The sequence below is a fragment of the Marmota flaviventris genome, chromosome 6 (assembly GCF_047511675.1).
Source record: "Marmota flaviventris isolate mMarFla1 chromosome 6, mMarFla1.hap1, whole genome shotgun sequence".
In the NCBI taxonomy this organism is placed as follows: Eukaryota; Metazoa; Chordata; class Mammalia; order Rodentia; family Sciuridae; genus Marmota; species Marmota flaviventris.
In genome coordinates this window covers 103,361,093-103,505,271 of record NC_092503.1, presented here as the reverse complement: position 1 = coordinate 103,505,271, position 144,179 = coordinate 103,361,093, and the positions used below count along the sequence as shown (strand labels likewise).

Here is a 144,179-nt window from a genome sequence, read left to right as displayed (position 1 = left end):
AAAATATATAGATTTTGTATACTTAAGTGACTACAAGACTGTGTAGAAAAAGATTCCAAAATGTTAAGATTCAAGGAGCTGATCTCTAACAGGGGTGGCAAGACATTTATTCACATACACAGATATACACACATGCATACCCCCAAACAAGCACAGACACGAATGCATACATACACACATATGCATAAGAGCATACTGTATATTTTTAAAAGATGGCTTATGTAGTCACCACAATTGATTCCTTGTTGTGCCTGGACACATGCTTATATTCATCTCCCAGACTTTTTTCAGAAAAGAGTAGTCATATGTCTGAGTTCTGGCCCAGGCTGTGTAGATATAAATTATATATATATATCTTTCAGGCCTGATTCATGTAAAGATTAAAATTAATTATACTCTTTCTTCTTCTGTTTTCTATGACTAGTTGCAAAAGATCTAAATCTAAGACTTGAGAACTCTGCATGTGAAATTCCAAGCTTTTTTTTTTTTTATTTTTTAATGTGTGTGTGTTTGTTTCTGTGTATTGAATCCATGAACCCTGGGACATTCTGCCTCTGATATATATTCAAAATTCTTTTTATTTTATTTTGAGACAGTCTTACTAAGTTGCTGAGGCTGGCCTTGAACTTGTGATTCTCCTGCCATAGCCTCCTGAGTTGCTGGGAATACAGGCATGTGCTACTGCATGTAGGTGAAATTTTGCTTTCTACCAAACAAGTGAAAAAATTAAAAACAGACAGTAAAATTAATTTTAATAACATAATCTATTTAACCTAATATATAAAAACTGTTATTTCCACAAGTAATCAATTATGAAAATTATTTATTCACTGTAATGTTTTTTATCCTAAATCTTCAAAATTGCTATATAATTCACACTTATTACATTTAGAACTAGCTACATTTCAAGTCCCCATTTGTTTGCTGCAGGCTGGTGACTACCATGATGGACACCACAGCTCTAAGGGACTGTGAAGCCCATCATGAAAGGTGCCTGGCTCTCTGATCATTTTGTACAAGGCCATCCTTAAACACCTTTTTCAACTGTTATATGAGCAATCCATAGTCTTCTGCTTTGTAAATCTATTGAGATTTTAAAGTTGTTTATAACAACAGTAGACTTATCCAATCCAGCACATTCCTATCATGTAAATACTTACACATGACACTGTGTGATGCTTCTATCATCATCGAGTCAGTGGTGTTGATCCAGAACACATCAGGATATTTGAGAAGATAAGGTCTGGAGTAGCTCTAGGGCACTTCACAAGGCAAAACAACATTTGAAATAAGAAAAAAACAAAATAAAAAGGAACAAAGGAGACAGAAATAAGTAGAGGAAAAGGGAAGTCCATATGCATATATAGAATTTTAATGCACAACAAATTAATCTATAAAAGTTCACAAAGGAGAGGATTGGGGCTATAGCTCAGTGGAAGAGCGCTTGCCTCGCATGTGTGAGGAGGCACTAGGTTCGATCCTCAGCACCACATAAAAATAAATAAATAAATATATTGTGTCCATCTACAATTAAAAAAAAAATTTAAAAGTTCACAAAGGTGAATTAATGAGTTTATGTAAATTGAGATCATATTGAAGTCAACTTAATAACATATTGAGTGGATTTCAACTTTAATCTTTCTTTAATATATCTCATAGTATCACTTTGTTAGTGAGTTTTTTATCCTGTGCACAATAATAGTCCAGTGGAACTGTTCAAAATGAATTAAAGGTGAATGGACTTGATGTAGCAAAGTGAGGTTAAGGCAATAACATTAATTTTACTAAAAGAAAAAGAAATGAAATAAAAAATTTTAGGGCAAATAAAGGGGAAAGGAAGATAAGAGAGCATTTAGAGTGTACCTATTATTTACCAAGTCCATTCACATTTTATTCTCTTTAAAAATCATATGGGGTAATATGATGATTGTGGAGGGTACCAGAGATTGAAATCAGGGGCACTTGATCACCAAGCCACATCCTAGACCTATTTTGTATTTTTATTGGAGACGAGGTCTCACTGAATTGCTTAGCACCTCACTTTTGCTGAGGCTGGCTTTGAACTCGAGATCCTCCTGCTGGGATTACAGGCTTGCACCACCGTGCCTAGCTAATATGATCATTTTTTACTAAAGCAAATGTAGGCCTTAATGAAGTGAACTAACATACCCAGGCTACCACATATTATAGGGACTAGCCCTGAAATTTAGACTCAATATTTGATTACTATTTTAATTCTCAGACAGTGAGCCATTGTGAACAAATAAGTTGACATTATAGTGTGTCCAAGTTTGGTCTTAGAAGAAGAGTGAAATAAGAAGTGATGAGAGAGAGAGAGAGAGAGAGAGAGAGAGAGAGAGAGAGAGAAAAGAAAGCTTGAAGAAAGAAGGAATAGTCAGCAGTACAAAGAAAACAGGAGAGCAAAATGTTACTGGAACTGAAGGTACAATGAAAGTACAGAAACAGGATTTCAACTAGCGGGAACCAGGGGACCAAAGTGATTCTATCTGCATAGAGAGCACATATGTGCTTGTTATCATACCAAGGAAAATCAAGCAAGAGTCAGGACAGATGTTAGAGAGAGGAGGAAAAATCAAGCAAAACTTCTCATGTCTTGTTTAGTTTTTGTTGTTGTTGTTGTTGCTTTTTTTCTCCTATAAACAAACAAAAAACAAACCAAAAAAAAAAAAACTTCACCAGCATCTATTCTGAATATTTAATATTCTACTTCTCCATATTACAATGGAAAGAATAGACAGGGATATATTATAGTCATTATTTAATCCTGGAGCTACTGATAAATGGGTAAGTGAGTTGTCAAGTGTTCTAAGTGTATTTCCTCTCTAGGGATTATAAAAAATATGTCAGCTTTCCTTGGAAGCACAAGGTAGGATTTTACACACTGATACCTTTGAAGTCAGGCATAATCACATGACCATCTTTAGCCAAGAAATGTGTACAACAGACACTTGAGAAACCTAGACATCATTCACATTTCCTTCCCCTGCCACAGAACTTTGGTTCTTGAATGAGTTTTTTGAAAAGATACTCCTTATTCTCTACATGGAGTAAGGAGCAGGAGCAGCAAAATAAACTTCACTTTATGTTAAGCCACTGAGACCTGGATTTATTATTATAGGATGACCAATCTATCCTGATAGGCATAACAGGCAGTCTGTGCTCAGTTTATTTCATCCATAAAATAAGACGATTGGATAAGCTCAATCTCTCTTAACTTTTGAAAGTGAAGTGATTGTGAAAATGAAATATTACTCAATATTTATAATGTATAAAAGTAGAGGCACATTGGTTAAGGCTGCATCTCCAGGTGTCCAATAAGCAAAGTTTCAAAGCCACTTAAATAAATACCCTCTAAACTTCCTTCAAATTCAGGCAAGGTGATTTTCAATGAATAGCATTATGTTAGGCACTGTTAGAAATTCAAAGACATATAAGACACAATATCTACTGCCAAAAGCTTACAATCAAGTTGAAAAAACATAAAATAAGTTCACAAATATTTAGAAGTGCAAGGCAGAATAAGTTTCATTAAGCGGAATTTTTCCAAACATATTTTGACCATAAACAATTTTATAATTATATTGATTTCATAAGAGTACACACAAACTAATGCATACTTACATTTTAATGACAGCCAAAATGGTCTCATAGAGAGTTTTATTGCCAAAAGAGAAGATGACAATTTAATATTTTTATAGGTTTATACCACAATAAATAACATATTAGGGAAATTTTATGTTTTATTAATCATACTACGTAGATTAAAATTATCAAATAGACTAGAATTGTCAAAGAGACAACATGTATCAAAGCACTAGTTAAATGGAAGTTGTTGCCTGTGTGTGCCTGTGATTCATGGGCAGAATGTCTATAAATAATGACAAGTTTTCACATGTCAGGTAATCACTCTGGAAGCTTTCAGTAAGTACTGGGTGTGGTAGCAAAATTCTTAAGGGAATATTCCTTTATAATTTTTTAAAAGTATTTAATAAATGCACTCTTTGTTTTCCTGTACCTTTAAAATATATTTCTTAGTAGAAAATGAATATTTTCTAGCACTGATTTGTTCCTTGTGTTTGTGAAATACATAATACATCTGAGGTATGTGAGTGTCCAGATGAGGGAAAGGTAAGAGATAAAACAGGTGAGTCAAGTCTGATTGTTGCTTCATGATAAGGTGGCTTTTGAATGTGGAATTAAAGGATTATTAAATGACAAATGCTTCCAGAACAAAAAGAAAGCATTATCCAACATGCTTATACTGACATGGGTAATAATATTTGATCAGAGTTTAGAACACATGAAATGGAGTAATGAAATTTAAACATAGTAAAGATGCCTCTACTTGAGAGCATAGAAGTTTGTGAATGTCAAGCTAAAGACTTTGAACTCATTCTGTAAGCAGTAGAGAGACATTGATGATTGGTTTTGACCTGTCCACACTACTCAGACTTGGTCATCGAAATCTTCACAAGCTATTATTTCTTTGAATCCTTCCCAACCATAAAGCCAATCAGCAGCAGGCCAGACCCATCAGCAGTAAGGTTTGACTTTGATCTCTTCCTACCTTGAAAGTAGTACCTAGCTGTCTACCACAAATTTATGTTCCTGCTGCCAGATTCTGGAATTGTCACTGAGTGATTATTTTCAAGACAGACTCCACTTTCCAACCACTGTCATTTCAGAACAGGTCATAGGACAGATTTTCATCAATGGAAAGTTAGCAAAAGGAGTTGTGTCACTACACTGAAGTTGTTAAGAACAAGGGAAATCCCCTCCGACCTCCACCGGTGAAAAGCAAGGGGTGGTAGAATCTAAGGGAAAAGAAGAAAAAGAAAGAATAAGGATCCCTTGGGATCCCACAGAATCATTGGGAGGAACCCCGTTTCCACCACCATTCACAGGGAACACACACATTGTCCTGTTACATGAAAGAAGAATGCGGTTCTGTCAAACCACTGATATTTGAGAGGCTTATTTAACACAGAAATTAGTGTTTCCCTAATTAATATGGCAATTGGCCAAGGAAACAGAGAGCTATCATAGAAAAACATAAATATATTTTTATGGATTATCATCAGGGTGGTTATTGGCAAGAAGATTAACATCATATGCTCAATGAGGAAACCCATATTATAAGGTGGCGAAATATTTGGCAAATATCTCATTTGTGATAACATGGTAAGCAGATCAAGTCAGTATAAGAGTCAAAAGGAAAAATATTCCAGAAAGACATAAGTCAAAGTCTTTTATAGCCTTACTTAGAATCGTCAACTCATTGTTTTTGCTATACAGTTTTCCTTCATTGTCTACAGGGATAAGTGTCAAGATCTCCAGTGGATGCCTGAGACTGCAGTTAGCACCAAATCCTATATATACCATGATTTTTCCTGTACAAACATACCTATGATAAAGTTTCATTTATAAACAGGCACAGTATTGGATTCACAGCAGTAACTTCCCATAGATCTTAGTAGCTTCAGCATACAATTGTTTTTCTTTTACTATTGAGAACTTTTACCTTTTCACTTAACAGAAGCACTTTGAGGCTTTTCTTAGACGTATCCAGATAGCCAGTGTCATTACTTTTGCACATTGGAGTAACTATTAAGTAAATATGGATTCCTTGAATATAAGCACTGTTATATAACCAGAAATATTCATCTGAAAACCAAAAGGCCTTCTAAGCAACTTATATATTGGATAGTGTATACAGCATTGACATGCCAGGAAAGGGATGATTCACATCCCATGCAAGATGGAGCAAGATGATATGAAACTTCATTCTACCCAATTGAGACTTAATTGTGGCCCAACGTGGGCCACAATTTAAAAACATATGGATTTTTTCTTCTAGAAGTTTTCTCTTGCAATTTTCCAGCACTGGCTAATATCAGATAAGTAAAACAACAGAAGAAGAAATCACAGATAAGAGGAAACTCTCATATTCTAATCTTAAATCATTAGGTCCAGCACATATTCAAGGGGAGAGAATTACACAAGGATCTTTGGGAGCTGTGCTACCAGTTGCCTTAGCACAGATTAGAGAAATAATCTCAGCCTATAGAATGGGATAAAATCTTTGCTAGCTACTTTTCTGACCAAGGATTAATATCCAGACTATATAAACAACTCAAAAAACTTAACAGCATAAAACAAATAACCCCATCAATAAATGGAAATATTAACTAAAAATATACTTCTCAAAATAAGAAATGTAAAGACACCCCCCCCCCCTCAAAAAAAAAAACACATTAAAATACGTTCAACATCTTTAGCAATCAGGGAAATGCAAATCAAAACCACACTAAGATTTCATCACTACCCAGTTAGAATAGCAATCATCAATAATACAAATAATAATAAATGTGAAGAGGATGTCAACATCGTTGACAGGATTTTAAATTACTACAACCACGATGGAAATCAGTATAGTAGTTCATCTCAAGATTAGGCATGGAACCACCATATGACCTAGCTCTTCACTCCTCAGTATTTATCCAAAGGAATTAAAGTCAGAAAACTACAGTAATACATGCATATCCATGTCTATAGCAGCACAATTCACAGTAGCCAAGTAATGGAACCAGCCTAGGTATCTATCAACAGATGAATGGATAAAGAAGATATATACACCCACAATGGATTTTCAGTTATAAAGAAGACTGAAACTATATCATTTATAGGCAAATGGATGGAACTATAAAATATACTAAATGAAATAAGGCAGACTCAGAAAGACAAGGGTTGTATGTTTTCTCTTGTATATGGAAGCTACAGAGAGAAAAATAATGAAAGAAAATGGACCTTATGAAAATAAAATTGAGATCAGTAGAATATAGAGGATAGAGATCAGAGAGAGAGAGGAAGGGATGGGAAGAAAATGTACTAGGGAATGAAATAGACCAAATTATGCTATGTGTATATTCATTGGGTATAAATATATCACAATGAATCCCTGATTGTGTACAATGATTATAATGCACCAATAAAATTTTCTTAAAAAATTATGAGCTCAAGCTTGTGAAACTGCATAAGTGGAGAAAAATGAAGAGCAATCCAAACCTTGAGGACTTTTTGTCTTGAGAGATAAATCTAAGAATGGCTTTGAGAAATCAGAAGTTGATCTCCAACGTGTCAGCTTGCGAACCAAATTCCTCAACAAGATTCCTGAAGTGCAAGAAGTAAAATGAGGAATCAATAAATTGGAAGGTATCAAACTGAAAAGCTTCTTCACAACAAAAGAAACATTCAAGAATGTGTACACAGAGTTTCCAGGATTGGGAGAAAACCTTCTCCACCAGTACCTCATGATATACAAAGAACTCAAAAAACTTAACACCAGAAAAATATATAACCCAATCAATAAATGGGCAAAGAAATTGAATAAACACTTCACAGAAGAAGAAATATAAAATGGTCAAAAATATATGAAAAAATGTTCAACATCTATAGCAATTAGAGAAATGCAAATTAAAATTACACTGAGAATTCATCTTACTCCAGTCAGAATGGCAATTTTCAAGAACACAGACAACAATAAATGTTGGCGAGGATGTGGTAAGAAAGGTACTCTCATACATTGTTGGTGGGACTGCAAATTTGTGCAACCACTATGGAAAGCAGTATGGAGATTCCTCAGAAAACTTGGAATGGGACAGCCATTTGACCCAGTTATCCCTCCTTGGTCTATATCCAAAGGACTTAAAAACAGCATACTACAGTGATGCAGCCATATCCATGTTTATAGCAGCTCAACTTACAATAGCCAACCTATGGAGATAACCTAGGTGTCCTTCAATGGATGAATGGATAAAGAAAATGTGGTATATATACACAATGGAATAACACTCATCTATAAAGAATGAAATTATGGCATTTACTGGTAAATGGACAGAACTGGAGAATATCATGCTTAGTGAAATAAGCCAATTCCAAAAAACTAAAAGCCAAATGTTCTCTCTGATTTGTGAATGCTAACCTCAAACAAGGATGATTGGGGAGGGGAATAATAGAAATAGACTGGACTAGACAAAGGGTAACCAAGGGAAGGGAGATGGAGAGGAATGGGAAAGACAGTAGAATTAATTGATCATAACTTTCTTAGCCTTGTATTTGTATACATGATCAGCGTCACTTCACATCATGTGCAATAACAAGAATGGGAACCTAATAAAATAAGTTATACTTTATGTTTGTATGTTCTTTTTTCTTTTTAAAAAATATTTTTTGGTTGTCCATGGACCTTTATTTTATAATTTATTTATATGCAGTGCTGAGAATTGAACTCAGTACCTCACCTCACCTAGGCAAGCGCTCTGCCACTGAGCCACAGCCATGGATCACTGATGCTAAGTGTCTTCAATTATTTCCTTTTCCATGTAGGAATTTCTATCACAGGTTTCCCACCTTTGCTGCATCATTGCTTGCTTTGTAGTTCACGGGTCACTGTTTCACACACACCTGAACACTGCTAGCCTGAGGATTATACATCTTCTAGAGTTCCTGGAAGAGTGACTGTAAATGACACTAAATTTTCTCCCTTGGAGATGAAGGGGATCTATTATTATTCCATAGGTAGGAGACAGGATATGAATAGCAATATCTGGGGCATTCTCCATAATCATTCAAGAATTCAGCTGTGACAAGAACCTCTACTGAAAAATATAAGTTTTATTTAAACTATTTAGAAAATACTCTAGATTGGGGAAAAAAACAGAATGCCAATATATCAAGTTGCCATGTAAAATATAAAGACAAGCAAGCCCCATGCTCATGTTAGATGATCAGTTTGAAGGCTAAGCAAACAGTAAAAGTTTTGAAAAACTGAATTTAAAAGGTTGTGTGAAAGATCAAAGATATTTCACCAAAGTAGTATTATTTTAAAACCCATACTAAAAAGAGTATTTTCTTTAAGGAAAAAAAGCCTTAAAAGTCTTCTTAATGTTATTCAGTGCAATGTTGAACAGAAGAGATGAGAGGTGACATAAATGTATAGTTTCTGATCTTAAGAAAAACACTTTGTTTTTCACAATTAAGCATGAGGTTAGCTGTACAGTTTACACAGCTAACCTTATTAAATTGGGAATACCGTTCTCTATGCCTACTATACCAATAGTTTTAAGATGTTAGATTTTATTAAATATTATTTTATATCTATTATGATATAAATGAATTTTCTTTTTCTTGATTAATAAATCGCAGCACATTGATTGATTTTGTTTTGTGCCAACTTTGCATTACTGGGAGTGTACTCCCTTGCTTAAGACATATTATCTTTTTTTATGTATTGTTCATTTCAGTTTGCTAAATGTTTAGATTGTTTGCATCTAGCTCCGTGAAGAAAGTTAGTTTGTGTTCTGCTTTGCTTATAATGTCTTTGCCTAGTTTTGGTATCAGGGAAATCTGTATTCCATGGAATGAATTGGGATATGTGTTCTTTTCAATTTTTATACAAGAGTTTGTGTGTAATTGTTACTACATGTTGCTACTGTTTATTGTAAAGCAATTTTTTCTTTATGGGATGGTATAATGGTTAATTTGAATTGTCAACTTGATTGGGTTAAGAGATGACTATGATTAAGAGGCTTATGGGTGCATCAATAAGATTGTGTTTAGGAATGATGGGTATGTGGGATAGCCAACTGAAATGATAAACTTCCTTAATCATGGGCAGAACCATCCAATAGGATGATGGCTTGTATGCAATAAAAGAAGAACTAGGAAGCAGCAGCAGATGCAAGAGCAATTCTTCTTGAAAGGGTTCTTGATTGCTGCCCTGATTGTCTGAGGATATCATACTAGCTTCTTCACTCTTCCAAAACGGACTCTGACAGCCATTCTCCAGACGCCTTCTGTCTCAGACTAGGGTAGCACAGTTGAGCCCTCTAGTTCTGAGGTTTCAGCCTCTTGAACTGCACAGCTACTGGTTCTTCCGGCTCTCCAGCTTGTAGACGGCTATTGTGGACTATCCAGCTTCTGGTCATGTAAGCCAACCTAATAAATCTCTTTTTTATAATTATGCTTCTTGTTGATTCTCTTCCTCTATGGAACCCTGACTAATACAGATGGTTTTTAGCTGCAAAATTCTCCCTTTAGTAGGCATATACATAGAGAGATTTGTTTTTATCTATTTCTGCTTGAGCAAGCTTTGCTAGTGTGTGTATACCAAAGTATTGGTCTATTTCATTAAAATGTATTTTTCAGGGCTGGGGTTATGACTCAGTGGCAGAGTGCTTGCCTAGCATGTGTGAGGCACTGAGTTCAATTCTCAGCACCACATATAAATAGATAATAAAAAATAAAGGTCCATTAACAACTAAATTTTTTTAAAATGTAAATTTCATTAAATTTCCTTTATCTTCTTTGAATATCACTGTACAGCCTCAGTGATATTACTTTTTGGATTTCTAACATGGTTAACTTGTGTCTTTCTATTTTTTGCTGCTCAGTCTGACTAGGTTTTTTTTTCAATTTTATTTATTTCCCAAAAATAGCTCTTAATTTCAATATTGTCTCTATTGTGATTCTATATTGTGATTTCCTGAAATCTAATAAGATTTTCATACTGGACTTAATTTTTTTTCTTCATTCTTTGGATTTTAATTTACTCCATCTCTTTCTAGTTTCTTGAGGTAGAAGCTAAGATCATCAATGTAAGATATCTGTTATTGCCTCGGCTTGCATGATACCTTCTAGTAAGATCAGAAGAGCATTATCATAAAAGTTTCTTCCAAATTCCTGACAACTGTAGTGGAATTTTCCTTTAAGAAATGCTACATCACCAAAACTCTTGATAACACAAAAGGCAGAATTGTTTGAAAAAAGAAAGACACTTGGGGCTGGAGTTGTGGCTCAGCAGTAGAGTGCTTGCCTAGCACGTGTGAGGCACTGAGTTCCATCCACAGCACCACATGAAAATAAATAAAATAAAGTTATCACATCCAACTACAACTAAAAAAGATTTTTTTTTAAAAAAAATACAGACACTTAAAATTCTCCATTTAAAAATTATCAAAGACAGGCATGATGACACATGCCTGTAATCCCTGGGACTTGTGAGGCCGAGGCAGGAGGATCACAAGTTTGAGGCCAGGCTCAACAATTTGGGAGGCCCTAAGAAACTTAGACCCTATCTCAAAATAAAAATAAAAGGACTAAGGATGTATTTGGTGCTAAAGCACTTCTGAGTTCAATCCCCAGTACCATCCATCCATTAATAAATAAATAAATAAATAAATAAATAAATAAGATCCAGATGGATTTTGTTTAAAAAAAGAACATTAAGAATATATTGAGAGGGTTGTTGGAAGATGGCGGCGAGGGGAGTGCATTGCCCCCGTGTGCTGCTTCACTGTGTGGGAGTATGACAAGTCAGGACGGCTAAAGGCTATCTTGTTAGGAATTTCCAGCAATAGTGGGGTGCTCCGGAACCTGGAGGAAAGATTTCCATCGCACGAGGATCGGCTACGGGGACTCAAACACGAGAGGTTTGTCGCACGGAGGGTAACACTGCTTATTCAGCAAATCGCCCGGCGGCTAGAGTCTGCAGCGCGTGCTGGGAAACGAGGAGATAGCAACTCAGGGATACAGCGCTGCAGTTTCTGCCAGCAGTGCAAGCACCGTACTCAGGGCTGAATTCTGGGTTCGAGACGGGGGAAGGAAGCGGTCCATCTCGGTTCTCCACACCGGTCAGACCACAGAGGAGGCCAGCAGCCACCATGTTGGAAAGCTGACGTCACCATCCCTGTTTTCGACTGACCGCAGCTCATTCAGCCATAGAACAGGTAATTTCAGGCTGCCATTCGCCTGCGGCTTGCAGACAGATTGCTAGGGTTCAGTGCCTGGGTGCTTCTTAGAACCTGATCTTATCGGAGCGAACACCGAGCGCGGGGCGGCCGAGTTCCGGCTCCCGGAACCGCCCTGGCCCAGGGCTGCGGAGCCTGCGGAGGCTGCTTCTTGGACCCTGCTCCTATCAGAGCATACACCAAGCACTAAGCGGCCGAATTCCGGCTCCCGGAACTGAGCCCGCGGGGACTGCTTCTTGGAGCCTACTCTTATAGGAGCTTACACCGAGCACGGAGCGGCCGAGTTCCGGCTCCCGGAACTTCCCTGGCCCGGGGCTAGGAGCCCGCGGAAACTGCTTCTCGGTCCGGGTCCTGCTGAGGGCCGGTCAGGACTCACCCGTTGCTTTGGTTGCCCGTCAAGGGGAACGAAATGCTGCCATTCGCATAGGATACCAACATGGCAGAGATCTGATGTCATCAGAAAGCGGCGGAGGAGAGAACTTCATCAATACCAGCGGCGACATAAACAGTTGGTCTCCTGGTAGGGGGGGGTGAGGCACAGACACCCGAGTCTCCTCAATTTGTCGTCGAGCCAGAGGGGAGGAGCCGGGCCGCCGCCAGCGCCCGTAGCAGGCCCAGCGGCTCGCCAGCGTGGTGACCGTGTGACCCCAATTGGAGAGGGGGCGAAGCGGAGCCGCCACCCGCACCCGCAAGGTGGGCAGACCCACGACCCAGTGGTATATGGGCGTGGTAGGAGGGGCAGGGCAGAGCCGCCGTTCGCGCTTGCAAGGTAAACAGACCTGTGACAGCCTGGCGGGTCAGGCCCAGTGGCCTGCCAGTGAGGTACACACGTCACCCCAACTGGAGTAGGGGCAGAGCAGATCCTTCTCCCACGCTCGGATCAGGCCCTGCCGGTGTGGTGGCCACGTGACCCCAATTGGAGTGGGGGCGGAGCGGAACCGCCACCCGTGCCCGCAGGGTGAGCAGACCTGTGACCAACCTGCAGATCAGGCCCAGGGGTCCGCAGGCGTGGTAGGAGGGGCAGGGCAGATCCGCCGCCCGCGCCTCCAAGGTAGGCAGACCTGCGACAGACCGGCGGATCAGGCCCAGGAGCCTGCCGGCGTGGTACACACACCACCCTAATTGAAGTAGGGGCAGAGCAGAGTCGCCGCTCGTGCCAGGAACAGGCCCAGCGTCCTGCAGGCGGGGTAGTCACGACACCCCAATTGGAGTAGGGACAGACCAGAGCCTCCACCTGTGCCCAAAATGTGGGCAGATCTGCGACCGACCAGCGGGACAGGCCCAGTGGCCTGCCGGTACGACAGACACGTCACCCCATTTGGAGTAGGGGCAGAGTAGAGCCGCCGCCCGCGCCTGCAGGGTAGAGAGAAGGGAAATTGCATGGTAATGGAAGGAGACCCTCAGGGTTATACAGTGGAGGGGGTAGAGAGAGAGGAGGGGAGGGGAGGGGAGAGGGGGGGAGGGGGGAGGGTGGAGGATGGGAAAGGCAGCGGAGCACAACAGACACTAGTATGGCAATATGTAAATCAATGGATGTGTAACTGATGTGATTCTGCAATCTGTGTATGGGGTGAAGGTGGGAGTTCATAACCCACTTGAATCAAAGTGTGGAATATGATGTCAAGAAATTTGTAATGTTTTGAACAACCCACAATAAAAAATTAAAAAAAAAATATATTGAATATTTTATTTATTTGTTTTTATAATTTTCTTTATATGCACGCCCAACTATGTTCAATTATAAAATTTGTGCCTAACTAGATTTCAAAAACTGTTTGTAATACATATGAAATAAAAATTAAAATAATGAGAAAGCATTGTGTTTTCTTCCTTATAATAATTGCCATCACTTTTTTTTCCTCTGGTGATAACTGAAAGAATGGGAATCTTACTACCAGGCATGTTAAGGCTAAGTATGCAGTTCAAGCATACTCACTTGCCTAGAATTTATGGAGGCCTTGGGTTCCATCTCCATTTATATATATATATGATTCAACAAAATCTGGTTATGTAAATGTTTTTGTAAAATATTAGCAGAATCAGTGGTAACTGCAAACACTACAGCCCCTGAATACTTTGTGAAAGAGGAAATGTTTTATCATAATAAAGAATCAAGATGAGCATTGGATAATATGCAGGCAGCTATGAAGCATAGCAAGGGAAATGGCTTAAATAGGATCCCCAAACTTGGCCTCATTAAGATTAAGTTAATCTGTGATTTAAAAATAATTATTTCCCACATAAAAAGCTGCTCTATCAAATTTATTGTTTTTATTTGATTCTTTCCTGTTGACCTTTATAGCAGAGAGAAAACTGTAGACCAAGGTACTCAAATAATTGATAAATTGACTCCTTTGCCTTAACCAGCAAGTCTCTTAAGCATACCCACCCCACACAAAAAAAGAGAAGAAAAACAAACAAACCAAATAATAATAATAATAATAATAATAATAATAATAATAATAATAAGCAAAGGGGAAAACTCTAAATGCAATTCTCTGAGCAAAATACTTAATGTTGAGTGAGATTAAGATAGGTTTTTATCTTTTCTCATCAAAACAGTCATTTTTTCGTTACTTAATTATCTTCCCAATGATGTACCTCAATATCTCTTGAGACATCCACTCCAGCATTTGATCTAGAGGATATATTGAGAGTGAAAGAGATGTTCCTTAGCCCTGGGTACCAGAAATAAGAAATTAGGTCATCTAAAGAAAATCTTTAAAAAAATAATAAAACCATCTAAAACTCAGACTGCTCTTCTTTATCACCACATGCTAATGATTCTAAACAACATCTAATATAATACTCCTCCTACCATATGTATTATTTCTATACACCACTTTCCCTCAGTTCTCAACTGTATCATCAGATGTGAAAAAACAAGGGTAGTGTAAGAAAATATGTGATAATATAGATTGTTTAAAGGAAAAGCTTGTCAATTATTCTAAGAGCCCTGCATGGACATTGACTGATTCCCGGGACATAGAACTTAAATATTCACAGAGTGAAGGCTTCATAAGGAAGCTTTAACAGTTTCCCTATCTACACCCAAATAATAAGAAATTTGTAACATCAAGCATTTGTGTAATTAATGAATCAAATTAAAATTGGCAATAACACGCTTTCTTCTTGTTCTTTTCTGTCACAAACCACACCCCAAGGCAAAAGCAGATCTCACAGATTGGCTTCCTCTGCAGCCTAGAGAATTGCTTGACACCTGGATGATGAGGCACAAACAATAAATTCAAGATTTTGAAACTATACCAATTGAAGACAACAAAATCAATGGCAGAAAATTAGAAAAGGGGTCATTATACAATATTTATATTTTGATCTGTGTTCTTTTTGACATTGGATGCATGCATATAGTAGGAACCAATGTTGACAAATTCTATTTTATAGACTTTGTGGGCTAGTTGCATAGGGATATATGTGGGCTTTATTGTTTTTCAATATATTTTTTAATCCACCCCCGTGGAACCATGTGGGTAGACAGGTGTTAGGGTTAAAAATTCATATGGTAAGTGATAGGATTTTGGTGAGGAAATGGAGCAGAAGGGATGGACATTTTAACAGCTTGTGAGGTTTTAGAAGTGAAAAGGGAAGGGGGAGAAGTATTTTGCCTATTGAAAAAAACACACAGAAAATATACAATTGTGCATACCAAGGAATCAAAAAGTTATTGCTCTAAAGTTACAGAAGAATTAATAAGTCAAAATATTTTTTAGGACTAAGAGACTATGCAAAATTGGAATTATTTTCTAGAGAATTTTCTAATTAGTACAGGGACAGATTAATTCTGTTATTAATCAGTAAATCAATGTGGGACAAAGGAGAGAAAGAAGGAAGCAGGCTCCTGTTGTAATCCATTTTTAAGAGCCTCTCTTCATCTATTCATTTATTCAACAAACATTTATTGTGTTTGCGATATGTGAAAAAAAATCTTGCTGGCAACTATGGGAGGATATGATTTTTTTTAAAAAATCAGGTTTATCCTTATTTAGATTGTAAGTGAGAAACTGTGATAATTAAAATGGTTACATTTTTTCACAGTCACACCATACATGAAGCATTTAGATAGATGTTTCATAGAATTTATGTAATTTCACCAACAATGACATAGCAGGACAAATACACTTGATTCCCATTATATAGAAAATTGAGACTCAAGTACTTCAGAGTCTCAAGTACTTCAGAGCTGTTACCTAATGGAATTAAGATTTAAACACTATTTTTTTGCACTTTATTATATGAGTAACTGCAAAGGTACATGTGGTAAGCAACACATAATAAAAAATCATTAAAAGTGAAGTCCATTTTCTGCCCTCCTACTCTGTATTCTTTTATTATTGACACCAATTTTTAGTTGGCCACTTATTCAGCAATATAATAAATATTGAATACCTACTATACTGTCATATTTGTGTGAGCTTTTTGTTGCTTGACAAAATACCTGAGAAAAACAGCTTAAAGGAAGAAAGATTTATTTTTAGCTCACAGTTTCAGAGGTTTCCGTCTATGGCCAACTGGCTCCATTGTTTCTGGGTCTGTGGTGAGCCAGTATATCACGGCAGAAGAGTGTGACAGAGCAAAGCTGTTTACCTTATGGCAGTCAGGAAGCAGAGAAAGAGCCAGAGAGGAAGGAGTTAGGACAAGGTATAGTCAAGGGCAGGCCCCTATGACTCACTTCCTTCAACTAGGTCCCACCTCTTAAATTTACATCACTTCCCAATAATGCCATCAAATTATGAAGCCTCCAATAGATTAATCCATGGTGAGTTTAGGGCTCTCATGATCAAATCATTTCCTAAAAGCCCCAACCCAGAACATTGCTGCATCAGGGACCAAGTCTTCAACATATGAGACTTGGGGAAGCATTCCAAATCTAAACCACAAACTATCATAATATGATATACTACATACTTTATGCCTATTGTACTATACATAGAATATTATAAATGGTACTTGTTATTTATATTACCTATTATATACCAGCATGCCATTTACTGATGCTATATTAGGATTGAGAAGCAGTGATAAACAAAATCTCTACCCTCATGGACTTTATATTCTATATTGGGAGTCAAGCAATAAACAAAAAATATAATGTCAGGTAGTGAAATAAGGCATGATAAAAAAAAAGCAAAGTAAAGATTTAAAAAATCTGTGCTATTTTAGACCATTTAAAACAAAGATCCAAGGGTAGTTTCTCTAGGGACATGACATTGGAGGTGCTGTAGCACAAGAGGATGTGCAAATACTAGAATATGGACACTTTGAGCTAAGAGAAAACATTAGTTTGAAGGCTCTGAGGCCAAACATACTTGGCGAATTTAAGGAACAAGAGCCACTGTATGTGCAGGAGTGTTAAGTATGGCAACTATAGCAGAATGAGGGGTGGAAAGACTGGCAAAATATGAGGTCAGACATGGAGTCACTTATGGATTGAGTTGTGGAACTCTTTAATTTTATTGAGCATCATGGGAAGCTATTGGAGAGTTTCAAGCATGGAAATAGTATAACACAATGTATAATTTTTAAAAATCACCCTGGTTGCTGCATGAAGTCTCTAGAGGCAGCAAAGCTGGAGGCAAGGAGACCATTTAGGAGAGTTAATTCAGAGGAAAAAGGATGAGATTTTCAATACATAGCTTTGGGTCATGGGCATCAATATGAGATAAAAGGGAATCTTAACTCCTTAAATCTTAACACAAAATATATTTTGAGGGCTCATAAATCTAAATGTGAAAACTGAAAATATAAACTTCCAGGAGTAAAACTAAGGGAATATATTTATGTTTTTGAGACAGTCAAATATCTCTTTTAAAAAAAACTTGAAAGCACTAATCATAAAAAATGGATACGTTGGACTTCATTATAATAAAAAAATAGCTGTTTATCAAAAGAAAAAATTAACTGTAAAAAAGGAAAGCCCTGTACTGACAGAAGATATGAGACATAGATGGATAAACAGATGGACAGCTAGAGAGATTTAGTTAGTTATACAGCCCTTTATTAATTCCTGTGTTTGTTATTAAAAGTAATGCTACAATGAATGCCCCCAAACATAAATTATTTGTTCCCATTTTGTTTGCTTGTTTGTTTTGCCAGTGTATCTGTGGTTATATTTTTAGAAATAACCACTTCCTCACAGAGCCTGTCCATATGTAATTTTACATTCCTTCTAGTAATATATGGGAGGGCTATTTTCTCACATCCTTTCCATCAGAGTATGTTCTCAAACTTTAGGATATCCTATCTTATCGTAGTTTATATTTCCTTTATGAACAACATGAAGTGTCTTTTCATAAATTTTAGGGTCATTTACATTTTTTTCCTTGTTATATACTAGTCCTTTTTTTCTCTGTGTTGTTGGCCTTCTGAATTTTTATCAGCTCTTTTTATATCAGGATAATTGGTCTTTGTTTATGATATAAGATGCAAATATTCATACATTCTTTTCTCCAATTCACTTGATAAAGGAACTCAGTGAACTTTTCTCCCACACTTTGTATCATTTACCTTTTACCTTTACATTTATGATATATTGGGAATAAATCTGGGTTTTAGAGTATAAATAAGTGAATTGATTTTATTTTTTTCCATAAAGTTATCCAGCATGATTTCAGATGCCACAAATTGTCATTAACTTTCCATACTACCTATATCAATTATTTAATCCAGTTTCATTAGTTTTGTGGTTTGTTTTATTATTTTTTGTTTATTTTTTATTGGTTGTTCAAAACATTACAAAGCTCTTGACATATCATATTTCATACATTAGATTCAAGTGTGTTATGAACTCCCAATTTTACCCCAAATACAGATTGCAGAATCACATCAGTTACACATCCACATTTTTACATAATGCCATATTAGTAACTGTTGTATTGTGCTACCTTTCCTATCCTCTACTATCCCCCCTCACCTCCCCTCCCATCTTCTCTCTCTACCCCATCTACTGTAATTCATTTCTCTCCTTGTTTTTTTTTTCCCATTCCCCTCACAACCTCTTATATGTAATTTTGTATAACAATGAGGGTCTCCTTCCATTTCCATGCAATTTCCCTTTTCTCTCCCTTTCTCTCCCACCTTATGTCTCTGTTTAATGTTAATCTTTTCCTCCTGCTCTTCCTCCCTGCTCTGTTCTTAGTTGCTCTCATTATATCAAAGAAGACATTTGGCATTTGTTTTTTAGGGATTGGCTAACTTCACTTAGCATAATATGCTCTAATGCCATCCATTTCCCTGAAAATTCCATGATTTTGTCATTTTTAAGTGCAGAGTAATACTCCATTGGGTATAAATGCCACATTTTTTATCCATTCATCTATTGAAGGGCATCTAGGTTGGTTCCACAGTCTTGCTATTGTGAACTGTGCTGCTATGAACATCGAAGTAGCAGTGTCCCTGTAGCATGCTCTTTTTAGGTCTTTAGGGAATAGACCAAGAAGGGGAATAGCTGGGTCAAATGGTGGTTCCATTCCCAGCTTTCCCAGGAATCTCCATACTGCTTTCCAAATTGGCCGCACCAATTTGCAGTCCCACCAGCAATGTACAAGAGTACCCTTTTCCCCACATCCTCGCCAGCACTTGTTGTTGTTTGACTTCATAATGGCTGCCAATCTTACTGGAGTGAGATGGTATCTTAGGGTGGTTTTGATTTGCATTTCTCTGACTGCTAGAGATGGTGAGCATTTTTTCATGTACTTGTTGATTGATTGTATGTCCTCCTCTGAGAAGTGTCTGTTCAGGTCCTTGGCCCATTTGTTGATTGGGTTATTTGTTATCTTATTGTTTAATTTTTTGAGTTCTTTGTATACTCTGGATATTAGGGCTCTATCTGAAGTGTGAGGAGTAAAAATTTGTTCCCATGATGTAGGCTCCCTATTTACCTCTCTTATTGTTTCTCTTGCTGAGAAAAAACTTTTTAGTTTAAGTAAGTCACATTTGTTGATTCTTGTTATTAACTCTTGTGCGATGGGTGTCCTATTGAGGAATTTGGAGCCCGACCCCAGAATATGTAGATCGGAGCCAACTTTTTCTTCTATCAGATGTAGAGTCTCTGATTTGATATCAAGCTCCTTGATCCATTTTGAATTAACTTTTGTGCATGGCGAGAGGAGGGGATTCAGTTTCATTTTGTTGCATATGGATTTCCAGTTTTTCCAGCACCATTTGTTGAAGATGCTATCCTTCCTCCATTGCATGCTTTTAGCCCCTTTATCAAATATAAGATAGTTGTAACTTTGTGGATTAGTCTCTGTGTCCTCTATTCTGTACCATTGGTCCACCTGCCTGTTTTGGTACCAGTACTATGCTGTTTTTGTTACTATTGCTCTGTAGTATAATTTGAAATCTGGTATCACTATACCGCCTGATTCACACTTCCTGCTTAGAGTTGCTTTTGCTATTCTGGGTCTTTTATTTTTCCATATGAATTTCATGATTGCTTTATCTATTTCTACAAGAAATGCCATTGGGATTTTGATTGGCATTGCATTAAACCTATAGAGAACTTTGGGTAATATTACCATTTTGATGATGTTAGTTCTGCCTATCCATGAACAGGGTATATTTTTCCATCTTCTAAGGTCTTCTTCTATTTCTCTCTTTAGGGTTCTGTAGTTTTCATTGTATAAATCCAGTTTCATTAGCTTCATCAAGCACCAATATTGTGGGGTTTAATTACTTAGAATTTTTTTAAATGTCATTGTCTGGTAAGTTTCATATTCCTCCCCATATTGCCTTTTCTCTTTTGTGATTTTATGAGTTACTCTAGCTCATGTATTCTCCCAAATAAAGCTTATAATTGATTTGTGTACTAAAGTAAAAGAGCAACAATAAAACAGATGTCATTTGGGAAAAAAAAAAGAAACTTCATATTTATAAATTAAGGATAATAAGTGTCCTCAACACTTTAAGATGCTGAGTCTTCTTTCCAGGAAGGTGCTCACCACAACTTCAAGTCTATTTTTAGGTCTTTTAGGAGTATTTGATAGTTATCCATAATACTGTTTATCTATTTCCTGTTGAGTTTATGCATATATATTTTCTTTTTGCTATTAAAAATTGTACCTGTTTTCCCCATTATTCTTCCAACTGGCTATTGTTTGAATATCTGGAGGCTAAATAATGTTTTTAAACCCTATTTTATTAATTTTTCTTATTGTTTATAGTAGGGTTTCCATTTATTCTCTTTGCTCTTCCATAAATGATACTTATCTGCAAAAAACGCATTCATCTGCATCTTTACTTACTTTATAGAGATTTCTGTCTTGCAACTCATACTCATACATAGGAAATCTGAAATGTAAGAGGTATAAAGAATAAAAATACCATAATGTTACGTGGTGCTAGCTACTTTAATAAGTTGTCACAAAAAGGGAAACTCCTTAGACAGATCTCTCTCTTGAAAAGCAAGTATCTTCACTACAAAAGATTTTTTTTTTTTACTTAGAACATGAAATCCAGGACTGATAGGTCACATTTATCATGCATTTTTCAGAATGTGCATAAGCTACTAGGAAGTTTCAAGCCAAATAAAGCACAAACAAAGTTAGATGTGAGTGGGGAGAGTTTGGGGAACAATAAGTTGTAAAATAGGAAGAGCCAAAGAAATGGAGATACATGACCTGACAAGGGTCTTACAAACCTTCCTACAATGTGCTCCACCCTGACAAAATAATATCTATTTTATAAACACCATCCACTAAGAAGGAGCCTGGAGCAATAGCTACACTCCTGTTTTCTCCTGTGGTTCTAAGGAAAAGGCAAAGACTACAAAGCCTATGTGTAAAGTATTTGGAGGATGGGGAGAGTTCTGAAGCCAGTGGCTTAGGAAAAGAAACTGCAAAAGGAGGTAAGGGTTTGAAGGATTTGATGGTCATTGATATTCAAGGACCATGACTGGTAAGAGCACCTACAGGATGGATAGTTGATAGAGTACAAAATAAGTATAATTAGATGGCAGTTGAACTACTTATGAGTTCTGTATTGTCAAGAAAAAAAAAGGAAGGTCCAAGTCTGGCAAACAAAGACTGCTCATTTCCTAAGCCTAGGAAATGCATGGTGTACTTGTGGGGACCCTCAAAATAATAGGAGGCTAATGCAATGAAGCTTCTAGGAGAGAAATGCTCCCGATTTACTTCAGTTATGGTCATCAAAAACCATGAGCAAGGCAGAGCCTTCCATTGTGCTCACCAAGAAAACATCTCCCAGGCCAAAGCAGGAATTCTTTGTTCTTGGTGACCAAGAAAAGTTACAGACAGCTACATTTGTAATTTATCCATGCTCCAAATATGTAAAGCCATGTCTGGACCCAACCTCAAGGAAAACATAAGATCTGGAATTAGGGATAGATGCAGTGGCCAGGAAGTAATATATCTTTTTGCTGCAACTGTGATGGTTCTTAGAATCATCAATCTGAAGCCAGGCATGCATGGTAGTTCACATCAATAATTAACACTACTCTGGAAACTAAGGCAAGAGGATAGCAGGTTTGCAGCCAACATCTGGCAGCTTAGTGAGACTTTGTCTCAAAACAAAATTTTTAAAGGGCTGAGGGTATATACCTCAGTGGTAGAGCATTCATTTATGTAGCATGGGTTCAATCCCCAGTAGTGGGGGTGTGGAGAATCAATTAGAAAAAGAACAGATACGCACCTGTAGGTGTGTTCTCACATGAAAGTGTTTAGGAAACTAACATATCAATCATAATAGGCTGTTATTTATCTATGGAGCAGTTAGTACCTCCTGCAAAATTCCTCTTTTCTAGGGGAGAATCCATGATCTGTTGTTCAGATGAGTCTAAATTCACCTTTTCCCTAACTTTGGTTCTGGGTACTAGGAATACAATAATGAATAAAATGGACCAAAATCATTGGCCTTTTGGAGCTGTCTTTCTAGTCATTAGAAAAGGGATGTAAACATGAAAAGTAATATATATATATATATATAATATGAAATATTATTATATATTATATATATAATATGAAAAGTAATATATATAATATATATATAATATAAAAAGTAATATATATATATATATATATATATATAAAATATATATATATGGTCTGTAAATGATAATTGCTAATCAAAGAAAAGAAAAAAGTTCAAGGGAGATTGAAGTACAATGTTTCATGAGTGAATAAATGCTTTCAAAAGAGCAATTACTAAATTTTCAGGCACATTAGGTACAAATTTTTTGAAATTCAGAGAAACACAGAAAACTACAATCACCTCTGAGTAACTGTGGAAAATATATTTTCTTCCTCTTTATCAAAAAAGTTGTTAAATTTTTTACTACATCTAAACTCTATCTAGACAATACTGAAAATATTTTGAATCTGACTTTATATAAGTACGAAAATATGCTTTTTATTTCATTTCTGAAACATTGAAGAGATCTGAAAATATTCCAAAACCCACTTTTATTTGCATGAACCTGTCAAAACAGAGTCAGTGACTTTTAACTTCCTTAAATTCATCTCTGCAGACTGTTTCTATTTTTTCAGAAATATACCACTCATACGTAATCATTTGACTTTAAACCATGTGCACAGGAAACAATAGGAGGACAGTATTGCTATGTAATCATTTTTTTATATGTAATCATTTTTAAAGAAAATATTTTAAGCCATATTCACAGAAAATAGTGAAGCTTTAAGAAGAGAAAAAAAAAAAAAAAAGATTGTATGTCATCAGCTTAGCCCTACCAAATAAGAAAACTCATGCATTAAACATTGCCAAAAGAAGTAATACAGCTTTAGTTCAATCTGTAATTTGTGAGCTATCACAGAGATTCTGGCTTGGCACCACTCAGAAATGTTCACTGAATGTCATTGTAAAGGTTTGAGAGGACTCTCCAAGGACCAATTAAAGGAATGGAGAAGTAGGGAAGATTGTTCACCACTAAGAAAAAGAAAGAAGAATGGCACAAGATGGATGTGGTTTTCCAATTTTCTTGTTTTGTCTGTGAATAGCAAAGCATAAGCCAAAAATAAATAATAATATTAAACATTTCATCCAGTTATTTGTTTACAATCATTAAAAAGGGGTTTCGTGCATTCCATTCTGGCATTATCCTCTAAATCCCATAACCCTCCAGCCCCAAACATGAAACTAAGTCATCAACTATGTTGCCCCAGTATGTTCATATTCATGTTCATAAAAATATATAAACAATTTTTAGGAACTATTCATTAGCACCTTAAACTCATTACCGATTCATTTTCTTATTGTCTATAGTATATATTATGCATATAGTTTAGCTTCTAAAACAACTCAAGGCATATAATGGACACTTAGAGATTGACTCACTAATTAATTAATTAATTGGCTAATAGCCTTGTTAGACTATGTATTTTTAGTATGTCCTTTGGAATAAAAAATATTTTCCTCATTTCCATATGTGTTGGTATCTAAGCATAATTAATATTTGATATTTCAGACATTTAAGCTAAGGATTAGGATCATTACCCATAGTGCTTTTTTTCACTGAGTCAGTTCTGTAAATCTGAAATAGGAATGGAGGAGGAGACTTAAAAAAGCAATGTCAGAATGAGTGGGTGAGCAATTTCTCTTCCTTAGCCCATAGTTTTAATCTTTCATATATTCTACATACTGCTTCATAAAAGACAAATATTCACTAATTATTATCTTGTGTTTTAAAAAGGTAGGAATCTAGAGAAAGTTTAAATTCCCTATAGTGATTCTATTTTGACAACTTCCCTACACACACACATACATACTTTTTTTTTTAAGTGTTTTGTCTTTTTCTCTGTTCTGGGTTACTTTAGTTCTTTTCAGGTTTAATCTCTAAAATAAACCAGCAAGTTTTCTGTTCTCAAGCTAAGGCAGAATGGGTAATCTTGCAAATAGAAAAGTCCAGTGTCATTTCCAGCTAGAATAACAAGTAAGAATTACTCTAGAGCCTTGGGTTGAGTGAAGTCCTGGTCAGAGACAGTGGAGTGATCAAGAAGAGAGTCCTAGCTGCAGAGTAAGCAGGTATGACCTTCAAAGAATTTGCCCCCCTTCTCAGACCCAGTTTCTTCCATAGTAAAATTAAATGTTCAAACATTTAATTTTATTCAAATATTATTAAGATATGTGCTCCATTCCACCTATGATTTTCCACAATTCTAACACTTTACCTAAAGCAAATACTTCGCAATCATTTACAAATACTATAGAAACATTTCACACTGACATGCCAGATACCAAAGTGAACACACTATTCCCTGATGATCATGTTTTATTTATGTGTTGATCAATTGGTATGTAAGTCTGAATTTTATTTAATAAAAAATAAATCATAAACTTTTTACCACTATTACAGAAATTATCAATGTATAAGTCCTTGAAATTCAGTAGAGTATGAGTTTCTTAAGGTCAAGTACTGTGTCTTAGTCATTTTTATATCCACATAGTACATAGAATTTAGCATGAAAACATTAAGTAAGTTTACTAGTTTATCCAAGCTACAGAAAAACACAAGGAAGAAAAGCATGCAACTGGTCTCACTTCCAAAGCTTCACCATGAACTTTAAGTGGCCCACAAGGCTGTCTGGCAATCAAACTTGAGGACCAACCTATCACCTAATAACCAAACTTGTGTTTGTCTTCTGAACATCTCCACTCAGAAGTCTGTTAGGCTTGTCAAATTCAGTGCACCCCAAAATCAAAGTCACAATTTCTTCCTCAATCTGCTCTTCCAAGCTTCACTCTTATGAATGATTGTAATTCCTCAATTCCAGTTACTTAAGCTAAACCTTTGGAATAATTCTTGATCTGTCTTTCATCTCTTAATCTGTAATCAAATGCTATCAAATAAATCTTTAAAATATATGCAGATTCTAACCAATTTTTGCCTCTCACTCTCACTATTCTGGCCCCAAGTAACCATCATCTCTCACATAATTATCAACATAACCTCCTCACTTCTTTTTGTCCATGCTTGCCTCAAGAAAATTCTCAGCACAGCAGCCAGTATGATCTTATTATGTCAAATTGGGTCAAAATATTGCAAAGTTTTCCCACTTCATTCAAATAAAAAGCACATGCAAGAAGCTTCATCAACTTATCAGGCCTCTTATTACATCTCTGACCTACTACATTTCCCATATATATTTTCCTTCCAGCACAATGCCCCTGGTTGCTCCTTGAAGACACCTGGTACATTCTTGTTCAGACTTTGAACTGTTTTCTCTGTGTACATTTTCTCCCAGGTGGAATGCTCCCTTACTCCCTGTAGGTGTTTCCTCAAAGGTAAACTTAATGAGATCTTCCCTGTATTCCATATTAAAAATTTCAACCCCTCACCACTAATTTTCTACAGCCTCTAATAACTGTTCTGCTATGTTCTATAATACAGTAAGATTTTAATTAATATTTGTTTAATAAGTTATTTAAAAGTCAAAATAATAACACAAACTCTATAATAGGGATTTTTTTTAAAAACATCTTTAAAGATGTTTCCCAGGTTGGTTTTGGACTTCTGCACTTAAGAGATCCTTCTGCCTCAGTCTCCTAAGTGTTTTAGCTACAAGTGTGCACTACCAACATTTGACTTAGTGAAAATTTTTTAGAAATGAAATTTATTCTCAAATTTCCCAGGTAAATGAATCTAAGAGTGTTCTCCAGAGATTTTATTTAATTAATAGACAAGTTATTTGTAATTTCCTTATGATCCTTCTAGAAACAACAGGATGTTATGAGCACACTTAAAATAGTGTGGAAAAAAATTCTCCTTAATAATAAAAACTACAAACACAAAAAAATTCCACAAGATGAATGATTGTTTATTTTGATTATAAACTGAAACTAGAATTCATTCTTTTATCTAAGAATGCCTTAGATAAAATGCAGAAAGCAGTTTGAATTTAATTTCAGTTTCATCTTTGCCAACTAAAGAAAAGAAAATTGGATAATGCACTAAAACATGAGAGCCTACCTTCTACATGCACAGTAGGGTTTCAGTAACTGGAAATTCCCTTCTCTGGCTTACTTTTATTATCTTATTATTCTCCCTCTATCTGAACCCAGGGCCTCACACAGGCTAGACAAGCATTCCAACACTGAGTTACACCCCTGGCGCTTATTATTATTTTATAAAGGACTTTTCTGATTTACCATCTAAACTATATTTTTAGTTTCATTAAGTAAAATAAAACTTAAAACTTTAAGCCTCCTTATTTTTCCATTTCTTAGGAAAGAAGGTAGGCTACTTAGACATTGCCTGCATGCATTATCTTACATAATTACTAGTGCACATGTGTAGTATTTTAATATAAGAAATCTGAAAATTAAAGTCATGAACTAAATAATAGTTTAATTTTCAAACCACACCAGGATATTAAGGAGCAAGAAACATTAGTAACTTGGTTAGTGGATTCTTATCATATAATGTAAGTAAACATTAAATGAAAGGAAAATACGGGACTACAATCATTATTTTTTTGAGGGAAGAAGATGTTTGGCCACCTTCTGATGATTTCTTAGCCTGGAGGGAAGCTTCTGAATATAAGCTGCTGGAATGACAGTGGAGAACTGAAATTCAGCAAAGTCTGGAGAGATTTAGGAAAACAAAGAAAGAGGGTTTAAAAAAGAAGAAGAACAAGAAAAACTATGAAATTAGTTCCTAATCCAGAGGGCCAAACTCTCCTGGTTTCAAATGAGCTCTTGAACTCTAGTTAAGATGCTCAAAATGGGGGTTGCTGATTGAAATTTTTGGGAAGCAGAAAGTAACTTGCTGCGTCTGTTTCAGTGATTTCCCTTTCTCTGGACATTATATCACTTTCTTTCAAATATGCTGCTGAACTATTGTTTAGTAGACAGTTTTTCATTTACTCATCAAAGCATCCTACCTCCTTCTTTTCAGAGTATTATCCAGGGGTACCTACGGGTAGATAAAAAGAAGGATATAAGGTCGATGGTCACAGGCAGAAATTAGCTACCATAAGAAAACCACTGAGCAGTTATCCAATGGTTTTGACTTTCTACTCTTTGAAAGTCTCCCTGGAAAGGAAGGAAAGGGAGAAGCATGTCCCTCTAGTTCCTATAATTTTCCACATTAGTTCATCATAAACCTGAGTGACAGAGAAGCAATGATTCAAGGCCACTCTGGTCCCAGAAAAATAAATCAGTATGAGAATGCTTTCACATAACTCTGTACAAATACCATCAGTATAACCCTTATTCTCACCCAAAATCAATCCTCAAAGTGACAGCAATATTAAAGATCATGTTGAAAAATCCAATCTCTGCTATACTGCCCTTTTTTTTTTGGCCGGGGAGGGTCTATTCCTGTGCATTTGCATTGGTGGGTATGTTAAAGGCCTTGGACTAGTGCCCTAGCCTCTATCCCATTACAAACTGCCAGATAATGGCTGTCCCCTCACCTGTATTTTTATATAAGGCTGCAAGTCTTTCTTAAAAATATAAAATATTGAACTGGGCATGATAGTGAATGCCTTCAGTCCAGTTCTAGCACTTGAAAGGCTGAGGTTGGAGGATCACCTGAGCTCAGGAGTTTGAGACCGGACTGGGAAAAATAGCAAGACATTAAGTGAGGAAAAAAAAGGAAAGAACAGAAAAGTAAATGTGTGTGTGTGTTCATCCACATACATAATATTAAATGTAAAAGATGTATTTGACATTAAGAAGGATAAAAATTGATTTTTATTTTTTTCATAATAATGTGCTCTGTTTCTACTGGTTGAGAAAGAGGTGGAAAAAAAATCTATATACAGTGATGATATTATCACAACACTAGTCTTAAGCCTTGGGACCCCAAATTTCAAGCTTATAAAACTGTGGTCCAAGGGAATAAACATCTATAGTTGTGATCAAATTGAGAAGGAACATAGGCTCAGTATGTAACTGCATGTGTGCCTGTGGGTGCCGGTGCCCATGTTTGTGTATTTGCTAATTTCTAGTTTTAGACATTGGAAGGTCTATTTCTTCACAATGGGGATTACTTATGACATTCCCACTGAAGCATCAGGAAATTGGATAAATCATAATTAATTGATACTGTCCTGAACCAAATCCTCGTCCCAACCAATCTATGTGTTAGTTTTTACACTGCTTTCGATTGTATAAAACTGTTTTTGATTGGTCTAATTAAATGTTAATCCCACCTGATTCCTGTAACAAATTTATGTGTCTCTCTTGTTTATGTCATGGATAAAAAGTGATAGTCAAATAGAAAGACAACATATTCATTCACCACCACCACCAGCATCATCACCAAACATACCCCAGCAGGGGATATACTGACCATCTTCTTATTGCATAATATTGTCAGCAGTTGCTTCAAAATCAGCTATCATATAATACAGATGCACTCTCAATATTTGCATTGTCAAACAAGCAAAACCTTACTGCAATCTTGGCATCCTTATCAAAGAGACAACCTGTAAATATGAATCTCAGTATGCTTTCATAGGAAACATTTTAGGGAAAGCAAAGCATCACTAATGAAATGGTGACATAAGTGCAGCTATTTTAGAAGTTTAAGCTGTCCCTATGGAGAGTGCAGATCACTGAGGATAATAAGAGTCAAGGTCTATACATTCCAGATAATTCTAGAGATCTTCCAGATAGATTGTTTAAAATAAAAGTAAGAATAGATTTAACTCTGGTGTGAAGTAAGGAAAACTCCCTAAAGAGTTTGGAGGAAATTTGATGCATGATAATTAAAGTAAATAGAAAGTGAAAGAATCTAAGAAGAATGAATTTTGAGAAAGGATTAAGGTTTATAATTTATAAGAAATTCATGAATAAGGTCAAATATAATTTTTCTTCAAATCCTAAAATTTCACAACCAGGCCCTAAAACAGGAAACTTGAAAGATATTTTTAGAATGTAAACAAAAATCACCTTTGTGAGTAATAAATTTATGGTACAGATTATACCAAGAAATGATAAGTATAGACAAGAAATGAGAAGTATAGACAGATAGATTAAAAAGGAATCAAAGTAATTAGCCTATAACTAGATAATGGAAATTGATATATAAGCTTTTTTTAATGTACAGATAAATAAAGACAATGAGTTCTTTTTTTCAAAGTACTATGTACATTCTTGTCAGTCTTAGTATTATGCATGATGGATTATCTGTCTCACCCAGAGAGATGCTTCTTCATTCTCATTGTCAAGAGCACAGAATCTTTAGTCCACTTGCCTATGATTGAATCCTGGATCCATGATATACCAGCTAAGTAACTGGACAAATTACTTAGCCTTTGTAAATGTTGTTTCCTTAGCCTTGATGTTGATAACTTGGCCTACGTCTCAGGGTAATTATGGAGATTTAAATGACATACTCCTTAAGAACTGTAATGAAGAAGAAGAAGAAGAAGAAGAAGAAGAAGAAGAAGAAGAAGAAGGAGAAGGAGAAGGAGAAGGAGAAGGAGAAGGAGAAGGAGAAGGAGAAGGAGAAGGAGAAGGAGAAGGAGAAGGAGGAGAAGGAGAAGGAGGGGAAGGGGAAGGGGAAGGGGAAGGGGAAGGGGAAGGGGAAGAGGAAGAGGAAGAGGAAGAGGAAGAGGAAGAGGAAGAGGAAGAGGAAGAGGAAGAAGAAGAAGAAGAAGAAGAAGAAGAAGAAGAAGAAGAACCACCTTAGATTACGTAGAAGGAAGTGAAAGGAAGGGAAGTCAGGGAATGTGAGGATAAGAAAGATAGTAGAATGAAACAAACATTATTACTGTATGTATGTATGTGACTGTATGACCAATGTGATTCTACAATATGTATACTCAGAAAAATGGGAAATTATATCCCATCTATGTATGATACATCAAAGTATATAAGTGCATTCTACTGTCATGTATAACTAATTAAAACAAATTTTTAAAAATGATATACTCCATGAAAAGCGTTTAGCACAATGCAAAATATATAGTCGTTGCTCAATTGATTTTAAGAATCATCTAAAATAACATAAAGTAAGATATTTATATTCAAATTAAATAAAATTGTAGACCCAATATCTTCTTAATGATTCAACTAAGTCCTGGACATTCTTTTTTCCTTTCTCTTGATGGCTTTATCTATGCATATGGTCACTTATTCCCATAATAATGCTGCATATTTGTACATGCAAGTCACCAAGATTGTAAATATTACATCAGTAAACCACCAAGATTAGGAAATTCATAATCTTGGTGATTTACATCAACAGATAATTTGTTTTTCACTCTCACAGGAGTTGAGATTTTGCTGAACTCAGCCAGCTTCCACTGGGCATGCTCCAGGACAAAGATGGAGTTAGGCCTACCCACTGTGTCTCATCCTGAGGTTAGGCCAAAAGGAGAGCCACGAGGAACGTATTCTCAAGATGGTGGCAGAAATATAAGAGCAAATCAAAACCATAAAAGCTTATTTTAGGCCTTATAACATCCCATTGGCCAAAGCAAGTCACGTGGCCAGGAGCAACGTTAAGTGGGGGCACTTAAGTATGCTCCACCCTCAGTGCAGGAGGACAGAACTGAATATATGTTAATCTACAGTTCAACTCTCACACCAATGATACCAAAGGTAGGAGAAAGAGGTGTAGGAATGACTCCCATTGTAAAGAGAAAACCATACTCAAGATCCATTTTTCTCTTTAAAATGAATAGCGTCAAATTTGACAAATATGGAGGGAAAATACAATGACTACATCAGGGTATTATTGTCAAGCAAATCTAATAGACCCCAGAATTTAGCTCTTCTAAAAGATAATGGCATGATCACATAGTACACCATTCCACTGATAACACAAAAATAGCCACATTCTTACTCACATTTGACAGTGTGCTTATGTCCTTAAATGAATATTTATTAAGGCAATGGTCAATACTGTTCAAGTAAATGTAATAGAGTGTACAGAATGATGCCAGAACCTAATTTATATATGTAAAATATATACCCATTGCTCAATTGATTTTAAGAAGCATCTAAAATAATATAAAGTAAGATATTTACATTCAAATTAAAATATTATTCTTCTTAAAAAATATTCTCAAATATTGTTTTGAGACAGGAGATCACTAAGTTGCTGAGGCTATAAAATATTATTCTAGGGCTGGGGCTGTCACTTAGTGGCAGAGTATTTGCCTAGCATGCATGAGGCACTGGGTTCCATCCTCAGCACCACATAAAAATAAACAAATAAAATAAAGGCATTTGTCCATTTACAACTACAAGAAATTAAAATAAAATAAAAACCATTCTTGAGTTTGTGTATTAGCAACACCTCACAGCAACAATATATTCTCAGTCCCCACTCACTGTAAAAATATTGGAAAAAAAGCAAAATCCTGAAGGAGATTAAAAAATTACAGGGATCATATGTCCAGAAGCAAATGCATTGTGAGGGCTCTGGCCAATGACACCGATTACTTTGTAAATGAATTGGAAGTCCTAATGCTTTAGCTTAGAAATCTGATTATCCTACAGCTTGTAAGAAATCAGCTTTAATCCTCTTTTAAATGTCATTCAACAGGTTCTTTGCTGTACATGGGATGCAAATTAATTTTTCTTATCAAATCCTTTCTAATTCACTTTCCTTCCACAGGACAGTCTCAGAAATAATTTAAGACGGACTCTGAAAATTATTCCAATCTTGAATAACATATGTTTGAAGCATATTGTTCCTCCAACCAGAAAACCACTTCTAAATTGCTATTCAAAGGCAGAGATTCTTGTTACTCCACATAAAAATTAAGCATAAAAATTTTCTGACATCTCATGTCCACATCTAAGCTATTCTCTATATATTTTGATGTCAATTTATAAAAATTAAACACCATCTACCATACTTATATGATTTTCTTGTTGTGTAATCAAAGGTAAGTTTGCAAGGAGTTGAAAAATGTAATTCATTTCACCTTCAGATAGAGAAAAATAATATTAGTACTTGCTCCTCAAGCAGATCAAAAGGACATTATAAATATCAGTGTCCAAGGCCCAATTTAGTCCCAAATTTGTATGTTAAGGTGAGCAAAGCTCTATCTTCATAAATTATTCATAGTGGTAATACAAATGAAATTTTGCTTATATGTTGGTAACTAAGCCCTCTTAAGAGGCATAGCTATAAAACATGTCTTCAAAATAGTTTGAAATATATAAATAATGTGTGTATGTGTATATATATATATGTATATATATATATATATATATATATATGTATATGTATGTATATATATATATATATATATATATATATATATATATATATATATATGAAACTAGGAATTTAATCCAAGGACTCTTTACCACTGAGCTTCATCCCCAGACCACTTATTTATTTAGAAACAGGGGATCACTAAGTTGCTGAGGCTGGTCTTGAATGTGCAATCTTTCTGCATTAGCCACCCATGTGGTGGAAATTACAGGTGTGTGCCACTGTGCCCAGCATGTATGATAATCTGAAATTGAACACATTTTTTATTGAATCCATGATGTAGAGATTTAAAATGAAATTTAAAAGTGTTATAAACCCATGTATGATCCTTCTAAAAAAGTGTTGGAGTATGTGATTTCAATTTCTTTGTTGTGCATAGATTCTCATATAAATGTTAGATAATTTCATTTACCCTACACTAGCATTACCTTTTTGTTTTTTGAAGAATGTAACTTACCATGGATAGATCAATACTACATTTAGAGCTGGAAGAATATCAATCAGTAGCTGTCACTGACTTTTACCTAAGAACATTTTTTTAATCATTTGGACACCTTAAAATATAAATATCTAGGATATTGATGCAAAGTGGGTTACTCATTTAAGATTAATGTGAGACTCTCAGTATTTTAGTCCTACTCTTATATTTTAGGAACACCCTACTTCTTTGTAGCAAGAAGAACCTGTCTTCCTCTGTGACCCCCCCCCCCCCGAAAGTATAAATTAGATACTAGCAACTAGCTTTTTTTGGAGGGGCAGGGCTGGGGGGCTCCTTTAGAGCTTAGCACAGAGCATGAACTAGGCATGGAAAATCAGACATAACTGCCACAGGTTTGATTCTAGGCTTTGGTAGAACAAAAAGCAGGGATATTGGAGGGTGCATGGTAGAAGCAGCATCAGTTATTCAGGATAAAATCCAGTGAGCAATAAGCAAGGAGAGACTACTCATCAGGATGATAAGGCATGATTTTATATATAAGTCTCACATTTATTGGCCTTTTTAGCCTCCTTGTTCTCCAAAGCAATTTATCTAATCTTTTGGTAACTCAATAAACTATTCAAAATCATTTTAATAAACTTCCCTTTGTGTAGAATAAGATAAAATATCTGGTTTGCTTTTCATAAGAAATTCTAACTAAGTACATCGTTCTGTGGATGATGCAAACTTAGGACATTGCAGGAAAGATATTAAAGTATGAAATGTATTCACTGTGACATATGACAGTCTTTGAGGCAACCATGGCATACAATCTTCTAGTCAGAATTACTTTGGTAAATTAGTATTGATATTGGGTTTTAAGATAAAAAGAGAAAAATATTGAATCTTACGGGAAACATCGAGAAGCCACAGAGCTGCAGAAAACACAGTTGTAAATCTTGGCCCAAGCCCTTTTAAAAAGAGGGAAATACACAAGCACAGAGAAAACAAGCATGAAAGTGTGTAACTCCACCCTGGATCTACCTCCATTCTGGCCCCTGATACAGACCTTCTATAAATATTGAAGCCTAGCGCAAGTCAGGTTTTCTTACTAAAGAGATAGCCTGTATTCTCCCTTTAATATTTATCTACCTTCCTAAATAAACCTGTATCTAAGCCGTTGGCTCATGCTAAAATTCTTTTCTGTCCTATATGCCCAGAACTATTCTGGTCCTAAGATCCCCCTGTCTTCTGGGAACTCCTCAGACCCTTCTCTGGAAGCATCTCTTCTCCCGTGACAATAATATCTGGTCACCTTTAAATTAAATGCTTCCATATATTTTCTACCATGATTGACTTAACAACAGGCAACCTGGAGCCCACTACCTCTTCTATTCCAGAATAAGCATAGATTTTATATTCACAGATTTATATTTCTAAAATTTCATTTAGTCTACCCACACGTATGGTCTGTTTACCATTTTCACCTCCCAAGAAGATTGCAAACGTCTTATTAGAAACAAGATGTAAACTATAAACATCATCTAATTATTGTTATCAGCTTCCTTTGGAAAAATAAGTCATTTTCCACTGTCCTGTGCTCTTCTCTGCCCCAACAGGCTTACCTGCACTTTGCTTCATTTGGGTCCCAGGGCCAATTATTTCTCCATTTGGACTTAGCAATGTATGGCAATGATGTGGTGCATTGTCTTTGGCAGTAGTTGTATCTTGGTTTGACCACAGCTCTGGCTAAGTATGTGTAATTCCTGCAGCATATGAAAGAGCAACAAAATGGGAAGAACCTGAAGTGCTGAATGCTGTCTGGGTATTGTCTTCATCTGTATGATGGAGGCTTGGTGTTGACCACCATAGGAATGAAGAAAGAATTAATGTTAAAATTCCTTTCAAGGGAAGAGCATAAAATTTGCGTGTATCAATTCTGCTCATATTCAATTACAAAGAAAGTAATCATGAGGCTACACCCAGCTTTTGAAAAGGCTGGGGAATGAAGTCTCCAGCTGGACAGTCATGAAACATCAGGGTAACTATGGGGTAAGCAAGAATGCATATGAGGAACATCATGAAAGCTGTCCTGAGGATTTTTAAAAGAACAGAGTGTCTTGTTCCAAAACAGCACATAAATGTTGGTTTCCTGCCTTTATCTACCTGTGTAAATTTAGAGAAGAAACTTAGAAGATTACCTGATGTTGTCAGTTTTTCTCGGTGACCAAAACACCCATCAATAAAAACTTAGAGAAGCAAAAAATATATTTGGAGTTCACAGTTTCTGAGATCTCAGTTAATAAATGGCCAACTCCATCGCTCTGGGACCCAGGTGAGACAGCACATTGTGGGGAAAAGGCTCAGTGGAGGAAGCCCTGTCAGCTCATGACAGGGTTAGGAATCAGAGTGGGTGGGGGGAATATGGTAGCAGAGAATATTAGCACTTCTGGGGCATTCCCCCATTGACCCATCACCTCTAGCCATGCCCCATCTGGCAAGAGTTACCACTTAATCCATTCAAACTAGGATGAACTGATTAGGTTACAGCTCTCACAATCCAGTCATTTCTCTTCTGAACATTACTACATTAACACAGAAGCTTTTGAGGGATACTTTATAGCAAAGTATAACATCTGTCATTAAAAAAATGTATTACACATAGTTCTCTCTACCAGGCACAAAGCTCCTATTACTATTTCCTGATTAATGTGTGTCACTCAATCACTCCCTTTTACATTTGCCTACTGTCCATGTGTAAGGACCAAAAGAATATGGTTAGTTCATTTCTTATCTTCACTATGTTTATAGCTTATTTTTAGGAATTTAATAGAAAAATTGAAAGTGGAATGTGCACATTTAAAGTGAAAGACAAATTTTAATAATCTGGCCCTAACTTGAGATTTATAGTGAAAACAGACTTATAATATATTTACTCTTCTAGGCCAGTTTCAGGTCTATGAAAAATGTGGCCATAAAACTTAGAGTTGTTGTATACCCCTTCCCAGATATCCCACACCCAAGTCTTCCTATTGTTTACATTTTATAATAATCTGTTGCAGTTGTTGCAATTGGTGAGTCAATATCCGTATGTTATTATTAACTGAATTCTGTAATTTAGATTAGGGTTCACTCTTGGTGTTGGACAATTCCATGGGTTTTGACAAATGTGTAACATTAGGGATCCACCTTACAGTATCATAAAGAATAGTTTCACTGTCAAAAAAATGACTCATGATCCACTCATTCATCCTGCTTCCTTTTCTCTGAATCCTTAGAAACCACTATGTTTTTACATCCCTCAAAACTTGTCCTGACTACAACAAACCCATAAATCTCTATAGTTTTGGTTTTTTTCCCCAGAATGTTATGAAGTTTAAATCAGATCGTATATTGCCTTTAGTATTGGCTCCTTTCACTTACTGTAATGCATTATTAATATTTGAATCTATAATTGAGTTCATATGGTACTGTACCAGGCTCATTTCATTTAGCATAATGTTCTCCAAATTCATTTATGTTGTCACAAATGGTAGAATTAAAAACTAAATAGTATTTTGTTGTGTACATATCCCACACTTTCAGACACTTAGGTTGATCCTGTGTCTTAGCTATTTTAAGTGATACTGCAATGAACCTGGGATACATGTAGCTTTGTAACATACTCATTTCATTTCAATGTGTATGTACAGAATAGTGGGACCCTTGGATCATATGACAGTTATATTTTTTATTATTTTGAGGGAAATCCGTACTGCTTTTCACAATGACTATACTATATATTCATATCAGTAGTGTGCACGTCTCCTTTTCTCCACATCTTCACCAACAATTCATATATCGTTTGTTATTTTCATAATAGCTCTTCTAACAAGTGTAAAGTGATATCTTATTGTGTTTATGGATTGCATTATTTTGACAGTGAACATTTTTATTCATATGTTTCCTTTTGAAAAAAGTTATCCATATCCTTTGCCCACTTTTTAATTGAGTTATTTATTTTCTTGCTACTTAGTCCTGTGAATTTCTTACACATTTTGGTTAGTAACACTTTATCAGATGAGTGGAAGAACAAATTCCTGTTTGAGATCTATCACTGTGTTTCTCAAAGGGTGGTCCTGTGATGATTATAAGTGGTATGCAAACAGATAGTACAATGATTAAGATTTGATTCTGTAATTCAGGCAGGGCAGTCAAGGTTTGAATATTAATGACATTTCTTTAGTTTTTGAATCAGTTCTTGGACAAATCACTTAACCTCTCTAAAACTACTTACTCATTTTACTATATGAATTATTATATATTTATTAAAATGCATATTATAAAATATGACATAACTGGTTTTCAAAACCATGATTCACTACTCATGAAGGGGCTAACTTGAAAGAAATTTAAGGCAATTTTTAAAAATTCAATAAGTAAGATTAGAAAGATAGCATATAGATTTCAAAGTGTGAAATGTTAAAGGATCAATTTTAGTGTAAACCAAACTTAAAACTAGTAATCAATTACTTATTGTGATAATGTAAGTGAAAGAAACATAAACACTAGTTTGTTGCTAGTCTTTCTTCATGAAATAATACTTGGCAAAGACAAGATGGTTGTAGGCAGCATATACAGAAGGGATTATCTCACTGCCAAGGAGCCCCATATAGAAGAGGGAACTTGAATCCTTGACTGCAACCGCCCTCTTGCAGAAACTGTAATGCACTGGCCGTGCCTAAAATCTGGTGTGACAAGGGCAGCTTTTCCTCATAAGGTCTTCTTAACAAAGCCTCTGATAGGTTGTAAAAGATCACACACAGTAATATTGTCTGAAGGTGGACTTTTCAATGGGTATAGTAAGATTGGGCAAGGTGGTACTCTAAAAATTGAAATTTTGGAAAAACCTATATAACTATTATTGAATTATTTTGAATAGCAAGACTAATTCCTGAATCCTCTGTTTAAAGCCATTGAATGATGTCAGTGTCTACAACATTAACATTTAAGTTTATTTACTTGACATATTCTCAGTCTGGTTCCGAACTTTTTAGTCATGTAGTCATATTTACTTGTGCAAAACCACACTTCATGGTAGCCCAATTAAAATATTTGGTTTCACCAAAAGTTCTCTTCACTCAATCACTTCTGAAACTTCTCCCATGTGTTTCTTAACCTATAGTCTAGTTTATCTCTTTTCTAGTTCGTATGCTCCTTGCAATTCTTAAATATTTAATTCAAATATCATCACATCTGTGAAAGGTGTGCTGGAACACAAAGACCCATAGTCCCACACCTTCATTTCACCTTGACTAATAATGAAATAAAGACTTTCTGATATCTTGTGAAAAGCATCAAAGGAAAAACAGAGATGTAAAAATATAAAAATAGGAAGAAAAAGAAGAAATGGCCACTTGGAAAACTTCAAAACTGCCAGGAGAATATTATAAGACTCTAGTAATCACTTAATTTTTAAAGGTGGAGGTGTTTCCTCCACCTTTAAAAATTAAGGGATATTACAATTTATTAGGCTAGAAAACAGAAGCTGTAAAAGTGAGCATCCCTAACTCACAAGGTGAAAGTTTTCAAGATTTAGAAGTTATTCAGTACCATTTCCATTGCACTCTGTTTGTTAAAAAGAATCATTAAGGTCAGCCTAGATTCAAGGCTTGGAGCACACACACACACACACACACACACAAACACACACATACACTTCTTTTGTTTTTATTTTTTGTACTTGCAGATGAACAGAATGCCTTTCTTAAAAAAAGAATTATTTATTTTTACGTGGTGCTAAGGATCAAACCCAATGCCTCACACAAGTTAGGCAAGCGCTTTCCCACTGAGCTACAGTCTCAACCCACACATATACTCCTTGATGGAATAAGTGAAAAGATTTGCATACAATTTTTTTTTTTAAAAGAGAGAGAGAGAGAATTTTTAATATTTATTTTTTAGTTTTCGGAGGACACAACATCTTTGTTTGTATGTGGTGCTGAGGATTGAACCCGGGCCGCACGCATGCCAGGTGAGTGCGCTACCGCTTGAGCCACATCCCCAGTCCATTGCATACAAGTTTTTAAACCTTCACATGATGTGCCATTATATTTTTTTTACTAAGATCCCAACTTTGTTTGTATATAATGCGTGTTTCTACTATTGTCATGTATGTAAGAAATAAATTTTTTAAAAAAGACTCCAACTTTGTATATATGTATTATGAGTTGGATATTGAACGCCACATAATTTAAGATATAAGGTTACAACTCAAGTGTTATTTAAGCAAAGCTATTGCACAGCATGTAGCCTATATTTTTAAAATTACAATGGTATTCTTTATGTTCTTTTTCAAAAGTTTGAAAATATGTTTCAAACATAACAGACAGAATGTATCAGCAAAAAGTGTTTGTCATAGCACCGACTTGCTTGAAATAATTGTTAAAAATACAAATCAGATGTAAATGCTATGTATTTTTGTAGACAACAGATGATATTAAATTGTTTTGTAGATATGATTCCCCCAAACTCCCCTCCCTACAATTACCAGTGCTTTAGAAATGATTCACTTGTTAAAAAGCAGTATCCTTAGTGTAAGAGCTCATATAGTTGGTTTTATGGCTCACATATTTTAATTGTCATTATTTCAATTAGGAATCATTCATCCCACTTTATTCTTGATAAAGCTAATGTCTAAGTCTGCTACACTCTACTAGATTATTGCATTAAAAGAAATTCACTTTATTGTTCTCTGAGAAGAATATTATTCTTATTTAGAGAAGGCTTTAAATTGTAGAGCTGGCCTCAGCTACAAATAAAATCCACCAAACTTGACGGTAGCCTTATGCTTTTGGTTTGATATGCTATGACCCACACTTCTGCCCTAATGTAACTCTCTTATCCAGTTACCATCCAAGCAGTCCCATGGGAAGTTCAGGTTTATGCTTTGAATGTGAGTATCATTTTCTTCCTTCGCGCAAAGAAAACATGAGAAATTGCCAGGAAGAAATCTTTTTTATAGACAAATGTTAGTCATGTTCTAATATAAAAGTGGGGAAAATTTTTTCTATGAAAGTAGTTATACATTGAAAATGAGAATAAATTGCTATGATTCTGCAACTTTTATTTCTAAGGTCATATCTCATGCTTAGATTAGGACCATACTCTTCTAGGATGTCCCTCTCCACTATATCCCAGGAAATTCTAATTCACACCACTGTCTGTTCTACTCCTGACACCATATTTGCCACACATCTTGTCATTCATTATAATCTGCTTTACATTTTTTAACTTCTATCTTATATGTGAACATTATTCCCCCAACCACAGTGTAAATTCCCCCAATACTGAAAATAACATTTTATATGCCTTATAATACCTTCTAATATAGCATTGGATATAAATATAATAGATGCTTAATGATTACATGGTTGTTTTGATCTAATTTTAATTAAATTATTGAGAAGTAACCTATTATATCTAAAGAGTAAACAAACTAGCTGTTATTTTCTTTGCCCATTTATTAATTGGGTTTTTTAATGTGAAATTTTTTGAGTTCTTTTTATATCCTGGATATTAATGCTGTATCTGAGGAGCAGGTGGCAAAGATTATTTTCCCATTCTGTAGGCTCTCTCTTTATGCTTTTGACTGTTTCCTTTGCTGTGAAGGAAAATTTGATGCCATCTCATTTATTGAATTTTGATTTTACTTCTTGTACTTTAGGAGTCTTGTTAAAGAAGTCATTTCTTGAGCAGAAATGTTGGAGTGTTGTTGGGTCTAAACAGACATTTCTCAAAAGAATAAATACAAATGGTCAACAAATATATAAAAAATGTTCAATAACTCTAGAAATTAGATATGCAAATTTGCTGGGAGCCATTAGCCAAGTAGGTATGACAATTTCCTTGCCAGCATACCCCATGTTGCTTAGTGGAAGGACTCCTGGAAATAGGACATTTTGCAGTGACATTGCATGTAGGTGACCTTGCTCAAGGACCAAGGCGGATCCGAGTTTAGGGCGTTCCCGGTTTAAGACTATCCGGGTTTAGGGTGGTTCCAGGTTTAAGATTATTCCTGCTGGGAATAGGGCGTATCCTGCTGCCTGAGTTCCCCTTGAGTTCTCACGGGATTCAGACAGTATTTTTTGGGAGACAGAAGCCCAGTGGAGGTGGATTTGGGCAGAGAACGTGGATTTCCCCAGAACGTGATTGTAGATGGCTGGTGTGAGTTCGGGAATAAAGAGTTGCTGTTTGAATCTACAAGCTGTGTAGTGGCTCCTGATTTTGTGCCCAGCCAGACTGCGGCACAAATTAAATACACTGAGATTTTATCTAACTCCAGTAAGAATGGCAATTATCAAGAATACAAGTAATAATCACTGTTGTCAAGGGTACACTCATATAATGCTGGTGAGACTGCAAGTTTGTGCAACTGCTCTGGAAAGCAGTATGGAGATTTCTCAAAAACCTAGGAATGGAATGGAACCACCTTTTGACCCAGCTGTCCCACTCTTTGGTATATATCCAAAGGATTTTATATCAAAATACTACAGAGATGCAGCCACATCAATGTTTATAAAAACACAATTCATGATATCTAAGCTATGGAGACAAGCTAGGTGCCCCTCAATAGATGAATGGATAAAGAAAATTTATATATACACAATGGAGAATTACTCAGCCATAAAGAAGAATGATTTTATGGTATTTGTTGGTAAATGGATGGAAATGGAGACTATCATGCTAAGTGAAATAAACCAGGCCAAAAGGTCAAAGGTCAAATGTTTCCCTGGAAAACATTTAGTGGAATCTGATTCAAAATAATGTGGGGGTTTAATAAAAAGAATAGGGGAAAGATCAGTGGAGTAGATGGGGGGCAATGGGGGAAGGGAAGAGGGATGTTGGAATGAATCTGACCTAACATTCTTATGTGCATGTGTGAATATACCATAGTGAATCTCACCATCGTGTACATCTTCCACAAGACATTAATTTAAAAAAATATATGGGTAGGTGGTAGAGGGATCAGTGGCATGGAGGGGGTGAGTGGGGGTGGGGAAGTACTAGGGACTAAATTAGAACAAATAATGTCCCATGCTCTTATAATTATGTCAAAATGGATTCTATTATGTATTACTAAAATGAACCAATCAAGAAAGAAAAATTAGCTTTAGTACCAAATTTTTATAACTAATTTCTTCAATTTAAAATAATATTTTTAATGATAATAATCAACTTATAAGCTAAATGAATATTAAGAAAGTAATAAAAATAATTTCCACTTGGACAAATATTAATTATTGTACATCAAAACAAAATGAAAGATCTTGGGCAAGAGTAAAAATAACAGAAAATTTATAAATTATAAGAGAAAATAAATAAAAACTGAAGTAATTATGATTTCAGCTTTACTTATTGACTAGAATTTTCACATTACTTGTATCTGCATTGAAACAAATAAAAACAATAACTCAAAGGAGCTGGGGTTGTGGCTAAGCGGTAGAGCACTCCCCTGGCACGTGTGAGGCCCTGGATTTGATCCTCAGCACCACATATCAATAAATAAATAAAGGCATTGTGTCAACTACAACTAAAAATATTTAAAAAAAAACCACAACAACTCAAAGAAGAAAATTTCTGAGATAAAAATTCATGATAGGACACAGAATGAAAACTTTAAAGAGTTCAAATGTTCCATTAGAATCACAGAATGTCAGAGCATGAAGCAATGTAAAGATGCCTACCTAATGTAAGATATGAGGTATCTTAGATTAAGAGGATTTCTGAGATTTGCAATATGTGTGAAAATTAGTGACTAAATCAGGAATTGATAAAAATTGATAAAAATGTCTAACTCTCTTTCCATGCCCTTTTTATGTAATTGTGTGTGAGTGTGTGTGAAATCCATTCACCTCTCAAATAATAATAGGCATTGACTAGTTTTTCAATGATGTTACTGAATACTTAAAACCACTTTCTTTTCCAAGGAATGTTTCAAATTATCCATTTATTATATATTATCATTTTTTACCACTTACACCACATGTCAGTGAAGTATTGTTAATCTTTCTGATTGGTATAGGAGACCAAATAATACTTGTCATACTACATCTTATGGACCAAGAAATAATATCTTGATTGGCATGAACTCTTTACCAATTTAAGACTGGTTTTCAACAAAAAACAAAATTTTTAGCAATGAACTATTGATTTGATGATCAAATAGCTCTGTGTTTTCTTTAAAACTTATCTACTAAAATTAATACAAACTTTTATTTTTTAAGTGACTTTTTAATAAATATGTGGCTTGTACCCCATGGCCAAAGAAGGCAATAATTAGCAACAGCATATTTTATTGATTTAGTATGCATCCAAAATACATAATCAACAAATGATTTCAGAAAAAAAAATATACTATGAGAAAATTCAGCAGACTGCTTGCACAGCACAGGTAATCAATACACATATATTTAATGAATAAAACCATTTTTCTCAATAGTGTTGTGATTTCGATCTCTCTTTGCCTTGGGACTTACAACCAGGAAACTATGTAAAACATACACAAAAATAAGTAGGTGGACCAAAAATGTAAATGATCAGTACCAGATGCAGATGCATAATGGAGATAATATATGCTCCAGTGGTTCAGTGAAAGGAGAAATGCTTAAAGCCAGGGGTGGGGTTATATGGGATGTGGCTCATACTGACTAAATGCTTCTGCTACAAAGAAACTTCCTCAGAAGAAAATAAGAATGGTTCTGCAATTAAATCCTTTGAAGATTGTTTCACTGTTCCCATATAGACAGCTTTTGAATGCAATATGTAGGACAGTGTATTCAACTGAAGTGCAAAAATCTTTTCAAAAAAAAAAAGCAATTTCCTTATTACCTTAGGATCAAATAATAAATAATAATAATAGATGCAGCTTGTGGAGGAAAAAGACACACTCCCATTTATTCTCTTTTTGTGTTTCACCTTAAAAGAAGCTTTGATAGTTTTATACATCAGTCAGCATCCAGCTTATTTCCGTGCTGATGTGTTAACCTTCTCCCTCTGGACACTTGGGATATTAATATTATCCTCTGTAACAATCAGCAGACGAAATAAAGCATTTACGCAAATACTGCAAATTAGATTAAACTGCAGTTCTGATGTAACCCTGTGACATACAGTTTCTTGCGCATTAAGCCAAATGTACAAGCATTTAATGACTAATCCTTTTAGGTATTTTAATACCCACATGAAGATTTATTGAGGAGAAAGGGAAAGCATATGCGGTTTTCCGTTAGAGCCTGCCTGCGGGCGGAGGATTGAGCAGATTGGCTTTTTTTAATTAATATTTCAGTTCTTTGTGTTTTGGCGGGCAGATTGCACGTGGCCTGGTACTGAACGGACAGCTCCTTTCTCTTTAGGCTGTGCGCTGGGGGCTAGCAGTCTAGAGGGCAGTGGCAGACCCGGGAGAGAGGGAAGAAGAGAAGGAGGGGGCAGGAGAGTGAGATCAAGTGCTGAATCGTGCCCCCCCACCTTTTTTATACCCCACACAGCCATAGGCTTACCTCCTCCAGAAATTAACCTACTGATCTATATTGGTAGAATTAGTCATACTAGCAGCCTTCACAGTTCAGCCACAAAAGGGGAGGAGAAAGCTTGTCAGACCCTCCTCCATCCCCTGGGCTTACTACAAACAACTTTTCTGATGCTAGGAGGAGACCTTTGAAGATAAGAAAGGCAAGTTCGCCTGCGTTTTAGGAATCTTCCTGCAGATGGGAGGATTTTAACTAATGAAATCTCTGGGATCACATTTTGTTTTTAATGTTAGAAACCTTGTGGAATAAAGTGTATGTGTGTATGTGTGTGTGTGTGTGCACAGCCTGATCAACCAACTTAAAAATATCAATGATCCTTAAATGCTTTCTCTCTCTCTTTTTTGTTTCAGTGTTTAATCCAATTAACATGCTGTTTTCAAACAAAGTTTGAACTTTGTTTTAAAGTTCATATCAGTATGAGAAAAAGACTATGGACTTGTGAGTTACTGGTAACTATGCATTGCCACTGTGTAGCTAGAAACATTAAAAGGCTATCATAAAAATAGTAACTTGAAGATATAAGGATCTTTTTGACTATATGTTCAGCATCAGTGCTGATGTGCTCAAGGTTGAGGTCTACTAAACAAAATGCCTTATGCATCTGTCAAACATGTTCCACATTTGTATTAAAAAAGAGTCCCAAGCATGCATTTCTATCTTATGGTAGGTATTACTCTTGGTACTCATTTTCAGTTCTCTCCTGAGAGTAGGGGAAAATTACACTTTCCTGTTTCTCTATCATTAAGCAGAGCCACATGATTAGATCTGGCCACTGCATTCTGGAAATCCCTTGCCCGACCCCCAATACCATCACCACCTCAAGATGATGCAGAAATAAAATGCCACTTGATCACTGTGCTGCTAAGTGGAGGACAGCCTCTTGGTGAGGTCTAACTCCACATTGGCTTGCATATCACAGATAAACTTTTATTGTTAAGCCACACAGATTTACCCACAGTGGTGGGTGTGGTTTCTTCATATGACTAATGAACTCCTTTAAAAGAAAAAATGTAAATTTTGCATAGTCAGAATTATCAATGATTGGTTTGGGGGCGGGTATTATAAACCAATGCTGTTCAATAGAAATGAAATCCAAGCCACATACATAATTTAAAATTTTCTAGTAGCCACACTTTTAAAAGGGAAAAAATGAGAAAATTGACTTTTATAGTCAATTTTATTTATCAATATATGCAAAAGTTTATCAACAATCAATATAAAAATTATGAAATATTTTACATTCTCTTTTTCATACTAAGTATTTGAAAATCAAGTATGTATTTTACAATTAGAGTTCATATCAATTTGGATTAGCTTCCTTTCAAATTGCCAATGCCTTCTAACCCAAAACCATGAGGCCTACACCTATAACTAAGGAAACTGGGTTTGTAACTTGTTGCAGCAAGAAAGAAAACACATCATGAGAAACCTTGAAACCATCTCAGTAACAGAGTATGTAAAAGGACTTCCTTCTAGGATTTGGAGAACTTTCCAGGCATGGTGGCAACTCACAGTAACTGAAGCGAAGAAGACAGGAGTATTGAAAGTTCAAGGCCAGCCTGAGCAACTTAATGAAACCCTGTTTCTAAGTAAAATAAAAAGGACTGGGAGTTATCTCAGTAGTACAGCATTCCTAGGTTCAATCCCCAATACCAAAAAACAAACAAACAAAAGCAAGAGAACTGTATGATCAAATATCTCAATAAACTTTTTATACGGAGTAAAGATAAGAGTAAGTCTACAGCTGTAATTAGAAAAGAAGATGTAATTCACATTAGCCCAGAGGGGAATACAGTTGATATTTTGTGGCTTAGACAATATTAAAGATTTATCTGTATTCAAATGTAATTACAGTGGTCTTTTTTCATCTTGATTCTCATGGTCACAGAGTAATCATACCTGATGTTGATATTCTGCCAGATTTTTATATTCGGTAGGAGAGAAATGAGTGTTAGACCAATTTGTAGTAACACTGAGGCCTAGTTGATAGCATTTGGCAAACTTTGGGGTGTTAAGCGCTATTGCTGTTGTTTTTCTCAAAACACTAGCATTAGCCTGGTAGGGCTGCCATAACAAAATACCACAAACTAGGTAAGTTAATAGGCATTTGCTTCTCACACACAGTTGTGGAGGCTGGAAGTCCAAGATCAAGGTATCAGCATACTTGGTTTCTCCAGAGGCTTCTCTTCTCACTGTCTCCTCATATGAGCTCTCCTCTGCTGTATCCTCCTCTTTTCACAAGAATACCTGTCCTACTGAATTAGAATCCACCCTTTCTTATGACCTTAATGAAACTTAATTACCCCTTATCTCCAAATAGAGAGATTAGGAGATTAGGGTTTTAACAAATAGAGAGATTAGGAGATTAGGGTTTTGGGGGTATGGATATAATTCAGCCTATAATAGTGTTCAATAGTAACCTGTGGCCAGTCATTCTATATAAAACAGCACAGTTACAGATAATGTGATACTGATTCTATTCCCTAGAGACTTGTACTGGCAGGAGAAATTTCTCAATAGAATCAGGAAGATTTTAGAATTTTCACTTCTAATAAACAAGCTCTAAATTTTCTTTGGTCCCTATGTTATACTGACTCATAGAAATGAGTTGTGAAATTAGTGTTAAGTGTCCCTATATTGTATATTAGACTACTTAGGTAGATAAAACACCTTCCTATCTTTTAGCATTTCTTAATGTTCAATGTACCACTTCTTTATAATAAATTTATGATGTGTATAAGATACTTAATTCTGAGCCGGACATGGTGGCACATACCTATAATCCCAGTGACTCAAGAGGCAGAGGCAAGAGGATTGAAAATCCAAGGCCATCCTGGGAAACTTAGCAAGACCCTATCTCAAAATAAAACAAAAAAAGTTGAGGTGTAGCTCAGAGATGTAGTGCTTATGGGTTCAACATCCAGTACTGCAAAAGAAATTTTTAAAAATATACTTTATCATTCAAAATCACTCAAATCCATCATTATACAAAATACATGTATGAAGATGTGAATTTGGTGTCAACATACCTTATATGCAAACAGAGATATGATAAATTGTGGTATAAAGGTGTATTAAGAATTGTAATTCAAAAAAAAGAGAGAGCTCATGTATAATGGCATAATTTGGCATGAACATACTTCATATACAAAGTTATGAAAACTTGTGCTGTGAATGGATAATTATGAAGGTAACGCAATCCACTATTGTCATGTACGTAAAAAATAAATAAAAATAAATTCAAAAATCACTCAAATGGCATTCATGCCAAACCAGTAGAGTCAAAACACAGGCCCTGTCTCCATGTTAGGTATACCACAGTGTCAGAAAGAAGATGAACTTTCTATATCTATTTCCTATTATGCCAGTAGCTTTATTCAAAGGAAAGGATAGGTCATGAAAGAGAAGCAATACTATGAGTATTGCATGGAACTAGGAGTAGTTTCCATGTTGTCTGAAATTAAAAAACAAAACAAAAAAAATTCTTCAAAATAACCTTTGGTTTTCTGATTTTGAAAAGGAAAAAAAATTGTTAAAATTAGCTATTTGAAAACACTACTTTCCTTTAAAATTTGGGTGATTTGGCTACTATAATCTATATAAAGATGAAAACAAAGATATTGAAATTTATCTATATCTTGAAGATTTTGAATTTTGCTTCCAACACTATTTGAGTTGCACTTGACCTTGTCATTAAAAGCACATTAAAATGATGACTTTCTAACAGTCTATACTAACTCCCCTCCTTCATCATCAGAATCTATCTAAGTCATGGGAGACCTTCCTCCTCTAAATCATATTTGAGTATGTGAGGAAAGAACACCAACACACACTTAGTTTTGTCACCACATAAATCTTGGCATTAAGAATAGAACATATCCTAAAAGACTAATGCTGTTTCAATGTATTTAACTAGTGAAAGAAACCTGTTCTCTTTAACGGCTAGCATATAAATATATGAGAAGTAGTGTTCACTCATACAAAGAACCTTATGCTGTATTATTTATCAGAATGTCACCATTCATTACAGATATTTCTAATATATGGTACATATTTAATTCATCACAGTCTATGTGTTTCTAGTGTCTTATAATAGAGAGAAGTTCTAATGCTAGATTTAGTCTCTAATTTCTCAAGAAAGAAGGGCTCAGGAGGTAACATTTTTCACATCTGAAGAGAGGAATGAGCAAACCTGTACTGGCCACTTCACTGAATCTCTTAAAATGGACATTCCATGATAGGGTCCACTCTAAGCCAGATTGCCAGGATGCCCTTAATGGAGCACTACAGAGGCATGTCTTCTTTTTGGCAATGATTTCTTAAGTAAAGGCTCTATGTCTAAAGACAAAGGAAAATGGGTGAGTATTTAAGTGGGCAAAGTTGATCAAGAAAGAGCACATTACCAAAGGATAAGAGTGGCAGTAGGTTGTTTCTGGGGTTACAGTTTTCGCCAGTTGCAGAGAACATTGACAGTCAGGGAATTCAGAAGTCAGACTATTGGTTCCTTCAAGGCTTCCCATGATACCAGAATGTAGGGAAGTTCTAAGAAAAAAAGTTTCACCTTCTGAATCTGGAATTTGGAACACAGTCCTCCAACATGGCAATCAATAGAAATGTCTATGATAAAGACTATAATTGAATGTTGGAAAGGATAAGTCATGAAAGAGAAGCAATACTCTACACTATTAACATTGATATCAATCCAATAAGGAGACTTTACCCACTGTAAGGAAGAAGAGTTGAAGAAATAATTCATACCTTTTTTATTATTATTCTTTGGAATGTTGGAAATTGAACCCAGGGCCTCACACAGCTAGGCAAGTACTCTACCTTTGAACTGTAACTCCAGCCCCCAAATAATGTTAAAGCATAAATTATAAAGTCATTTCATACATATTGCCCCCATTTGATACAGTCTGGCTTTTAGAGTGGAACTATTAAGTGATATGTCTGAAGTTACAGATCTCATCAGTGGCAGAATCAGTGAATACCTTACCACCCTCCACTATGCTCACAGGGCGATAAAAAAAGATAAATTCATCTTAGCTGTATTTGGATGAATTACTATATGGTCTACAATCAGAACAGGCTTGGGAGAAAGGGACATTATCAGATAAAGGCCACAAAGTAGCAGAGCCATAGTAGGCAAATATTTTTAAAGAAATGTTCTATTGGACAAGAGGCATAATACAGCAGAAATGGTACAAAATTCTGTACATTATCCATGGACATTACAGGCAGCAAACAGATAGTAGGAAATAAAGGAATAAGGTAAATATGGATGGGCCAGGAGTTTCAAAACAAAACTATTCAAGGGTAAGTAAAAGACAAACGTGAGGTCTAAACAGCATGCACAGAGCGTGGAGATTCGGCAAGATTACATAATGAAGTCAAGAAAGTGTAACGAAAAACACTAGCGCAGCCAAGTTGAAGAATAAAAGGGCGATTGCACCAGAGATTAAGATAAATAAAATAATAAGGCATTGTTCCAGTACATACGGAAGAAAAGGTCAATGGAAAAATAAACGGGGCCTCTGAGAGGCTACTGAGGTAATTGACAGAAGAAGCAGACAAAGCTCCTTTAGAGAAAAAAATGTAACTGGAGGCCTTGGTTGCCTCAAAGCTCCCCAAGGCTAGTAGGAGGGAGAAGAGACTGGAGCTGGGGTCAGCAACTAGACAGATCCACAGGGGGTTGTCAGAAGGAGAAGAGAAGCTATGTATTAGGGTGACCATAATATGAAGGGCTGCAGATGGAGAAGCACCTCCACCCCTCACCTTACTGAAACCATGTCCAAGACATTGCAACAAAAGTGAAACAGAAACCTTTGGAGATATGGGAACATTAAGTCAAAGAAGAATCCCAGGAGAGCAGAAGGGTACCCTGGAATACATTAACAGAGGATGGGTGTGAAGGAGAAGCTAAGGGCAAGTGTGGGAGGGGAAAGGCAGGAGAGATTGATGGAGAGGGAGGGGGCAAGTATGGAGAAACAAAGGGAGGTCAGATAGAGACAGAGACAGAATAAATGAAACCTTAAAATCCAAAGTTCAAACTAGTGATTAAGCCAGGAGGAAATACTAATTAGTCAAAAAAAGAATAAGAATAGAGTGTGGGGGGAAATGAACTGTTCAAGTCTGTGGATCCCAAATGAGCTTCTTTGGACTAAATGGATGCAAGCATCTGAGTTCTAACTCCAGCTCTGGCCCTGTGCCTTGACTGACAGTGTGACTTCATACTTCAGTAAAGCTTAGGATCTGGTGGCCTTTAACATCTCCTCCAGTCAGATTTTCTTTGATGCCATTTGTCTAAGGTACTACAAAATGGACAGTGGGGAAGAAAAGGTCCTTATTAACAGAACATCTCTCTAGTAGCCTACCTAACAACCTCCCTTTTTGTAATAATAACAGCCAACATTTAAGTTCTTTCTACTGTCCACACCGACCTACAAGGGTATATAGCCACTACATAGATTTAACTGGTGCTAAGGATGGAACTCAGGGCCTTTAGCATGATAATCTCAGCTATAATATTCACTTAACTCTTGCAACAGCTGTTCAAGCTAAATGTCAGTATTTTTCCCATTTTACAGATGAGAAAATTAAGCAAAGTCTTCAGATAAAATCAGGATTGACAGCCAGGCCCTGTGGTTCCAGAGCCAAGGCTCCTGCGGTTGGGTTTCAATTGGCAACCTCAGTTGCTAGGAGGTCCCGGAGGCCAGCGCTGGATTCGCAAAGCCGAAGCTGCCCTGCGAATGGAAACCCGGTGCAAAAGGAGATTGGCAGGTATAGCTGGCCACCCCTGGGGCCGAAGATTCAGAAGGGGCCGACTGGAGCCTCCGGAAACAGAGGTAGAGGCGGACCAGCTTGGGAAGAGACCACCCTGGAAGCCGCGCGTCCTTCTCTGTGACTTTCTAAAACTAAAGGTAAGAGCCCGGAGGCTTAATTTACTGCGGAGATAGTCCAGACGACTTTGGCTGGAAGGTGTCAAAATGACACTGTAAAAGAAACTTGGACCAGGCCGTCATTGGGTGTTTTAAAGAGTTTAGAGAGCAATAGGGGAGTATAAAAGGAGGAAATTGAAAATTTTGGAAAAGTTTAGACACAGCAGCGAAAGTCAGAAGATGTAGGAAAAACTTTGGAATTGAAGCCAAAATCACTGAGTTCAAGGTCCCATGTAACGTTGGCGATCATTCACAGTTCTTTCAGCTTCACTTTCCGGGGCTTGCCTACCTGATCCCGTGGAGTAGAATAGGGCGATGGACGTCTGGGGTCTTAAGTAATCAACCGCCAGGTACTTCGGTTTCCTCGTCTTTGCGAAGAGAATATGTTTGCACTAATACCTACCTCATCCTATTGCTGTGAAAATAAAATAATATAAATGTTTTTAAACGGCTGGCAACAGGGCCTGGCTCCTATGATAAGTGCTCAATAAATATTTGCTGTTACTGTTGCTTTGTTGTTATTCTTTCCTCTACAAAAAGAGGATAATAATCATACATTTCCTTCCTACTTGAGTGGTGAAGAGGTGTGTTCTCAGGTTCAAATGAGTCAATACCAATAAAAAGCGCTTGGTAAAATGAGGCTCCCCGTACAATCCGAAGGCTGGCAAACGAACTTTCAAAACCTCCTAGAACGCTGGAGGACAGAGTGCATATATCTTTCGGAACTCAAGCATTTCTTAGTCCAAAGCGGCAAATTTCCCATGAAAGAGCTTTGAGACCTTATCGAGAGAAGAGTTGGTTTCCCGCTTAAATGATCGCGTCCAGCCAGGAGGCCTCCAGGGCATCTTGCCCTCGCGGGTCTCCCGCCTGCTGCCTGAGGGTGAAGGCCCCCTAACAGGGTAGGGCTGGTCAAGCAGGCTCTGCGCGCGCACGAGCTGCATGCACTGGGTTGGGCTAGTCCGCGATCTGCCAGTTTGGCGGCTGTTGAAGGGCTGGGAGCCTGCCCACTCAAATGAGGACCCTAGCCCTAAGTTTCACTGTCATCAAAGACTTCAGACAATAGAGTTCTCCCATTTAATTTTCTACTAATACGTTCGCAAGCCTTTTTAATTGCTTGCAAATGCATTTTCCCTGTACGGTTATGGAATCCGTATTGCCTATCGCTGCAAGGCTAAGGCGGAATAGAAATCTGTGGAAGGCTTTTGATAAACAGCTCAGAGGGCAGGGCAGGGTCGGAAAGGAGGAGGTAAAAAGGAAAAGAAAAGAAAAGAGAGAGAGAGAAGAGAGAAGTGGAAGGGAGAGAGAGAAGAGAGAAGGGGGAGGGAGAGAGAAAAAAGAAAGAAAGAAAAAGAAAGAGAGAAAGAAAGAGAAAGAGAAGGAAGAAAGAAAGAAGAGTTTAAAAAATCGATGACAATCCTTAAACTGAAATAACTGGAAAGTCTGTCAGAAATGTTAATTTCCCCTAAACATTCTAAAGCTTTTTTTTTTTTTTTTAAAAAAAGTCTGCCTTTTCTCATTTGCAATTAGGTAATGGATGCAGAGAGGTCCTTTTGTTGTCAAAGGTGGATTGGGGGTGGTATACCTAGAGGAAAGGGAAAGGGAGGGATATTCAGAGACTGAAAGGAAAGTAAGCACTACGTTGGGAAGAAGTGGAAGAAAGGAGAAGCCCTTGAGTGTGAGCACTCACATTGTAGTTCCCTGACCTCAGCGCAGCGCTTGAGTGTGAGAACTCACATTGTAGTGCCCTTTGGCCCCAGCTGCCCATGTAACTGGGTCAAGTTTAGATGGCTTGCTCTTGCCCAGTATTTCCTTGATTGTTTGGAACATTTTTCTGCCCCCACTTTGTTTGTTGGGGGGTTGGTGAAAACCCAACCAATTTTTTGTCTTTCTGTCACCTGAAGGATTAGGCCCACTCCTCTACCCACCTCAACTGTGACTGGGAGAGGTTAGGTTAGAAGACACACACCACTGTAAGTGGTGGATCACTTACAGTGAAGTTTTGAGTCTTTAAAATTCTGAATAATTGAAACTCAGGCTCCTTGGGGAGAGAACCCTGAGAAGTTACTCTGTGATTGGTTTTTGGAGATCCACAGCTGAGCACCTCTTGGAAGTCTATCCAGGAGAAGGTACTCAGAGGAGGGAATTCTCAAAGGGGTAGCTGAGTACCTGAGAGTGGTCAAAACAAGGACAGCCTTAGATAGGACACAGATGTCCTTTGGCTGCTCTTGATTCTTTAAAGACATCCTTTTTCATACAAGATATGGAGTGTAAAAGAGAGATGCTGAAAGCAGTAGGAGAAGTACACATATTCATATCTACACCTCTTGTTTTGCTTTGTGTAAAGAGCATCACCTACTACTTTGGATCCTCAGTGCACCACTGTTCTCCTAAACAAGTATTCTTTCAAAGCCAGAGGGTAGAAATAGGATCCCTATTGTGCAAACTCATGTCTCAGTTATGGAGCTGCATGCCCCACTGGAACAGAGCATACTAATTTCATTCTTAGAAAATGTTCACACATACTTGCTTAATGGTACAAATTTGATGAATTCAATCTCATATGTACTTCTCTCTAAAAGTGAAGGTAGGACAAAGGAAAGACATAAAAGAGGGAGAAAGGAAAGAAGGAAAAGGGAGGGTAGAATTGAGGAAGATATTCTGGTTGATTCATGTGTGTAAATATATTCAAGGAAATTCTTTTTTGGTAGAAAATGCCCAAATAATTGCAATTATAACTCTACTTTGCGTTAGTGTTACATGGGCAGTTTTGTGAGAAAATTTACTAAAGGAATGAGAACAAATTAAATCTAATTTGCAGGAGCAAAGGAAAAACAAGTAGCCAAAAAAGAAAACAAACCTGAAGGAATACATGTTTATTAAAGTTAGGGCTAGGCACAATATGGCTGGTCTTATTCACCAACCTCAAACAAGCCATGTGCAGCAGATCCTTTTAGTGATGATGTTTGAGATTAGGTCCAAACTTGCAGTACCAACCTAGAAGTTCAGAAAAGGGGCCTACAATTTTCAAAAATTGTCTTCCAGCCCTAGACCCTAATCTAAACAAAAATAATGCATATAAAGATTTCTTAGCAGATTCCTAAAGTAACTTCATAAGGGCAATCCCTCCTAGAGCATAAAACTAGAGCACAAAACTAGAGCACCAGGTGCTAAAGGGATACCCTTTTTGGCTTCTACCCTGCCAGGGTGGCAGGGCTTCTCCATGCTCTTGTGGGCTATTTTGAGTGGGCAAGTATTGGCCTGGCCTCTGGCTGAGGCTAGAATGCACACCACTAGTTCTCCCATGGAGGGGGCCCCAGGCACCGCCCTGTCTCCAATATGTTGTGGCTAGTTAATTCAATTACGCCACCCGCTGGAGAGTGTGTGGCCAATCATTCTCCAGGAAAGGGGCAAAACAGAGAAAGAGGAATTAACTTTGCTGAAAAGCCCAGACTTTGGGTCAAGCAAGATGGCACTTATTAATTGCTCAAGACTATTAATTGGATGGGAGGGGGAGAGGTGGGAGAGCTGTCTGACAAAAACAAATCCAGCGCATGCACATCACACACAAGGCACCAAACCACACACCTGCCTCAATGAATTTCTTTACAAAAGGGGCGAGCTGAGCAACCCCAGAGCAGATGGAAGGGAACACTGACCAGTGTGTGCATATGGCATGGATGATTTCCTCAATTTTTCTTTCAGGGAGAAACAGGTTTTTCTTTTTTTCTTTTCTTTTTTTTTAAGTTAAGATGATGTGGGAGGGAGCAGTTGGCCAAGTGAAGTTTCTTTAAGGTTTAGATGCTTGTATAGGGAGTCTAGGACATGGGAACAGGGAAACTATTTCCAAAGATGGAGGCCCTGATGAAGTAGATCCCCAAAGTAAAAGTGATACACATTTCCTTCCTGATTTATATACCTTAATTGCAAATAAAAGGATTGTTCTCATTCTCTGTGATCTTTAGTTTTCTCCAAATCCAGGGCACAATAAAAGAAACTCTGGATTCTCTTTGCCTGAGTACCTAAAAGCCACTCAGGAAATGAGCATAGGAATGAGAATGAGAATGCAATGGAATGAGAATAGGGGGAAGGAGTAGAGAGGTATAGTTGCCAGTAACTCAGCAATGTCCTGATGCATTCAGATGGGTGGGGGCAACTGGAGGTCACTTTGTGGTATATACTCTGCTCAGGCTAGAACTTATTACTGAGAGTATTATAAGGCCAAATCATCTGAGTGCAGGGGAGCATGTGGCTCTTCCCTGGGACAGGGAAAAAACACATGGATCAAATACACTGGGACAGCAGGCGGAACAGGCAGCCAGTTTGTCCTGAGCCTCCTGGCTGTTCCCAGGGGACAGTCTCTGCTGCTTGGACTGAAGCCTGAGAAGAAAGTCCCTTTGCCTTCAATAAAGTTATATCTGGCAGTTGAGGGGTGGGAGGGTGGGAAGGAGTATAGGCTGAGAAGGCGTCATCCTTTTCCATTAGAGCTTGGACTGACTGGGGAGTCAACATCATCCACTAAAGAAAGTGAATCTGACTATTCACAAGATAACTTGCATATTCTTCTGGGGGAAGGTTTGAACTTTATCAAGGGCAGAGATTTTTAGGGTAAAGTAATGGGGACAGGCCCCAGCTACTATGGATAAAGATTATTTATTTCCTCTCTGGGTAAACTATGAAGGGCTGACTTAGACCTGGGAAACAAAGACTCTGATGCAAGCATTTTGGGATTCAGCCCCTCAGTGTCAATAGCACCTATCTTATCCCTTCTACTTAAAGATCAAGTTGGACATTCTCCCTTATCATCGCACTGACCTCTCTGTCTCCTGACTTCATTAGACCAAAATATGGAATCCCAAGAAGGTGGGGGGAGGCTGATGTACATTGAAATAGGGAGCAAGTGTTGGCTGCTGACCCCTGTGCAGGACTGAAGCATCTCAGATCTCCATTTCAGACAATGCATTTCAATTCTTGTTGTGTGCCTTTGTCCATTTGTATAAAGCAAAGAGCTCTGAGTGACAGCCCCAGTTAGCCTGCATGAGCAGATCCTAATAAACCCTCCCAAACCCCGACCCAAAAAAAAAAAAAAAAAAAAAAGCCACATGCCTGTTTGCCTGCGGCTTATTATTAAGACACCTTCTCAGCTTAAACACTTAAAAGCTAACCAAATGAAATGACAATTAAGACTGAATTACCCCTCCTATCTCTGAGATGAGTCTATGGGGCCAGCCAATTCTCTCTTAAGAAATAGGGGTGGAGAACAGACCTTGCAAAGCCTCAGTCTTTCCAGTTTATAGCCACTGCCACCCCCTGCAGGCACTAGACAACCTAGTAGGGGAAGCTAAATTTTGAACAAACTAAAGCTCAAAACTGTTTGAAAGTCAAGAAATCCACCAAAGAAATGGAGTAAGGTGTGTGCACTGCCTCCTTCCTGTTCTCTCTTTGTAAAATATAACTACAAGCACTTAAGGGTTATTTTGGGGGTAATGGTGTTCAAATACCTGGTTCCACTGCTAAATGCCCCCCCCCCCTTCCAACCAATACTATTTACAAGGGAAGAAGGAAAACACAAAAGAAAAGGAAAACATGTTGGGTTTGGGAGTGAAAAACAATATTTACCTAAGTGTAGAATCTTGTCACCACGTCTTTATTCTCTTGCATTTTTCCTAAATTCATTGCCAGTTACACCACTTCTTTATGATGGAAACTTGGGACTGTCCCTCATGGTTATTTATTTTAAAAGCTGCTGAAAAGTGTAAGCCACCTCCTGGTGTTGCCTTTCAAAAGGGGGAAAGAACCCAAATTCGAAGTAAATGTGGAAAGAGCAGTATTGTTTCCACTTGGGCGAAAGCAGATACCCCAATCTAGGCAAAATTGATTCGGAAGCTTGTTGGAAAAAGCCAGTTCTCAGCATGCAGGAAGTGGAGCCAATAGGAATGAGCACTTACCCATGTAAAAGGAAGCTTTAATTAATATATATTTCTATCTCTAATATACACATATTGGGGCTAGATCTCTATCTTTACAATAAAATGTGTGCAAATGCTCTCCGCACAGATGAGTCCCCACCTCAGTCAGTATAGAAAAGCATGATAAAGGTTGGAAAAAATGGATAAAAATGTTGAAAGAACCTCCAGTTCCTTATTAGGCGAAGATACAATATTTATTCCTTGTCTCCTGGGATAAATCTCTTCTGCCTATTGTCCTCCCAGTTCTCAGTGCTGATGCTTAATTTTCAAAACTTCTATATTACCAAGGGACCTACGACATCAGCCAAAGAAATACTCAGCAAGTACAAAATCTGTTCCAGGGAGCTGCTTTTGTGCAGAGGGAAAATTTTGTTCCTACAGGTTTTTAAGTGGGTACGAGGCAAGGAGCTATCTGATCCGGGCAAAACCATTACAATTTAGATCTCTATCTATAGAACATTTTTTTTTCCTTAAAAAAAATTGGAAAATACAAGAAGTTTGGATTTTTTTCCCGATTCTTTTTTTGGAGGGGGAAATTGCATCGTAAGCTTTTGGAGAAACCCAACATGTCAACTACCTTTCCGGGACTAGTCCACGATGCTGAGGTATTATTACTTTTTTTTTTTTTTTTTTTTTGAGCGCGCGTGTGTGTGGCGGCGGCGGCGGTGGCGGCGGTGGCGGCAGCTTCCCCTGTCTCTAATCTATATTGGACCGTTACGTTTAATTATAATCTGGCTTTCAGGGGAAGTTAAGGAAGGGAAGGGGAGAAAGTTCGTTATGACATCTGTCGCCAGGAAGGGCAACTCTGTTAAGAAACATTTGCCATAATGAGGGAGAAAACATAATCCTAATAATAAGGGGAGGGTGCTGAGGAGAAAGAGATAGAGACAGAAAAAGGATTCTCAGAAAGGCAAAGAAAAGGGACTGATGGGGGGCGGTAGGTGGACATGGGGGTGGGGAACAACGCACCCCTTTTGGAACCGGTTTATTCAAGGAAAGGGAAGCAGAGAAGGTGGGTCGGATTCCCTCCCCCAAATGGTTGACTAAAGAAAGTGAGCAAGTTGAACGATTTGCAGAATGGATTTTTTTAAAAAAATATATGGACAATGATTTTGAGTAGCCCTGGCCAAACATCTTGTCATGGACAGGATCAGAATTTCGGTGTTGGGATCTGGTTGGAGTGGCGACGCGCGGGAATAGCACTTTCTGCGTATGGGCTCTCTCCTGCTCATGGTGTCCCCGGAGTCAGTTGCAAACCTGGTTCCCAACGCCCAGCTCCCTGCACAAGTCGAGCAGGGGCTGGGTGTGTGTTATGTGTGTGCGTGTGTGTGCGTGTGTGATGTCGCCCGCACCTATATAGGGTGGGGGATTTTTTTTTCCCGCTCTCTCCACTGTGAGGACGAGGCCGCCCACCCCCAGTTCGCCTGTTCGCCAGTTCGCCAAGGCTCTCTAGCAAAGGCGCTGAGCCCCGGCTGCCGCTCTGCCCGAGCCCTGCTTACTCGCTCTCCTAGGAAAGCTAAAGAGAGCTCCAGGCTCTGGGAGAGTGGCGCCTTGGTTGCAAAATGACAAACCTCAAGTTTTTCTGCTCTCCCCTTTCCCCCTCTTCCTTCCAGATACGTCACGACGGATCAAACAGCTACCGTTTGATGCAGCTTGGCTGTCTGGAGTCCGTAGCCAATTCCACTGTCGCCTATTCCTCCTCCTCTCCTCTAACTTACTCTACCACCGGCACCGAGTTTGCGTCCCCCTACTTCTCCACTAACCACCAGTACACCCCGCTCCACCACCAGTCTTTCCATTACGAGTTTCAGCACAGCCACCCGGCGGTCACCCCCGACGCCTACTCTCTGAACTCGCTCCACCACTCGCAACAGTACTACCAGCAGATCCACCACGGGGAGCCCACCGACTTTATTAACCTGCACAATGCGCGGGCGCTCAAGTCCTCCTGCCTGGACGAGCAGAGGCGGGAGCTGGGCTGCCTCGATGCCTACCGCCGCCACGACCTGTCCCTCATGAGCCATGGCTCTCAGTATGGAATGCACCCAGATCAAAGACTCCTGCCAGGGCCCAGCCTGGGGCTGGCCGCCGCGGGAGCAGACGACTTGCAGGTAAATAAGCATGCAGGGAATTTGTCTGCGCCCTCCCCTCTTCGCCCTCCCCCTCCCACTCCTTTAATACTCTGACAGTAAGTCGTCTCTCTCTCTCTCTCTCTCTCTCTCTCTCTCTCTCTCTCTCTCTCTCTCTCTCTCTCCACACACACACACACACACACACACACACACACGAAAAGTTATCAAAACAATTAGAGGAGGAGTGTGCCCATTCTGTCCCTCTTATTGGATCCAGGCTTTTCACCTAGAAGCGAATTAGTCCGGCTAGCTGCGGCCCCTACCTTTGGCCAGTACTCACAGAAGTCTTTTGTGAATCCACATTTCTGACCCTGAGCGGATGGGTGGGGGAGATCAGGGAGGCTGGGTTTGAGTGAACTCGACTCAAAATAAGACCCGATGAGTTGATGACCAATCGCACCCTCAGTTTACATACTTTGCAGGATCGGGTCTGCACTCCTGTTCCAGGAGCTCGTCTTCCACTGAGCCTGTGGTGATCTTGCTATGTAAGGGGGAAGGCAACTCGTTTGTTCTTGGGAAATTGTTGGAACACTGAGCTTGAGTAAAAGTTTCACCAGACACATGAGATTGCTATGTAAAGTAAGAAATCTGTAAATGAAAACTTCGAAAATCAACCCCAAAGAAAGAATCTGCACAACGCACTTTGTCAGAGTGTAGCATTGAGTCTAATTCTCTGCGCCTGGTGTTTACCCACATTCACAGCCCTGTTGGATGACTCACATCATTATTTTTTCCTTTTCATCTCATTATGTTTTCTTATCTTAAGATGAACTCCTTAAAAAGACACACGTGAGGAAATAGAGAAAGAGCCAAGGAAGCAAAAGAAAGAGAAAGGGAGGGAGAGAGGGAAGGAAAGGGAGATGGCAATTAGGAAGGCAGAGAGGAAAAAAGAAAATTGCTAAAACGAATTCAGACCCTGTGAAAACCTAACTCAATTAGATGATCTCTCTCCTATTTTCTTCCTTAAAACATTTTTTGTACATTCTTTGCCAACAATAGAATTTATAATTATGCAATCATATTATCTTAGGCACATTTAAAACAACTAAACCCACAATAAGAATCTGAGAAACCAAAATTTGTATCTTCTTTTAGTGGAAAGTGCAGTTCTATCTGTGAGTCCCCATTTTTCAGTTTGCCCAAAGCTGGCCAACTTCTCCCCACTCCGCAGGACGAGTGGGGAGATATTCCAGGAGCATACGTTGGAGACGTAAGAGATCCCTTGTTGCGCACAGAAAATCTCCCCCCCTTGTATACCTATGAGCAAGGGATTATTTTTAAATTAAAGTGAAAGCCCTTACAGTTCCAACAAAGGGTCATAGCTGCAAGATCTATATGGAAGAAAAAAGATCTGGCTCCGTAAATTTTGACTTTCTACACTTATATTCACAAAATAATTTTATACGCTCAGGGCATTTTTACATTTTACACAAGGATCCCCTTATGTCTCAAGAGGGAAAAAAATCTGCCATTCAATGCTTAGCTCAACTAAAACCTATTTACTTCTTTTAATAGCCACGTCTGCTGCTGATTTTTTTGTATCTGTACAAATTTTTTTTCTGTGCTAGGCACAAAGCAGGGCATTTTTCAAAAGAGGGGATTAGAACATTTGCAAGCACCAGACAAAGAGAGAATCCTGTGCAAAAGGACACCGTAGTTTATCCAATTTTCGACTTAGTGCCATTCAACTGGTCATTTATGCAATGTCATCCGACCAAACAACATGTTTTACTTATGAGGGGGAAAAGTTTGTTAAGTGAAGGGACCAAGATTCTTTTCTTCCAAGAAAATAAACATCTTAACAGAGTGGGAGGAGGGAAAGTGGTTCTTTCCCTTGGAGAACTTCAAGGCCCTTTACTTCTACATTTCAGATATTTTGAAACATTTTCTTCAGCCTCTTTTTAATATACTTATTCTCTCTTTTCTTTTTTATAACTCATTCTAAAGTGACATTGCACATACTAAGGAAGGAACGACTCCAGGGCAAAAGATGAAACAGGGTATAGTGTATGATAAAAAGTATATATATTTACATAGCTACATATATCTATAATACATGTCTGTGTGTATACACACACATGTATGTGAATTCTATGAAGGACATTTGTAAATCTGACAAGCTATTTTCTTCCACTCTTCCCAAACAAGTTGGCAGAATGAAAAAGAAAGAGTCATAACTACATTTAAAATGAGAAATGAGGAGGGAGTGTGTGGGAGAAGCCCGTCTCTCTCCTTTTATTTCTTCCTTTTTAGAACATTCATCAGCATATGCCTCATTTCAAATGCAACAAATGTAAATATACTTTTCCCTGCACAGAATTTTAAGTGAAAGTCCAATGGTTTGGAGGGCGGTCTAAGTCTGCCTAACAGATGCAAACAGTCTTGTGGCTTCAGTTCCATCTTTGAGTCCCCTAAAAAGATTTGCTATGGCCAACAAAGAAAACTGTCACACCTTTTCCCATCACCGCTTTAATTTATGCTCAGTCTCCAAGTTTTTTTTTTTCATATTGATTTGATAATCACTTTAAGGCAGAACATTTAAAATAAGAAAGAGCTGGTGAGTAGGTTGAAAAGGGGGGTCTTACAGGCCTGCCTCAATATGGTGAAAATGGGGAGGCAAAAAGGGAGCCAGGGCTGTAAAGGTTGTTTTGTAAAGTGGGTTTTTATTATGCACCGACTCTCTCCGCATTTACTTAACTCTTCACGGGCTGTTGGGTAGGTTAACACCCTTCAAGGCCTCTTTCATGTCCAATACCTCGTTTGTTTGTAAAGGAAAATGAGCCTTTAACACATTTTGAGTTAGGGGGAAAAAAAGACAGATGCAGAAAAAAATTTATTTTTTTGTAATCAAAAATCAGCAAATCCTTTCCACCTTTCCAGCTCAAGTGATTCCTCAATGCATTAGGAGCCTGAAGATCTACAATGAGTGGACTTGAAGGTATTTCCTCCATAAGGCCCATTTTGGGTAGCATATAGGATGTTTTTATCTTTGGGTAAAACAGAACCCTGACATACACATCTTGATTCCTGCATGTGAAATAGCTCCTATGTGTTCCCAAGAAACCCACAACCCCAGACTTGATCTCCAGGTAAATTTTCTCCCCTCGTAAAGTGCTGAGTACACTCTCTGTATATATTCTATGTGCCTTGATGAAGACTCAAAGGGCTTCTCATTCTCTGATGCCAACATGAAAGGCTCTCAGGCACTTTGAAGTACAATATTGTATGGTGATATAAAATGCATACCTTAAAATTTATACAACTTTTAGATTGTGGTTTTTCTTGCATTTTTTTTCTTAAAAATGTTTTCTGGCTACCTTGTCCTAGCTCAATGATTGCTTTCACAGGTCTACTGAGAAGGGGTTGAGGGATGGACCAGTCTGAAAAACTACCCACATGACCATACCTATCATATCTCAGTGATTTTATTTTATTTTTCTTTTATTAAGGGCTCTGTGGAAGCCCAGTGTGGGCTCGTTCTTAATGGCCAAGGTGGAGTGATAAGAAGAGGTAAGTAAGAACATTTTATTCTAAACATTCTCCTCTTATCTGTTACTTTGCTTTGAAGATCTGGTGTGGTTTTAAGCATTGAATTTCTTGTCTGCTCATTAAGAAAACAATTACTCTTAGTCAGTTATTCAAGTTCCATACAGGCATATTCACATTTAACATTTTTCTTTCTTCCATTGAGGCTTGAACACAGGTTAAGCCCAAGAGACTGTGCTAGGCAATATCTGCTGCTCCTCACAGAAGTGACAGAATCAAAGTTAGAAGAGGGGGGGGAAAAACTGAAGAAAAAAAAAAAACCCAACTTTTCACACCCCCTTCCCCAATCATCAATACCACATCCCCGAGCAGAATTTCTGGTCTCTTTTAGCTCTAATGTGCCAGCCACAGCCTGAGTTTTTGCGGTGATGGTGTTAGCTTGAGGCTTTGAGGGATTCTGTGAAAGGCTAGATCATTGAGGCTTTAGAGGAGGCTAATGAAACACCAATATTGTAGCTGCCTTATTTTCTAAATGTCCAGAACATTTCTTTCTTTAAGGGAGGGTGGGAGGAGGCGGTAGTGTTAACTGTACCGGATAAAGCTTTCTTGTTCCCATCTGTTGAGGAAAACATCTGAATCCAGAGTTACCCATGGAATTGGAAGGTGGGGGGAAGGCGAGAGAAGAGGAGAGAGCTGTTGCTTTCAGCTCAAGCACTGAAGGGGGCTGCATCTCAGATGTTCCGTTTTGACAAAAGGTTTTGAACTATGACATTCACAGGGCCTCAAGGCACTGCAGATTTTGCTGGCTTCCATGCTTAACTGTACCCAGAGCCTCTGAAGTTTATTTTTCTAGCATGCTGAGTAACCCAAGGAGCACACAAGGCAAGAGGGACCAGCTGTTATCCCAACTTCATACGAATTAATAAGATGTGGCCTATTCACCAGGACTAATTCCTGCTCCAGGGCCACAATTGTCTTTAGTAACCAAACCACTAAAACTGAGTTACTTCTGATGGTACCAAATTAATGTGCTCCAGTCACTCCCTATTTCTTTGAAAACTTCTTGAATGATTTGATTTTTCTGAAGAGAGACATGTGCTGTTAGAAACAGAAGATTCTTTTGTGTTTAAACTGTAGCTCTCCTGAAGCAATATGCAATATGAACACTTAAATTCAAGAGGAAAGAAAACAAAGGGTGTTTTACTTTTCGAACTTGGCTACTGCTGCCGTGTATGTTTGGAGTTTATGTTAAATTTAAAAGAGCTATTCAGCACTTGTTTCACCTTTCAGATATTTAAAAACTATTTTTAAAAAAATGTCTGATATTGCTCTGCACAATTCTGGGTGTTTTGTTTTGCTTTGTTTGTTTGTTATGAGCAATATTAAGCTTGCCAGTACTCAGGCATATTGTAATGATATGAAATAGGCCCAAGACTAGTGAATATAAAAATTAAACATATATACTATTGGGCAGGTAAAAATTACATAGTAAAAAGGGGGACCCGTGAGACTCACGTGCTGATTGGGATCATTTGGGGCAGGCAAAACTAAAGGTGAGGCCCAGCGCTCTGGGCGCACAGAGATGTCGGTGGTGCTGAAGGACAGCGCCACTAATTAGGGACCGCAACCGGCTCCTCAGAGAGGAGTAGCTCGCGCTACTACCGTTTTTCCATGCGGTTCCGTACTAAGATTGCCTTCCTTGATGCTTGAAAATTACATCCTATTGCACACTAGGTGACAGAGGGTGGAGATTATTCAAGGATGAGGATGGGAGGCCTCGGGTGTGGAATCAGTTGAATTGGCATAGAAAGGTTTAGGTGATATCCCCTCACAGGTTAGCATCCTTCCAAGAAATGCAAAAGATTTAAGAGATTTAAGAGAAAAGAAATGCAAAAGATTTAATCTACAAGGTGCAAGCTGAGGTCTTTCCAGAGCCACAGAAATTGTGTTCCATAGGTGATGTTTTATTTTTCTTGTAGTACTCAATACCTATTTTTTAAGTTAAAAAGCATTTCTTAACCTGCTTTTTGAAACAAAAGGTTGATTTTGTAGGAAAACAGCATAACTCCAAAGATAAAGGAAATGTCACTTGGTGTTTATGTCTGTATTGTTAGACTAAACCTTAATCCTCCACTTCGAAGAATTCAAATTTTAGCTGCCGAATTTATTTCATTTTCACATGTTTTAGAGAAAGGCCAATTAACCTGTTTGAACCCTGAAAGATGTATGTCTATATGCATTGGTTTACCCTGAAACTATCAATATTCATGACAGTTTAAAAGTGGATATCAAGGAAGGGATATATGTTTTGTCAGACCCTGCCCTGCCCCTTATCTAAGGACTCTTTTATTTTTAAAGAAATTCTTAGGAAGCTCCTTCTCTCTATGGTCACAGTTATGAATAGGACTCCAAATATCAATAGCTTAGATCAGTTTTGTCCATCAAAAATCAGGAGGACATTAATTCCAGAACTCTGCTTTTCTGCAGTCCCTCAAGTAACCCAGTGTTGTCTTACAGTTTAGATGAGAATGTGTTTATTTTTCAATCCATACTTTACAGATACTTCCTTGTATAAAACAGGATTTCTTGAAAAACACAACTTTTCTACTGTTTTCTGGTTTTGGCCAAATTCTTGGATAAATTTGCATTTCTAGTGGTATCCAGAATTTACATTGCAAGAAAAATAAATCTCACTTTCAAAGACCCCTTCGAGTGTTTTTCTTGAAGAAAGATACATGCCTGTGTAGTTTAAATGAGTTCATCATGATGAAACTATCCTGATTTGCAAGGGGGAGAAGGAGTTAGGGGCCTTTAGTTATCTTAAATTTGGCTACTTGTAAAGAGCAACATGCCATTTTCTGATTCACTTTGTTAAGTAGAAAACATTGTTTTGGGCCTATAATGAGAGCCTGATATCCCCCCCCAAAAAAAAAAAAAAATGCGTGAAGAGGAGTTATCAGCAAGGTAATTACCACCTAGATAAAATATTTGCCACCGCCTCGAAGGCGCAGCTCCCTGCGCGCTCACTCTCGGTTAATGGTGTGCGCGATTTTGCCCGCAGCTCCTCCACTCCAACCATCAGAACCAATAATCTTTACTTTACCCTGTGCTCCAGTATCGATAGCTTCTTTCGCCTCGGGCGTTGGCTTTGATATGTTAATATTTCTGAGTAGCAAATTCTGCAGAGATCATATTAATGTTGTACGTACAGAGTGGAGCTTTGCCTTCGTTGAATATTCAGATACTGGGTTTCAAAAGGCATCTCTTGAAGAAATGAGGCTTCTATTTACAGGAGTCGTCTATGTTTTTAATCATTAAAAAAGAAGAAGAAGGAAGGAAGGAAGGAAAGAAGGAAGCAAGGAAAACTCACTCTTCTTTTCCCGGTGAATCTTCCTTACCCCCCCACCCCAAACCCCTCCCTTTGTCAGCCGCTGGTCCCTTTCATTTCTCGCTCAGACGTTAATAATAAGTGAACAATGTTGATGATGACGACGACGAGGAGGAGGAAGCTAATAATGGATCCAGATTGGAATCAAACAGGGTAGGGTTTCAATTGGATAGGGGACTGTGGCCTTCAGATGAGGATAGAGGTGAGATGAGTAAACTCAGCCTTTCCATATGTGGGTGGAAAGTGACATTTTGGCCCTGGTCTCTTTTGTGAAATCGGGATGGAAAAAAAAAAAAAAAAAGCGGGGGGGATGAAAAAAGTGAAGAGGGGAAGCGCCCTTGTTTCGCTTTGTGATCATTCTGCCTTGCAGCCCCAGGCTAATTTCAGAAGCTTAAATACCGCTGTAGCCTCTGGGCCACGCGGAGAGGGAGCGGACCCGGCCACTGGCAGGCAGGAACGCTTTCCCTATTGCCCGTGGCTACACAAAATACAAACTACTTTGAATCAAAACATTTTTGGGGAATTAATATGATTTGAACTCTGCACGTTTTAAGCGAGCTGGAGTTTGTCAGATCGCTTAGAGGTGACTGGCACTCCGAGGCGGAGGCATTTACGCTGAGGACAAACATTGTCAGATCTGATTTAATTTTTTAAATAATGTTGCCTTGAAACGCTGCTTTAGCTTCAATCGCCCTGACTGCCAATAATAGGATGGATGGAACTGAACGCTTTCCCCTATTTTGCCGCCCTTGTGGCGGCTCACATACTCCTTGAGCAGGAGGATGCTCCTTCTCTGGCTGCTTTGGGTTTCTAGAGGGCCTGAACCTTGGAGTCCCCGGTTGGAAAGAATCAGTGACCATTTCAGCAGCTCCTGGAAGGGGTAAAAATCAAGGGTGGGAAGACTTGTTCCTCTTCTTTGTTAGCACCCCCACTCCACCCCTGCCCCCAGTAAAAAAGCAGGTACCCTGAATCTCTCTTTCCTGGAAGTCGCCAGAATTCCTTTCTGTGATTCAACCTTTGTAGGTGAGAACGATCCAGAAATACACTTTGAGCCTCATCTTCTGCCTTATTCCCCTAAAACAGATTTGAAGTTCAATCTCTATTATATGAATTCTAAAACTTGTGTATAAAAGTACCCAGAGGCCTGATTTGTTGGACTTTGGTGGTGGTGGTGGGGGGTACTTTCCCATAGTCTGCTATCTTCTCTCCCGGTTTCTTTACTGCTTGAAAACTCACCAAAATCCAAAGCACTCTGTGCATTGGGGAATGGAGATTAATCCTCCACACACACCATAACGTACACCACCACCATTAAACCAGCCATTGTCTGGGTGCAAACCTCCCTTTCTTTTGTTCTGCCGGGAATCTGCACAGGGAGGAATTTATTCAGCCATGGTAATCCCGTTATACCTGTAATCGGAGTATCCCTCCTCCGAACAGTACTATCCGTTATGACCCATCATCAAAGGCCAACTAGATGGCAATTAAGTACCCACCCCATTGCGGTTTGATTACAATTAATATCTGCTGCCTTGGGGAGAGGAGGTCACATGTGGGAGGAGGATTGAGAAGGGAGAAAGGCTAGAGGAGAAGCAGCCCAGAGAACGATACTACCCCACCCAGCTCACACGCGCAGCACACCTCGCAGAAATGCAGCTGCAGAACTAATAAGGACAGGAAACTCTTGTAATCGCTTACACATTTTTAATGTGTCAGGGAAAAAAAAAAGAGCGATCACTGGAGATGAAGAAGGGGAAGAAAAAAAATCCCTGCCGTTTGTATTTCTTTCATTTGAATTGTAAACATCTGTTTGGCTGTAAGGCGAACAGAACATTTATTTTGCTCCCAAGATTTGGTCTAATTATGTCAACACCAACGCGGCGATGAGTGGGGCGGTGCAGCGACTTTGGAGAGGCTGCGCGCTTGGGCCCAGCGCCCAGAAGCTCGACAGGAAGTATTGATCGCACCTGGAGAGCGCTGGGGACCTCTTAACGCAGCTGGGTGTGTTCTTAGAGAGGGGCTTGAGGGCGGTGAGACCAGTTTGTGGCTCAGAAGCCGCTTTCGGCGCGCCCAGGGAACCACAGCTCCTTGGAGGCAGCCGCCGCTCTTTCCTCTGCCCTAATTGCTGGGGATGAGAAGAGGAAAAGCTGTCCCAGTCGCTAGAGCTTGGCTTTCCTGTTCAATTGCAATGCAGAGGGTGGGTGGTTTTAATGTAGCGCCTCAGATCTCACCCTGCGACGTGGTAAATTGCTCAACACAATAGCGGTGTTGGGCAGCCTTTGCTCAGGTAACTGAGCACGCGCGTGCGCACTTTCAATTCCCATTTTCCCTCCTCATCAGCTAGAGAGATAAGTAGAGCAGTTGTGAACAACCTCATATTTCAGATCGATTGAGACCCAGATAACTACTCTCCAAGATGCTTGGGTCGCTAGTTGACCAAGTTTGTACTTGTAGCCCAGTACTTTTTACAACATTCCATAGTGTGCCTGCAGACACAAGGACAGATGTCCCCAGATTTGCCAAGAAGAGTGTAATCCCAACCTTCTTCAGACTGTGCAGGATCTAACAAGGTATGACAGCTGAAGGATCTGCATTGATGTATTCTGTGCCTGGTTTTGTCACCCCCACAATCTTTAGCTAGCTTATTCCTTTTGCTTTGGCAAAGTTATTCCTTTTTTCTAAAGTCATAAACTAGACAAGTGACCTTGAGTATATAATTCTTGATTTCTACATTGTTGCTATAGCTGCTCATTAGAGTTTGCAATATCACTGGAACTAGGGAGTCTTGTTTCCAACTTTGAAAATAGTGACCTTCATGTCTTTATTGCTTCTGTGCACTATTAATGGAAAAGAGATGAACTCTGGAATCTTGCATGAACACTCTGGTTCTGGCTGCAAAGACATCCCTAACTAGGGTGCTGAATAAAAAATGAGACCACATAACTCAATGAGAGCTGACATGAAACAAAGGTACCATGATGAACTTCAGCCAGTAACCCTTGTTTATAGCTTGATGAGGTCCACTCTTTTATGACTTTCCTTCTCTGAGGTCTCATCATGCCATCTGTAGTCTGGGTCCCCATAGAGAAGAACTAACCCCTCACTATCGTCATTGCAAATGCAAAACTTTGGTTATGTTGACTTTTTCCTACCTCCATAAAAAGTGAAACATTGAAAAGAAAGATATCAGGTTCCCCAAGTTGCTGTAAACTCTACAAGTTGCCAAATCTTTAGCCAGAACAAGAGAGTTCCCCAAGGCTGCAGCAATGCCAAGTATCAAAGCAACAGAAATTCCCTTTAAAGATGCTGTGACATAAAAAATAAAAGACTCTAGAGTTGATGGCTAATCCTGAATACAAAATAAATCCTTCAGGCAATTTGTGTGTGCATAAAGCATACTGTTAATATGCAGCCTGTGTAATTTACCTAATACATGCCTATTTGAGCATAAGCCAGAAACCCAAACTGGATGTAGAAAAGTCTCAGGGCCCAGGGAGTTAGCACATTACCAGGTAGCAGACTCAGTGGTATCGCTGGGAGCAGCTGGCTTTCAGCACATGGCATTCACTTTGTCAAAAAGGTGGTAGTTTTCTAATGGAAAAGAATTTTATTTAACTTCTTTTACAAAAATGATGATCATTGGCATTTCTTTAAATCTGGTGTCTAACACACTGAACATTAAAGAGAAAAAAGTTCTAAAAAGAGGGGAACACTCTAAATTGTGTCCTTCTCCTTCCTTAGCAGCTAGCAAAATCATATGTATATTTGCTCAAATGCTTTCTTCTCCCACTCATAATAAACTTGGGACTGATTGGGTGAGATTCCTTTTTCCCTCAAATATATACTGGCTAGTGTTTGAGAGAGGAATGTTAATGGAAGAATATAAATTTACTTATTATTCATATGACTGTGGGTAAGTACCTTTTCTAGAGAGGGCTATGTGAATTTTGAATATAGACATCGATTTTTATTCTTGATGTTTAATATTTTTCTTCACACTAACCTAAATCCTAAAGTAATCAGAGCCATGATTCTCACAGTATGACTCTAAACAGCAAATTTATTTATACTCATTTTGCTTTCCTGTTCAACTTTTGAAAAGTGACCTTTGTTTATTTTTTTTTTAAGTGCATTTTGGATCTATAGGTACCAAGGTAAAGCATTAATGAAAGTGACTGTTAACCTCAGACCCAGGAATCTGGGAATTTGTTTTTACTATGATTGTTGTTATTTACTGGCTTAAAATCCTCTCTGGGAATGTGAAGTGCAAAAGCACAGGTGGATTTATGTTTTCATCTCCTGAAGAAGGGGAGTTATAGTCTTCTGTGGTGTGGGCTACAAGTTTGACTCCACGCAATGGACCTGAGTTTGGCAGTTGAGGTTATGACTTCTCAGATGTGAAACTGAAAATAGGTGCCAGGAACTGGCATGAAAATTTTGGCTAAATGTAAATATAAATATAAATATATTGCAGCCTGGAGAGCCTTTGCTGACACTCTGAATGTCTTACCTTTTGTTTTAGGGGTCATTCAGGGATACTGACAGCCTTAGAATACTTAAGGAGAAAGACCTTGGTCTTTAGCACTTTCCAAGAAAACTTGGATGACAATTAAACAGCCAGGAATAATTCCCCAAATTGCAGAGGTGTAAATAGTTTAAAAGTAGGGCAAGGTTAGCTAGCCCTCTCCTTCCCTGTCAGGGGTCCTTCTGTCTTTCTAAATGTTGTCCAGGTTCTTTAGGCTTCCATGCAAAGGAACATGCCTAAATCTGACTGCCAGAGACTCCCCTCATATAAGTCACTGTGCTGCTTAGTAATACATGGTAGGAGTTACCTGGGAAGCAAGTGGAGAGTCCTAGTCTGGTGCTTCTCAAACTTCAATGAATATATGTACTAACAGGGGGTCTTATAAAGTGCAAATTTTGACAGAAATTCTGAGATTCTACATTTCTAACAGATCTCTTCCTGTCAATTCTGCCTCTATTTATGTATGTATGTATTCGTTCATTCATTCATTCTGGGAGTGCTCCATCAATGAGTTACATCTCCAGCCCATTTATATCATATATATATATATATAGGTGGGGGGGACAGGGTCTTACAAATTATCCAGACTGGCCTCAAACTTGAGCCTCCCAACCTGCTGCAATCACAGGCATGTGCCATTATGCCTGGTTCCGATGCTATCTTTTGAGGACCACATTTTTAGTAAAAAAGATCTTGGACCACACTTTTTTGCCATTTTTCTTTCTTTTTTCCACTCATAGAACTCAATCCTTTATTGGAAACGTGTCTCAAGATTGCCCATAACTTAAAAAAAAGCCATAGCATGCTCAGAAAAACCAACTTGAATTTGAATTCACCACTAAACCTTAAAAACTTTCCTCATAAGGCTCAAAGCAAGATGAGGTAGGCTTGCAGTTCTAGAACATAAAGCCACCATCCTAGCAAGGGGGACATTGGCCTAGAATTTTTACAGTGAGTGAGAAATTTGCCAGCAAGAACTTTCCTCACTGATAAATCCCCTTAGGTCCTCAAGTCTACTTCAGTGGGTGAGATTACAGAATATCCTGTGCTGTACCTGAAGGAAGGTAAAGCTGAAGGGATTTTTTGGACCCTGGAGATAGACATCTTCTGTTCCCAAAACTCCAGCATGTCAAAATTCCTTTGATGATTTTGCTATTAATAGTTCCCTTTGCTTTTCACTCTAATGGTAATAATAAAAACAACCACAGCAATAATATTATTTATAACTGACATTGTTACCATGTTCAGATCTTGTGGTATATTTTCCTGTGTGTGCCAGTTTACACATAATAAAAGAATTTGACCTGTCATTGCCTGTATGGGTTAGAAGTTTCTGGCTATAAGCAGATTATTTTTAGTAATATGTCAAGATTGAATGACTGTGGTGCCTTTAATTATTAGATGGATGAGGGAAAGGAGATGGAATTCTCAAACATTTTGGAAAAGAAAATAAATTACGCATAAAAAGTTTCTATCCATGTATGTGTGTGTACACATAAAGATACAACCATGGATAAATAACACTTACCTTTCATGTGGTTGACTACTAGAATTGGGGTTTTCAATTAATAGAGGTGTTTAATTAATTGAAGTGTTTCTTGGTGTGACTGGTGAGCCAGGCTGTATTCCAAAAGATGCCAATTTTCTCTAAAATTACCATTGTATACTCACAACCATTTTCTGTGTGATATTGAAAAGACTAAACTCTGGTTATCATTCGGAAGGACATCTTCAAAGGAGCTCTCTGAGATAATGTGGGTGATTTATAAGTACAATTGCTGTCACGTACTACTTAATATCAAGTGGTCCCTTGATATTAACTGCCTCTCATATACTTTTCTTCTCCTGCCTTCACTAACATGTAATATACTTTTTCCTCCCAAGGTGGCACCTGTGTGGTCAACCCCACAGACTTGTTTTGCTCTGTTCCTGGTCGTTTGTCCCTTCTCAGTTCTACTTCCAAATACAAGGTGACCATTGCTGAGGTAAAGAGGCGGCTCTCACCACCTGAGTGCCTCAATGCTTCACTCCTGGGAGGCATTTTGAGAAGGTAAGTTAGCACTAGTTTCAGCACTGTCTGTCTGTCTGCTAACTACTGATGCCACACCTTCAACCCTCAGTCCTTATGTCTTCCACCCAATGTATTCTCCATGTCGTCAAGTCTTCTCACAATTTTCTCCAGAATGTGAACTTTCAAAACCTATTTTTTATTTGTTGTTGGACAGAGCAAAATCCAAGAATGGAGGCCGCTGCCTGAGAGAGAAACTGGATAGACTTGGCTTAAATTTGCCAGCAGGAAGACGGAAAGCAGCCAATGTTACTCTCCTTACTTCCTTAGTTGAAGGTATGATTTTTTCAGTACTGTCAAGCAATGATGGAAGGTCGAAAATTCTTTGATAGTCAGGTTTTTTAGATTATGTTATTTTACTTTTTTATGCTATTAAGCATAGTTACAGGTGAGTTTCCTAATTAATCTTGGCAATGATGATTAAATTTGGCTTAATATAAGACTTAAATTATTCATAGGATGTTAATTAACTTACTAATTTTAGCAGTATTAGGGAAGAAGACAATGGAAGACAATGGAATATTCTCCAAATATTTGCTAAAGAATAGCAACAAAAAACTGGCTATCTATTTCATTTTTATTATTTTAGAGTATAGACAAATCTGATTTAATTTATTATAATTCAGCACAACATGATCTGCAGTATAAATAATTCTTTATGAAGAATTCACAGAAGTCTAGGCATGATACTAAGGGCATAAGTACATTGTGTTAATCCTAGTAGATATCTCTTGAAGCACAGTGAAGTTCCATGGCTTTATGGTGGGATACGTTGAGTCAGAAAGGTGAAGGTTAGCTAGTGGGAGAGAGAGAGAGGTGGAAAAAAATTCCCAGAAGTTATTTTTTCACAATTTACATCTTCTCCTTTGTTTTTTTTTTATTCTATAAGGACTAAACTTTACACTTTCTCATACAATCTTCTTTTAAGGAGAATTATTAGGTACTTAGCAAAAAACTTTGTGGGGGTAGTTTTTTAATGTCAAAGAAAAGTTCTTTCATAACCCAGAAGGCTATGGTTTAAAATGTGAGTGGCAGGGGCCTTTTGTGCTAAGCCTCACCTGAATGCACCTTTGACACTTTTCTACCATTGGTTATTAGCCAATATGGTACTATAGAGAGTGGTAAGTGACCGAAACACAAAAACAAACATCTTGACTTTTTTCTATATTATTAATACATAATATTTACTGTTCAACGTTAAAATTTAGTGAGATATTTACATTTATCTTGAGAAAATTGCTTTAGGGATTGTGCTACTAACAATTGTCTTATGTGCTAATAGCAATAATGACAACAATCACAATATTATTTGTGACACATATTTAGTAAGAGTTACTCTTATAGGTTGAGCATCCCTTACTCAAAAATTCAAAATCTGAAATTTTCCAAAATTCAAAACTTTTTAAAATTCCAACATGATGCTCCAAGGATTTTGAAGAATTTTGGATTTTCATATTAGAGACGTCAACTGGTAAGAGATTTGCAAATATTCCAAATTTTTTGTCCTAAGTATTATGGTTAAATGATACACAACTTATGATGTTTAGATCTTGTGCTGTGTTACCTGTGCTTGTTGATACTGAGGGCTGACCCATGGTAGGGTGACTTGACTTATCCACACATGTTGGCTGGGAGGACTGAGGAAGAGCAAAGTAAAATAATAGTAATTATCATCATCATCATCATCATCATCATCATCATCATCATTTGATTCTAAAGAGAGATGGATTCCTGCTCAATTTAAATAAAAATATTAAAATTATAGCTATTTTTAAAAAGAACAAAACACTTGTTGAGGATAGAATAAAGGAAATTTAAGAATTTATGTGGAGCCAGGTGTGATTGTGCATTCCTATAATCTCAGCAACACAGGAGGATAAGGCAGAAGTATCACAAATTCTCTACTAGCCTAGGCAACTTAGTGAGACCCTGTCTCAAAATAAAATTAAAAATGTCTGTGATGTGGCTCACAGTAGAGCACTTGCCTAGCATCTCTGAAGCCTGATACTGCAAAAACAAAAAACAAACCAATAACACATGTAGATGGTCATTATTCTCAAACCAAACAATGTGGAAAAATCAAATGAGAAGGTGTGTTTAAAAGTGGTTTGGCCCCATCACCGAATTCATTGAAATTCAGTGTGGGGTATGACCAGACTCTCCAGGTGATTCTGATGAATGATAATATTTAAGTAAAACTGATGCTTCTTGGGATTCTTTTCACTTCCCAGGATAGATTGACTATGAATTCTCATAAAATTTGCAACTTTTATGAAAAGTAAAGATCTCAAAAAAAGACCTCTCTCCTGAGTGTCTTGAAAGTACTGGCCAGTACACACAGAAGATCCATAGAGAGTATGTTCACAATTATCCTTATTGATTTCAAGTTAGTCATGAGCACTGGGGTATCCTGTATAGGAATCATCTGTTCATACTAACCAAATGGGTACGGATCAAATATGAAATCCTAGAATGATCCCTGGGGTCTTTGATCATACCTTCCCTATCACAAAAGTGCCTTGCTTGTGTTCTAGTCATATGGCTCTGGCTCACTCTTAACAACAAACCTGGGATAAAGAAACTTAAGATTTTAATTGAGTGCTTATTGAAATCCCTCAAAACTTCATAATGTAGACAATCAAATCTGTTAGTGATGAATTCCAGGCACTTTGGTGGAACTTTGGAACAGAGGTTTAAGGACAAAGGGACATTTTGCATCCTTCAGGGGCCCTTGTATTATGACCCTCAAACTTATTTTCATGTACAATTTTTAAAGTTCCACAAGTTTGGACAATACTCTTGATTTTTTTTTATTTTGTGTTCTTTTCAAATGCTAATTGTAAATTCCCGAATTTTCATAAGTCACTATTAAGGTCAGGATTCATGACCAATAGTATCAAAAACTACCAGTTACATTAAGACATGAGGAGAACCTAATATCAGAAGAATATGGATATTTCATGTAAACTGAACTGGCTTCATTATAACCCTGGGCTGACAGGAAGAACAGCCTCAATGTTGAGGATTCTCCTGTACCTATTCTTCCCCATATTTCAGTTGGTTTGGTGGCAATGGCTGAAAACTCTTTTCCAGACAGCAATGCCATGTTCTGCACTAGGCTCCTGGCCTTTGAACTTCTGCAGGCAGGGTTGGATGTACACAGAGAAACGGAAACCCAACACTGATTTATCAGTCTCCTGAGACACTTAAATAGTTGATGCTTTTCTTTAACAATTCTGGGACTTTGATCCTTTTAGATCCAGAAAGGATCTGAAGTTTGTTCTGTTTGTACAGTTTATCATATTTACCATTTGATAAATGATCCCTTGAATTGAACATGCCTATGGTTGATATATTTTTTCTCCTTAGTCAAATATTTTTGTAAGAGCCAGCAACATTTTAGATATTTTTTGGAAATTTTGAAACTAGATTCCTAGTCATCAAAAATGGTCCATCAGGGGCTGGGGCTATAACTAGGTGGTAGAGCACTTGCCTAGAACATGTGAAACACTGGGTTTGATTCTCAGCAGCACTACATGAAAGTAAATAAATAAAATAAGAGTATTCTTTCCATCTAAAACAACATTTTTTTTTAAATGTTCCATCAGCTTTCTTAAAAACATAAAGTTTGTGGAAAAGAGCACTACTCTTTTTTTTTCTTCAGTTTTTTATTGATATCCCTGCTTTACCACCTGAATTTCCTACACTAACACATATATGCATTTTAATCACCAATAGCAAGTAATTTTGATTCTTTTTAAAGTGTTTCTTAAAATTCATATAGAGTAGCCTAGCCAAGCTGAGAATATTAGTTTCTCAAACAGCTTGGTGACCCAATACATTACTAGTGTTCAATCATCTCCCCACATTTTGGTACAGTACATGAAACAAGTGAGAAAAATGCTCAATTGACATTATTTCTGATAGATCAGATGTAAAAATAAATCCAATGAAGTTCAAATTTCCATAACTTTATAGCCATAACAAGCTCTCAATGCAGAGATGATATAATCTTTATAAAGATCCCATCAGTAAAGAGTAAGGTGTTTCATGATGGGTATTCAAATTAGCAAATTAACACTTGTTTTTCAAAAACAGCCATTACTGACTTTGCAGGATATTCTTGGGTTTCCATGCTCACCTTGGATTTTTAATCATTTTGTTTTAAATTATTTTAAAAACAATTTTTCTACGTTTCTATTAAGTAGACTTATTCTACTGATACTTCCATCCCATAGCATTGTTCTTGATTCCACATTTTGGAGTAATTATTTTAAGAGGTTATTTGGGGAATTTATAAAACAGGGCTGTTTAATGTAATTCTGTAATATATTTTAATAATTCAACACATCTCTGCTGCAAATATCATCATAGCTTGTAAGCAATGGGATAACTGATTAGAACAATATGTCAGACTCTTTTTAATTTATCAAACTTCTTGAAAAGTGATTATTTTCATAAGGCAGGCATTTTGAGTGGTTTTTTTGTGTGTGTGTGGGGGGGGATGGGATGGTCACATAACATGGAACATTTAATGGAAACAACATAAAAATATTTCAATCTGGAGTCCCATGAATGTAATACCTGATCTTACTCCCTTTTCAACCATATGTCTTCACCTAAAGTTTCAGTATATAACTATCATTTATGCCCAAGTTCTCTTACCCTATTTTCTTATAAGTCTGTTCTCTACATTTCTCCTTGTTAGTCACACTACTCTAATTTTTCCTAATTCCGTTCTAGTGTCTATAACACCAGAGAGACATCATTCTCTGGAATCTGTGGTGGCTTAGCATTGCTTAACCTAATGCATTTATCTTCCTGAGGAGACATCAGGAAATTTCCAGACTTTTCTGCAATGGAAACACTCTATCTCTAGAAAGCATTCAAAGAATTTGGCCAATAATATTGTTCTAGTTCTAACAGTCTTGCTATATTTTTACTAGTTCTGAACTGGCATGTTCTGTAGCTTCCCCCTGCATTTCACTCTGGAACAACCTTTGCAGAGCTGGTGGTCAGTGATCCAGTCAATGCTGTCCATCACTCCTCCCCTGTGGTTTTCCATGGTGTCTAACATTGTAGAGTGTTGCTTGGAGGAAGTTCTGTTCATGTGCATGAGATGCTTTCTTAGAACCATTTTGCTGCTTTTAGAAAAGTCCATGTACCATTCTCAGGCATTATTCATGGTCCAGAAGGCATAGTTTATTTATTCTCTTTAGTAATAAATACCTTGAGTGTCCATTTGTTGTGACAGGAGGTAAAAATCTGTGGTGTGTGTATGTGTGTGTTATGTACTTTTTAAGTTCTGTGAGTCAATGGAGAGTATAAATACACATCAGCAAAAGAAATGGCACCAGTTCCAAATACTGTGGTTAAAATAAAAAGTTTTAACACTTTCTTACTGTTGCTCTTCTTCAGCTTCAAAAAAAAATTCATAAATTTCTAGGCCCTAAAGTCCTTACCTAAGGTGAACTAGTTATGCTACTTGCAAAATCTATGAACACTTGGCCTAGTGCTCCCTTCCCAACCTGGAATAATATCACTTCTAAAATAGTGTCAGACTTTAATCTGTACTTAACATGACTGAACTTCATTTTCCCTTTTTTACAAAGACCATACAATCTATAATAATTAGGCTAATGCTAATTGTTATAACACTCCTCAAATTTTCAGTTCCTTAACACAACAAAAGCTTATTTCTCCCTCATCACAATCCTCACTGAAGGTCTTCCTTTCTGCTACAGTCTCACTCAGAGACTAAGGATCCAGAATTTTCTTCATCTACAACGATGCCCTTCTCTATGTCCTAAGAGTCCTACTTAATCATCTCACAGAGAAGAAAGGCATCATACAAAGTGCACACACCATCTTACCCACTCTAGCCAGGACTGAACCTATTGCTACTATTCACATTCTATGAGAACTCATCATTAATTACATAGATGGGTTTAGGGTATGCTAGAAAATGTAATCCCTAGCTGGACAGAGTCTTTTGGCAACAACTCTATGGTTTATAAAGAAAAGATAAAATTGTGATAGTCTATCATCAGTATCTCCCACAACTGTGTCTTTTGTAGGATTAACTACAAGCCATTAATTAAACAGTTGGCACCATATTGGCATTTGAACACAGTAGTTAAAAATGTGGCTTCTATAGTAAAATAAGCTTGTTTGATTTACTTCTACAACTTTCCATAGAGAAAGGCACAGGGCCTCTCTAACCATCAGGGTCCTTATATATAAAGAAGTGTTTTTAATAGTGCCGTCTTCATATTGTTGTTCTAAGGATTAAGTCAAAATGTTTGCAAAACATTTAGCATAGTCCCCAGAATAAAGTCAGTGCTTAAGAAATTTATCATTATTTTCAAATGAGAAAACTAAAGCTCAGAGACATGAACTCTTCTGTATAAGATTACATAATTGGGTGCCATGGAATGTGAATTCATGTCTTTGATTTTGTAGCCCCACAGTTATTTTCCATTTGGATTTGCTTTTGTGTCATGGATCATAAACTATTGCATTGTGGGGTGATGCTCTATTTATTTCTGAATTGAAATAGAAATAAACTAAAGAATAGAAAAAAATGTATCCATCCCTGTGTCTATTTTTCACCTTGAATTTGGTCTTCTCTGCCCCTAGGAAAATTTCTGCACCTTTTTTTGCATCTTTTGATACAGTTATTTTGGAATTCTGATTACCTTCTGCCATTTAATTGCCCCAAGTTAGAGTAACAATAAATGTTAACTTCTTCTTTCCTGTAATAAGTATCACTGTTACTTGTACTTTAAAAAGATGCCAGTTTAGCTAAAGATGACCCTGAAAAATTCTTCTTTCTACTCACCAAGCCACCAGAACACAGTAGAAAAAAAAATTCTACCACTTGGTCTTATGTCCCCCCTGTCTCTAATCCTGAGTTTACAGAACCACATTTCTAGTGAACAAGGACAAAATAACCAGCTTGGTCATGAATGAATAGATGTGGTATTTCAACAAGTACTCTTGATACTACCAATCCATACTTTTGACTTTAGGAAGAAGTACAGTCCACTGCTTGAGATTTAGGAATAAAGCACTAGAACCATTTTGCCATGTGTTGGTGATAACATCTGTCCAGGGCATGCTCAGCTTTAGTCACTTTTCTTATGGATTTTAGGACAAAGCTGATATTCTCGCAATGCCCTTTTTTAGACTAGCAGAGCTAAATGGTTACTCTTGAGGAACTCATGGAATCCTTATATATCTAAAAGAATCATCCTCCCCAAAATAGTTTCTTCTCTGTCCTTCTCCAGACATTATGTACCTACATTAGTTTCACCTTAGGGAGAAAGGTTTTCAGCTTTCTACTAAAAATGTATATGGTATGAAAAGTGTAGTGTATTCCACCCTTGTTGTAATGGTTCCAATTTTTGTGCATGTTTTTCAACCACCTGGGAGATCAAGTTCTAGGAGACGTTGGTGTTGCCTTTTGCATGCAGATGCTATGCATTGGCAATATCTTTTGAGGCACAGAGCTGCCAGTAGAATTGGGCTCAATATTATATTTACTTCTAGCAGTTTAGTTACTCATTTTAAGAAATATTTTGGAAAATGAGTTTTATTTTTGTCAGATTAATAAGTATTGCCTAATCAATAAATTTCTTCTTCAATGCTTAGAATAGTTTATATAAAGAGGAATCTGTTTTGGCAATACTAATTAGCTAACAATTAGATATTGTTAACTAATACCTAAGAATTTATGAAGATTCAGTAATTGGCCTTAATGAATCTAAAATTGTATTATACAATATTATGGACAGATGAATACCATATCGGAGAGTGAATATCTTAAGTTATTTGCTTACTTTCTAATATCACTCCCCTGAATATAGAGGCAGGAGAAATAGGACAATACACAACTGCCTTTAGGTCTGACTGTGTGTGTATGAAGTGTCCTTAAACTCCTGTTCATGTTCACAGTGTCCGTGGCACAGAAAGCAAATGTATGCAAGCCTACCATGCCTGCTTTGTTCTCATCCACACAATCCACCTAATTATTTACTCTGCAAATAGTGACATAACTAAAAAGCACATGTGTCTGCATGTGACTACATGGTGACTTGCTTGCTTTCTTCTGTGGGTCTCCCTTTCAAAGTTTATGATGCAACCAATGTGTTTTTCAAATACTCAGTCTATATTTTCCCCCATTGTTTACATTTATTTTCCTCTTTGGTTTTCCTTTTTCCCCTTTTGGAACCAGATACTTGAGGACTAGAATATTTGGAAAACAGCCACCGTTGCAACCTTTGCCACTATGCTAGCAAGCTCCTGCTATTCTGGTTAAAATTCATAGATATTCTAATCAAATTGTAGACTGTAATTATTTTTACAGTGGCCTAACCCCTATGGAGCAACAAAGCTTTGGAACTGTTCATGTAAAAGTTACAAAAAATACACATTCAGCATTAAATCTAAGGACAGGGTAAAGAATACCTTTAGTCTTTAATTAATATAATTAATATAACTTTAGATAATGTATAAAAATGATACAAAATTCAAATTTACAGAAGAGTATAGAGTGAAATAGTTCCTTTTCTCTCCATCCCCCAAATCATTCAGTTCCTTTCTCAGAAAAAAAAAACAAATGATATTGGTTTATCTGTTTCCTGCCAAGGATGTGTGTGTGTGTGTGTGTGTGTGTGTGTGTGTGTGAGAGAGAGAGAGAGAGAGAGAGAATTTTTTCATTTTAAAGATAAATAATAACATTCTATAACATGACTTTGCACTTTATTTTTTACAACCCATCTTCATGTTCATTCCTTTTCTAGTGCTTACATGTTGTTCATTATTTTTAACACTCTTGTGTTACATTGAGTAAGTGTATCATAATTTATTGAATGAGTCCTCTACTAAATACCATTGAGGTGTTTTTATTCTTTGGCTATTATAAATAATGCTGTAGTGAGTAACCTCACACTTACATATTTATGCAGACATATAAGTACATCTATTCAAGAAATTCTTAGGAATGGTGTTGAAACATCAAAAGATATTTACACCTGTAATTTTGATAGATTTTTGACAGATTCTTCTCAAAACTGTCAGTAAGCTTATAATCTTATTGGCAATAGGGGTAATAAGAATTAATATAATACTTCCTTATTTTCTAGCCTCAAGAAGCTACCAATTTTGTTTTATCTTTGCTAATTTGATGGGTTGAAATAAAAGTTCTTTTAAGAAGGAAGTTGAACATATTTTTAGACTTCTATGACCTTTCTGTCTCTGCATTTACTTTGTGTTTCTAGGTTAATTTTTGATAATTTTCTCATTGATTTGTAAGTGCACATTTTTTTCTATGTATATTGATATATATCGACACGTGTGTGTGTGTGTGTGTGTGTGTGTGTATGTTTGCCTGTAATATGAGTTGCAAACCTCCTCTCCCCTGGCTTTCATTTGTTCTTTAGTTCTTAAAAGGTATTCATTTGTTTGTTTGAGTCTTTGTCATGCTAAACTGTAGATGCAAATATATGTTGATGAAATCATATTTGTCATATATTTTGTTTCCCTACTTTTAGTTTTCAATTATAACAAACTACTTTAAAAAGGCCTTTTAAATTTAAGATTATAAATGAATTATTCCATGTTATCCTTTAATTACTTTGCAGTTTTATTTTTATGTTTAAATCTTTGATCCATCTGGAATTTGTTTTGTTGTTGGATATATGGTATAGATGTAACTTTTTTCCAGATGGCCACCCAGTTGTCTCAACACTTTTAATGATAATCCATCATGTCCCTACTAACTTGAAAAATAAACTATCATTTTCCAAATCCTCCTGTACAAATTGGCTTTTTCAGTACTTTTTTTCACTATTTCCTTAATAATGCTCTTTCTGCTTCAACTACCGCATATCCGCTTTTGTTTTTGGAGTTTACACTGCATCAGCCAAATAAGGTAGAACTCATCATTCAAGAACCTAGCTAGAAAGGCTCTTACACTTCAATATTAACTCCTCAGCGACTGCCTTCCCTTTGTGTAAGTCTCAGAATCCTCACATTTGGGGAGAGTGTGTAGTCTACCTGTACATAATGCTTTCTCTTCTCCTTAGGATCGTGATTTTCAACTATGGTTTGAGAGAATTACTTTAGGAGCTTTCAAAAAAAAAATGTTCAGACCCTAGCACCAGACATTAACTGATATGGCTGAAACCTAGGCACGGTCATGTGTATCGTACTGGAGATCAAACCCAGGAACTTGTGCATGGCAGACAAAGTATTCCACTCATGATCTAGTCCCCAGCCTAACTCCCATTTTTAAAGTAAATCCCCAGATTGTGGAAATATGGTGAAAAGCCTTGTCTTCAACATAATCTTTAATTAAATGACTCCTTTTATAGAGTCACATACTATTTTTTTTTTTTTTTTTTTGGTACTAGGGATTCAACTCAGGGCCTTGTGCATGTGAGACAAACATTCTACCAACTGAGCTATATCCCTGCTGTAGATCTGACCACTGATGTGGTCAATTAGTTGCTCAGCTATCTTGTTGCGGGGGATAGGGATGCAGAATCAACACACAGACTCCAGGAGCTGGTGAGAGAACTGGCTAGAGACCCACCTCAGGTCTTCGTCCAGTACTCAGTTTATTTTTGGAATGCATACATTGTTATAGGGTTCGAGTGGGGCATGCCCATCAATCATACATAAGCAAGATAGTATCCATAAGCCAATCATCTTATGCCTAATATAACCACACTATGAGGATGCTCTAAATATTGCTATCATCAAGAAGGGTCTTTGTCCCTAGGGGAGGGGGTTTCTAAGTTAGGAGTTCCATGCCTGAAGCTCCTGGCTATCAGTTTCCTTGCCTGGCAGCTTGGCAATGCTAACCACAAGTGCTAAGGATGTGGTTTCACTAACGGCTCTCCAGAGCAGAGCATCCTGCAGGCGTTCCTATCAGGCCTGAACGAGTGCAGATTCTTCAAGCACTCCGAGCTGCTATAGATGCTAGCTGCTAGCTGTAAACTGAAAGTTATTCCAACATATCCCCATCTCTTACATACTATTTTTTAATAAGCTTTTAATACATATTTAAATTTTCTAGCAAGTCTCTTTTGCTTTAGTTTTGCACTATGTTATTTGGAGGGGATATCTTCTGAGACTATTGTCAGAATTAACCAATAAAATATTTTAAACCTTTTTCATGTAAGAAATGAAAAATATTATTAAGTACCTATTACAAATTGGGTGTTGTGCTTATTGTAGGAATTGAATGGGGAACAAACTATTGCTTTGAAAAACGAAGTGTTGGTGTTTGAAGAAAATTATCATTAAACTAGGGAAACTACCAGATTTTAAGACAACTATCTATGAGATGTAGTGAGTATTATAGACTGCATTCCTTTCAGAATAGTTTTTAAAACTTGTAATAAATGTAGGAACTTCATCCCTCAGCTTTCTAGGTTTACTACAGTTTGATATTATAGGACAGCATTTTTAGCTGGGTATGGAACTGCATGTCTGTAATTCCAGTTAGTTAAGAGGATTGTGAGTTCTAGGTCAACCTTAGAAATTTTGAAAGACCCTCTCTCAAAATAAAATGGGCTGGAGATGGAGCTCGCAAGTATGTTCAGTCCCCAGTACAAATAAATAAATAAAATTTACTTAACATAATGTCTTATTCAGGTTTGAAACTATTCTCAAATTTGCTTTCTAATAAGACTTCTTGAAATAATCTCATAGGTTCAAATATGCTCTTTCACTAAACATGAAAATAAGATTGAAATTATAGATACATGACTGCAATTTAAAACATATGAATTATTGCTTTCATTAATGACATTGCCTATTGCAATATTAAGTTAAACCTGAGTTGTTGTGAGGTAATAATATTGTTACAGTGGCAATTGGTAGGAATTATCTAATGAATTACAATATGGAATTGGTGCTTAATACAGATTAGTTTTGAATATTGAACTTTATTTGTATAAAGTACATTTTTCTTAAAAGCAATAATTTTAAAGAAGATAAATTCTTAATAACTTCATAAGAGATTAAAAATCAGATGTGCCGGGTGCCATGGCACATGCCTGTAATCCCAGAGGTTTGGGAGGCTGAGACAGGAGGATCACAAGTTCAAAGCGAGCCTCAGCAACAGTGAGGTGCTAAGCAACTCAGTGAGACCCTATCTCTCTATAAAATACAAAATAGGGCTGAAAATGTGGCTCAGTGCTTGAGTATCTCTGAATTCAATCCCGGTACCAAAAAAAAAAAAAAAAATCAGATTTATTATTTCTACCTAAAAGCACAATTTCTACTTGCCACTAAAGAACTATAATCTCAGTAAAATGTGTAATCAACTTTTCCTCAGAAGCTATTTTTCCATTAACTTCCCATTTCAAGGCAGTACCAATGATTGTCACTTATTTTTCCTTTTAATTTCCACTAGATTCCCTAAATCCAAGAGCAAATTATCTTTTTATGTTCTTCCCATATTCTGGAATTTACTTATGACTGCTTTTAAGGAGAGCAACATAAGTCATCATCTACTGCTGTTACTATTGAAATACTGAATATCCTTTAGTGATTGCCACATATTTGGAAGGGAGAGGGAATTGTTACATGGCACATGGAGCCTGAAGCCTTGAACTTAATATATTCCTTTCTAACCACTAACCTCATCTTCCTAAATACCTATGGATGTTATTTCTAAATTATATAATTCCTGAATTGGCATGAAATAAAATTGATGAATTTATCAAAGTTATTGTGTTATTTCAGTTGTGTTTAAAAATAAGAGGATGGGTAGGGTGTGGTGGTGCACACCTATAATCACAGCAACTCAGGTGTCTGAGGCAGGAGGATTTAGTAAGGCCCTAAGCAACTTAGTAAAATCCTGTCTCAAAATAAAAAAAAAATATATCAAAAGGGCTAGGAAAATAACTCAGTGGTAAAGCACCCCTGAGTTAAATCCCTGCTGCCAAAAAGAAAAAAATAAATAAATAAGAGGATGGGGCTGAAGGTAAAGCTTAATGATAACTCTGTTTGATTCCCAGAACTACAAAGAGAGAGAAGGAGGTCGGGGAGGAGATGGCCAAGTGATGCAATACATTGAAATAAAGGAGGAGCTTTAACCTATATTAAAAATAAAATAACTATTGCATCCTCCTTCATCTCTTACAGAAATGAAGTGATAGCAGTTATTCGTGGGAATAGAAAGGACAATGTTCTTGGTCCTTCCTGGAATGCCCTTTCTACCACACGTTACTGAGTCAGCTCATTGTTCACAGAGTTATTTAGTCCCATCACAATGACAGAAAAGTTAATAGGTCTTTATTTTTCACAAATCAGTCAAATTATAGGAATAATTCTTATTCCTATACTTCTTTGATGCCAAGATTTTAATTTTTCTTAAAACTTCGACTCTAAGGTATCTGCTATAAAAGATTTAAGTTCAGATTGTTCATTGTTTCTGGGTATCTGTGTTTTAATTCATAGATGCATTTATTCATTCATTCCTGGGTCCTCATGCACAAAAGCTTTCTTGGCATGATATACCCATTTTAACTACATATCAGAGTGTCTTCACTTGCCACTTCTTTTGATGTAGCATTGCTATACATCCTGTAACAATGTTACATCGCAAGCAATAGAAAGCAGTAAACAGAACTAAGGAAAGGAGGGATCTGGCTGTCAGTGTAAATGTAAATAGCAGCTGTTCCTCTCAAACTGGTTTTTTAAAACTACCACACGGTGAGAGCTTTGCATAAAATGGGACAGATTCTCAGGAATCAGGTTTTAGCACAAAATTCAAGAGGCATGCTGCCATCCTCCTGTTTTCACTGTTTATATATGTAATAGTCTATGTTAAAATATTATTTAAATATCTATTTCTGTGTGAATAATGCATTGTGCAGCTATACCAGCATACATGATTTTAGTATAAAGATGACATGACCAATGATGTTATTGTGTTGCAAGATACTTTTGAGTCCTAAAGTCCATGTGCACTTATCCTCTGGCCAAGTGCTGTACTAGCATTGGCTGATGAGTTAAACTTTGACATTTTTACCTACTAATTTGAAAGCTATCAAATAACTTCCCTTTGTCATTTCTCTAGCAAAAGTGAACAAGCTATGTAGCATTGCAATGTCCTTAAAAAAAATCCTTGTGCCATTGCTTTCGCCAAATACACATTCATTTTCTTTCCTAATTAGTTAGAGTGATAAACTGTGCTGGTAATAAACACTTTAAATATATTGCTTATATTGCTTATACAGCTTTACCCAAAACTGTCATCCTCCATTAAATTAGCAACACTTATGCTAATTAACATAGAAATCCTTTCTATTTAGTTATGTCATGTTTCTATTTAAAATGGAGGGGGAAAACCAATGTTTTCTACCACATGAATATAAATATCTCAACTGAAGACCTGCCATTGCTCATTTGAAATGTTGTGTGGGGGGACTTTTTCAACTAGTTCATAAAACATTATCTGCACTAATATGTTTACTTTGTTGTGACACTTTTATATCAAATTACACTCTTTTTCCAAGGCCTAGAATAGGGCCTTTCACATTGTAGGAATGAAAGAAATGGTTACAGCATGAATGAGTTAGTGAGAAAAGTCAATAGCAACATTAGTATCTGATGATAACAAATAAAAATTAGACTTACTTGCACAAGTGCAGCAGATAATTTTGATGTTTGGTTAATATTTGTGCACATTGAAAATTCAAATCAGGATGCTAATATCTGCATATTAGTCACAGCAGGCTAATTGTCTCAATGTTCTTTTCTGACAAATATACAAAGACCATGACCCTGCCAGTTCTTAGTTGGTCATTAGGCATAAATCGTAAAACAGAGCTGGGGGTGTCCCTGAGTGTTAGAGTACTTGCCTAGCATGTGCAAGGCCCTGGGTTTGATCCCCAGCACCACACATACACATGCATGCCCCCTGCCATGCACACATACAAATCATACCAACCAACTACTACTAAAGAGTTCTTTGTCTCTTTCTTCCATTTTCTTAGTAGATGTCAGGAAACTCTTTTGAGATAAACATTTTTATAGAAAAGACTAAAAGCAAATATTGAACCCCACTTAATGATACTCATGCAAAGTTTTTAGGAAGTTGCATATTGAGATTAATAATTTTCTCTGAAATGTACAAATTTTGATATAGATTAATGATATATGGAGATATAGAAACATGACTAGATATGTGATAAAGCAAATTTTGTGTAATGTTCAGGATAAGCATATCAGTATTCATTGTACAATTTTTAACTTTGCTATATATTTGATTTTTCATAATAAAATGTTTGGTGAAAGTTATTACATTTTTTTCTTATGAGTTTTATTTGTGACCTTTAATCTCAGCAGCTCTGGAAGCGAAGGCAGATGGTGAATTCAGCCAGTCTTAGCAACTTATTGAGACCCTGTCTCCAAATAAAAAATAAAAAAGACTGGGGATGCGGTTCAGTGGTTAAGTATGCCTGGGTTCAATCTCTGGTACCAAAAAAAAAAAAAAGATTTTTAGTTTGTAAAAAAGCTAAGAATAATTCAAGAAAACTTGAATAATTTTAAGGGAAATTTACTCTCAGCATTATATTTTCTCTGCACTGTACCATCCTACCATATATCCCAATTTTTTACAATTGTTAATTTTTGTTGTAAAGAATAATATCTATTTGAATTCATCACTTTTTAGAGTGTTACTTTAGCCAATCATCGAAACAAGCGTCATGATTTTTGTCAAGTCTGATTAGTTTTTATTTCCTTGTGGAAAAATTTGATTAACTATGTGGTTGTTGAACCACCTCCCCATGAACACCACCTGTTTCTCATTTGATGTCTCATAAATTACTTTAAAATATATTTGGTATTTATATGTCATATCTTATATATAATATCACTATAATATTAATAAATATGCATAAAGTACAGATAATGTTTTATAGGTATAATAAAAATTATCACATGCCATTCAGACTGGGTTTTTGTTGTTATTGCTACTATTATTGCTGTGACTTTGTCCTCCCATTATTCCTGCTTAGGGTTGTGCCTTGACCAAAGTTGGTGCTTAGGGTATATATAATGAAAGTTCGATAATTATTATTACTATTTTTTGTGGGATGAGGAGTGAATCCAGAGCCTTATCTGTTCTAAAACTGAGCTACAAACCCAGCTCAAGCTTTATTTTTTAAAATAAGTTTTGTTAGATAAGATTAGAGTTGAGTGAACTTTAAAAACACTAATTGTTCTCCAGATTGACTCAATCTTACTTTTCTGGTAAAATATTTTTATCCTATCTCTTAAAAATTTACTTGGGCTTCATATTTTGTTCAAAAAAAGTTATTTATGATTTTATTATACCTAAGAACTGTACATAGTGCTATAGTATATTGAGGCCTGGTAATGCTAGTTCTATAATCACATAATATACTATCTTTAGCAATGTAATATTATAAAATCAATATAGTTCATATCCTTTGTTCTCCAACGTGTTTCAACTACTTTGAAACGTTATTTGGAATCTTTGCTCAATATGTGTGAAAAATAGCATTATATGCACAAGGAGTTTTTTTTCTTCTGGGAATTAATGTGGAGAATTTTGGATACCAATCTGGTCTGATAATCCACAGTATGAGAGGAATACAAACTCTTGGATTGTGTTTTGTTTCTTCCTCTCAATTCTCCACATAGCCCTGTTTAGTAAGTTCTGTCTCTGTTCCTCAGTTTCTCCTCATTCTTCTTCCCTGACCCCCGTAAGTCTTTTCTCTTGGATTGTTTAGAATGAATAGGAAAAATGATCCATCTGACCTCCACCAGGAGTAGAACTTGAGGTACATGTAAAGTATTACTGTTAGGAAGTTGGATATTGGTAAGAAACTGACTTATGTCGTCTGCCAACAGGGGAGGCTTTGCACTTGGCTCGGGATTTTGGCTACACATGTGAAACAGAGTTTCCAGCCAAGGCAGTGGGAGAACACCTTGCCAGACAACATATGGAACAGAAGGAACAGACAGCAAGAAAAAAGATGATCCTAGCGACCAAGTAAGCACCCTGAGGAAGCCTCTATGGACCTTCATCCTCAGTTTTTCCATTTTCTTTAAAATGAGGGAAACAGTCTAGAAAGCTCTCTAAAACAAGAGGATCTCACACTCCAGCAGCTAAATATATTAAACAAGAACACATACTAGTCTGTGACCAAGGCAAGGTCACCTACTGCCCTTGGTTAGAGATGGGGTTATCAGTGAAACTGATGGAAGTTTGTAGAAAACCTCTTTAGAATGCACAGAAATTCTGAGGAAAATATGTGTAGAAAACGTAGATTCCAGGCAAAATGCTTTTGGTTGTTATATAATTGGGTCTAAAGTACTTGTGCCTTTATAACTGAAGATAGAAATCTTAAAACATGATAAATGTTTGGGGAATATGATGAAAGATGACACAGATGCAATAAGGGGTTAAGGGGAGATCTCTTAGACCAAGGATCAACATCAGTACCCCATTTTCTCTAATGAACAATGAAGGATATTATCCCTGAAATGTCTTGCTTCCTATGGTGATATTATTTAAACAGTGGTCATAATGTATGTGAAAAATTCTGAAAATTATGAAAAGTCCAACTAGAATGCAAATTACAACAATGAAGGAAATAATACTGGCAAATGTATCAATACAATAGGAAAAGGAAGCTCCTATGACTTCTAAATTCCCTCAAACTTGAAAGTTCTTTGATAATTTGTGGGAAAAACTGCTATTTACTTGTGAAAAACCAACAAAACTATAAGTACCAATGGAAGTCATAATCAAAGATTGTAGGCATTTCTTGCTATCTTCTCTGTACTAAAATAAGTTATTGCTACACTTAAGACATTAATAAACTACACTTAAGACATTAATAGAGTATTTCCTAATCTATCTTTAGATTGTACAAGTGATAGTTCCACATGGTTCTGTCATCATTTATACATTATGTGTGGCAAGTTCTTTAAGAGAAAATATAAGGTAGATAGGATTAAAGACATTATTTCTTAGAATCTGATGTCAAAATAATTATCAAACAACTTTAAAACATGCTAACTAAATTTTACACTAGCTAAAATGTATGAAGCCAAAACAAAATATTTCCTCTTTCACCAGCTTCTAATATAACACAGGTCTTTTTGTGAATTTAAGAGGTTATATGGGACATCTATCGTATAGACTTGCCAAAAGACACTTGAGTCCCTTACATTGTGCACTGCTTGTGACTTCTACTGTTTGTGTTTAGGCTTATATTATGCATTGCTCTTCTAAGAGTTCTAGATAATTGTTGCATCTTGTCTCAAAGAGAAGGAAATAAAAGACAGTCGCAAAAGGAGAAAAGTCAAAGTGAGATGAAGCAGAAAGGAATAGCAGAAAGAGAGCATGAAGACCAAGAAATAGAGAAAAAAAATGTATAAGGAAGGTATAAAATTTGGACTTAAAATTTGTGGATAAATATTGTGCTATGCAAACATATGAAATCCTGCTAGGGGGAAGACCTAAATCTAGTATTTTTGCATAGTTTAATTTTCTTGGAGCTCTTTGCTTCTACTTTTCTTGAACTCTTTTCTTCTTTCAAATAGTTTCTTGCTTCACTAGATCTCCATCTGTCATGTTTCGTTTTTTCCAGAAGGAATTGAAAATACATGTAGTCGCTTAGTTTGAATAATTAATGAATTTCGGGAAAAAAAGGTGAATATTTGTTACAGATCCAGAGAATTATATAGTATTAAATGTTAGGTAGTAACTCCAGGTGTTACCAAAGCATAATGTCATTCTAGCTGGCAGCATCAAGCAGAGTTCCTTTATACAAACACCTATAACATTGAGTGATACTGTTATCCCCCAAAACAAATTATCCAAGGAAAAAATGTGTTGGATGTTTTCTATCTTGAAATTTCCTGGTTGTAGTTTCACCAACCATATTCTAAGACTCACCAATCCAAAGAAACTCTTCTTCATGTCCTCCTTCCCCCAGGAACAATTTCCCCCAGTTCTGTGAATACTCATGTCTACCACCTCAACATTCTAAAACACAAGTTCCTATTTTCACAGGTGTTCCCTTTAGTCTGCTGAAGTGTTTTGGAATCTCTGGGTACATCCAAATTGATGAGATTTTGTTTTCACAGAAAACATAAATACTTTCAGATTTGTCAAAATAATACTGAGACATCTGTTTTAGTGTAATGGATTCCACCAGGCAGAAGAATTTTTCCTTTAGCCTGGAATGTAAGCAGTATATATTATTTAGGTTATTATTTTTAACTTTGATTTAAAAAAACATTTGGAGAAAATGTAATTTTCTTTTATTCTTCTGTACATAGTTAGACATTTGCATTTATATTCTTTTGGTTCCTCTTTACGTAGTTAGACATTTGCAGATCATTAAATGTCAAGCAAGAATTGAGATCATGATTCCAATTAAGTTAATTTACAGATGAACAAATAGGTCCTAATCTTCTAGAAATTAAGATACGATCTTCATAATTGTTGTCATTTTGTTATTAATGTGTATCCCATCTTATTGGTCAAAATCAAATAAAAATTAAAGTCAAAAACTATGTAGTCATTGCTAATACAATACAACCAGTTATCAACATAAGTAGATAAAGTATTATGGGACTAAAATGACCTTTTTTGCAACATATGAACAGACCCAACATGTGTTTCCAGCAGTTCTAATTTTCTATCAATGGCAAAGCATTGGGTATTTTTATGAATTAAGTGTAAAAATTGGCATTAAGTGTCCTACATAGATATTCATGTAATTCTAGTCAGCCCACCTTTGTTCATAAGACTTCCACAAACCTAGTGATTGGTGTACAGCACTGTTTAACTTGTGTGAAGCCCTGGGTGTAATCTCCCCCCAAAAAAAGACTTCATCAAAAATATATATAAAATCCAAAATGCACTGGATGAGAAATCTAATCGCTGATCTTCATTGTCAGATTGGCTTACATGTTTATTTCTTACCTCAGTGAATAAAAATAAAATATTCAGTTTTAATAAGAAAAATATAAAAGAATTATTTTATTTAATTAAGTATACAATCATATGAAGTATATAATAATATAAAGGGCCTATTAAGTGCTATTAGTTTTTTAATTTTTTTAATTCTAGAGTTTTATTGATTAACCAAATATTTTTGTACAATTTAAACAATTACATAGGTAGAAAAATAGAAATGTACCAGGGGAAATATTTGTTTATTTGGTTAATAGAAAACACATGTAAACCTTTTCATTGAATTTAGGGAATAAATATGTTTAAAATTTGACCTATATTAAGCAAAGCAGAAGTTAATAATTATAAATTGTTACCATAACAGTAATTTTTAATAGGAGAAGTATGGAATTTTAAATCCAGAAATCAGCCAAAAACATTACTTCCTTCAGGACAATGACGTAAGTGACAAATTTAGAATGTATGATTCACCAAAAGTCATCTTGTGTTACATGATTCATAATATGACATTTTGTTCTGAGGCATAAGAATATTTCCTATTGTAGCTGCATAAATAAAAAATGTAAATGAGAATGAAGCTAGTCATAAAATTAATAATTCTATAACAGTCATAATGAGATGATGGTGATAATTGACTTGGGGAATTTTTTTTTTTTTTTACTATGGGGAATTTGTATGATTGTTTCTGCACTTAAGTCTAGAAGTCATCCTAAGTCCATCCTTTAAGCAATAAAATTAAATATCAAAAGTTGTGAATTTTAGGGCTGCAGATATATATGTCATATATATATATGCAGATATAGCTCAGTTGATAGAGTGCTTGCCTCACATGCACAAGGCCCTGGGTTCAATCTGCCCCCATACAGCACACACAAAAAGCTGTGAATTCTAGTACTGTGCCTGTTAGAGCTTCATGTGTGGTGCAATTGAATTATTCAGCATGCGTTAAATAATTCCACACTTTTCATTTTCCTTATTGCTTCATCAGTGTTATTATAGTTTGCTGTGTAGCTTGCCAAAGTTGATTTGACAGTCTATAAATTAATTTATTCAAGTACCATACCACAAAAGCTAAAGCAATGTTTTGATCTTTAATGTTTTAAAAATTTATTTCAATCTGAGGAAAAATTAAAAGACTGGTCTTAGCTCCAATCTTTCTTTCTGAGAACAAATCATAATGATGGGCTATTATACAAGAATTCATATTGCTAGTCATAAAAATGATAGCATGAGGCTATATTAAAATTATACTTAGAAATTTCCTTGAAAGAAAGATTACAGTGTATCTAATTCTTAAATAACACAAAATGCAGATGACAATGCCCCCACAAAATAGTGTCAAATACTTAGGTACTTCAGCAGAAGAACCCTTCTTCATTCAGTTATTAAAACGTATTAAAGCACACCTGAAAATTAGCCAGCTGAGTTTCACCTGGAACAGAAGACAGAGGAATTCAGAGCTAATATTCTCAATGAAAGTAGACACAAGTTAAAAGCATGCATTTAGGAGCTGAATCTCAGAGACTCATCCAAAACATTACTGGAGGATATGGAGGGTTGTATTTTATTCAAGATGATAGGGACTATATTTTTTCCTATTGTCTTTTACTTCTTTTACTTCCAACTGTCTTTTACTTCCATCTGTGTTTTTTTTATTGGTTGTTCAAAACATTACAAAGCTCATGACATATCATCTTTCATACACTTGATTCAAGTGAGTTATGAACTCCCATTTTTACCCCAAATACAAATTGCAGAATCACATCAGTTACACATTCACATGTTTACATAATGCCATATTTGTGACTGTTGTATTCTGCTGCCTTTCCCATCCCCTACTATCCCCCCTCCCCTCCCATCTGTGTTTTGTAAAAATGAATAGGGTAAGTTCTGTGAAATGACACAATATCTGAGCAGTGTCAGTAAACCAGAGGCACATTGTTCACAGAAAAAGATCACAAATGATCTTTGGCAGAATTCAATAACTTTTAGATATCTATAATAAATAAGTCTCCATTGATTAAACTCCATCATAAATTGTTTGTACTTCAAGGTAGTTGGTCATTTTTAGTAGTTATTTTGTTAATGGCACAAAAAAGGCTTATTAGCAGGATTGTGGCTGTGCCTGTATTCACCTGGGACAATTTGACCCCTCTGTACTTTTTGATAATTAAAGTCAAGGCCACATTATTATATTTTATAATGAACCACTGCAAAAACTGACCAAAAAAGGAAAAAAAAAATCACTATGAAACATCTCAGATATGGAGTGGAGTTACCATAGATAATAGATGTTTTTGAGTAATTCCTGACAGTCCTTAAATTCACTCTCTAGCTTCTGCATTAATTTGGTGTTTTATTGTTTTAAAAAATCTTGTTTCTTCTATATATTCTGCTTCTTTATAATTATGCCATTTGGATTATATGTCACAAGGACTTTACTATTATCCAACATACTCAGCAATACTATTAGCTAAAGTAAAACTAGTGACCAGGAATCATAATTATTAAAAGCAAGAAAAGCAGCTGAAAAATGTCCTACAGGGTACATTTTGCAAAAAAAAAAAAAAAATCAGCTTACACAGAGTATAGTATTACTATATTTTTGAAGGTAGTGGACTAAACTCTGGCTAACGGATTATCTATTTCAAATATTAAAATACAAAATTAATCCAGAAGAGTCTGAATTATAATGCAATACTGGGAAAAAGGATTTTCCAAAGTCTACTTGAATTATGGCTCTGAATGAAGGCCATAACCTTAATTAAATTTTTTTTACACATATGATGTCCTAAAAAATACCACATTTTAATATTTTAAAGGGCAATTATTAGATGTGATCCTTTCTTATGAACTGTCTTTCATCCTGATATTAATCTATCAATATTCACTTTAAAAATTAACATTGGTTTGTCGGTACCTAGGGACTATTATTTGGTTGAAATCTTTTATGACAGTGTTTTGAGAAGCTGAGGCAGGAAGATGACAAGATTGAAGCCAACCTCAACAACTTAGGGAGGCCCCTAAACAACTTAGCAAGATTGTCTCAGAAAAAAAGAAAATGAAAAGGGATGTAGTTCAGTGGTGAAGAATCCCTGGATTAAATCCCCAGTCTAAAAAGAAATGAAAAGAAGGCAAAAAGAAATATTTTGTGATCATTACAAAGTCACTATTAATAACCTCAGCTGTATGCTGTGGATGGAACAACAGAGACTGCTATATGAAATTTTTCTTGTCCTTTTTTAAAAATGGAACAACACTTGGTAAAATATGAACGAAATTAAAGCCCCATTTTAAGAGTTCAGTTCAATTTTCTATCTTTTGTTTTAGACAAATTTGTAAAGAATTTCAAGATCTCCTGAGCCAAGATCGATCACCACTGGGATCCTCTCGACCTACTCCAATTTTAGACCTTGACATCCAGAGACACTTAACACATTTCAGGTAAGATGGGTTTTCCCATTTGCTCAATTGCCTTTGAAGTTGTTAAATCATCTTTACTAACCCAGATCTTTGCATTCCTTTAACACTTCTATTTAGAGATATCACTTACACATTAAAATGGTGACTCTACTCTAGTCTCTTCTTGCTGCTGTGACAAAATATCTTGGCCTGGATAATTTACAAGTGAGACATTTACTGCTCACAGTTCTGGGAGGCTAGGAAGTCCAAGGTCGGGTGCCCCCAGATTCAGTATCTGGTGAGAGCTCACCCTCTGTTCAGAGGTGGCACCTTCAACATCATGTGATGAAAGGGACATATTAGGTCCCTTGGGGCTTTTTTTAAAAAGGTACTAATCCCATCCCTCATGACCTAAGCACATCCTAAAGACCCCACCTCTCATGACTATTGCACTGGGGATCAAGTTTCAACATACAAATCTGGGGAAAGGGCACAAACATTCAGACCATAGCAGGAACTGAATTTTTAAAAATTCCAGTATGTTAAGATAAAATTGAAAAACAACTAGTGCATGAAGCATTTTAAATCAGAAAATTTAGTATATTTATGTTCTTATCAAGAAATCATGATTTTTATGAGTGAACAGTATTCTTTTAAGTAATACTGAGTAGTTTGGGATCAGGATTCTGAAATCTTTTAAATAGTTCCTTATCTTGGTGAAGCAAATTCTTGAATGAACAGAAGATCTGACCGAAGTAAATGGGATATCCTTGCCTGATTTCACAGGAGTATGTTAATAAATTCTACCTTCATTAGACCACACAGAAACCTGAAATGTATTATTTTTTATATATTTTCTAGTTGTAGATGGACACAATTTATTCCTTCCTTCCTTCCCTCCCTCCCTCCTTTCTCTCTCTCTCTCTCTCTCCCTCTCTCTCTCTCTCTCTCTCTTTCTTTCTTTCTTTCTTTCCATGTGGTGCTGAGGCTCGAACCCAGTGCCTCCTGCGTGCGTGGCAAGCGCTCTACCACTGAGCCCCAGCCCCTGAAATGCATTATTAAAAGCACATTTTAAGTCTCATTTTCCAAAACATTTTAGAAATCCATAGAATAATTTTTTTTTCTGGTAAATTTATACCCTAACTTCAGTATCAGAAAGAAGAGAGCAGTTATTCGCATGTCTTCCAGAATTTTTTTTTTTTTTTTTTAGTACTGGGGATTGAACTCAGCTGCATAACACTGAGGCCTTTGAGTCCTTTTAAAATATTTGTTGTTGTTATTTTGAGACAATGTCTTAGTAAGTTGCCTAGGGTGGCTTTGAACTTATAATCCTTCTGCCTCAGCCTCCCAAGTTGCTGGGATTCCAGTGTGTAGCACTTTGCTGGGCACCCTACAATTTTTAAACTAGCATACTAATGCCTACATGTCTTTAGTATCAAATATTTTGTTATTTAGTTATCATTTTATAGGAAAAAAACAATGCTAAGAAAAGACTGGCATACATTAAAATTTAAAAATGCTTTCACTGTCTGACAAAATTTTATAGCTATTGAGCAAGGCATTCCATTATATGAAGTAATGGATGTTTAAATAAGTTGGAATTTAGTTTGCAAAATCAGAGATGTTTAAATAGAATATTTATTTTCCAATGTGTCACACGTCTCCTCAAGAGATGTAATAAACACATCCCTGCAGCCTCAACTTGGGATACATCTTCAAAAAATGCACCAAAGGTAGGATATATTTCATAGAACTTTTTCTGTGGCTCACTTGAGATAGTAAAGGCAAATGTAAAAATGTAATAATATTGGAAACAAAAGGTTTTGAAGTCAAGAGAACCATTTTCAAATCCAGGCCTTTTGGCCTGTGCACTATAATGTTTGGAGTGTCTTAGCAGTCTCTGAAGCCTTTATTTCCCTAGCTTGAAAATTGTGTAATAACCCCTTCATCACATACTGGTAGTGATCTAAAATGAGATAAAGAATGTAAGGTAAGCATTTAATAAATGATGTATCATTTTCCTTCCCCACTGATTCAAGTTCAAAAGGTATCAACTCCACTGGCATAGCTACAAAAATATTTACCATATTTTTGTGTCCACACTAAAAGTACTTGTAATTTTGACTGAAGTGGCTTTAAAATTTAAAGTCTTTTAAGTTACCCAGTTTACTTTGAAGAGGAATTTACTGTTGAAATGCAGAGGATTGGGACTCATAGATGCTGAAGATTTCATTGTGAAGTGAGCTGTCCTTTTCTGGCTCAAAACAAAATAGAGCTTCAACATGTAAATTGGACTTTAGCTACTGTGTGAAACAGGCAAACAATTCGCTTGCTCAGCACAGGTACAACCTGCTAATTTGTTGATACAAGTTAATTGCCAACTTAATGCCACAGAACTCTTTAAAGAAAATTTTCACTTCTAAATATGAAGCCCACATTTCCTACAAGGGCATTATAAGCTCTTTACTTTCTCAAACAAAATATGGTAACAAGTTGGTATTCTGCAGAAAAGAACTAAATATATAGTCAAAATGGGAGGGAAACCATATTTGATATATAAAATTCTCAATATTATATATGGCTAGAGATTCCCAATCACACTTTGAAATATAAAACTGTATTTTAAATGTTCTAATACTACATTGTATATTCACTTACAACAAATTATATAGTAATTAATACAAAGAATAATTAATTGTAATTTTCCAGTAGTAGTTATAAAATTTTGATATTTACATGGTGAACACTTTGAATATCAGAAAGTTACAATTTCCCATTTATTATGCTTTTTAAATGTTTACCAGAATTTTTAGATTCTTTTTCTTTACACTCTAGATTATTTATTTAGATGAAATCTGAAATCATGATGGAAAGTAGGAGGATTTTAGAAATCACTTATCCAATTTTTACCTCATAGCAAATTTCCTAAACTACATCTTCTCCTAAATTATAATTTAAAAATACACTTAACATAAAATTTGCCATCTTAATCATTTCTAAGTGTACAATTCAGCATATTTGCATTGTTGTACAATCTCCAGTAGATCTTCACTTGCAAAACTGAAACTTTATACTCATTGAACAATCACTTTCCATTTCCCTCTCTCCTCAACCCCTGGGAACTACCATTCTTTCCATTTCTATGGATTTGATTACTCAAAGTATCTCATACAAGTAGAATCATATGATATTTGTCTTTTTGTCACTAGTTTCTTTAATGAAGCATAATTTTTTTAAGTTTCCTCCATGTTGTAGCATGTGTCCAAATTTCATTCCTTGTAAGGCTACCTAATATTCTGTTACACACACACACACACACACACACACACACACACACATAACATCTACTTTATTCTTTCATTCATTGATAGAAACCACAGGTAATTCTCTTTTTCCTTTTTTGAGGAACTGCCATGTTGTTTTTTCGAAACAGCTGCATCATTTTACATTCCCAACAGTGTGCAAGGGTTCCCATTTCTCCACGTCTTCACCAACACTTGCATGTACTTTTTAAAAAGAGTAGCTATCTTAATAGATGGTATTTCATTATGGTTTCAATTTGCATTTCCCTAATATTAGTAATTATGAATACCTTTCATAAACCTACTAGTAATTTTTACATCATCCTTGGGGAAATAACTATTCAAATTCTCTCCCTATTTTTAAATAGGGTATTTGGTTTTATGTTGTTGAAATGTAGGCATTCTCTACATATTCTGGATATTTTTCATTTATCAGACAAATAATCTGAAAACATTTTTCCCTTGCATAGATTGCCTTTTCAATATACTAATTGTGTCTTTGGATGCAGTTTCAAATTTTGTTACAATCTAATTTGTATATTTTTTCTTTTATTGCCTGTGTTTTTGGTGTCACAGCCAGGAAATATATATAGTTGTTGATGGACCTTTATTGTATTTATTTGTATTTAGTGCTGAGAATCATCAAACCCAGTGCCTCACACTTGCTAGGCAAGCAGTCTGCCACTGAGCCACAACCCCAGCCCTTAGCCAGGAAATTCTTAACCAATGCAATGTCTTAAAGATTTCCCCTATGTTTTCTTCTAAGAGTTTTATAGTTTTTAAGTCTTACAGTTAGGTTTTTGCTCTATTTTGAATAAATTTTTATATGTGATAAAGTAAGAATCCAAGTTTATTCTTTTACATGTCTTAAATAATATCCTTTTAAACAAAAGATTTATAGTCGACATTTCCAATTAAAATCTGAAATGAAAACTGACCCAGTTTTAATTGAATTTAAGTAATACAATTTTTTTTTCTATGCATTCATTTAAAGGGACAACAATAAATAACAAGAGGTTAGTAAGTGAGTTTATTGCCTGGTCTTGAAACAGACTCTGTACTTCAAAAGTGTAGCTTTTAAAAATTGGTCCTCACAGCAAAATACTTCTTGGAACTCTTCAAAATTCTGAAGGACCAGAGTATATATTTAAAGATCTGATACAATAGGACTAAGATTGAACTTGAACATCTAATGTTATTTTCAACTCTGAATTGTTTCTTATAGTTAAGCAGACTTACGAACTAAGGTCTTAAGGTATTCCTAAACTATTTGCATTTTTTTCTTTTTAAGAAATGTAGTTATAATTCATTTTTAAGGAGACAATGAAGATTTTGTAAAGCTCTATCTTATACATTAAAGTATTAAAAAGATTCTATATCTATGATTCTGCTAATAATCTGGTTAAAAGTGTTTTTACACTGAGTGTGACTCTTTTAGAGTCTTCTGTTGACAGTGGTAGATGTAATTTGATAGAACCATAAGTTCACAAAAAAAGATTAATTAGAAAGGAAGCATAGCTCATGTGACTTTGAAAGCAGGCTATTGGCAGAGTCTGATTTTCTATTGTTTTTGCTGAATGTTGGCTGGAAAAGAAGTGAAGAGGAAATGTGAATAGATAGGCATGGGGTATTCTCTAATTAGTAATACCAACTTGTGTTGCTGTTTTGTTTCATCAAACTCTCCTTCCCACTGTAGAGCACTTGAAATTATACCTCATAGAATTGTCAATTTGGTACCTTGAGAAATGTGGCTTACATTTGGAAGGTTGAATATGTCCAGATAAAGATAGGGAATGATCTGGCCTTGTGAAGCACAGATAACTATTTCCAGTCTTTGTGGCAGATGACATAGCAGTGTACTCTGGAAACCCCTGAGCATGGCAGTGACTGTTCTTATGATTCATAGCCTAGAAATCTGCTTATTTCCATCAAACTGACAGGAGGCAGGTTTGTTAATTATTTGGAATTTTCTGAGCATGATCAACAGTATGATTTGTTATAGAGAACACAGCAGATATCACAACACCTACCAGAAGGGGGGACAAGGCTTGAAAGAAACCTGCAGAATACCCTATAGACTCACAGTTCCCAGGCCTTGCACTGGCAAATAGACCAAGGTGGCTCCAGGCTTCGCTGACAGAACAGAATCTTCCTGGATAGAAATCCACAGTCCTCACTTCTGCAATGTTAGAAATTCTCTTTAAGATTGAAAAAAAAAAATCCTAAGAACTTTTCCCTTCTTTATCTCTTATGTTCTCACAATCTCCTTGAATCTGAAATCAAGCAAAAGCATATTTGACAATGTAAATAAGGAGAAGTCAGACTACCTTTAATTCTTCATTCAGAGAGAAGAGAGTATCAGAAAACTAAGGAAGATTTCTTAGCACTCACCTTTGGAGACTCAAACTGTAATTTATTTATTCATGTTTGTATTTTATTGTGCTAATGGAAGATAGTGAAAAGATGACAGAAGGATTATTCCATTCTTTAGGAATTTCCAAAGTGGAAAATAATAATATATAAAGACATAATACATAAGAGAAGAGGATTAAGCAGAGTGCCAGTAATCACCTGGGACAAATAGGAAACATTTTCATCATTCTATGCATAGTACATAGTACCTAGTATGTGTCCCACCAATATATGTTCATAAATGTTTATTATAATATCACAATCGGGTCTTGGTTATATTCTCAACTGGTTCATTCTCAGGATCATGGTATTTTCATTGGGCCACAGATTGGGAAGTGAAATTATTAATGTGCTTCTCATGTTTGAGACAAGAATGATACTGACATCTTACCTTCTTAGAAATAGGATCTCTCATTACTCCTGTAACTTTTCAGAAATAAGAAGTATGTAGGCAGGCCCATACAGCTAAGTGTTTGCTGGTGATTACATTTGCTTCCTTGATTCTTAGTGTTGAAAGGCCCCTTATGTTTCCTACTCCCCTTCCACATTTAGATCTTCCCTCCACATCCCTGTCAAGTTGTCACCTATTCCAGACTTGAAAATTTTCAATGATAGACGGGCCTTCTGCCCTCAACAACTCCAGTAGAAAGTACTCTTCCCATTGAAGTAATACTGACTGATAGACCACTCCTCAGGGGTCAGCTTAATCCTGTTTCCTTCCTAATTTCTAAAGGTAGCTGTAACATCCCAGAGTTTTCCCGCCTAGGTTCTTTAGCCTAGTTTCCTTTAGCATTCCACGTATGACAGGCATTGTAGTTGACTCAACGAGTATTTTTGGAAGCCATGTCCTTGGTAATATACTGAAGAGGGTGTTTGTCTCCGCTAACATGTGAGCATCACTAAGTCTTCTCCCAGGGACTTAAAGTGTGTACAGTTTACTGTTGCTGACATTTTTATTAATTATTTTACTTTCTTGGGACAGGCCAGGGTCTGGGAAGATAATCCAGCAGCAATTTTTTTTTTAATTTTTTATTGTTGGTTGTTCAAAACATTACATAGTTCTTGATAAATCATATTTCACACTTTGATTCAAGTGGGTTATGAACTCCCATTTTTACCCCGTATACAGATTGCAGAATCACATCAGTTACACATCCATTGATTTACATATCAGCAGCAGATTTTATTAATATAGTGAAAGCATTCTTTAGTGTCAGAAGAAGAATAAAGAAATTTTAAATAAATCTCTAATCTGAAAAGATAGAAACATAAAATAAAGTATACAACTTGGTTTATCATAAAGGAAATAAAATTAGTAAGCCTTCTTCAGGGTCTTTTGCTTGTTCCGGGGGACTCAAATATCATTTAACGTGAAAATATGAGAAATAGTGGGCCTGAATTGCAACAATAAGAAGTTCCTGTGTTTCCCAAACAAGCTCCTCTGTGGAATTGGAATTAAACTTTAAACATTTAACTTAAGTTCCAGAAGAAAAGCATGTCTATAAGTAGCCAGGTTTTATTCACAATTTAAACAACATAAAAAATAGTCTGTATTTGTGTTAATAATTTGAAAAAAACAGCATCCCTTTTAGTAAAACTTTCATAGCAAAAATTTAGATTAAAAATTGAACAACAGGTTTTTTTTTCCTTTTCAGACCATGATGATCTTTAAGTAATCTACATTAAATTACTCACATTCCCTTAATATTTAGCAGTAAATTAAATGATTAAATTAATTGCCTAGATTATTGTTCTTCATAAGTTGCATGGCACCAAAACAAATGCTGTGGGAATGTCTATGGAAAAGTACTGAAGAATACTTAATTGTTAAAGCACATAAAGGCCAACTTTGTTCAGGAACTTTACAGTAGGTAGAGGACACTGCGATGGGTTTTGAAGTCTGAGGGAGATATTTGGCTCAGCTTAAGAGATGACATGGGCAACTAGGAGTTTATAGCCAAGGAGCAGTGTGGGGGTCAGTGGATAGAAAATTACTAGGAGGAAACCTCAGGGGGAGGGCAAACTGGCTAAGACTATCTAACAGGATTGTTGATGAAGACAGGCCAGGGTGATTAGACATCAATGGGAGATGGTGGAAAATGAGAAACCAGATCAGATATCAAGGGTGGCCAGATATCAAGGGTGGAGGGCTCTTACTAAATTGATTTAGCAGAATTATTGCTAAAACTTACAAAGAAGTAACATAACTGGAACTAGAAGAAGATTCAGGAGTCTGCCTAATACAGGGTGAAGAATAGAATCTTTGTCAGGAGGTACATACATTAAAGCACCCATTATGGGTCATTTGATAAGGTTTTTATGGATTTTTCAGGTCAGTACATAGAAGACTAGTAATTCAAACAACAGAATTTAGAGGCAGCTGTTTCTAACAAAAAAAACCCCTGCAAACATTATCATATTTATAACATGTAAATAATTGACTGAGGTATGTATATAGGGAAGAATTTGATATGTTTAAATATTTTTTATCTTTATTGAGATGGCACAAAATAGAGGAAAGCATTCAGGATGGACGATCAGTGGTCTAATTAGTCTCCTCTTCATTACCAGCTAGCTCTGTGGATTTAGAACGAGCACTTCCCCTGTGTGGCCTCTGCATGTTCTTCCATGATTTGATGCAGTTCAACTGATGATCTCTAAGTCTCTTCTAAACTGATGACATTTGAAACCATTCTCTACCTGTTGTTCCATTTTAAACCATTCCTGTTACTGTTTCTGTGAAACCTCATTTCTTCTCTTTATATTTTATTAATATGTTCATTATTAAATGCCAACAGTTCAATAGCATTAATTTTAAAAAACAAGAGTCTTGTGTTTACCATTTCCACTCCCCTATTCTAAAAAGAAAATATGACATGTTTGTTAAGGAAAAGTACAAGGAGATGGTTGATTTAGCCCAAAAACTCCATTCCCATGTGTAAAATGTATATACTCATGTCAAGAAATATCATCACCTTCAAAATTTGACTTAGATGTGATTGGCTTTGACCTCTCATGTATACAATTATTCCATCCTTTGTCTATTTTGCTGACTTGGAATGAAGTAAAATGGAATCATAAGGACCCATTTCCTATGGGACCTCAGAGTAAGTGACTGAGATGAACAGGAAGAATGGAGAATGAACATACATCTCCCAGTCCAGGATCCAAGGGAGTCATAAACACAAAGTGAGCTTTGTAGAATATTAGTCCAGTGAGGTGTCTCTTGAAAGGATTTCATAGTCAATGCTTTCATTCACGAAAACCTGACTATTATACCCGTTTTGAAGTATTATACACTAGCCTACAAAACCCTTTTTCAATGGAAGGGATTGATGGAATGGAATTCCATGTTTCCAAAATTTGATCACAGAAACCCTTTTTATGTCCTGTGGAAATGCTGAAGTCCACACAGACATAATAGTTAGGCTTTATTTATTTATTTTTTTTTAAGTTCTAGGCGGACACTATATCTTAAATTTATGTGGTGCTGAGGATTGAACCCAGTGCCTGGTGCATACTAGGTGAGCACTCTACCACTGAGCCACACAGCCCCAGTCCTAGGCTTTATTTTTTTGATGTTAGGGTAACATGTCTAACTCCCTGGCTGCATTTAAACTGAATAGGAACAGTTTAAAAAATACTGATCCCCTTCCAAAACCATTAAATCAGGATTTCTAGGATGTGACCTGCACATTGAAACAAGCTCACTGGGTGATTTCTTAAATCTGTCTAGCATGAAGAACCACCAGCTGAAGAAGTCATGGAACAGGCTTTACTAATGAGTAGATTCCAGTGATTCCCCACCACCATCTACCAGGGAACTAGATAACTTAATTATGCACTTTAATTAAATTCCATTTGAAAAGAAGTTGGGGCCATAAGATGAGATAATGGACATAAGATAATACACCTAGAAAATAAGAATTGTCAGCTATTTTCCCTTTTCTTCTGTTTTCTGAGTGAGTTAGGTGACAAAGAATGAATACCATCAAGTTCTGAGCCCCAGTACTTTCTCCAGGTCTCTCTCCATTATTGATATTTATGGGTTGTGCTGCTTCAAAGAGATGAAGTACTTTATCCTTAATGTTCTGAAGAAAAGTAAAATTTGGCAGAGAAGCCCCCCAAACCTTTGCTGGTGTCCTCCAGGTCTGTTCCTCCTGGGCCCTCCCTCCTGACTGTTGTTTTGACTAGAAGAAGACATTTCTCTGGCAGCTACCTAGCTTAATAATGTGAGTACACATGAGCCTCAATCTACATCTGGAGCTAAGCCTTTAGTAGTTGAGTAATCCAGGAGACTGGGAAAAGGGAGGCTTGTCCTCTCTCTAAATCTTGCTGGTTGCATGCTTCCTAAAAGCAAAAAAAGAAAAAAAAAAAAAAAAAAAAAAAGCAGAACTGAGGACACTGTAAGTAGTATCTGTATGTAATTCTAGAAATTAGAAGATTTATGACTACCCATTTGGATGATGTAATACATTATAACAAAATGACAGGAATAATAGCCCACACTGTATTTCAGACTTTACATAGAAGAAATGAAGGAAAAAGAAGTGGATTTGTCAAACATTTTCTAGGTAGAAAATTGAAATTTGGGCTTGGGAGTTTAAATCAATGGTAGAGCACTTGCTTGGAATGCACTGAAAACAGTTGAAATTTTATAAAATAAAATTAGCTTTTATTCTATTTACCTAAATGATGATGGTAGGTTATTTTCTCTTGACTTTTTTGACTTTGGTTTGTATAAGATTAGTTTCAATTACTTCCAGGATTTTGTGGCCCTATAAAGCTAGAAAAATCCACCCACAATTGACAGAGCAGCCCAATCTTCATAGAAAATCACTAAAGAAACTTCATTTTCTTTTAAATACATAGTAAATCCATGTTTGATAGGTAGAAAGGTGCTGGATACCAGGCCCAACTCTTGCCAAGACAGGAAGAATTCATAGAAGTTTCTATAGAATCTTGTTTTAGGCTATGTTTTAGAAAAAAAAAATGTTTCAGTGGTTTCATTTAAGTTAGTTTAGACAAATCAATTTAAGGTACAGTATTTCTGAAGGACAATTAAAGCAATATGGAAACAGCTTGGAAACATTCTCTAGTATACAACAAAGATGATGAAATGTAAATTAGTTCTTGTCCCTGTGATAGATGTCCATTCAGAATCCTTGATTTTTTTTTTTTATTTTAACATTCAGCTTAAGCACTAAAGTTTGGGAGAGTTAAAATATAAACAATGTAAGGCCTTGACTACAAGGATCAGAAGATATTTTAAAAGTATGTAAAGTTTTTAACCTATGGAAGTTTCCAGAAAGGGCCTCATCATTAATGTCAAGTACTTTAGAGACACTAAGTTAGATTGTAACCACCACTTTACATTTTAGTAGCAAAACGATAATGTATTCTCTCAAATAGCAATCTCTTCTATCCTCTATTCTACCTTTCCTTCTGTTTCTGAGTCTCCATTTCTTTTCTGTTAATAATCACTGGCTAGCAATTACAGTTTCAATTGTTGCAATGTATTTCCCTTTGAAGAGTAAAAAGTTATATTAGAACTTATTCAGGTCAAACCCATTAGTCAAGAAGAGGATGCCATTTTATTTATGTATTTATTTGTTTGTTTGTTTGTGTTGTGCTGGGGATTGAACCCAGGGGCTTGTGTGTGCTATGTGAATGGTCTGCTACTGAACTCCATCCCTAGTCCTGAATGCCACTTTGGAAAAAGCAAAAATAGTGCAGGTCCACAGATACATAAACATACAAACACTCTGGAAAATATAGCTCCACCTGGTAGAGTCCTTCCAGAGGCTGAAATATTAACACTTTGGGGGGAAACTTAACACTTAAGGGGATGTAAAAACATGGAACTTCACTTCTGAATCTAGCACAGTCACCACCTTCCTGAACTGAGCCAATTTGAAGAGATGGTTAATGTTGCAGAAAGATAGTCTAGAGAATGTTAATTGGGAGGTCTAGCAAAATAGGAGTTTTGTAAATTGTGAATAAAATTAGCAGATGAGTGTTAAATGCAAGTTATATTTTCCCTCGTCAGGTGCCATAAACCTGAGTGGTTAGGATTTTCTCAGCAGGTGATTGTATTGCTCACAGCCAGTTCTCAGAGGCTTTCTGCTCCTCAGTGTGAAATTATTAGCAATAGGAAAATGAAACCAATGAGCTGGAATCTAGTTAAAGAGAGAAATAGAAAAAAAACATGATTGGGACTATAGTCCTTGGTATACAAATTTTTGAAGCCTGCCTAGCTGTGATCCAACCCACTAATTTTGACCCTTTATATTTTAGTTTAAAATTACTGGTTTTAAAGCCTTTCCCCCCTGTAAACTGCTCTTGAATCAGATCTCTCCCTTGGTATACTGCAACACTAATTTGCTTTTTACCCAAGTGGACATGTTTTCCTTAATCTCCCCTAAATTTCATATAATTGATTTTGCCCACCAATTAAGCTGTCTACCACATTAAGGTATTTTAGAACTTTGGTTCTATTATCCAATGCAGGAATTTTCTTCTCTATTTTAATGCCAACCATTAAGTTAAAAATCCATGATGCCTTCAATCTCATTGTTAATTAACTTGTCAAGCAGAGTGGGATTAATGAGAGCCTCACAGCACTCCACTAGAGATATCCTTCAAGACTGGCAACTGCCCTCATATCCATACTTTGGGTACCATTGTACAATCAGCTGTGAGTTTGCCTTATTATGCTCTTATCTAGCTTACTTTTCTAACCAATTTGTCATATGGTATTTTGGGAGATTTATCAGATGCATTGCTAAAATCTGACACTAAAATGGATTTAGTGTCTAAATCTAAATTTTATTGCTCTAATAACCATTTTATGAATGGAAGTACAGTTACTTTTATTGCACTTCCTACTGAATCCATGAAACATTTCAGTGATCACTTCTATTTTTTAAATGCTAATGCTTCATGTTTTTAATTACCCATTGCATAAACAAATTGTGAGAGATCCACCAGTGGAATATTTACCAGCAATACAAGAAATAATCTTTTGATAAATACAGCATGGATGAATCTCAAAATAATTTGCTAAATGAGAGAAATAAGTCCCAAAGCTCTACAAACTTTATGATTCAGTTTATATGACATTCAACAGGAGAGTAAAACTATAGGGACAAAAACTAGAGCATTGAGTGCCAGGAACTGAGGGTAGAAAATTTGAAATAAGCCAAGCACACAGTGACACATATCATATGATCTCACTTATATATGACCAATATCTCTTCATTTCCCCCACCTAGCCCTGTCAACCACTCTAATCTTCTGTGGTTCAACTTTTTAGATTAAACATGTAAGTGATGAACTTCCATGTTGTTTTCTTAATGGCTGTACCAATGTATGTTCTCGCCAACAGTGTACTGTGGTACCATTTCTCTACAGCCTCACTAGCACTTTTTATCTCTTGTCTTTTTTAAAATAGCCACCCTAATGTGTGTGAGGTGATATCTCATTATGACTTGAGTTTGCATATCCCTGATGATTAGTGGTATTGAAAATATTTTCATGTACCTATTTGTCATTTTAATGTCATCTTTGAGAAAACATCTATTCGTATCCTTTGCCCATTTTCTAATCAGATTATTTGCTTTTTGCTATTGAAGTGTGTATGATTTCCTTATATATTTTTGATACTAATCCCACATTAAAAATATGCGGTTTGCTCATATGTTTTCTCTTTTTGTGAGTTGCCTTCTCATCCTGTTCTTTCCTTTGCTATGTCTAGCTTTTTAGTTTGATGTAGTTCCACTTGCTTATTTTTGCGTTTGTTCCCTGTGTCATACGCAAAAAAATCATCACGGATAACCTTAGTTTGTTCTCTGTCTAGTACTAAAAATCAACCCTTCCATATCTACTTTGCTTTTGTTTTTTTGTATATTCTATATTAATCTCTTCTCTTATTTAGCATGTCACTGTGAATGAGATGTACATATTTTTCCTGAAATGATTGGAACTAACAATAGTGAAGTTATCAGTAATCCTTTTGAATTATCTTGTGATAGCAGACTTTTTTGTTAGATATTCTGAAACAATAGTAGATCACTTAATTAATTGGATCCATAAATTTCACTGAAAACTGCTAGAAAAGAGACTGTGTCTTATAGTTAGTATCATGCCATACATGCTTTTTGATGTACAAGTAATGTTAAATTAAGGTAGTAAAGGATACTTACATAACACTTTTCATGTTTAAAAATACTTTCCTGTGTTGAGTATCGCACAATTTTAAACTTCTCTGTGAAATTAAGTGTTTTTTCAATTTCCTTCACCTTCTGTCCATGTCTTGGTTTTGAAGTAAGAACTGTAAGTAGTAACACAGTTAAATTGAAGCTTAGAGTTAGAAAGGACCTTGTATTTGCTCTAGTCATGCCACTGTCATCTTACAAGGTTAAATAATGTTCCTGAAATGATGAAGTACCTCAGGTCAGCATAAGTGTGTGAGGATTTTGTAAAACCAGTTCTCAATCCAGATAAAAGACCACAGTGCAATCTGATAATGATCAATTACAGATTTTGGAATCAAGAAAGTATGTCAGCTGAGAATTGATATCCTTCATTACAACAACAACTCTTTTCACAGAATGACAATTAAAGCAGTTTGTACTTGAGGCTCTAAAATCCTGCTCTTATACAAGAAAGTAAGGAGAATCACCATATTCTGGTCTTATAAGTCAGCCCACAGAACAAAACTGTCAGAGAACTTAAGCTTAAATTGCTAATAGAAATGTCATTTATCAAAGAAAAAGAATAAATGTAAATTCAGCCTGAGAGGAAACTAAATGCAAAGTCAATTCCTAAGACACATTATTTAGTTTCATCCTCTGGGCCTCATTTCTTCATCTGTAAAATGTAATAATAATACCTACTTCATTTTGTTGTTTTGTTTTATTTTTTAGTACTGAAAGTTGAACTCAGGGTCTTGTGCATACTAAACAAGTACTCTACCACTGAGCCACATCTCCAGCCCAATAATACCTATTACTTGGTGTTGTAGTTAGTTTTATATGAGGTGATACAGATAAATAATTTAAGCCTGGAGTATTTTTGTTCATAATTCAAATAGTGGCTACAAACTTTAATAATTATCCGAGTGAAACTAAATACTGTAGACTCAAATGCTGATAAAGAGGTCAGTCACAACCAAGAGAATATGCCATTATGATGGAAAATAAAATTCATGTAATGCTCCAAGGAACCCTAAATATGAATAAAACTTGAGAAAAGAACAGTTTGTGTCCATGGCCAAGAAGCTACACATTAAGGGAAGGTGTTACTCAGCACATTCAGTAGGTGCCACCATAACCACTTCTTCTGCTACTCCAAAGAATTCATTTGTTTTCCAGGATCCCTGAGAGATCCCAAATCATATCAATTCCCCTCTAGTTGTCTCATTATAGAAATGGGGCTGAAATCAGTTTTCCCTTTCAACAATGTAAGACAATGCAGCAAAGATATGCATATATTCAAACCATGGTGTCTCATACTACAACATTGGTGCAAATAATTGCCTGAACCATGAATATTCTTGTTTTCTGCATGGTGGAAGACTGAATTGTTTTGTGCTTTTTAATGTATGTTAATTATGATTGAGGCATAAGACAAACTTTGTAAAATATCCAAAGAAAAGATGATGGGACCATGAAGGACACGCAGAAAATTTTACCCTTAACCATGTAAATGTCACAATGAAGAATATCTGTATTTAATTAAGCATTTAGTGTAGGTATAGCATCACCTGAGCTCTCTGTGTGAATTAATATACACAACAATCTCATATGGTAGATCCTACTATTGCTTCCTGTGAGGTATTTTAGTAGGCTGCCTTAGATTCCAAAACTCTCGTTTACATTGCTTTAAATATCATTTAAAAATCTCAGTATTGTGCTTGCCAAGCATGTGTAAGGATCTGGGTTTGATCCCCAGCACCACAGAATAAATAAATAAATAAATAAATAAGTAGATAAATAAATAAATAAATAAAATCTCATTATATGCTGTTAAAAATTATGTATCTTAAGAGAAGTAACAAATATTTTAGCATATTATGAAGAATCGATAGCATTTAATTTTAAAACTGCTAGTGTCATAGTCATTTGTCAAAATAACAACCTAAGATGTATAAACAGTTAATAGTTTCATTTATTAAGTATATTTTATCTGTATATATACACACAATGTTACATATAGTACAATATAAGATGAGACAAGTATGATTTTGTGTATTATTAAAATTTATGGGAAGCAAACCAAGAGTGTTACTTCAGAACAACTGACACAAATGGAAAAAAAAATGTGTATAGTTTCTAGTCACAGAAAAGAGAATCTACAGCAAGTATTTATTCAACAAGAAACATCGTTATAGCTGGAATGGCTATCTATGCTGAGGTTACCACAACTCTCTCCACACTTGCATACTAGTTATGATTATTAGTTAATTAGTTTGCTTACAAGACCCAAACAGAGAGGAGCTTACATGAGATGGAATTTTAATTATTCTCTCATTTAGGAGTCTGGAGGTGGATAGGTTCCTTCCGCTTTGTTCTGTCTCTGTTACCAACATGATTTCTTCATCTGTATAATGCATAGAATCTTTGTGAAGAAATAGAAGGCACTTGATTGTCTTTTTAATCAAGTGAGAACTGCATATCACTTCCTTTATATTCTATTATGGATAGATTAGTTCCATGTCCAAATGCCAAAAGAGAAGCTCAGCAATGTCATCTGTAGCTAGGTGGCCACATTCCCAGAAAAATAATATTCATTAATATAGAGGAAAAAAAAGAATGGAGTAATAAGAATGGATTGTTATCAGGGACACTCAACCAATTATGATTTCTTGATGGGTGATTTATGCCATACAACTATATGTTTGTGAAAGCAAGGTAATTTCCACAGGTAGGAAGTTACACTTTTTATCTACTTCCTAATGAAATAGAAAATCAAATCATATGTTTAATATTCAGACTTGCTAATAATTAGTGTATAACAAGTTTGTAAATGATAAGTCTTTTCAAATAGGTCCTAAACTTGGTCAACGGCAGTACTTGAATTGTCTTATATCCTCCACAATGTTCAACAACACTTGGGAGAATAATAAATGAATGTTCAGTTGAATGTTCTGGATGAAGTGGGGGTGGGTGTTCTGGTCCAAATCATACCACAAGTTATCCACCTACCTTTTCTTACCACTTCTCATTTCCAGTTTGATCACTCATGGCTTTGGGACTCCAGCAATATGTGCAGCTCTAAGCACTTTCCAGACAGTCCTCAGTGAAATGCTGAACTACTTGGAAAAACACACTTCTCACAAAAACGGTGGAGCAGCGGATTCTGGCCAAGGACATGCCAACTCCGAGAAAGCCCCCCTGCGGAAAACTTCAGAGGCTGCTGTGAAAGAGGGCAAAACAGAAAAGACAGACTAGCTACATCAAACAGAATCTATTTCCAGAGAGTCTTGCTGCTGATATTTTTTCTAATATATATATCATTGAGGGTGACTAATCTTCAGTGGACAAAATCTCTACCCTCCCCCAACCCTCCATATAAAACAAAAGTGGAAATGAAAAATGAAACAAAACAAAAAAAAAGGACAAATCCAAAAAATGAAAAAAAAAAAAAGGAAAACAGCAGTGTAACCGTGTGATGAAATTGTCACTTTTTAATTTTATGTTATGATAAACTCCTTTTGTGCACGTAGTTTATTGTTCTGAATTATATACATCACAGTTTTGAAGCACTTCTGGACTTTGGAGAGGCAGCACATGCTTTTTCACATTTAACCAATGCACTTTCTTATCCAGCTTTGTAGTTAGGGATCAGAAAGCATGACCAAACTGGAATCCACCACCAGTGCTTACAGCTCCAGTCTTTCCTCAACTCCCTGTTAACAGAACAATGCCTCTTTCCACTAAATAGACCAATCTGGAAATTAATTCATTAATAAATGTTTGGGGAACTAAAAAGGGCAGTCATGAATTTTTGTCCTATGAACTGACAGCAATTCTAAAAATTTGGTCACACCTAGCCTACCCAACTACCAATGCCTTGGTGGTATTTAAAAATTCCAGAAAACTCTGTTCCTTCTATGATGGCCTCCCAGATCCATTTATCCCCCTGATAGCTAAGAAGACATTCAGAAGTTATACCACTGTAAGGATAAGAAATGAATTTTCTCTCCATTCTCCTCATGTTACCCACTTAACAGTTGAAGCAAAACAGACTGCCTTTAGGGGAAGGTAGATGGACACAGGAGAGGGCAGCTTCACCACTCTTGGGCTCTTCTTCATGGAAAGCAGTGGTGTTTTGTCTGAAAATGTATGGGAACAGGAACAGTGATCTTTCTGGGATGTCCTTCCCCTCAGAGATCATAGAAGATACCAGGGAACTAGTGGAGGCCCTTTTAAAACACCAGTGGCCATTGATTTTAGGGTTAAGATGAGAACCACTTCTTTTGTGCTTCCTCTACCTGCCAATAGTTGTGTTCTAAACCTTTAGAGGCACAAAACATTAGGGTCTGTGTTCAATAAAGAAAACAAAACAGATTGATCAGAGAAGATTTTGCTGTTAGGATGATTCATTTTATTTATTTATTTATTTTTCATAGCTTGTTCTTACAGCTCTGTTATACTTTTCTTAAGACACTGAAAACAAGAGGTTCCCAATTGCAACAGAGGCCAGGGACTAATCGAATGAAAGTTTGGTCCACATAATCCTGGATATGTTGAGAAACCTGATTTGGCACCACATGGTACTATACCTTATATTGTTAACAATTTTCAAAATTCTATGTAGGCAAGTGAATACATAGGTCATCCTCTATATTAAAAAATCATTTTAATAATGTGTGAATTCCCAAACTTAGTTTAGCATGAAAATATTATCCTCTCATTAACATATTTCAATTACTTTTAAAAATCTACCATATTTTAACTCCATGGGGAATATTAGTATTATATTTAATTGAGAGGAAAAGCTCATTTATTTCATATAGAAATCACATAAATTATTTTTACTGACTAATAATTCTTAAAATCTTTTGAGCTTTGAATCTGTGCAGAAAAGAAGAACTATAAGCTAGGCATGATAGTGTATTTCTGTATTCCCAGCTAATAGAGAGGCTGAGGCAGCAGGATCACAAGTGTAAGGCCATCCTCAGCAACTTAGTGAGACCCTATCTCAAAAAATAATAAAATAAATGTATAAATAAATAAAGAAATGGGGTAAAGAAAAAAGTAATTATGACCAATGAAACCTTAAATGTTCCAGATTAAATTCAATTATAGAGAAAACACTACTAAGGAATTCCATAAAAAAGGACTTTATAGTTTCACAGTGGGAGACCTTAAATAAAAAATTGTAAAAATAATTAATTGTGATTTCATATGTTGTTCCATTTTTTAATTTTACCATTATTCGTGGCTTCAAAATTTTTTTGAAATATAATAAAGCTGAAATTCTGCTGCAGTTCCAAATTTCATCACAAAATAACTGATTCCACCTTACATAAAATTTCCCATGTTGTAAAATATACACATAAAACAAAAATGGTAAGTATTTCAATTTAATAGGGAAGTCATATACAAATAATGTGGGTAACCGTTTTCTTAATGAAATTTCCACGTTAACTTTATTTATTCCATTTATGATTAACAATACATATGTATTTAATATGGCATTTTGATATGCATATCTGCTCGGTGTTTAATGTAGTTTATATACCATGTCCAATGTTCACCAATAATCAAAAATTAGATCTGGCTTATATTACCAGCTTATTTCTTCACCCTTAGTTGTGACTAGTTTGGGTTCTAAACACCTTAATGGGGTGTTGTTATTTATTAGCCTTGGAAACAAAAGCATAACTATAACTACAGTGCATATTACTTACCAGGATTTTTGGGTGTTCTAAGAGCCTTAAATGGACAGCACCCATCATTTAACTTAACCAGCCATTAGAACCTAAGTGAATTGATGGACTGGTCCTGTTTAGAATCATCATTTATTATCATATTCTAATAGACATTGTTAACATCAACTTTTGCCTTGTATATAATAGGTACTCAACACTTTTTAAATAAATGAATAAATAAACGTGTGTTTGTTCTTTGTCCAAAGTGGGCCAAAGGACCTTCTAGTTTTGCTGTTGTCTTTCAGTACTCAATCTAACTTGCTTCCTTCATGGTAACTTATGGCTACTTATATTTATTTGAATAAGGAAATATTTCCACGATAGCATATTAGTTGCAAGTAGATATAATTAATATAAAACAATAAAGAAAGCTAGTCAGGTATAAGAATTTCAGTAAGAATAAAGGTAAAATCGTTATCATAGTGTACAGTTCAAAAAGTAGCTAACAAAAGTCTGTCTGATTTCCAGTGTTATAATAAGTAATTAAAGAATGAAGAAGCTTTTTCAGATTAACCAATACTTGCACATAAAAAAATTGTACAGACCTCTTATATTCACACAAAATAAATAATGACAGCATAAAATTTAAGTTTAATGAAGGAGTAAATCAAATTTATATACAGAGAAATGTTTGTCTTCAGACTGTTTCAATAATCAATTTAAGTCTCATTATCATGCTGTTTATTTCATTAGAGTTACTATTTGACTTAAGTTTGGTGGTTCTAGAAAAATGAATGAAATCTCTGAATTACTGTATATTATTTTCTCTGGAAAAAATCAGAGCACTGGAATGATTCCTAAGCTCTTCTCCTCCTGCCTTCTTTTCACCCACCTTAACAGTAAGGGTGATGCTTCCTGGCTCTGTGTTCCTTTTGCTTTTCTCTGCCTTGCGGGTATATTCTCTCCAATGATAGGACAGAACATGACCATGTAGCTCTATGAACAGCTGAGCTGAGCTGAGAGTGATAGAAACTTTACCTCTTGTCACCTCATGCTTTTAAAATAAATATGTCAATAAATTATCCTTACGAGTGATAAGTAAAACAATAAAATCCATTTTCTTTTATGCCTCTTGGGAAGCATTTTAGAACAATGGGATTTTAAAAATATGTATCAGGATCCTTTACACAGTGTGTCATCTTCTTTCAAAAATCAAGTCAACATGTGAGAAAGTGATAAGGCCTAGTGGCTGAGCTATGGACTCTAAAGCCAAACTGCCAGTATTCAAATTATGGTTATTTCACTTTCTACAATGTGACCTTAAGCAAGTTGCTGAACCTCTCTGTGTTTCCACAATTTTTCCATCTGTAAGATGAGAATAATGGTACTTATCTACTTAGAGAATTACTGTCATAATTGGAATCAGTGTTTCTGAACTGCTTAGGGCAGAAAAGGAGACTATTGGTGTTATGTTTTAGCCATTGTCTTTTTGTGTGGGGACACTACTAGAATTGAACCCAGAGACTCACACATGCTAGGCAAGCACTCTACCACGGAAGTATTTGCCAAGCCCTTTTAAAATTTTATTTTGAGATAAGGTTTCACTAAGTTTCCCAGGTTGCTCTCAAACATGTGATCCTCCTGACTCAGCCTCCCTATTAGTTGGGATTACAGGCACGCATCACCATACCTGGCTACTTATTTTCTTTAATATTAGAATTTCGACAAATATTTTTTTACCTGAAGATCAATTTCTCCTCAGTATATCAAACCCTTTTCTATGCCAGGCTGTGTCCTAGAGACTGAAGGTACAAAGGGCAGTGGAACATTTTCCTACGGTCAGGCTTCTGGGTTTCTCGTGGATTTTAGAACATGGTAAGTGCCAGCTCTTATGAAAACTCACACGGGTGTCCCAGCACAAACATGGCTCAGTTCTGGGAAACAGTAGTGGCAGGAGGGAGCTGAAAATCAAAGAAGCAGGGAAAGGGAAGGGTGTAGATCTGCGGAAAAAAGGGAATTCAATTCTGAGAGAATTAAAAACATTTGCGGCAGGATGTTAGTTTGAAAACTAGCCGGTAGGCCTTGTATTCCTACCTTCCTCCCCCACTTTGGAGCAACTAACACTTTGTCCAAGTGGCCTCAGGAAAGGAATATGACCCCAAAGTATGCAGGCAACAAAAGAGTCAAACTTTTGTACAAATTATCAGTTTCAAAATCTTAAGGCCTAAGGGAGACTTGAGGTTTAAAAGCTTATCAATCGGGAAGTCAGATCCTATGTGGACATGGTGAAGATTTAGGCCTACTTCTTCTTCTAGGCACAGGGTCTCTGTTCTGGTGCCTAAGTCTTTGATCCACTTTGAATTGAGTTTTGTGCACGGTGAGAGATAGGGGTTTAATTTCATTTTGTTACATATGGATTTCCAATTTTCCCAGCACCATTTGTTAAATAGGGTATCTTTTCTCCAATTTTTGGTGCCTTTGTCTAGTATGAGATAATTATATTTATGTGGATTTGTCTCTGTGTCTTCTATTCTGTACCATTGGTCCATGTGTCTGTTTTGATGCCAATATCATGCTGTTTTGTTACTATAGCTCTATAGTATAGTTTAAGTTCTGGTATTGTTTTACTCCTGCTTTACTCTTTTAGCTAAAGATTGCTTTGGCAATTGCTTTGGGTCTCTTATTTTTCTAAATGAATTTTGTGATTGCTTTTTCTAGTTCTATGAAGTAAGTCATTGGGATTTTAATAGGAATTATATTAAATCTGTATAATGCTTTTGGTGGTACCGCCATATTGACAATGTTAATTCTGCCTATACAGGAGCATGGGAGTTCTTTCCATCTTCCAAGTTCTTCTTCAATTTCTTTCTTTAGTGTTCTGTAGTTTTTATTGTAGAGAGATTTCACCTCTTTTGTTACATCTCAAGTACAAGAAGAAAAATCAATAATTGATAAATAAGATGGATTAAAACTAAAAAGCTTCTCAGCAAAAGAAACAATTAATGAGGTGAACAGAGCCTACAGAATGGGATAAAATATTTACCACATGCATCTTTGCACCTCAGATAGAGCATTAATCTCCAAGATATATAAAGAACACAAAAAGAAACACCAAAAACATCAATAAATGGGCTAAGGAACTGAACAGACACTTTACAGAAGGAGAAATATAATTAATCAACAAATATATAAAAAAATGTTCAATATCTCTAACAATTAGAGAAATGCAAATCAAAATTAATCTAAGATTTCATCTCACTCTAGTCAGAATGGCAATTATCAGGAATACAAGCAAAAATAAATGTTAGCAAGGATGTGGGGGAAAAGTTACACTCATATATCGCGGCAGAACTGAAATTGGTGCAGCCATTATGGAAAGCAATGTGGGGATTCCTCAGAAAATTTGGAATGGAACCACCATTTGATCCAGCTATCCCATACCTAGGTTTATACCCAAAGGACTTAAAATCAGCATACTATGGTGATGCAGCTACATGAATGTTTATAGCATTTCAACTCACAGTAGCTAAACTATGGGACCAATCTAGGTGTCCTTCAACAGATGAATAGATAAAGAAAATGTGGTCTATATACACAGTGGAATATTACTCAGCCTTAAAGAAGAATGAAATTATGGCATTTGCTGGTAAATGGGTGGAGCTGGAGAATATCATGCTAAGTGAAATAAGCCAATCGCCCCCCAAAAAATGCTGAATGTTTTCTCTGATATGCAGATGCTAATTCACAATAAGTGGGCGGGGGGGTATATTGGGGGATGGGGCAGTTAGGGAAGAATAGTTAGATTAGGCAGAGCAGAGTGAAGGAAAGGGAGGGGGTATGTGGGGTAGGAAGGATAGTAGAATGAATTGGACATTATTACCCTATGTACCTATTTTACTACACAATCTGGAGTAATTCTACATCATGTACAATCAGAATAATAAGAAGTTACGCTCCATTTATGTATGATGTGCCAAAGTGCACTCTTCTGTCATGTATAACTAATTAGCACATATTAAAAAATTAATTAAAAATAGTTTATCAGTCAGGAATTTCTTTCTACACACACACACACACACACCAAAAAAAAAAAAAAATAGCCCATGGGTTAGGGAAAGAAAAAGGGGGAAAGGAGCATTTCAAACAGTTTGGCTATTTCTGCATCTCAGAGATTGGATTACGTCTGGAGGTGAGATTGGGTTATGAATCTCCTGACAGAGAACAATATCCTCATCCTGGAGAAAACCATTAGTGAGGAAGAAAAGCCAGCAATTAAGCAGAAGCAAAAGAAATGCCTGTGTGGCTTGTGTCTTGATAGGTGTTTTTTTAGCCTCACAGAATTTCTACCAAAATCTCTCTACATGGCACAGACAGCCCAGGATGTTGTGGATGAAAGCAGGAATGAAAAAGCTGCAGGGGCTGGGGATGTGGCTCAAGCAGTAGCGCGCTCGCCTGGCATGCGTGCGGCCTGGGTTCGATCCTCAGCACCACATACAAACAAAGATGTTGTGTCTGCCGATAACTAAAAAATAAATATTAAAATTCTCTCTCTCTCTCTCTCTCTCTCTCTCTCTCTCTCTCTCTCTCTCTCTCTCTTTCTAAAAAAGAAAAAGAAAAAGCTGCCATTGCTGTATCAAGCTCACCAGGGAGCATCCCCGATAGCTGGCTAGCATACAGAGTCCTGCCAGGTTTGATGCATGAACACTTAGGAGAAACCTGGGGACACATGCAATCAAAGACCAGATAGGAATTCAGAGACCCCTCTAGGATTTCAAAGAGAAGAAAAAACAAGTGAGTGTTAGAAGCCTGAAAGAGCACAAGTGAAACACTATCATCTTAATATTAGTCAATGAAAAAGCAGCCACCATCACTAGTAATGGGCAAACGCAAGGTAAGAGTCAAAGTTACCTCAATCTGGAAACTTGAGATCTCTCCTGCCCATGGTCGTTGCATGGACCTGTGAGAAAGCCACCTCGAGATCGGTGCTGTAGCGCTTTTGAAGGAGCACAGTGCCCTAATGCTGGGAGCACAAAAGAAGCTCGAGGCTGGAGCCTTAACCTTTGTCTTCTGCTGAAGGGCTACTAGCAGGAACAGGAAATATAAGAGCATCATTTCCCTCTCTTGTTCCTTCTAATTCCAATCATGGTCTCCCATTAACAAAACCTAATTAGAAGCCAGCTGGCAAAGGTTACGAGGAATATAGTTTGAAGGCTTTCAGACCCAAAGAAGGATGGGCCTCTCTGTAGTTTCCAGCATCAACAAAAGTGAACCGCGACCAGATGTCCCCCTCACTTGGTGCTACACATGTCCTCCCCACACAACACTGGGACAGTGATGCAACCAGAGAGACCCAGAGTGTGTTGAGGTCTAATTTATGCCATGCATCAAAATGAAGGTTCAAAAATAAAAATGAAGCTGGGTGTCCACACCGGTAATCCCAGCCACTCCAGAGGGTGAGGTGGGAGGATTGCAAGTTCAAAGCCAGCCTCAGCAACTTAGTGAGGCCCTAAGCAACTTTGTGAGATCCTCTCTCAAAATAAAAAATAGAAAAAAAATGGGATTAGCCCAGTAGTTAACTGCCCCTGGGTTCAATTACAGTCAGCTTCTTCCCATCTTTATAATGTCTTTCAAAAAGACCAAGACATGGAAATTTGAAATAACTCAATTACTACCTCATAAAAGGCAGAAAACAATTTTTAAAATAAATGTGGACACATGGGTTATTGTCACAATCTTGAGTTTTCAAGTCTATTTAACATTGCATTTCCTTAGTTGTATATTTCATATCATATAAAAATTCTGAAGGCTGGGTCCTAGCTCAGTGGCAGAATACTTACATACCATGCATTAAGGCCCTGCATTTGATCTCCAGCACTACAAAAAAAAATCTATTTGGAAAAAAGATGCTAAGGTATGACATATGCACAAGTCTATGTTTAGTCTTCCTTCCAAGTTCATTGTTCCTTCTACCAATAAAAGCTAACTGTGGGCTTCAATATTAGAATCCTTTATGTTCTCACCATACCCATTCTCCCTGTGCAACAATATCTTCTACCATAATTTCAATTGTCATGTCTTCTCTTGTGGTAAAGAAATGTCATCTAACACAATCCACTCTATCTTTGTCCTGGGTGTATCCCTTTATTGTGGGTTTGATGTTTTCTATAAAGAACCGGATAATGGTAATGAATATTTTAGTCTTTGTAGATCATGTGGTCTTTGATTCTCCCACTGTACCATCAAAGTAGCAATAGACAATCTGTAAATAAATGGTCATCCCTGTGTTCCAGTAAATGTTCATTAGAAATAGATAGTGGGCTAGACTGGTTCTGAGTGCCTAGCTTGCCAACTCCTGAGCAAGATTAAATTTATTTTTGTGATCATGCAATTAGGTTCTCTCCATCAGGCAAGTGAATGTGATATTTGCCACATCCAGATTTTCCCAGTCAAAACCAACCATGCACTTTATCCATGTCCTTTTCTCCTTATCCTTTTCAATGGGAGGTATATGATAAGGCCCTAGGGCAAGGTTTCTCAATGCTGGCATTATTCACATTTTGAGCCAGATAATTCTTTATTATGTGGAACAGTCTTGTCTGTTGTAGGATGTTTAGCAGACCCTTGGTTTCCATGCAGTAGATAACATTAGCATCTCTCCCAATTGTAACAACAAAAATTATCTTCAGATAGTGTTAAAGAACTCAAGGGTAAGAACTACGGTCGTAGAAACAGCAGAGATACAGACTCAAAACTGGATCTCTTAAGGGAAGCACACTTATTCTGAGCTAAACTTCTGTTATGCTACAACACTGAAATTGTTAGAAGGACAGAGGATCTATTTGCCACTGTAGCTTAGCCTAGTACAATACAATGGGTAATGAATTCTCAATCATACTATTCTCCTGCACTCTACCTCCCCATAGTCAAGTTCTAATGGTTAGTGCCTTGTGAAAAACAACATCTTCAAACCAATATATATTAAATATGAATTCTTAATCAATTCCCTCCTTCAAACAATTTTTCCTTCTAAATTTTCAACCCTGCTAAAGATGCTTCTATACAGTTGTCCCAAACAGAAACCTGTTAATCATCTCAAATGTTTCCCTATCTCTACCCTCTTCTACAGTTAGTCACTAGGTTCTAAAAAATTAATATCATAGTACTATAAGTTAATTTTTAGGACCCAGAGATTAACTGTATAAGGTACCCAAACTCCTGGTTCAGGACATCATCAACTCCTAATTGCAGTGTCCCTTCCCATCTGGTTTTCCTGCCTCCCTTCTTTCTCCTTTTTGTTCCATTTCACAAATTATTGCCCTTTATCTTAATAAAGTACAACTCTTCTACATGATTTGTACAGTCCTTTGGACTCAACCTTTGCTCTTTTCTCCGGCCACCTCTAGCTTTATCTTGTATTCCTGCTTCTCCTATATCATCCTCTGTGTCTGCTCCCCATGACACACAGAACTCTCCATGATCTAAGATTCTGTCAGTATAGTTCTCTAAGCTTGGAACACTATAGGTATACTGTATTTCACAGCATAATTATCGCCAGTACATAATTTTCCCCCTCTGGTTGTTTTTGTCCAAAAATTTTAAAACCTTTCATTGCATAATTGCAAAGTTATAATGGCATAATTTTGTTCATAATGCTAATTAAAAGATAAACAGAGCAGCAAGGTATTCACAGTGGTTTATGGACACACATTTGTGAATTATATGAGTGATGCGAAGACATTGGGTTAGATAATGAAACCAATGATAGTAGCACAAAATCTTAGGACACAGAAAATTAATTTTTGTAAGTCCATACTTCATAACACTGCAGTAAATTTTCTCAAGTGTAATATAGCAAATAAGACAAAAATCAATGACAACTAATGTGTAACCTTTGTTTTTTCAGACCAGAAAATTGTTCACTAAACTGTCTCAAAGAAATAATGTGCATGGATTTGGAATATTAAATTTTAATGCATATTAACAAGTGTTCCATGCATTCTAATCTTGCATCAAAGAGAGGTTAGTAATAAATAATTTTAAGTAATACTGGTACATTAAAATGCTTCACTTAATGATAATACACCACTTTTTTTGCAAAAAAACAAAATTGGCATAAAAATCTGTGATAATTATGTGGTTAAATATGGTAACCTTTGTTGCTTTTTAGCTCCTACTTACCACCCAATCAGGTTAAAAGTGATGAATTCAGTACAGCTGCATTAGTTACAAACTGTCTAATGTATCACCACAAACTTAGTGAGATCCACTCTCAAAATAAATAGATACAAATTAGCGCAATAAATAGATAACAAATTAATTATTAGTGCACATTGCTGTAGGTCACAAGTCCAGCTAGATTCAACTGTGTTCTCTACTTATACACTCATAAGGTCAAAACAAGGTACCTGCCAGTCTAGACTGTCTTCTGGAACCTCTCAGGGAAAATCTTCCAAACTCATTCAGATGAGTAACAAAGTATATTTCCTTGTGGTTGTACAACTAAAGTCCCCATTTCCTTGCTGACTATAATCAGGCATTTTTAGCAGCTTTCATGTTCTACTTTTAGGTCTTTGTCACATGGTCCTCTCTATCTTCAAACCAGAAGCAGTACAGGGAGCCAAAAACATATCTCTCTGACTTTCCATTCTGCTCCAAGATAGCAGGGGAGGGAGAAGGATCTTTTATTTTAAAAAGCTCACTTAGAACAAGATATATTCCATTCTTTTATAATTATGTCAAAATGGATTCTACTGTCATGTATAACTAAAGAGAACCAATAAAAAATACAGGGCTCACATAATTAGATGGTGCCCACCCTGGTGGTCTCCCTTTGATTGTCTCAAATCAACTGATTACATCTGTAAAATTCATTTTACCATCTAAAATAAGATAACCATGAGTGTGATTTCACATTATGGTCACAGCCCCAGGGGTTAGGGTGGGAAATCTTGGAAATTAATCTTTAGAATTATGCCTACCACAGATACCTTCTATGATTCCTTAAACCAGGTGCTTTTCCCTTTTTGTTCTCCCATGCCACCATTTATTCTTGTCATGCCATTTATCAGAGATATTTTTTTAATCATTAGCTTAATTATCTCTCTTATGAGACAGATGATTCTCAGTTTCCACAACTACAAATTGAAGATAATTATAGCATTGACATCATTGAGTTATTGTAAGTATTAAATAAACTATTCCATATAAAACAATAGCACCTAACACATCAGTTGATGTTAGCTGTTAATATTATTTCAAATATTGGAACTGTTAATATTAAATAACATTAGGATTTGAAAAATAAATCCCTATATCTTGACTGTCACTGCATTCACAGAAACTGAGTACCTACCTTGCACACAGTGGGCGTGTTTATTTTCTGCAAATGATGGGCAAATGAATGAATAATTCAAGGACTGTTACATACTGAACTGGGAAAAACTGAAAGCATTTCCTCTAAAATCAGAAACAACACAGGAGTGTCCACTCTTACCACTCTTATTCAGTATAGTACTTGAAGTTTAAGCCAGAGCAAGAAAAGGAAATTAAAAGAATACAAATAGGAGAGGAAGAAGACAAATTATCACTATTGGCTAATGATGTGATTCTGTAGTTAGACACTAGAAGCTCCACCAAAAAACTCTTAGAACAGATAAACTCAACAAAGGAGCAAAATACTTAATCAACATACAAAAATTGGTAGCTTTTCTATGCACCAATAATGAACTTGCTGGGAAAGAAATAAAGAAAACAATCCTATTCATAGTTGACTAAAAAAACAAAAACCCCTAGGAATAAGCCTAACCAAGGAGGTAAAAGATTTCTACAATGAAAATTATAAAACTCTGAAGAAAATAATTGAAGACCGTAAAATGTGGAAGGACCACCCATATTCATGGACTGGAAGAATTATTATTGCTAAATGAACATGCTATGCACAGTGATCTGCAGATTCAATGCAATCCCATCAAAATTTCAATGACATTCTTCAGAATACTAGAAAAGTCAATCCTAAATTCATACGAAGACACAAAAGACTGCAAATACCCAAAGCTCCCATGAGCAAAAGAGCAATGATGGAATCATTACAATACCTGATTTCAAAATATACTACAACCAATAATAACAAAAACACCGATAATAACAAAAACAGACATGTAAACCAAGGGAATAGAGTAGAAGACCCAGGAATGAAGCCATGCATCTATAGCTATGCGATTTTCAACAAAGGTGTCAGACACACATGTTGGAGAAAAGACAGTCTTTTCAACTAGTGGTTCTAGGAAAAACAGATATCCACATGTAGAATATTGTAACTAGTTCCTTTACATACTTTACAAAAATCAACTCTAAATAGATCAAAGAACTTAATGGAGGACCTGGAACTACTACAAGAAAACATATGGGAAATGGGAAACACTTCATGATATGGGCAGAGGTGACAATTTCCAAATAAGACTCCAGTGGCTCAGGAAATAAAAGCAAGTATTGCCAAATGGGGTCATATCAAATTAAAAAGTTTCTATACAGCAAAGAAAACAATCAAGACAGCAAAGAGACAACCTACAGAATGGGAGAAAGTCTTTGCTAGCTATTCATCTGACAGAGGATCTACAGAATGTATAAAACAAAAAAAAATCAAATCAAAAGAACAAGTAATCGAATCAATCAATAAATAAATGATCTGAACAAACATTTCTCAAAGGAAGAGATACAAATTGCCAATAAATATATTTTTAAAATGCTCAACATTGTTGCCGTCAATGAACTGAAAATCAAAACTGCATCGAGATTCCACCTTATCCCAGTTTGAATGGTTATTATCAAAACCCAAAAATTAACAAATGCTGGCAAGGATTCAGGGAAAAAGGAACACTTATACACCATTGGTGGGAATGTATGTTTGTATAACCACTGTGTAAAACAGTATGGAGGCTCCTCAAAATCTAAAAATAGAACTATAATATAATCAAGTTATGCTGCTCCGGGGTATTTATCCAAAAGAAATAAAATCAGCATACAAAAGAGATATCAGTTTACACATGTTTATTGGGATTCTACTTGTAATATAGCCAGACTATGACATCAGCATAGCTGCCTGTACACACACACACACACACACACACACACACACATGCACACATGCACATATACATCCACACACACACAGTATACAATAGAGTATTATTCAGCCATAAAGAACCATGCCATTTGCAGAAAAATGAAAGGAAATATAGTGCATTATGTTAAGGAAAAAACACCAAAAGGCAAGCATTGCATGTTTCTCTCATATGTAGAAACTAAAAAGAATTTAAAAACCCCCAGCACGGCCACCAAAAAAAAAAAAAGAAGAAGAAGAAGAAGAAGAAGAATTAAAAAGATCCTTTGACATTAGGAGACTATTAGGGAAGAAGAAGGGACCAGGGGAGAGCAAGGGAGGGGAGGACCAGAGAGTGTATTAGGGAGGGTGGTTATAATCAAAGCATGATACATGCATATGTAGAAATGACACACTTGAAACTCATTGATTTGCATAGTTAATATGCAGCAATAATTATAATAAAATATAAATTTTAACCCATCCCCAAAAATCCACAAATAAGTACTATTCCAAGATGTAAAATAAGCAAAATTTCTGGAGGAGATAAAGACAACCACAATGTTTTGGAAACCCTAGAAATGTTTTCAGGTTTACAATGCCAGAACGAGAAGTGATAGGTGCAAAGTATCTCATGCATTAACACAAAAACTCAGTATCCATACCAGTCTCTAATGTGTAATCTCTGAGAGAAACTGTTAAAACCAAGACTTAAATAAAGTAGTAATAAAAAATACAACCAATAGCTTATCATATCATCTACAGCAAAACATCCTTTGTATTAATCATTGTATCCTTAAACAACACCAAAAAGGAGGTAAATATGCTTATTGTTTCTATTATATGATTGAGCCCCATTTACTAGCAGAGTCAAGATATATTTGGGAGGACTGGGTGTAGCAGGAGGTATGGAAAGCTGTTTCCTTTCAGGCTTTGTAAATATTTTCCCCACTTAGCTTAACTAACTTTCATTTTTTTAGTGAATAGATTTCTGTTTTCTTAATGAATGACCAAATTTCACCAGAAATCACGTCTTTTATCCTAGAGGTTATAAAACTATTACAATGATTCTGAGACAGAAGACTGTTGTGATGGCTCTATTGAAAGGGTTTTGGAGAAGATTGCCTGTGACTCCCTTAGAATATGAGGAAAGCACAGTACTATGCTGAATGCATGTGGTATTTGCATTTTCCCCAGTTGTCTGGTTTAGTACCCGGTATGAAAGCATGTACCTAATAGTTACAGGGACATATATCTCCTAGAACACAAAGTTGTGACTTTGGAAATTTCAATTTTTTCACAAATTCGTCATGTTAAAATCCTAACCATCAGATCAAATCATATTTATCAACAAAAACTTTCTTGAACATAGACACTTTGGGGAAAATCCTCTTGTCATAAAAATGGAAACAGATCCTTTCATTTACTCACTTGACAAATATTCTTTGATTACTAGTATACACCAGTCAGTACACTAGACAGATAACAGAAAGTGCTGAATAAGTTTAGAGCCAGAACTTTAAATTGTATTCAAAATTTCATGTTCTCTGGTCTTGTTTCTTTAAAATTCAAATTTATTTCAAGTCCTAAAGCTGAGAGCTCATGCTCACTTCCAGTGGCTATGGCTGGAAGTGAGTAGGGAGGGTGGATAGGATCAAAGCATGATACATGCATTTGATGCATCTATCATGCGCACTTCCAATGGCTATGGCTATGGCTATGAATAGCAATTTTCCTTATGTATATATTTTTGAGTAAGCCCTTCATCACAGATTTAAAATACTTTATTTTATTTATTTATTCATTTATAACTTTAGAATTTTTAAAAATAATATTTAAGATAGATTCCATTTTTCTTTATGGCTGAATAAAATTCCATTGTATATAAATACCACACTGTCTTTATTCATTCATCCATTGATGGACACCTAGGCTGATTCCATAGTTTGGCTATTATGAATTGTGCTGCTATAAACATGGGTATGCATGTATCAATGTAGTAAGATGACTTTAGTTCTTCAGGATAAATATCAAGAAGTGGGTCATATGGTGGTTCCATTCCTAGGCTTTTGAGGAAACTTCATTACTGATTTCCATAGTGGTTATACTAACTCATAGTCCCACCAATAATGCGAAAATGTTCCTTTATCTCCACATACTTTATAGCATTTATTATTATTTGTATTCTTGATGACTGCCATTCTGACTGCTTTGAGATGAAATCTCACTGTAGCTTTAATTTTCATTTCCCTAATAACTAATGATATTGAACATTTTTTTCATGTTTCTGTTGGCCTTTGTATTTCTTCTTTTGAGAAGTGTCTGTTTATTTGCTCTTTTATTCATTGGGTTATTTGACTTTTTTAGTGTCAAGTTTTTTGAGCTCTTTATATATTCTAGTAATAATCCTCTGTCAGAAGAGTAGATAGCAAAAGATTTTAGAGACTAATTTCTGATGATGAAATACAAGTTGGCTTGAGCAAGCAAAGTTTTCATTCATGATTGCAAAGACCAACATATTGTCTTCCACTCATTATATATATAAATTATATATATGTGCACATATATATTATATATGTATATATGTGCATATATATATATATATATGAATTATTAATTTGCATGTCTGATCCTAGCATTGTGCTGGCTATGTGCTGTTGAATAATGCAGACAGGGTCCCTACATCCATGAAGTCACAGGGAAACAGCTGTACTGGGATCCATGTGCAAAACTAATTAAAAGCAAAGACTGAAATCAAGGTTCCTACGTTTTGATTTTGGTTTGGCCTGCCGCAGTCTGGCTGGGCACAAAATCACGAGCCACTCAAGCAGGAACAAAGTTTATTTTTTGAAACTGCCGCCAATGTCCGGTACCGCCCGGGAAGATTTTTTCCACACACGCGGCCTCCTCTCGGACCGCCGAGAGCGCTCCTCCCCCGGAACTCCCTCCTACTGTACTTCCCCAACCAATGGGAACTCTCCAGGAGTCCAGTAGCCGGCCTAGGTGAACAGCAGGAGTCCAATATCCATATGAATGCAAATCTTAACATAATCATATCATCTCAATGGCTAGCTGGCGTCACCTTTAGACTAAAAATGCCATGCATCATATACTTGGCTCTTAGCATCTCCCCCCTTCTGTTTAAGTAACAAGCAATCTGGCTAGGGACCGTGCCTGTTAGGTTTGTCCAATTCAACATATGGTTCTTACCCGTCATCGGAAAACTGACTTTTAGGCGTCAGCCTCTTGTCTTAGGTTGATACCACTGCAATTAGATCATACCCGTCACTGACTACCGGTCCAGCATATAGCCATACTTGTGGATAGGCCTATGTACCAGTGGGGGGGTGAGGTTCTTTGCCTCACCTCTGTTGGCCCCCAAATTTGGCCCTTGGTGTCGGTGGGGGGGTGAGGTTCTTTACCTCACCTCTGTTGGCCCCCAAAATTAGACCATCACTAGTAGAAGGGAGGAGGATACAGAAATGTCATGACACCAAGTCAATTAACGGCTCCTAGGAAAAATTACATCACTGGTGACACATCAGCAAAGATACGCTAGCACTACCATAATTCGCTGCATCAACAAATAGATCACAAAGCATACAAGTGATACATAGTCCAGGCAAATTCTGAAAGCAGTTCAAAGCAGAGGAATCTATCAATATGTCCATATCCTCCCAAAATAAAGCATACAAGTGATACATAGTCCAGGCAAGTTCTGTAAGCAGTTCAAAGCAGAGGAATCTATCAATATGTCCATATCCTTCCAAAATAAATCGACTCATTGATTGAGCATTACTTGTTGAGTTATAAATCATTGATGTATCAGTTTACACGGTTTGTTGTGATAACTCTCGAAGAAGTTGTAGTTTGGTTTTATCTTTGTCTTCACCGGCACTGGGATGAAAATAGGAATTTTGACAATGATGCTAAAAAAAAAATATGTAACATTTCAACAGGTACTAAGAGAACAATATTTAGAACAATTTACATTATCCTGAACAGAATTATTAAATATAATGAAAAGAAAAGGTGAAAGTAAACAAACAGATCTGTTAACCTTCTATTTGTTCATATATTAAAACAATCCTCAACAGCTGTTTACCCAAATTAAATTAAACTATTAAAATTACGTGAATAATAATAAACAAAAATTTTTTGGATCCATGTGCATGAGCGCCCCTCATATGTGATACATGGACATACGCACATACAGACATACAACACAAAACAGAAGTGTGCACACGTAACATATAACACATAAGACAATAGTAAAGGCCTTGTAGCTTTACCTAGGTGAAATCTCCATTGCAATGTTCAAAAACTCCACAGTCAAAATATAAAACTGATCAGAAAAAACATTAACCTAGGTCTGTATGAGCTCAAAAATAAAATAGAACTTTATGATGTGGGAAAAAGCAATAATAAAATAGATATTGAAAAAAAACATCCTGGTTAATCACTGTCACAGATGTAAGAATAGCCAAGCTGGAGATCTGGATATCAGCTGTTATGGATTTGAGTGGAATCATCTTCCTTTTGTTCTGTAGGAGCTGTTTTAGTTAGTCTCTCTGGAATCCAAATCGGCTGCTGTTCTTCCTGTGGAAAAACACAAACAGAGCCCCGACTCCAGACTATCACTGGGTCAGGACCTTTCCATTGTCCTGTTAGAATATCTTTCCAAAGTACCTTAGGCTTATGTACATTTTTTGGATACAGATGTCTTTCCGCAGCACTAAGCCCTGATGAATCCAAATTTAAAAAGTTTAGAGTAAAAAGGGTTATTTTAAGTTTATCTTTGGGGGATATATACCCCTTTCCAATTCCCTCCTTTTGTTTCAATAAGTACATTTTAATAGTTTGATGAGCTCTTTCAACTGTGCCTTGTCCTTGTGGATTGTATGGAATTCCTGTTATGTGAGTAATGCCAAATGATGAGCAAAATTGTTTAAAAGAGGTGGACGTATAACCAGGACCATTATCGGTTTTTAACTGTTTTGGAACGCCCACAGTGGCAAAATTTTGTAAGCAATGAGCTATAACATCTTTAGTTTTTTCTCCAGCATGAAGGGAGCCCATCAGAAATCCGGAAGAAGTATCAACTGTAACATGTAAATATTTTAATTTTCCAAATTCTGGCAAGTGTGTGACGTCCATCTGCCAAATATGGTTAGGTATCAGTCCTCTAGGATTGACTCCAAGATTAACTTGTGGTAAAAATGTCACACAATTTTGACATTGTTTTATTATATGTCGGGCTTGTTCTTTAGTTATTTTAAAACGCTTTTGTAAAGTATTAGCATTGACATGGAACCTTTTATGAAAATTTATAGCTTCTTCTATTGTGGAGAAAATATGTATGTCATGTGTAGTTTTATCTGCTAACTCATTGCCCAAACTAAGGGCTCCAGGCAATCCTGTATGTGCCCTGATATGTCCTATAAAGAATGGATCTTTTCTGTCCCAGATTAGACTTTGTATAGTAGAAAACAAAGAGAAAACAGTAGAAGAAGGGGAAATCCTACCAGCATCTTCAAGGGATACTATAGCATTAACTACATACTGACTATCAGAAAATAAATTAAATACAGAATTTTTAAACATCATAAAAGCTTGTAATACTGCATTAAGCTCTACCTTTTGAGCTGATTGTTTGGGTACTAAAAATGTAAAAGTTTGATCAGGGGTAACTACTGCTGCTGTACCATTATTTGACCCATCAGTGAATATATTTGGAGCATTCATGATAGGGGTTTTTTTTGTCATCTTTGGAAAAACTACAGGATGTTTAGACCAAAAAGACAACAAAGGATTAGACGGTAAGTGATTATCAAATGAAACATTAGATTTACACATGATTATTGCCCAAGTATTTAACTCATTAGCTAACTCATCAATTTGATCTATAGTATATGGAGTAATAATTTTATTGGGAGAAATCCCAAACACTCCCTTGGCTGCTTTTATTCCTTTGAGTATTAATTGTCCTACAGCCTCAGGATACCTAGTAAGAATAGTATTAGGAGAATAAGATAAATGTATCCACAATAATGGACCTTCTTGCCAGAATACTCCTGTAGGTACATTTTTTGTTGGCAGTACAATAAATAATAAAGGCAAACTTATATCAATTCTATCCAAATGCATATTTTCCATATATGTTTCAATGATTTTTAATGCCTTTCTTGCTTCAGGCGTCAACATGCGGGGTGAATTTGGATCTGATGGACCTTTTAGAATATCAAATAAAGGTCCCAACTCTCCTGTTGGTATGCCTAGATAAGGCCTTATCCAATTTATGTCTCCTAATAACTTTTGAAAGTCGTTAAGTGATTTGAGTTGATCTACTCGTATTTGAATTTTGGGTGGACGGACCATGGTTGAGGATAATAAAACCCCTAAATAATTAATTGGAAGATTTAATTGTACTTTATCTATTGCTATCTCTAGATTATAATTTTTTAATAAATTTGTAAGTGTGGCATAACATTCTAGCAATGTGTTTTTATCTTTATGTGCCAATAACACATCATCCATATAGTGAAATATTTGTAGTTCAGGATTTTGATTTCTAAGTGGCTGGATTGCTTTGTTAACATAAATTTGACACATAGTTGGACTATTAGCCATCCCTTGAGGGAGTACTTTCCATTCATATCTCTGATCAGGACCTTCATGATTTAGTGCAGGGATAGTAAATGCAAAATGTGGACTATCCTCGGGATGAATTGGAATTGAAAAAAAACAATCTTTAATATCTATAGCTAAAACATACCAGGTTTTTGGTAAAGCAGACAATTGGGGAATCCCTGATTGAGCAGGTCCCATAATAACCATCTCATTATTAATGGCTCTTAAATCTTGTAATAATCTCCATTTACCAGATTTCTTTTTAATGACAAAAATGGGAGTATTATGGGGAGATACGGAAGGTTGTATATGTCCCTCCGCTAATTGTTGTTTGACCAGGTCATGGGCTATTTGTATCTTTTCTTTAGTCAGGGGCCACTGAGGAACCCACACTGGTCTTTCTGATTTCCAAGTAATTTTGATTGTCTCAGTGGCCCTTTCTGAAAACCCAATCCATGTCTATTTGTTTTTTGATCTATTTGAATTGGTGCTGTCATACCTTGTTCTTGTTCTCTTAATCTTTCTTCTTTCCTAAAGCCTTGTCTAGCCCTAGTAGTGGGCGCATTAGGATTGATGTTATTTGTTAATGTCAAACCTAATTGATCTAGGACATCTCGTCCCCATAAATTTATAGGAAGATGATCCAATACATAGGGCTGTATAGTTCCTTCACATCCTTCAGGATCCTTCCAATCTAATACCATTGCACTTCTATGAGGATTAGTTGCCACTCCTAGGCCTCGAAGCGTTTGAGTGGCTTGTTGTAATGGCCAGTGTTTTGGCCATTCTTGACGAGATATTATGCTAAGGTCTGCACCTGTATCAAGTAGCCCATTAAAGTCATGTCCTTGAATATTTAGTTTTAGCATTGGGCGAGAATCTAGATTTAAAGACAGCATAGCCCAATCTACACCTGTGGAGCCTAATCCCCTGGAACCTCTTTCTACAGTACGACTGGAAAATTTATCATGTAGGCTGGGTATTATTAATAACTGTGCTATTCTATCTCCTGGTGAAATTACTGATATACCTCTTGGAGAACTAGCTATAATTTTTATTTCACCTTCATAATCGGGATCAATTACCCCAGGACTTATCATAAGTCCTTTTAGTGTTGAAGAACTGCGTCCCAATAATAAGCCTACTGTTCCTTGGGGAAGAGGTCCTTTTACTCCTGTGGGAATGATTTGAACTCCCATCTCTGGAGTTAGTACTGCTCTGGCAGAGGCGCAGATGTCCAACCCTGCGCTCCCTCTAGTTTGTCTGATGAGGGATTTAATGGATAATGCGTCCTGGGCACTACCTTGATGGTGTTGCTGGGTTCCTCCACTGCCCCGTATATTTGTGGTTTTGGGCCCCGGAGCATTGGGCCCTCCAGTCCGTTTTTTGGCAATGGAGCCTGATGCCTTTCTCCACGATATCGTGGGTAAACACTTGGTCCTTGTCTGTTTTTTGATAACGGAATACCTTCTATGGTGGTTTGAGAATGGCATTCATTAGCCCAATGTTTCCCTCTACGGCATCGTGGGCAAATACCCGGTATTCTATTCCTTTGATACCTAGCCTTGTTAAACCCTCCTCCTATGGGGCAACTCCTTTTAAAATGTCCTGTTTGATCACAATTATAGCATGTTTTTGGCCTGGCATCTAAAGCCTGTTGGACTGCTGCTAAGACTTGCCCTTGTTCATTAATGTCTCTACATAATTTAATATATGTGTTTAAATCTTCATGTTTCCATGGTCTGATGACCTCTCTGCAGCAACGATTTGCTTGGTCATAAGCCAGTTGTTTTATAAATGGCATTGCCTGTTCTGTATCTCCAAATACTCTAGATGCTGTCTGAATAAGCCTATCTACAAATTCAGCGTAAGGTTCATTAGCTCCTTGTATTACCTTAGATAATTGTCCTTGTAAATCTCCATGCCCCTGTAAAGTTTTCCATGCCCTAACTGCGTCTGCAGCAATTTGTGCATATACGCCAGGATCATATTCAATTTGTTGCCGTTGACCCTCATAAGGTCCTTTTCCTAATAACATCTCTAGATTTCTTTGAGGGTAACCGGCTGTTGCATTTCGCCTAGCTGTCTCCATGCAAAATTCCTCATTGGCAACCTTCCATAACAAATATTGTCCTCCATTTAGCACAGATCGACACATGTTAGCCCAATCTGCTGGCGTCATGTCTAAGTTGGTAATGGATTCGACCATGCTCACAGTGAAGGGTGCTTGCGGCCCGTAGGTTGTTACAGCCTCTTTTAATTGCTTCACTGTTTTGAAATCTAAAGCACGGTGAATTCGTTGCCCTCCTGCCTGCTCAAGTACAGGGCATGCTAATCTTTGGGGTCCTGCCTCAGGATTCCGTCCATCAACTACGGGAGTTGAGGGCCGCTCAGCTGTAGATGGAGCTGTTGGTTGAATTACGCCCTCTGGTGATAGAACGGGGTTAGTAGCAGCCTCCTGTTGTAATTCCCCGCCTGATGGTTGTTTTTCCTCTAAGCTTTCTTTCTTCAAATCTTCCTCTGTCTGACTAGCTTGAGAGACCTTCTCTTTCGCTTGACCTAACATGTTTTCTACCATAGTCTGGACCTCTAACAATTTACTTAACAGTCTTTCGGTTTGTTTTTTACTAGTTTCTAATCTACTATACAGGTAACGCAACCCAATAAGATAGCATAAAACAAAACCGAAACAGAATGAAACAAAAACCGAACAAAGAATAGTTGTATCAATTTTCTCTTTCTCAGGGCCGAACAACTTCAAACCTTGAGCCAACCAATTTTCCCAGTTTGCCTGAGAAAATTCTAGGGATAGGCAGCTTGAAACAAAAACAAGATAAATCAAAACGAGAACACATTGTTTTTTGAAATGGTCACCCATTTTGTTGCCTTCCCTCAGGGGCGAGCAATTTTACTCACCTCCAAACTTCAGGCGTTCCCCGTGCGGGCCACCAGTTGCCGCAGTCTGGCTGGGCACAAAATCACGAGCCACTCAAGCAGGAACAAAGTTTATTTTTTGAAACTGCCGCCAATGTCCGGTACCGCCCGGGAAGATTTTTTCCACACACGCGGCCTCCTCTCGGACCGCCGAGAGCGCTCCTCCCCCGGAACTCCCTCCTACTGTACTTCCCCAACCAATGGGAACTCTCCAGGAGTCCAGTAGCCGGCCTAGGTGAACAGCAGGAGTCCAATATCCATATGAATGCAAATCTTAACATAATCATATCATCTCAATGGCTAGCTGGCGTCACCTTTAGACTAAAAATGCCATGCATCATATACTTGGCTCTTAGCATTGGCCAATTTGCTATAAGTTCCCTTGGTTGCACAAACATTGTGCTTTCAAATCAGGATAATTACTCTCAATGCCTTGATTTTCTTATATGTAAAATGAGAGTGATGATATTAATAACACTGCCTTCTGGGATTGTTACCAAACTTAACTGAATGGATGTGTGCAAATTATATATCAGAAGGCTTAGCACACAGAAAGCCATTTGGGGGACAGTTTTGCAAAGAGTTAGGTATAGGAATGATGTTGGAGTCAGAGCACTTCAGTTAGAATTTGGGTTCAGCACTTTCCTGGCCTTACACCCCAGGAAACTTCCATAACCTCTCTAAATCTTATTTAATGCCATATAGATAATACAGTGAAAATTGTGATAAGCCATGTTGCTCCATCACATAAGATGAGCAAGTGTTAACCAGCTTGACAGGGAGGGAAGAACATTCCTAACAGCAGGTGATAGGCCCATAGGTTAAAGAGAGTTTGTTTTGTAGGGGCTGTGTGAGGCCAGAGAGGCTGCCAGGAATGGAAGTGGAGATGAGGGTGTAGAAGTGTCACAGTCATGTGGCCCTAGTGAAGAACCTGTATGTAATGATAACTACAACAGGGAGCCAGTGAGGACTTTTAATCCAGAAGGTGATGAAATCCAATTTACTTGTTATTTCTTAAGGTCTCTCAATATGTTGCATTTGGAACACTTTTCTGATCCCTTCTTTTATCTTCGAGCATCTCTCTAGCTGAAAAACAGGTGAGTGATCTGGGAGCTTGAAAATAAATGTCTTGGGCCGGGAATATAGCTGAGCTGGTAGATTGCTTGCCTGGCATGCACAGGGCCCTGGGTTCTAAGCCCCAGCACCACCAAAAAAAAAAAAAAGCCTTTGAAATTGCTATATACCGGTGAGACCAAGTGGACAAGAGCAACTTCCCAGCTCCCAGAATATACCTTGACCCTCAGATGGCTGTACATGGGCAAAATGACCCTCATACTTAAAAATCCAAAGTTGCTGGAACTTCAGTAAAGGTATCCAACCACAAATTATTACAGTCACAGAGCCTCTGTTTTCAGTTTCCTAGGTTTCACATTCCCTAGAAGTATGTTTGTTAACAGTGGATTTGACAACATTTGCTATATCATGTTTCATCTTCAGTGAATTCCTTAGAAAGTGAAATTGACATTTTAGATGTATTTCACGTATTTGTAGAAACATCAGTAAAGCATTTTGAACATTTCTCTGAACCAAACATAATTTTCCTTATAGACAAAATTCTAAATATTTTTACAGAGTGGTAAAAAGAAGAATGGCGTTGAAGACTAAACATGTATAAATAAAAACTAATCTGGGCTTACTTGAACATAAACATTATTCAAAAGCATCACTGAAAGAAAGAAAGAGGACCTATTGCAATGAGAAGAACCCTCCACTTTAAGATCTCAGCATCCCAAAGCTCAGGTAGAAAAGGACTTTCTTTCACAGGGAATATTGAACAAGTCTAGAAAGTTTTGGGTGGAGTTATAAGATAGTTAATCAGAGACCATCTTACTTTTGGTCAGCTGGTTCTCAGAGGGGTCATTCAGGAGTGATTGTATGCTAGCTCAGCATGAGAGTTAAACTTCAGGGTCCTAGGGGAAATAGATAATCTCAACTAAAGTTTTATCAACTCAGGATTTTTATTCACATGGGTCAGTGGATAAAAATGGATTGACTAATCATTTATGAAACAAGGGATGGGAATTTGGAAAATGAACATATGACATTGTCACCTGGAGTTAACTGGGAGTCTTATCCAAGTCCTATGAGGAAGGATTGTTCTTTGCAGTAAGTCATTTCTAAAGACACAGGAGTGACAGGATTCCTTAACTGTTGCTCATTTCTAGAATGCAAGGCTCAGTAAAGTATACTATTGTCACATAAATAAGAGTGTTAATCAAAATTGACTGCACAAAATTAGCTAGAAAATCTGAGACTCCAGACCATGCTGTGTCAGTTTTTAACATACAATTATTTCATGAAATACAAAAATAAAACATCGGTGACAGCAATATAAGAGGCTTCATCCTGCTGTTTTATTCCTTAGACAAAAAAAAAAATAGAAAAGCTACTCACATTGAAATTTTAAGATCCTAAGATAAATGTTATCTGTATTTACCATGTAAGTGTTTGTAGGAGGGAGAGGGAAAGGGAGACGGAGAGGGAGAGGCGTGGGTGAGGAGAGAGAGAGAGAGAGAGAGAGAGAGATTGATTTAATTTCTGCTTTTAGATTTCAGCTAATACAGTATATGGAAATTGAGTAAAATCATTATGTGAAGTTAAATAATGCTATTTTTATATACTACTTTGTATGCTATTTTTATATACTATTTTGTATGCTATTTTAATATACTATTTTGTATGCTATTTTTATATACTATATACTATTTTTTAATTAAATTTTAAATATGATTTTTTTTCTGAAATATTCTAAGACAATGGCCTTGGCTGCTATAGTATTTTGAAAATACTTTTATGCATACAACCCCCAAAAGTTTTACAAATACCATATTTCTCATTTTAATTATTATTGCATATTAAATAAACAAGTTTTATGAAAATATTGTAGCACTAAATTTAAAATTAGACTTCTGGAATTAAAAATAACAATTAAAATATTATTTATATTGCTGAAAGAGACTGAACTGATGGGTGCCTTATAGAAAAAATATCACTTTTCAAGGATTCATTCTTCAAGATCTGTTAAAAGTTTAACAGAAATTTTTTCATGACAGTTTCTTCAGCATCACTGCCTTGATAATTTCACAAAATAATGTTTAAGGAACACTTTATTTCTGAGCATATTTTATCTTATCAAATTTTTAGCTTTATACATAAACATATAAATTTAACATAAAGAGAAAAGTCAGTCTTGAAGATGTTAAAAGTTCTAAAAAACTTCAAGCAGTCATAAAAGTGGGCATATATAGCCCTCAAACCTCTCAGCTACTTTCAGAACATGTCTCAGCCACTCTCAGACAAGGCAAAACTGCATAGATCTAATGCACCAAGGCTAGGTATTCACAAAATCTCACCTATGCAGACTCATTATAAGTTACATCCAGAAATCCTCTAATAAAAGAAGCAGTTAGTTGGGTCATATAATGATTTTGTAGCTCATGCTTTACATTGACTAAAACAAAGGAAAACATATTGAAAGAAAATTCTCTACAAATCTTTTGCACTTCTGTGCTTACTCTGTACTGACAACTTTTATTCTGAACTATCTTTTCAAGGATGTTGGTATTATGAACACTCATGGAGAGAGAGCATCTCCCTCTGGCACACAGGACAGGGTTGCTTACTGTGTTAGTAGGTAGAGAGGACATCTTCCTTCGGAGTAGAGGATAGTCAAGCTTTTATTTACTGCTGATTATAAATGATTTATGTTCCATAATCTTGGATCTCCTCTCTTGTCACACAGCCCACTGCATGTATAGATAGGTAGCAACTTGCCCTCTTCACACTGTTCTGTGGGAATCTTGTACTGGCACAAATGTTTACACTTTGGCAACTTCTACTATCATGAATAATAAAGTTATTTGTCTCTGACCTAGGAGTCTTGTGTCTTTTCCCAGCTTATGTGAAACGTGTCAGACAACCTTGTTAATTGGCAAGACAGGTAGAATCTCATATCCTTCACAGTTATTTTATTTATTTTGGGGGCAGGGAGAGGTAGTAGGCTGGGGATCAAAGCCAGGGACTGGAGTATACTAGGCAAGCCCTCTCACCACTGAGCTACTTCTACAGTCCCCCTTCATAATTCTTGATTAAACTATTCTATAGAGAATTGTCTGCTAACTTATGCTTTCAAATGTGCGGAATTTAAAATGCTTTTTTAACCGACATATTCCTAATACTCAATGGATTGTGTCTGTGATGACATGTTCACCTATACATGATAACTATTGAAATTAAAATTCTATGGAAAACACATGCTTAATACGGAGTTTTTACAAAGAAAAACAAAAGTTCCTGCCATCCCAAAAGAAAGAATTCACTAACTAGTGAATGGCACCTTATATGGAAGCATATATAAGCCATTTATTGGAACTTTAAGCAATTTCATTAAATGAATATTGTTTTCCTATGTCTCTGAGATAAAGTTTGAATATTTCAACAAGGCTAAGGTATTCTTTATTTTACTCCTGCCAGCCTCTCTAGCCCTGCCATCTATTGTACCCAAAGCTCCTGGGTAGAGCCCAAACATTTTTAACAAGTCATATGATCTAGATCTTGCACATACTATTGTTTTTTACTAGAATGTTCACTTACCACCTTTCCTTTAACTCTCTCATCTGTGGATCCTTCAGATGTTAGTTTATATCTCACAACCTTTTATAAGAATTCTCTTATATCCCTTAGCACTAAGTACCAACCACCTAAATCAAAGTTAAGCTCAACCAGAGCATACTATTATTCCTCCAATCATTCTGTATATTACTGTTGATTTTTAATATATATCATTTATCAGTCTCTGAATATATCTTGTTTATTTATTTATTTAATGATTTATTCCTTTTTTCTATGGGAGTTAGGGTAAAAGCAAATCAATTAGTCACATAAATAAAGAATAAAAAAGGGAAATTATAATTTTTTATTACATTTCTCTATTTATAAGCCCTTCTGAACTATAAAGTCCATAAGAACAAAAATCTCATCTTTCCTATTTTTAAAATTCTTTAGACAACACAAAAGTGGATTATACAAGGATAAAATTTCTTGCATCAAACCACTTAGTCAAATATTCAGGTTACAGGAGCTATTCAGAGATTTTGGAGTTAGAATGAACCATAGATATAACACATCTAGCCTCTTAGTCCTATAAAAATTGCAATATTAGAAATAATATAGACTTTAAATCTTACCAAGCTGCAGAGAAATACAGTCAACAAATATATGAAAAAAATGTTTAATATTTCTAGCAATTAGAGAAATGCAAATTCACACTATACTAAGATTTCATCTTAATCCAGTCAGAATGGCAAATATCAAGAATATAAGCAACAATAAATGTTGGCAAAGATTTGGGAGGAAAAGTACATTCATACATTGCTGGTGGGGCTGCAAATTGGTGCAACCACTATGAAAAGCAGTGTGGAGATTCCTCAGAAATCTTGAAATGGAACCACCATTTGACGCAGTTATCCCTCTCCTTGGTTTATACACAAAGGACTTAAAATCAGTATATTACAGTGACACAGCCACATCAATGTTTACAGCAGCTCAATTCATAATAACTAAACTATGGGATCAACCTAAGTGCCCTTCAATAGATGAATGAATAAAGAATGTGATAGATATACACAATAGAATACTACCCAGCCATAAAGAAGACTGAAATTATGGCATTTGCCAGTAAGTGAATGAAACTGGAGAATGTCACGCTAAGTGAAATAAGTCAATTTCAAAAAACCAAAGGCCAAATGTTTTCTCTGATATGTGAATGCTACCTCACAAAAAGGGGTGGGGTAGGGAAGAATAGAAGTACTTTGGATTATACAAAGGGGAATGAAGGAAAGAGATGGGGAATAAGAATAGAAAGAATAGTAAAATGAATTAGACATACTTTCCTACGTGCATATAGGATTACATTACCAAGGCAATTCTACATCATATACAACTTGAAGAATGAGAAGTTATACTTCATATATGTATAATATGTCAAAACACATTCTACTGTCATGTATAACTAATAAGACCAAATAAAAATGAAATTAAATACCACTGGGTGAGTGTTGATATCAAAAGACAGCACAGGGGTTGGGGATGTGGCTCAAGTGGTAGCGTGCTTGCCTGGCATGCGTAGGCACTGGGTTCGATCCTCAGCACCACATAAAAATAAAATAGAGATATTGTGCCCACCTAAGAAAACTAAAAAGTAAATATTTTTTTAAAAAAGACAACACAGGAAACCTTGAGGTGATGCAATATTTCTATCTTGATTGTGTTCAGTTAGAGCAAGTTACATATGTGATCAAATTTACATAGAACAACACACATAAACAAGGAAATGCATGAAAAATTGATGGTGCTAAATGACCTCCATACTATTATCCCTAAATTCCTGCATATGTATTACTATTTTAAAATAAAAAATAAAGAAATAATTGCAAAAAAATCATAGCAAGGACAGCTATTTAAAATGGGTGTGTATGAGGTTTAAACACTCTCTGCCTCTCCTCTTTCTGCCCATTGCTCTTTTCTACCTCAAATTCCAGTTTTACCTTCCTTAGGGCTAGGAGTAACATAAAGACAGACACATACATCTATCAGTTTCTAACACTGGAATGCCTCAAGGAATTTATGATCTGGAGAAATATTTGGATTTTCTTACTTCCTCTACTTTCTCTCTTACAAATTGAATATGGCCCAGATAGTATAACCACAGTGGGAACAAGAGTGGTATGGACATTTGTGGATGACCGAGATGTGTACATGTGAGTGACTGGGAATGAAATATGATCAAACAGATGGTGACATCAAGGGCGAGTACTAAGAACAATTATGCACATCCTAACATGTTTACGGATATAGCATGAACAAACAAGTTTTGGAAAGAGTTGTCTATGAGGCGGAGCTTTGGAAAAAGATCTCTGTGCTAAAAATGTTTCTTCTACCTGTTTAAAAGTTAGTTTTTAAGTGTCTATTGAATCATAAATAAATGAA

The 144,179-nt window shown here is 36.5% G+C and overlaps 1 protein-coding gene across 1 annotated transcript; it reads left to right on the top strand.

Annotated features, from left to right (window-relative positions):
• Positions 1-58,458: 58,458 nt before the first annotated feature.
• On the top strand, positions 58,459-114,263 carry Tfap2d (transcription factor AP-2 delta). The gene is made up of 8 exons (XM_027938283.3): positions 58,459-58,497; positions 59,506-60,003; positions 63,474-63,534; positions 73,308-73,473; positions 73,649-73,767; positions 90,394-90,535; positions 96,806-96,919; positions 113,825-114,263. Exons 1-8 carry the CDS (start codon positions 58,459-58,461, stop codon positions 114,042-114,044), a joined length of 1,359 nt encoding a protein of 452 aa, XP_027794084.1. The 3' UTR covers positions 114,045-114,263.
• Positions 114,264-144,179: the final 29,916 nt, after the last annotated feature.

Excerpts from the sequence above, each read along its gene's own strand:
- Tfap2d (XM_027938283.3), top strand. The coding sequence starts at position 58,459 with ATGTCAACTACCTTTCCGGGACTAGTCCACGATGCTGAG. Across the intron at positions 58,498-59,505 it reads GACTAGTCCACGATGCTGAG|ATACGTCACGACGGATCAAA; the intron begins GTATTATTACTT and ends TCTTCCTTCCAG. Across the intron at positions 60,004-63,473 it reads CGGGAGCAGACGACTTGCAG|GGCTCTGTGGAAGCCCAGTG; the intron begins GTAAATAAGCAT and ends TCTTTTATTAAG.